This window comes from Hylaeus anthracinus, unplaced genomic scaffold (genome assembly GCF_026225885.1).
Source record: "Hylaeus anthracinus isolate JK02 unplaced genomic scaffold, UHH_iyHylAnth1.0_haploid 3, whole genome shotgun sequence".
NCBI classification, from domain to species: Eukaryota; Metazoa; Arthropoda; class Insecta; order Hymenoptera; family Colletidae; genus Hylaeus; species Hylaeus anthracinus.
Window position 1 is genome coordinate 14,781,201 of NW_026535284.1, and position 132,765 is coordinate 14,913,965.

The 132,765-nt window shown below is 40.5% G+C and overlaps 24 protein-coding genes across 46 annotated transcripts in view; 11 read left to right on the forward strand and 13 right to left on the reverse strand.

Annotated features, from left to right (window-relative positions):
• Positions 1–45,665: 45,665 nt before the first annotated feature.
• LOC128894042 (dynein regulatory complex subunit 7-like) lies at positions 45,666–50,677 on the forward strand. Its single transcript, XM_054155447.1, has 10 exons — positions 45,666–45,884; positions 45,971–46,388; positions 46,462–46,719; positions 46,789–46,945; positions 47,226–47,292; positions 47,373–47,585; positions 47,666–47,878; positions 47,952–48,188; positions 48,282–48,476; positions 50,529–50,677. The coding sequence occupies exons 1-9, from the start codon at positions 45,669–45,671 to the stop codon at positions 48,465–48,467; spliced, it is 1,965 nt and encodes a 654-aa protein (XP_054011422.1). The 5' UTR covers positions 45,666–45,668; the 3' UTR covers positions 48,468–48,476; positions 50,529–50,677.
• LOC128894044 (FERM domain-containing protein 8) lies at positions 48,256–50,510 on the reverse strand. The gene is made up of 6 exons (XM_054155451.1): positions 50,182–50,510; positions 49,665–50,105; positions 49,135–49,589; positions 48,903–49,061; positions 48,660–48,831; positions 48,256–48,590 (listed from the first exon to the last, which is right to left on the reverse strand). Exons 1-6 carry the CDS (start codon positions 50,267–50,269, stop codon positions 48,550–48,552), a joined length of 1,356 nt encoding a protein of 451 aa, XP_054011426.1. The 5' UTR covers positions 50,270–50,510; the 3' UTR covers positions 48,256–48,549.
• Positions 50,678–50,801: 124 nt separating the features above from the next.
• LOC128894047 (eukaryotic initiation factor 4A-III) lies at positions 50,802–52,711 on the reverse strand. Its single transcript, XM_054155455.1, has 5 exons — positions 52,537–52,711; positions 52,068–52,403; positions 51,762–51,984; positions 51,450–51,704; positions 50,802–51,374 (listed from the first exon to the last, which is right to left on the reverse strand). Exons 1-5 carry the CDS (start codon positions 52,679–52,681, stop codon positions 51,122–51,124), a joined length of 1,212 nt encoding a protein of 403 aa, XP_054011430.1. The 5' UTR covers positions 52,682–52,711; the 3' UTR covers positions 50,802–51,121.
• A 344-nt stretch (positions 52,712–53,055) lies between these two features.
• LOC128894050 (MAD2L1-binding protein) lies at positions 53,056–54,305 on the forward strand. The gene is made up of 2 exons (XM_054155459.1): positions 53,056–53,712; positions 53,795–54,305. Exons 1-2 carry the CDS (start codon positions 53,258–53,260, stop codon positions 54,159–54,161), a joined length of 822 nt encoding a protein of 273 aa, XP_054011434.1. The 5' UTR covers positions 53,056–53,257; the 3' UTR covers positions 54,162–54,305.
• Positions 54,306–54,329: 24 nt separating this feature from the next.
• On the reverse strand, positions 54,330–55,615 carry LOC128894052 (uncharacterized). 4 transcript variants are annotated; one of them, XM_054155461.1, is made up of 5 exons: positions 55,280–55,615; positions 54,939–55,198; positions 54,693–54,866; positions 54,552–54,633; positions 54,335–54,478 (listed from the first exon to the last, which is right to left on the reverse strand). In XM_054155461.1, exons 1-5 carry the CDS (start codon positions 55,421–55,423, stop codon positions 54,335–54,337), a joined length of 804 nt encoding a protein of 267 aa, XP_054011436.1. In that variant the 5' UTR covers positions 55,424–55,615. The 4 variants fall into 4 exon arrangements, with proteins under 4 accessions (XP_054011438.1, XP_054011436.1, XP_054011439.1 ...); XM_054155464.1 differs by having other exon boundaries at positions 54,939–54,957; positions 55,280–55,409; XM_054155462.1 differs by having other exon boundaries at positions 54,408–54,468.
• A 197-nt stretch (positions 55,616–55,812) lies between these two features.
• Positions 55,813–59,229, forward strand: LOC128894048 (uncharacterized). The gene is made up of 3 exons (XM_054155456.1): positions 55,813–57,153; positions 57,218–58,021; positions 58,096–59,229. Exons 1-3 carry the CDS (start codon positions 56,811–56,813, stop codon positions 58,128–58,130), a joined length of 1,182 nt encoding a protein of 393 aa, XP_054011431.1. The 5' UTR covers positions 55,813–56,810; the 3' UTR covers positions 58,131–59,229.
• A 606-nt stretch (positions 59,230–59,835) lies between these two features.
• On the forward strand, positions 59,836–69,661 carry LOC128894039 (metastasis-associated protein MTA3-like). 4 transcript variants are annotated; one of them, XM_054155441.1, is made up of 13 exons: positions 59,841–60,555; positions 61,560–61,627; positions 61,790–61,883; positions 64,390–64,572; positions 65,819–66,070; positions 66,167–66,438; positions 66,530–66,718; positions 66,788–67,210; positions 67,297–67,897; positions 67,964–68,111; positions 68,196–68,227; positions 68,404–68,662; positions 68,751–69,661. In XM_054155441.1, exons 1-13 carry the CDS (start codon positions 60,441–60,443, stop codon positions 68,887–68,889), a joined length of 2,775 nt encoding a protein of 924 aa, XP_054011416.1. In that variant the 5' UTR covers positions 59,841–60,440; the 3' UTR covers positions 68,890–69,661. The 4 variants fall into 4 exon arrangements, with proteins under 4 accessions (XP_054011419.1, XP_054011416.1, XP_054011417.1 ...); XM_054155442.1 differs by lacking the exon at positions 68,196–68,227 and having other exon boundaries at positions 59,842–60,555; positions 67,964–68,113; XM_054155443.1 differs by lacking the exon at positions 64,390–64,572 and having other exon boundaries at positions 59,842–60,555.
• A 766-nt stretch (positions 69,662–70,427) lies between these two features.
• On the forward strand, positions 70,428–73,277 carry LOC128894369 (splicing factor 3B subunit 2). The gene is made up of 4 exons (XM_054156056.1): positions 70,428–70,478; positions 70,578–70,663; positions 70,827–72,935; positions 73,004–73,277. Exons 2-4 carry the CDS (start codon positions 70,640–70,642, stop codon positions 73,070–73,072), a joined length of 2,202 nt encoding a protein of 733 aa, XP_054012031.1. The 5' UTR covers positions 70,428–70,478; positions 70,578–70,639; the 3' UTR covers positions 73,073–73,277.
• A 39-nt stretch (positions 73,278–73,316) lies between these two features.
• LOC128894367 (GPI ethanolamine phosphate transferase 1) lies at positions 73,317–76,739 on the reverse strand. Of its 6 annotated transcripts, none has more exons than XM_054156048.1 (9): positions 76,600–76,739; positions 76,192–76,499; positions 75,887–76,107; positions 75,586–75,805; positions 75,202–75,487; positions 74,684–75,128; positions 74,282–74,615; positions 73,821–74,211; positions 73,317–73,744 (listed from the first exon to the last, which is right to left on the reverse strand). In XM_054156048.1, exons 2-9 carry the CDS (start codon positions 76,425–76,427, stop codon positions 73,325–73,327), a joined length of 2,553 nt encoding a protein of 850 aa, XP_054012023.1. In that variant the 5' UTR covers positions 76,428–76,499; positions 76,600–76,739; the 3' UTR covers positions 73,317–73,324. The 6 variants fall into 6 exon arrangements, with proteins under 6 accessions (XP_054012023.1, XP_054012025.1, XP_054012027.1 ...); XM_054156050.1 differs by having other exon boundaries at positions 76,192–76,529; positions 76,600–76,705; XM_054156051.1 differs by having other exon boundaries at positions 73,652–74,211.
• A 22-nt stretch (positions 76,740–76,761) lies between these two features.
• On the forward strand, positions 76,762–78,460 carry LOC128894370 (optic atrophy 3 protein homolog). 2 transcript variants are annotated; one of them, XM_054156058.1, is made up of 3 exons: positions 76,762–76,902; positions 77,123–77,320; positions 77,473–78,460. In XM_054156058.1, the coding sequence occupies exons 2-3, from the start codon at positions 77,179–77,181 to the stop codon at positions 77,994–77,996; spliced, it is 666 nt and encodes a 221-aa protein (XP_054012033.1). In that variant the 5' UTR covers positions 76,762–76,902; positions 77,123–77,178; the 3' UTR covers positions 77,997–78,460. The 2 variants fall into 2 exon arrangements, with proteins under 2 accessions (XP_054012033.1, XP_054012032.1); XM_054156057.1 differs by having other exon boundaries at positions 76,763–76,897.
• LOC128894373 (centrosomal protein CCDC61-like) lies at positions 78,440–80,053 on the reverse strand. The gene is made up of 7 exons (XM_054156060.1): positions 79,885–80,053; positions 79,660–79,742; positions 79,445–79,596; positions 79,156–79,352; positions 78,793–79,092; positions 78,636–78,713; positions 78,440–78,571 (listed from the first exon to the last, which is right to left on the reverse strand). The coding sequence occupies exons 1-7, from the start codon at positions 80,051–80,053 to the stop codon at positions 78,495–78,497; spliced, it is 1,056 nt and encodes a 351-aa protein (XP_054012035.1). The 3' UTR covers positions 78,440–78,494.
• On the forward strand, positions 79,428–83,965 carry LOC128894368 (N-terminal kinase-like protein). The gene is made up of 12 exons (XM_054156055.1): positions 79,428–80,456; positions 80,653–80,799; positions 80,869–80,997; positions 81,069–81,280; positions 81,616–81,706; positions 81,779–82,261; positions 82,337–82,558; positions 82,632–82,884; positions 82,951–83,121; positions 83,199–83,470; positions 83,548–83,656; positions 83,727–83,965. Exons 1-12 carry the CDS (start codon positions 80,343–80,345, stop codon positions 83,876–83,878), a joined length of 2,355 nt encoding a protein of 784 aa, XP_054012030.1. The 5' UTR covers positions 79,428–80,342; the 3' UTR covers positions 83,879–83,965.
• A 32-nt stretch (positions 83,966–83,997) lies between these two features.
• LOC128894372 (probable glucosamine 6-phosphate N-acetyltransferase) lies at positions 83,998–85,627 on the reverse strand. The gene is made up of 5 exons (XM_054156059.1): positions 85,331–85,627; positions 84,997–85,117; positions 84,858–84,920; positions 84,645–84,772; positions 83,998–84,568 (listed from the first exon to the last, which is right to left on the reverse strand). Exons 1-5 carry the CDS (start codon positions 85,343–85,345, stop codon positions 84,326–84,328), a joined length of 570 nt encoding a protein of 189 aa, XP_054012034.1. The 5' UTR covers positions 85,346–85,627; the 3' UTR covers positions 83,998–84,325.
• An 885-nt stretch (positions 85,628–86,512) lies between these two features.
• LOC128894338 (uncharacterized) lies at positions 86,513–87,534 on the forward strand. Of its 2 annotated transcripts, none has more exons than XM_054155994.1 (3): positions 86,513–86,673; positions 87,122–87,292; positions 87,379–87,534. In XM_054155994.1, exons 2-3 carry the CDS (start codon positions 87,124–87,126, stop codon positions 87,453–87,455), a joined length of 246 nt encoding a protein of 81 aa, XP_054011969.1. In that variant the 5' UTR covers positions 86,513–86,673; positions 87,122–87,123; the 3' UTR covers positions 87,456–87,534. The 2 variants fall into 2 exon arrangements, with proteins under 2 accessions (XP_054011969.1, XP_054011968.1); XM_054155993.1 differs by having other exon boundaries at positions 86,624–86,780.
• Positions 87,535–88,391: 857 nt separating this feature from the next.
• On the reverse strand, positions 88,392–94,888 carry LOC128894332 (bromodomain adjacent to zinc finger domain protein 1A). 4 transcript variants are annotated; one of them, XM_054155983.1, is made up of 10 exons: positions 94,464–94,888; positions 93,852–93,939; positions 93,566–93,777; positions 91,430–93,494; positions 90,582–91,358; positions 90,297–90,511; positions 90,051–90,235; positions 89,766–89,879; positions 89,106–89,454; positions 88,392–88,939 (listed from the first exon to the last, which is right to left on the reverse strand). In XM_054155983.1, exons 1-10 carry the CDS (start codon positions 94,574–94,576, stop codon positions 88,768–88,770), a joined length of 4,290 nt encoding a protein of 1,429 aa, XP_054011958.1. In that variant the 5' UTR covers positions 94,577–94,888; the 3' UTR covers positions 88,392–88,767. The 4 variants fall into 4 exon arrangements, with proteins under 4 accessions (XP_054011958.1, XP_054011957.1, XP_054011956.1 ...); XM_054155982.1 differs by having other exon boundaries at positions 88,392–88,927; positions 93,852–93,990; positions 94,464–94,886; XM_054155981.1 differs by having other exon boundaries at positions 93,852–93,990; positions 94,464–94,886.
• Positions 94,889–95,294: 406 nt separating this feature from the next.
• Positions 95,295–96,703, reverse strand: LOC128894336 (probable DNA-directed RNA polymerase III subunit RPC6). The gene is made up of 4 exons (XM_054155990.1): positions 96,562–96,703; positions 95,818–96,436; positions 95,599–95,760; positions 95,295–95,507 (listed from the first exon to the last, which is right to left on the reverse strand). Exons 1-4 carry the CDS (start codon positions 96,639–96,641, stop codon positions 95,433–95,435), a joined length of 936 nt encoding a protein of 311 aa, XP_054011965.1. The 5' UTR covers positions 96,642–96,703; the 3' UTR covers positions 95,295–95,432.
• LOC128894337 (uncharacterized) lies at positions 96,349–97,672 on the forward strand. 2 transcript variants are annotated; one of them, XM_054155992.1, is made up of 3 exons: positions 96,349–96,485; positions 96,900–97,103; positions 97,187–97,672. In XM_054155992.1, the coding sequence occupies exons 2-3, from the start codon at positions 97,014–97,016 to the stop codon at positions 97,580–97,582; spliced, it is 486 nt and encodes a 161-aa protein (XP_054011967.1). In that variant the 5' UTR covers positions 96,349–96,485; positions 96,900–97,013; the 3' UTR covers positions 97,583–97,672. The 2 variants fall into 2 exon arrangements, with proteins under 2 accessions (XP_054011967.1, XP_054011966.1); XM_054155991.1 differs by lacking the exon at positions 96,349–96,485 and adding an exon at positions 96,643–96,782.
• LOC128894335 (26S proteasome regulatory subunit 4) lies at positions 97,600–99,658 on the reverse strand. Its single transcript, XM_054155988.1, has 5 exons — positions 99,510–99,658; positions 98,666–99,227; positions 98,203–98,589; positions 97,892–98,127; positions 97,600–97,815 (listed from the first exon to the last, which is right to left on the reverse strand). The coding sequence occupies exons 1-5, from the start codon at positions 99,510–99,512 to the stop codon at positions 97,681–97,683; spliced, it is 1,323 nt and encodes a 440-aa protein (XP_054011963.1). The 5' UTR covers positions 99,513–99,658; the 3' UTR covers positions 97,600–97,680.
• Positions 99,659–99,984: 326 nt separating this feature from the next.
• Positions 99,985–103,426, reverse strand: LOC128894334 (dihydrolipoyllysine-residue succinyltransferase component of 2-oxoglutarate dehydrogenase complex, mitochondrial). Of its 3 annotated transcripts, XM_054155986.1 has the most exons (10): positions 103,287–103,426; positions 102,769–102,793; positions 102,572–102,623; positions 102,427–102,497; positions 102,224–102,351; positions 101,822–102,157; positions 101,551–101,726; positions 101,017–101,467; positions 100,806–100,945; positions 99,985–100,113 (listed from the first exon to the last, which is right to left on the reverse strand). In XM_054155986.1, the coding sequence occupies exons 1-9, from the start codon at positions 103,359–103,361 to the stop codon at positions 100,811–100,813; spliced, it is 1,449 nt and encodes a 482-aa protein (XP_054011961.1). In that variant the 5' UTR covers positions 103,362–103,426; the 3' UTR covers positions 99,985–100,113; positions 100,806–100,810. The 3 variants fall into 3 exon arrangements, with proteins under 3 accessions (XP_054011961.1, XP_054011960.1, XP_054011962.1); XM_054155985.1 differs by having other exon boundaries at positions 99,985–100,945; XM_054155987.1 differs by having other exon boundaries at positions 99,985–100,945; positions 102,572–102,690; positions 103,287–103,403.
• Positions 103,427–104,397: 971 nt separating this feature from the next.
• LOC128894374 (uncharacterized) lies at positions 104,398–117,197 on the forward strand. 4 transcript variants are annotated; one of them, XM_054156064.1, is made up of 8 exons: positions 104,398–110,034; positions 110,104–115,244; positions 115,698–115,904; positions 116,018–116,137; positions 116,220–116,477; positions 116,549–116,665; positions 116,738–116,809; positions 116,878–117,197. In XM_054156064.1, exons 1-8 carry the CDS (start codon positions 105,138–105,140, stop codon positions 116,947–116,949), a joined length of 10,884 nt encoding a protein of 3,627 aa, XP_054012039.1. In that variant the 5' UTR covers positions 104,398–105,137; the 3' UTR covers positions 116,950–117,197. The 4 variants fall into 4 exon arrangements, with proteins under 4 accessions (XP_054012039.1, XP_054012037.1, XP_054012036.1 ...); XM_054156062.1 differs by having other exon boundaries at positions 104,398–104,820; positions 104,958–115,244; XM_054156063.1 differs by having other exon boundaries at positions 104,400–104,565; positions 104,958–115,244.
• A 1,930-nt stretch (positions 117,198–119,127) lies between these two features.
• Positions 119,128–119,739, forward strand: LOC128894366 (ADP-ribosylation factor-like protein 16). The gene is made up of 2 exons (XM_054156047.1): positions 119,128–119,360; positions 119,419–119,739. Exons 1-2 carry the CDS (start codon positions 119,154–119,156, stop codon positions 119,737–119,739), a joined length of 528 nt encoding a protein of 175 aa, XP_054012022.1. The 5' UTR covers positions 119,128–119,153.
• Positions 119,740–119,773: 34 nt separating this feature from the next.
• LOC128894362 (DNA damage-binding protein 1) lies at positions 119,774–124,489 on the reverse strand. The gene is made up of 5 exons (XM_054156044.1): positions 124,243–124,489; positions 124,023–124,171; positions 121,082–123,807; positions 120,614–121,010; positions 119,774–120,529 (listed from the first exon to the last, which is right to left on the reverse strand). Exons 1-5 carry the CDS (start codon positions 124,310–124,312, stop codon positions 120,446–120,448), a joined length of 3,426 nt encoding a protein of 1,141 aa, XP_054012019.1. The 5' UTR covers positions 124,313–124,489; the 3' UTR covers positions 119,774–120,445.
• A 789-nt stretch (positions 124,490–125,278) lies between these two features.
• On the reverse strand, positions 125,279–127,332 carry LOC128894365 (protein HEXIM1). Its single transcript, XM_054156046.1, has 2 exons — positions 126,784–127,332; positions 125,279–126,461 (listed from the first exon to the last, which is right to left on the reverse strand). Exons 1-2 carry the CDS (start codon positions 127,015–127,017, stop codon positions 125,445–125,447), a joined length of 1,251 nt encoding a protein of 416 aa, XP_054012021.1. The 5' UTR covers positions 127,018–127,332; the 3' UTR covers positions 125,279–125,444.
• Positions 127,333–131,199: 3,867 nt separating this feature from the next.
• LOC128894363 (uncharacterized) overlaps positions 131,200–132,765 on the reverse strand; it is a 3,673-nt gene continuing 2,107 nt past the window's right edge. The window contains exons 2-3 of the mRNA XM_054156045.1: positions 131,904–132,765; positions 131,200–131,819 (exon numbers count right to left, since the gene is read on the reverse strand). The exon at positions 131,904–132,765 is cut by the window's right edge and continues 1,456 nt beyond it. Of these exons, the coding sequence (XP_054012020.1) occupies positions 131,604–131,819; positions 131,904–132,765 (1,078 nt within the window). The 3' untranslated portion in view covers positions 131,200–131,603. The remainder of the gene's footprint in view (positions 131,820–131,903) is intronic.

A 132,765-nucleotide genomic window follows, 5' to 3' on the forward strand; every position in this document is an offset into this window, starting at 1 on the left:
CAGCGGTACACCGAGTGTGCAGAGAGATTCTCGAGTATTCGAAATACCTCGCGAGGCACAACATTACGCCGCAAACCTTCACCTTCGTAATAAGACCTTGAACGACCTTGGGCGATAAATCATCGCGCGAGAACGCAATACGTTTTGCGGCGCATTGTAAACTCGGTCACCGGGGTCAACGGTACACATAAAACTTCCATCACCGCCATCGCGTTTCACCTCCACCCTTGAAACGTTATCTGCAACGAGGATTCCACGTGTCGCTATACATCGTCGTATATCGGTCACCGGAACGCCACCGTTCCGATTCAATTAATCATCGTTCGATCGATCGGAGACGATCGATCCACGCGATGGCAAATTCCCATAGAAAGCTGTGAAGAATCTCGACAAATAGCCGAACCGGTAACAATTAATTTACCTTACGCCTCGACATTTTTAACCCTTTGCGCTCGAGATGTTTCTTAGCGTTCTATCGCCGTGAATATTAAGCCATCCAGATTCGAGAATAATGTCACCTTTACCTGACAATCATTTTATCGACACCTGGAGCTCCGAAGAAATGAAACCTAAACGGTTAAAAGTACAAATTTCCAACTGAATAATTGTGATCCTCGAAACCGAGATTTCACTTTCGTATTTCGTAGACAGAGTTTCTTGGAGTCTCGCGAAGGCGCCATTGGGGTCGATCGATCTCGCGGAATCGGTTGGATCGATGTCGCGCGACGATTCTCGCGAGAACTCGGACGGAATTGCCGGTCGAAGGTTCCGGCAGAGTTCCTTGCATCGCGTGGCAAAAAGTTGCCCGAGCATCGGGGACACGGGGAAAATTCGGATTGGTTCGCGGGGCGGACGGGCGATCGTAATGGGCGCGCGCGCGCGCGCGCAACCGTCTTTCGAAAGTCCCTATCGGAGGCTGACGTTTCGCGGTGTTGGTGGTCCTGCGCACGGTATATACCCAGTGTCGGTATTGGGACGGAACGAGCAGGGTGTATACGCGACACACCGACTTCCGTGTCAGCGTTTCCCAAACTGCTTTACTCTGGGAACGCTCTTCGTCTCCCAAATACGCCAAAGAGGATACGGCCTGAAAAATTCGCCGATCTCGAGGAACGTTTTACTTTAGCAAACGAGTCATACCATACTGGTATCAAATTTCCCACGAATCGATCTACATTACCGAAATTCTTGTTCGCTAATTCTTTCATTTGTAAATGAGTCACGTTTAGAATATTATCGGGGACGAATCCGTGCACGACTATTTACGTGAATGTTACAACTGAAGGTATAAAAAATGGAACAAAGTTCCATTCGAGATTCTTAAATCGATACCGCAGTACCAGGCTAGCAGAGGTAACCGAATCCTCGAATTTATTCAATCAATTTTACTTTCCCCGATTATCGATCATCGAATAGAGTCCCTCCCATCGAGCACGGTTCGCAAATCGCTGGCCAACTAGTCCGCGCTCGGCTATGCGACGGTCGACGTACACCGCGTTCCAAAAGGTTTCCCGCCATACTCGAAGATGGGGTAGCCGCTCTGCGAGCTACGCGGTAAAGAATCGGCGGCGATTCGATGGGGAACGAGCATTAACGAAATTGTTGCGGCGCGGCGCAGTTCCCTCCCTCGACCCCTCCGTCCTTCCCGATTTCCACCCTCTTCCATGGCACGTATGTGACATTCCTGAAGTCCCCGCCGCGAGATCACCGAAGGGTTGATGAAATTGGTACGTTGATTAAATTGTTGCTTCGAGCCCGTCTGCCACCGATGGCGAGAAAACCCGGACGGGTCACGAAAAACCCATCGAATAATTTCCCCTGGATGAGGCTTGTCACCCCCTCCGATGGAGAAGGGAACGAAGCAATCGCGATGGTTAGATTTAACCCCTTCGTCCACGAGGTTCGAACCCTGTTGTTACCTTGGCCTAATAGAAAGGTAAAAAGTATACAAGTACACAGTATGTCCGAAACACGTGTACGGGTCATTTTCAGTATTGAACCGTTCAACTGGAAGACGCATTTAAACATTTTAAAGTGCCGGAACGAAAGAACGCGGCTTTACACGTGGAACTAATAACATCCCACAACGAACACATCGAGATATCGGTATATATTAATATACCTTATTGAAAATACTCGTGCGAGTTAAATTCATTCTTTATACGTAACAGAATGCTACGTAATAAACATTTCCCTGTTCTCCCTGATTAAGCGTCCAAGAAAGTCGCGCGCCTTTCATCATTTTCAGTGACGTCCCCCTTTGAAATTTCCGAGCGCAGCACCGATCGTGCAATTGAAACAGGGTCGGTATCCGCAAGGGTTAACGCTCGAACGTCGGATGAATGAAACGATTTCAGCGTTTTGTAAACACCGATGCTGCAACGGGACGGTACGTTGCACAGGATGTATCGGGAACGCGTGTACGTGTGCTCCGGAGGGCCTGGATCATTACAGGGATAAAGGATGTCGAACCGAGGGATCGTTCGTTGCGCAGTTTCTGAGTCATAATGGATTAAAGTGGATGCTCGACGGATGCTACGGGAGGTTCGAACAGTAGTCTGCGGGCACGCGGAAAAATTGGGTCACCCGGCGGAGTGGGAGTGTTGTTGTTGCTTGGGACTGGGTCAGACTCGCAAAAGTTCGCGCCGTAGTAATTTCGGGCATTCCCGTATAGCCGCTCATCGACGAGTTCCTCCGTGGCTGGAAAATTATGGCCACGGTGGAGCGAACAATTTCGAACCCGTTACCGAGCCTTTCCCCGGTATATCGTCGACGTCGTTAACTGTTTGCTTCAATCGACGCCAACGATAACCGTCGAGTGCTCGATAGACCAGTCGACGCGAAAATTAGTACCTCGTTGTTTTACTCGAACTACTTTAACTACTAAACTCTTCCTCTTCTCTATCCTTTTCTTCTTTTTCCCTTTTAATTTTATTTGACCCTCCTTTCGTTTATTTCGCCCTCCCTTTCTTCGCTTTCAGACTCGAATTCTCCAAGTGGTAAATTACAAATCCTTGCCTCCCATATCGCGGTTTCGATTTGCTCCACGTAGCAACGAAAAGCGCGCGTTTGAAAGCAGCTGTACAACGATCTTTATTAAAGTCCATCCGCCGGCTAAAGGGGGGAGGGGGTGGGGGTGGGGTTGGGAGATTTAAACTTTTCTCAGCGAGCAGCCACTCCGACGATTCTATGATCGCGTTTATATCACTTTCCTCGCGGGCTCCTTCAACAAGTAGAACTCGAAAAAGAAGTTAAACCGACTAAATTTCTGGCACCACGCGGACGCGCACACGTCGACGTCGATTTACGACGCGAGAAACGCGTCGACGTTTTTCAACCTTGGAAAACTTTTCAATCGCGTCGCAGATTAACCCGAAAGGAGTGATGCGTCCCTGTTCGCGAAAAAAGACGAATCGCCTCTCAACGACGAGCGTCCCTCTGGTCGCTCGACCCGTGGAATTTATGATAAATCACGTTTCCCTCGGTGTGTTTCGCGGTTATTAGCCGCGTTAACGAGAACATCCGCGAAATGGTCGAATCATCGGCTCGTACCGCGCGTATCTCGTAATCGCGATGAAATATAATATAATACGAGGTGTCTCGTTAGAAACTGGTCACCTTAATTTCTTCGCTATTTCGAATACGTTCGTTCCCAGCTGGCCATCAATTTTTCCCCTAGCAGGGGAATCGAGCTTTTCGTTCGCTTCTAAAAATAACATTTCGATCCTGTTCGGTTCTCGTTACCGTTTTACACGAATTCTAGTAACCCCCGAATTTTGCATTCTACAGAATTTTATAATCAATCGATGTTCTATATTTCCTTGGAAATACTATTCCGAGTAAATTAGTCGGGAATAAATTAGTTTGGAAAATATAAATCTTTTTCCGATTTCTCTGAGGAATCGAACACTGCGCGACGCCTGCCAGCGAGGTACACCGGGCCGTTCTGGTACACGCGTCGGTGAATTTCTTTCCAGCGTAAGTAGTTAAATTATCGTTAACGATTCCAGCCTGGAGCAACCTGTTTCTAACGGGACACCATCGGCAACGTAATATGTACGTCATCGACGTGCGTGAATACATGGTTCCGGTCTGCCTTTGGCATTTCCTTTGGGCGTATCAGCTTCTTGATGAAACATGTCATCGAATGTTGACTCGCGTAATTCCCTATCCTCACGGGGTGGTAAGGTGCTTGTTACGGTGGACTCGTCATCACCCCACGCCATTAGGTATATTAGACGCAGACATAGATAGATAGATCAGGCCGGCGAATAATGGGACGGACAGGTGTCCCACAAAAGTTAACACGTGGTTCAGAGGTGATTGGATGGGCCACGCGAAACGCAACGACGGCAATTCGACGATTCAACTCACTCTAGGAACATTTTTCAAGGGTCGAGTTTTATACGAAATTCGAGAGCTAAAATCCTGTTTATCGTATACGTTTATGAGCTTGGAATTGAGAATTATTTCTCGAAAGCGGGGCAGAGTGACGATCGTCTCGATCTAGAGAAACACCTTCCATTCTCGAGCAACGGATACTTGGCGTAGTTCGGCATAATTCGGTTAATTAACTATTAGTTAAACATATCGTAATCCATTGAGAAAGGAACTCTGCTCTACGTTTCAATAGGCCAGATCCACCTAAAATCCCTATCCAATAGAACCACAGATCAAAGGGTTACTCACTCGAGTCGCAGTCGAAGCTCCAACTTCCTAGCCTGTCGTTAGCGACTGGGGGCGAAGGTAAATAGTCGTCTCGCATTTTCCATTGTCCGGTATCCGACGTCCATCGTTCATCTTCCTAAAAATTACAAATATAAATACAATTAGTACGAATACTTCATCGGTCCTTTCTGTATTATGAAATGATAAGGATTTTCCAAAGAACACCAGCTCGTGTAGCTCATCTCCCTAACGCTACAATTTGATATCTCCAACCTGGAATATATCTGGAAAAACGAAAGTTTCCATGAACGTATCGGGAATCGTGGAGCGTTCTACGGTAACAAATTTTTAGGAAACGACGGGGTGGGTGGGTGGGTGGGTTGGGTGGGTAAAGGAGAGGATAGTTAATTGAACGGAATCCTCGGAGAGCGATGGTTGGAGGTAACCGTGCACTGGCTGGTACTACAACGTTCCCCAGCGCACGAGAATACCAGGACGGATCCAAGCAGTTGCGACATGGAAGCAACTACGGGGTCCCTGGTCGAACTCGTTGCTTTCAGCGGGCGCGTCTATCGACGAACCGCGGAAACCTCCTTACTCCGAGCGAACGATAAAGAGAACCTGGCGCGGACACAGTTAGACAGAGAGGCGACGGAGAAAGACAGGAAGACCGTCGGGTTCTTCCTCGTCGGGGGACTGGTTCCTTTCCTCCGACTGCTCTGAAAGCCACGAGGATAGAACGGGAGCCCCGATAATCGATCGAACGAGGACGCGCGTGTTCGCATCCGGACCGAGAAACACATCGCGATCGCGTACACGCGCAAGCGAGTCGACTAGCGCCGGAACGAACGCCTCGTAACCTGTGCTCGCTGTCCCTGGGACTTAAGCTGGATTCACACTATCCCGTGACGATTCTTGCTTCGCGTTATTGGAAGGAAAGTTTAAGTTTCGGGCCAACTCGAAACTTCGGGACACATTTTAGTGTAGGATTTTTAATAGGAGTGCATCTCCCTGGTGCATCTCCGAGAAGAACATCAACAAACAACTACTCTACCTAACGCGAACCTGTAGCTCCTATCCATACATCCTATCCATACCGTACGTATCTTTTTCAAAAAAAAAAAAAGTACTCGCGAAGAAAGTACGTCCACTCGGAGTAGAATCTTTTCTCTCTGCGAGAATTACTCCCACCTGACTCGCGGGGGTTAGTGTGAATCCTCCTTTACAGGGCAAGGTGGACGAAAATTGTAGGAGGAACGCGGGGCCAGGGTGGAAGGCGAGCTACAGCCCCGACGACATCGGTTTCCGTGAAACGGCCGAAAGCGAAGCCACCTAGCCACCTAGCCACCTAGCCCAGCGACGGTCGTTACTTCGTTTTCGTTTCAGTTTAGCCGCATGATCGTCGGGCACGAAAGGAACGAGGAGAGCGCCTCGAAACTCGACGTTCTCCAGCCAGCGAGACGACACCGACAGAGCCTGCGGAGGGAGTGCAAGCAAGAGGGACAATGATGCTTCGAGAGGGAGAGAGCGAGACACGGACGCTTCCACGGTGAGAGCGTCGGTTCTCTCCTCGTGACCGGAAGCGGCGGGTCGAGCCCGGAACACGCCGATCTCGCCGATTCCCTCTTAACGGTATATATCGCTGCGATCGATCGTGGGGATCGATCCTGCGGTGTACGTTCTCCCCCGTTGGCTCGCCAGAACCCTCCCCTCGACCCCTGCACCCAGGGTCTCTCGGTGGCGATCTCACCGACACAACGACCAGACAGACTGACCAAAGCCCGGATCAGAGATGGCCGAAATTCTTATCTAGATACAAATTTCGTGTAACGAGTACAACGAGCGATGGGAAGAGCGGACGTTTTAGACGTTTTACACGGAGCTTCGTTTCGAATTGAAATATCCAGAGACTAGACTTTAATCGAACGGTGGCAAGTAGCAGCCGACAAGATGCTCGCAAAGATACAACGAGGATCGCGAAGATTAATACTCGATAATTATTCCGCTCGATGGCATCGATTCGATCCGTGCAGAGCGTAATAACTCCTGACACGAACCGGTGATCGAGAGACGCGAAAACTTGTTAGCACGCATGAACGGCTATCAGGCCGATTCGTGCGCGGCACCGCTTTCGAGTACGGTCAGCCGGGCTTCGCAACGCGTCCTTTGGAAGTTAGCAGCGTATCGATGTTCTCCCGACGCGTATCCTCGCGTTTATCATTAATCGCGACGAGCGTCGCGAGCGTCGTCGCGGCCAGGAAGATCGCGAGGACGAGAGAGGAGAGTCGAGCCAGGGGAGAAACGAAAGATCGCGACGAGGAGAGAGAGAGAGAGAGAGAACGAGGAGAATAATAGCCGCGAGAGAGACGGGAAGGGCGCGGGCGACGGTGGCGCTTCGCACGCACGCACACACACCGATAGGGATTTACGAGCGGTTTCGGGCAATCGCGAATAGAGATTAGGCCGGTAATTAACTATGGATCTGGTCTGCAGGCGAGTTCGCGAGGCGAGCGCCGTGGAGTCGGCTCTCGGTCCTATATACATAAGTGACCCCGGTTCGCGGAAGCCGTGGCGTGCTCACCAACACGCGAGCGACGCGACCGACCGAGACGGGCGCAGAGGGATAGACAAGGGGAGCCGCTTAGGGAGATAGAGAAGGACGGTGGACAGCTTCGCGATCCTACACCCCTGGTTACATGGGGCCAACGCTATGTATCTAGGGACGGACCAACGGACGGCCAAGCAGGACGGACGGACGGACGGACGAGCGGAGCGACCGTCGTGTGTTCCCAACCCGTATATAATACATAAAGCAACGCCAGGCCACCGCGCCCCGCAGGCTCGATCTGGACTCTCCTCTACATAACATGCCGCGTCGAGCCGAGCGTAGCGGAGCCGCGGCACAGTTGCTCGCCGCTACATACACCTACGTTATGTACCGGCCTCGCTCCGGTGGTACGTTTTAGGTATACAAACGATCTCGCGTGTACGCGCGCGCCTATGTACCGATCCCCGCGGATCCCATGTGCACATACGGTCGTGCACCGACGCGAACCAAGACACGCGCGCGGCACCTATATGCTCGTGTAGGTTAGGCGACACGGAGGAGACATAGGGAACACGCGAACGAGGGTGCGCGCGAGGAGCCTGCGAGTATGTACACCCCCGTCCATAAATGTGTGGACGCTCGACACTTTTCGCTGACGAGCGATATAGAAACAGGAATCATCGACGACGAATTGGCTTTGTTTGGCCGAATCTACTTTCTATGCGTGGCACACGCGCTCGAATCTTGACCAACGCCGGCACATGTGCCTTTGGATGGGTCCTGAATCGAGTCTGGTTCGAGATTTCCCATGGAAACGTTTACATCGGGCAGTTTAAGATATCTGGGAAATAGGGTGTCGTAGTTTGAAACTCACGACTCGTTATTTTTACTTGTTCCCTATGATGGGATCGATCGAAGAATCTTTGCTAGGGAAAATTCGATCTTATCAATTTCAATATTAGGAAAGTTGCGCGAGAAGAACCACCGATCGGGGCTCCGACTCTGGTCACTTTCCTCCACTTCTTCCGATGCAGGAAGTGTCCACATACTTATGAACGGGGGTGTATGTAGTTCGCCAGGCGTCTCCCTCGCTCGCTCCGATGGCCAGATCCGTTGGTTATATATATATATATGTACGTAAATACCCGGGGGTATGTGCGCGATAGCGCGCGCGCGCGTGTGTGTGTGCATGTGTGTGTGTGTGTGTATACGCGAGCATATATAGGAGAAGCGCCCCAAAAGGCAGACGTGCCTGGCATCGACGAGACCAGAGGCGCACCGCCGCCTCGATCTCCGTATCTCGGTAGATCGACGCCTAATGCCGCGGACACGGCGGAGCGAGCGAGTGGAGATGCGAGGAGAGATGCCGAGGAGAAGCCAAGGGGAGAGACAGGGAGGGCTTATATGGGGCCAGCCGCGGGAATATCCTCCGTCGTTCTGCGAATTAATCGCGCGACCCTCCCGCCTCGGCCACCTCCTCTCCAACCCCTCGGCCTGCCATCCACGATCCTCATCCTCGGCGTCCCCGGTTCTCTCTGCGTCGAGCTGCGCCACGACCTTTCCATCAACCTTCTATCCTCTTTGTGTGCCGCGCCACGAATACCGACGATCGTGATTCGTCCTTGCTACGTCGTCGTCGTCGACGACGACCAGGGATCCTTCTCTCTTCGCTCCCGTCCCGAGCGTCGCAACGAGCCTTTGCTGCCAAGGATTCCGCCAAGAAATTCGCCCGCCAAGAAAATTCACGTCGAGGGAAACGCTTCTCTCTCGTTTTTACCTTCGCCCTCTGCTATCATTATTTCATCGCGACGTTTTTATGGCTGAACCCACAGGGCCAAGCAGGTGTCGCGTCGCCAGTCGAAAACGGTTCTAATCTTTGAGATGGATGTGTCGCCTTTCGAATCGCCTCTCGATGAACCGTTTGAAATCGTCGAGATCGAGCGTGTCGCGGGCGTGAATCGCGCCAATTTTTCGATTTTTCCGTGTTTTCCGTTCCGCGTTGCACGTTCGCGACGCAGTTACCGCAACTTCGACCCTTGAAAGTTTCAGAAACGGTCGGGGACCGTTTCCCGTTCGTCGCCCTAAGAAACGGATACCCCGGTACACGTTGTTTCGAGCACGCTGGAAACTTGCCGCCGTACTCGTTCATTCATGAGCACTCCGGCCACGCTCGATTCGAGGAAACTTCACCCGGAAGTTTCAGCGAATGCCGGATTATCCGGACGATTGATCCACTTTGTATAAACGCGCCTCGCTTATGTAAGAATGGTCGAAAAACGGGATAGGGCAAAAGACGTAAGACGCCGATACCGAGGACGGTTAGATTTTATTTTCCAACCGCGCTTTACCGCGCCCCTAGCTCGACTGTCCTGTGCTCGTCAACGGCTGTTGGCTACGTTCGGTTTATAATTAAAGAGCGACACTGCTCTTGTATCGTGTATCGTTTGTCGGTTTTCGACGGCGGTACTCATTGTCCGTTAAATAAAAGGGTGATAACGCGTATGTTACGAACTAACAGTCAGGGAGGTCCTCGGTGCCGTAGGTAGGCTCTCTTATGGCTTACACTTGTGCAATCCCGCCCGCTACCGGTCAAATTTCAACTTTTACCGCGGCTACGTCTCGTCGTTTACAAACGAAAACTATGCGAGAGTGAATCCCGTTCAAGTATTGGACAATGCGATATTACATCAAAATCTCTATCGACGATCCCCCTACCTTTAAAATAGCTTTAAACTCGAAAAATTCTATCGCGGGAGTAGTTGCGCGAGCAGCAACTTTGCCAAAGTTGTCGAAAAAGCTGTTATCGTTTCGCGATCGAGTAAAGAACCGGTCGCCCTTTATACATCCTTCCAGGGTGTGAAACTAACTCGTAGCGAGAGCGACGACACCGCGCGCTCGTTAAACAACCGACGGCGTGTCTTTAATTAAAAACGTGGCCGTCGGGGCGGATTCTCTCACGCGAGCGGGTAAAATCGATCCTTTTCGCGATCGATTAAGGACGATCGGTTCGCTCGGCGGGTCTCGCGTTCAGCGTCGTTCGCAAGAATCGCCCCCGTAGAATCGATCTCTCCGCTGACCCTTCTCGAAACAGGGTCACGCGAGGGATATTTCGAAATCGAGGCGCTGCCAGGAAGCATCTCAATTCTGGGAAGTCCCTCCCCGCGAATTTCGTGCTTCCTAGGAGCTGGCTGCCGAGTCGATGGCGAGAGAAATTGCCGCTGCGAAATCCTGCGAGAGCGCGAATCGTCGTTTGCTTTCAACTTGCCGCTAACGAGGGAACTCCTGCTACTTCTAAGCCCCTCGAATCCAACGTTTCCGATTCGAATCAGTTTGCAAAACGGTAATTCTTATCGCGCTACAGACGGACAATTATTATCGATCGATATCGTTGCGCGATTACCAATATCCGTCCAGCGTTATTTCTCGTCGTTGGCACCGAAAGACAGACGACAATGGCGAGTCTCCGTTCAACTGGATGGCGATCGAGGGCCACGGATCTCGCGGCGATCTTCGTCGTCGTCGTTCGTCGTCGCTGGGTGTTGGAGTCGGTGAGTCTTGGACGAGACCGAGTTGGCGCACATCCGGCGCGTTCTTGCGTGGAACTCTCGGCCGTACCGATGGATCCGCTTCGCGGCGACGAAGCGGACGGACGATCGAGCCCGGGTTTGTTCCCCGTGGCCGCTGATCCTTGACGAACGAACGAACAACAGCCTGCCGCGTCCTCCGCACCGTTAATCGGTCCGTTCTAATCGCGTTCGACGCGCACGCGGAACTAATGCGCGGCTGGACGAGTTATTCCTAACAGGACGTTGCGAGCTAACGAACTGCACGCCGAGAAGGAAACGAGCGAAGCGCCCTGGCGTGTAATCGAGCGGTAACGACCGCCGCGGACGATTTCGGAGAAAGTGGCTCGCAAGCGACGCCATGTTGGCGGTACCGTTGCCGGAGAATCGACTCGAAAAAGGGCTAATAGCGTCGTGTCGGTTTTTGCGCGTCACCGATTCCATCACCGAGACCGCGGTTTTCTGGAGAAAGTAACACGGTGGTTGCGTTTCCAGCATTCGAAGAACTTGCTCGTTCGTCGAGTAAACGAAGCAGGCTTGGAATAGTTATCAATGGTAAGAATCGAGGGGGAAAATCTCGCGCGAAATTAATTTATCAGCTACCGATTCGCTCGCCTGACAACTACCTTCCGCGTAATCTACGAACAAATATTTTCGCGAAAGTCTTGCCAACACGTGCACGCACGTCCGAGCTATAAGTACGTAATTTGGAAACGGAGAAACGGTTTACAGTTGCGCGCACCGTAGCCGCCTGTTACACATTCTCGCACCCTTTACTTTGTCCCTACGACAACTGCGCGATGACGTCAGCCCCGGGCAGCTTTGAAGTTTAACAAACATCGATAGCAGCGGTCTGCCCCGGCGACGGTTCTCCGTTATCCTCAGCCTTCTAAGCAAATACGCGCCGAGACTCTTTGATGTCTAGATGCTCGCTTTCGCGATGGATTCCAGGCTTTCCGACATTTCCCTGACCAGTGTCCCGTGATCGCTCCGAATCTCCGAGTTCGACCTAGCCGATATTACGATAAGCTTCCTCGACCGATAATGGCGCGAGACGCTTCGGTCGTTTACGAGGTACTCGTTTCGACGAGTTCGCTACAGACCGTGGACATCTCGCGTACGTCAAACTTTTTGCGCCGTGATCGTCGCGATGCCCGTGCAACGTATCCGTATCGACCTCGTTGAGGCGAGCGTTTACCCATCATCAAGTTATCGCTGTTCGTCACGATGATAGAGCGTCCAGCGCGCCGACCCGATCCCATGCAATTTGTCAGCGGAGACAAACTCCGCTCGGGTTGCTCGTTCCCGGCCGCTTTTGCGCCGCGCGAGTGCGCGTGAAAAACGTACGAGCTCCCCGATCGAATTCCGCGCCTCCTTCTTGCGAGGATTCCTTCGTCATCGGACGGACACCGTCGCTCCGTCGTTTCGTCCAGAAATCTCCGCGAGTCCTCGTGCCGACCAACGCCGAGCATACCGACGAAATCGCGCACCTGCCCGAGGTAATCGGAGGAATCGAACGAAAACAAAGGTGACCCTGTCTCTGCAAGTAGACGGAGATTCCGCGACGGCAGCACGGCCAGACCCGTATCCGAAATTGGAACGGCTTATTCCGCGAATCGAACGCGATTTCGTGGTATCGAAATAGAACGGTTTGCTTCGCAGGGGCGGCAGAGCCGAACAGCGCCGCGTTTGGTTATCCGCGATGTGACTTGCCGCGCGACACGATTCGTGGAAAAAGAAAAACCTAGAGGAAGCTGGGTGATTGGACGTACCGAAGCTCCCAGGGCCGTGGGAGCGATTCGTTAAACCGAATACGTTACGCCGCCCCTCGGTAATTCCGCCAAGGGATCACTGACGACGGTTCCGATAACGGCATCTCCATAGCAAGTTCGGGAAACCGAGCTTCGAGCGAAATTTCTTTTTTATGCGCGAAATCCCGGTTGGGCAACTGGGGGAGGAATATATAGGGCGATTGGCCCTCCTGGCGTGCCACTAAGCGACCGAGAATTCATCTCGCGTTTGGTCAAGATCGATCTTCCAGGTTGAGATGTTTTGTGGAAGTATCTCGACGCGACCAAACGACGTTCTACTCGGAATTGGTGTTACGTTCGGCAAGTACGATGGAGAATAGTAGCTTCACCGATAATCATCTGTACGATTCCTATTTGCGAATGAAACCGAGGTAGCGCCCGAGGATTTTTCGGTTCCCGTTGAATCACCGTGGCCGAGAGCACCTCGCAGCTTGGAACGCGGAACGACTATCGTGTGTCGACGCGAAGAGAGACGGAGAACGCTTAGAGAGGGAGGTAGAAGGAGAGGCGAGCGTCGGACGCGTATAACCGTCGAGGCGATAAAACGCCCACACGTACACCACCTTGGTAACTGTCGCCGGGGCAATTGAATTAATGCCAGCCTACAAATTGAAGCCGGTGTGGGATCCGCGCCGAGAGAGGCTCCGTTGCTTCGATAATTGCTGGAAAGTGGCGCGGGTTCGCGGGATTCTGGCCGTCTCGTCGCGACGTAACGCCGATCCGGAATTCGAGGACCCCGGGCCTTGTTTCGAGGCCGCGAGAACCGTCGATTCCCTCACTCTTCGAGAACGCGAAGCGTACTTTAATTTGGTTTTTACCACGGGACTCGATAATCTCGGACTTTCACGGCTCCAGCCAACGAAAACGGCGAACACAATGCGAACGCGTAGGCGATCGATTCAATTTTTATTTATCTTTTTATTGGGAAAGCTACGCAAAGCGAAGACCGAGCCACGATATTACCGATAGCTAACGTTCGTGGAACTCCGAAGAAAAGAAGGCCGTCGTTCAGAGTAGCCGTTATGGTCGTCGATGCCGAACCAGCTCGAGCGGACATTTTCTAGACGATCAGCGAAACTAGCCGCGCGGCAAAGAGTTCAAGGAGGAAATAGCTCGAAAAATGGACGCGTTCTGGCTCGATCGAAACCGAATTCCGCGAGGTGAAAGGGACCGTTCGGTCGCGACGCGAGATCCATTTTCACCGTACCCGAGGCGCTCTCGGAGCCGTGGCAGAGGAAAAGGAAAAGAAAAAAAAAAAAAAAGAAAGAAGGCGAGGAGATTATCGAAATTCAGGCTTCCTGTTTCGCAACCACGTCACGAGAACACGGTCCGCGGTTGGCCGACGAAATTCCACGGAGGCGCGGGAACCAACCTCTTGCGAAACACGTGCCGCGGAACGAATCTCCGTCTCGAGCCAAGTTCAAAATCCGGACGTGTCGCTTCGGCTGGCGTCGTCGAGGCCTCGCGAGCAACCTTCGGACCTGATCGCGAACGAATCGAGAAACGTGACGGAGATTCCAGAGCCACTATGCTCTACAGGGTGTTTAGATATCGTCGGAAGAGTCTCGAAAAGAGGAGAGGTACGAAAAATCTTCCTGGAGAAAGAAGGCCACGTGGGAAGGTCTTTGAGAGATGATTTCTGTTGCGAAACGAGGCGACAGATCGATAGATATAAAATAGATGATTCCTCTATGTTGGAATACAACGATTGCCACTTTAAGGCGTTGGAAAAGGGTCTGTTTTTTCCTTGAAGCAGAAAGAGAGTCCTATAGCAGGGACAAAAAGCGACGACCCTCGGTCCGAAAGTATAAGTCACTACGGGTCGTTTAGTTTCGAACATTCTTCCTTCGCGTTTTACGTTATAATCGTTGCAACTATTACTAAATCGTACTGATTCGCGGATACACCGCGTGTATTGTTTTTAAAGCGAACGAATCACTAAAATAAACAGTGCGTTACAATAAAGTATTTTTTTTTCCTTTATTCAACCTTTAGAAGAATCTAAATTCCCAACGCTCCATCCACTCTGTTCTTCCTCTCTACGCTAGTCCCGATGGCTCGAGTTCTAGGCCAAAAATACGATTCCTCCCGCGACGGAAGGTGCCGCGTTCGATCGGCGCGTTTCGGTTCGTTCCACGGTCGTGGGCCCGCTCGAAATGAAATCAGCCTTAATGAAAATTCCCCAACGGCGCGGGACGCGCAAACCTCGTGAATCGTGGGATCGTGAGCGTCGCTCGCGAAATTTATGCGTCTTACGAATCCTAGTCGCGGGGCGACATACCTATGCAAAGCAGCCTCGAGTACCCTCGTTTCTCGCCGCGATAACCACCTTTCCGCCGATTTTACCGTCGCGCCTGGTATCGCGTTATTAAACGAACGTTATTTTTCCAACGTCCCTGTCCCAACGCGGGGATTTCCCGTTCTCGACGCTTCCAGCCGACGTCCTATTTAACGACGCCGTTTCCACCGCTTCCTGTTGCTCGTCCGAAGGATTAACGCGCTTCCGTTCTTCCGTTCTACCGACCGTTCCCGTTGCTAGCCGAATGGCAGTCGATCGCTTATTTCGAGACGTTAGGAAGCCGCTAAAGGACGCTAAAGGAAGTCAACGGAAGTATTCGTCTATCGGCGGTACGATTTTGCCTTCGAAACACTCGCGAGAGAATTCTGGAAGCGTAGCGCGCAAGCTAATTGCAGAGTCCGTCGACCTCTGTTCGAACGGTCGTGAAAACGGTGCGACGACCGCTGCAACCGTGACGGCGAAACTTATCGAAAGGTTGTAGATTCAATTGGAGTTTCAGAGTCAGAGTCGGGAGTTGCGAGAGGGTAACTGCGACCCGGGACCCGGGGAATCGAGTTCTTGAACTTGTCGGAAGGGGGCCGAATTCCGCGAGGAATTGGGACGAGCTTGTAAAACAACCGGTCGAGAACGAACCCCGAGCGAGCGAGTAGAGTCGCGCGACTCGGATTTCCGTGGAGATGAAGGACGTCGATCCGATTCGGCATCGACGTTTGCAACCTTATCGGTCTCATCCGGCGCACGGCGACGTCTTTTGAAGGTAACGTTTCAACGCGATCGATCGAACGGACTGCGGGAGTTTCTTTGTCTGTTCGATTAACCCTTTTGCATTCTCCTGGTGCTCGTTGCATCGGACGATAGACCGCGATGGGAGAGCGGTCGTAAGCGAACGCGTTTCTTTTTGATCGTTTATCGGATTCGTGATCGCGCGAAGGCTCGAACCTAACGATCTTTCACGTAATAAAAAGAAAGAAAAGCGCGATTTGCGAATGACGTTTGGCAGCGCACGACTCCCGAACCGTATTAAAAGTCCACGCATGAAGGGAGACTCCTACCGTAATAAAAATTCGAGACGCCTCGCGAGCCGCTATCCGACGCTTCTGCGTCCAGTGTTTCCGTGTAGGTACATTATCGGCGACGGTGATCCCCACGCGATCGTCGTTCCCATCGATGGGCTCCGGCCGCCATCCAGCGTTCAGCCGCGATTCTCACGATCGCCGGGCCGAACGCCGTTCAAGATAATCGAGGATTTCGCAGCTCTCGTTCCAGCGTCGGGTTCGACCGATCGATTCGGCAATCCCCTCGTCGACGTTTTGTCCGCGGTGAAACGCGTGTAGCGGCCAGAGGCTCCGGCCATTACAGAGGACGCGCATAAGACACGATCGTGCTGCGGTAGGGTCATGCCTAATAAACCAGTAGCCGGCAGTTACTGGCACACGTCATTGTCCAGTTGCTCAGTTTCCACGCCGATTTCGAACCGCCAGCTCGACACCGGGGCCGCGCCTATCGGAAATACGACGAATAAAGCGCTAACCTTCGCCGATCGTTTCGAAACCGCGACGCAACGCTCGCTCGCTCGCTCGCTCGTTCGTTCGTTCGTTCGTTCCGACCATTCTCGAATACGTCGTTTCACCTCGCGAGCATTACCGATCCGACACTTTGCCGTACCTGCTGTTGTCTCGAGTTTCCAAATATCTAACTATCCGTGTTCGGTATAATTGCTTCCGAAACGTTCGAGTCGAAGCATCCAGAGACGAAGCTACGGTTTCACCGGCGATCCTCTGCATACATCGTCAAAAATTCGCAACGGTTACATTTCTTTGACAATCGACCGGAAGAAACAAAAGAGTGGCGAGGAACGCACGCTCCGAGGGAGCATTTAAAAAAGTTACGGCAATAAGAACCGCGCGAAGGTCTCGAACCGGCGCGTCAATTATCGTCGAGTTACCCCACACGTGGATTCGATGCACGAGCGAGCAAGCAAGTGCACAGCCGGGAACCGTCGAAAGAAAAACAAACACGGTGGTGAACGAAAGAGAAAAAGTAATAAACCGACGGTCGATAAAGAGAATCGAACGATAAGGATCTGTCGAGAGCCGTCGTCCCGGGCCGGTAAGCAACAGAGGAATCGTGTATTAAACGCCGGCAAAAAGAGCCGAACGACGAGGGAAATATATCTTTCTTGCCTGTCGGGATACATTTGTCACGTTTGTCCGCTATTTTATCCCATTATTGCTTCCCTCCCCTGTTCCTGCCGCGGCGAGAGAAAGATTTAAAGGTAAACACTCCGACGGTTCGCGCGCTTATAATTTCAGATTTCAGGACCCGACAGCCAACTACTTCGGGAGTCGAATAACGCGGTCGTACGTTAACGCGTGCCTAACAAAACTAACCCTCCAACCTAACCCTCCAACCTAACCCTCTAACTTTACGTACAGACGAAGCTTTTGATACACCTGGCGACGGACGCGCAATGGTTAATACGTCAGCCTGGATACCTTTCCGTAACATAAAAAAAAAAACGTAAAAAACAGTAAAAAAAAATCCTTTAGAAAAATGTACAACATTCGAATAACAAAGTTATTTCCACCACGTGCCCGCATAACGTTATTTCACTGCCGCACTTGTTCCCGAGGAAGACCTTTGATGGCACAGGGTTAAAGCGGGTAGTAACAGAGACGTGTTAGGTTACCGCGAAAAAAAAAAAACGTTCCCGTCAGACGCACCGATAAGTAGATAAAAAAAAAAAAAAAAAAGGAAAGTGTAAGAAAAAGACTGGAGATTGGTCGTCATCGGTCAATCGTCCTGTTCGCGCGGAATATTACGACTCGGTGACGTCTGTTAGGACAGTTCCGCTTTAAAAAGAATACTTTAAAAGCCAGAGGGTTTATAACGGGCCGGGGTATATAGCGCAGCGTATAGTATAGGGAAGGAAGAACTACATATAGAGGTGTAACGAGCAGAACTCAACTCACGAACTCACTCCCAGTTTTTAGTGGCAACTTGTTGCTCTATGCCCATTCATACGGCTCGAACTCCCATTACGTCACGTCACATCAACTTATAATAATGGTAATAGCGGGACCGTCTGCGAAACCCGAATTCGAAACACGATTATTCCTGTCTACGAGCTTGGTTAAATGTTTTCCCACCGTCCCGGACAAATTAACCGCGTGCTTTTTCGCCCGTTCTACGCACCCACACACTCTTCGATGGCTATCGGATATAAAATTCCGTGAGTTCGAAAATCCGCGGCCTATCGGGTGTTTTCTTTTTATTCCACGTATTTTCCACGATTTGTTCGTTTATCGCGTGCTTATCTAGACATCAATTACAAACCGATTTCAACTTCAATTCCATCTTTCTCTTCGAGTTCCCTTTCTCTTGCGATTTTACGATTTTAATTTTAAGTAACGCGAGAAATTGTTATCTCCGCTCGTGGCTTATTATCCAAACGGTAATAAATAACGTAAAGGGCAGAGCCCACTTTGTAAAATGTAACGCTTGGAGACGCGATTGACGTAGTAGTATATTTCACCGCGATCCAATTATGCCATGCATATATCGTAACCGCGGCAAATTGCGCCGGCTCGCGTAACGTTAAATTTTTCATAAATTTCTTTGCGAGGCCGTCGCGAGACGCTCGCAAAACCTGACGCGTAAATCGTTCTCCCTTGACTTCACACTTCACGTGGCGCGGAGTCCATGAATATGCGCGGTGTCCGCGGTTTCGAGCGACCATAAACGCCGTATATTAAAAGAAGCACCGGTATTTATACCGTGCGAACCTTGGATATTCGCGAGCCACCGACGCGTTCCGCAATTCTCCTCTACGACGTCGGAGGGTTGGACGAAGCGTTTAACGAAACGTGATACGACTGAAAATTCCAATTACCATTTCCTATTTTTTGTATTACGAGTCGCGGGTGCGAGTTAATAACTAATTAACGTTCCTCGAAAATTCGTCAAAGAACAAAGGAAAGTAAATTTTCAACAAAGGACTAAAATTTGGCTACCAGATTTTTGCTGCTCGATGGGGAGCCCCCCTTACCCGCCCCGCTCGTGTCCGCCGTTACGCCTCCCTTTTATCTACATTTTCCAAAATGTAATAGAATTACCGCCCATATATAAAAGTTATCGTGCCAAATTTCCACTTTTTCGCCCCGGTCGCTTTCCGTGGTAATCGAATGTCTAGAGATTAACACGGGATTCGGCTCCTACGAGCGAGACCAGAAACATCTCCGTGAAAACGAAAAGAAGAAAATTCCCTCTTTCACGAAAATTTCGTCCGGTAAGAAAAAGCTCCTTCCGACGTAAACGCACGAAATCTCGGGAACCCGTTAAACGAACCTCGAGCCAGGAAGCGGAATTCGTTTAATAATTGAACGACGTAATGGGTGTCTGATGAGAGCATTCCGCTTCCTTTGCTTTTCTCGTTGTCGAAACGTCGGGATGAAGTGGAAGTAAACGGTGTGAAAAGTCGTCCAGCTACGAATACGGGAGTGAAGAAGAATAGGAAAAGTTTGTCGAGTTACGGAAACATATACAAAGGTGGGGGAGGACTCGGCGATCCGAGGATCGAGATCGATATTCGTTATCGATGTTCGAGGAACTAGTATAAATTCCGCCGATTTCGTTTCAGGCATCGTTCGTCATCGCGGAATCGCGTCTGCTCTTTACGGTGCTTTTGTTAACCGTGGCCAGCCTCGCAGGAAGGGCAAAGCGGGTTATAGGTGGTTAAACGGAGTGGCCGTAACGCGGCCTTTTACACGCGGCCGCGTATGCAAAGCGGCGCGTTAAAACTTTTACGATACTCCGAACGTACGAGCCGGTCGAAATCATTATTATCCGGGGCTGGTCTCTCGTACACGAATTCGCCGTCGACCGTCGCGTACGTTTTCAGCGCGGTTTTTCCGCTCTCGCGCTCGCGCGCTCACCGCTCCGTCGCGGCGGGAATTGAAGCGTGTTTTTTTTTTTTTCCGCGCTACGTGACCGCCTTCCTTTCTTCGGGGGTCGCGGGTGAAGAGGAAGAGGGGGGAGGAGGAGGAGGAGGAGGAGGATAGGGGGGGGGGTTGCTGCTTCCCATTCCCTCTTCTGCGTCCTTCCTGTCCCCTCCGCGACCTGCTTCCGTCTCGCCCCTTGCTTCTCCCCCTCCCCCCTCCCTCCCCCCCGCCCGGCCCCTCGCCGTCGTCTCGTCGTCGTTTCAGCGTCCCTTCGCCATCTTGGAACGAAAATACCTCGCGGCTGCCGCGAAACGACCCTTCGTCCTCGGATTCCGTTCTTCCAGGACACGAAGAACGGGGGAAAGAGGCCTCACCCTCGAGCGGACGCGTCCCGACCGCGCCGTGCACGGTAATTTTGGGATTACTTAGGGTTATTACTTGAGGTTGTTGTCGCCGACGGTGGCCCTTTTTCGGAGACACGGTACGCCCGGTGCGGATCCAGGGACGCGGTGAATGCTTATCCCTCGTAAAACTAACAGATATCAAGCGGTTAGGCATCGCGGACAGCCCGACGAGTAACGTTTTTAATCTGACTGGCTGGAAGCGGCGGCAAGGATTTTACTCGTTCAACGAATAGAAAAGTAAGTAGTTCGATCGACCAAGGATTGCAAACGAATCGCCAGACGGAAAGTTTCGATAATCGTTAACCGTACGAGTGAAATCTCTGATTCGAAAAGAAATCGCGAGGACGTTTCGCTTTTCCGAAGACGAATGGCGTCTTGGACGCCGACGAAGGGTCGCCGGGGCATCGGGGTGCGGTCCTCGTGGGTCGAAACAACGGGATGACCGTTCGACAACAGAGGGGACGTCTCGCTTCGAGTAACCCTTTCATCGAGAGAAAAAAAGGCGCTCGCGTTCGAGGTCCACTCTACCTCTTAGCCCCCGAACAACGACTATTTTTCAGTCGTTCGTTCCGGTTCACCCTGTAGAGATCGCTTCGTTAGGCTCGCGTCCGTCAAGCCTCGACGGATCGCCTGGGAGCGTTGACCATTAAGATCCGTCGTACCCTTGTTTTCGACGCGTGGGCCGGAGAAAGTATATTTCGCAGGTAGCAGCGCCCCCGGAACGTTCGTACAGGTGTTCGCAGACGGAAGCTATTCCATCTTCGGGGTTCTCGAACCTTACTCCAGAAAATACCAGAAAAATTCGTACGAACTGGGAATGACGCCACCGACATTTAATTAGCAGAGAAGCTAGCCTAAACGTCAAGGCGAGGAATCTACTCGACGAGGCTGAAGAAATATTTCAAATTCGAACAGGATAAAATCACAATCCTCGTATAAAACGCACCGAGTGATTTCGTGGAGTAATTTCGCGAGAGTCGAGCGAGTAACTCAGGGTTAACAGCGTTCCAGTTGGCGGAGGAGTCTTGCCGGTTGGAATCGTCCAGAATCTCGTGTAATTCTCTCCCAAGGAAAATAACAAAGAAAAAACGTGTTTCTGCTTCAATTTCGGTTAAGCCATGACCCTTCGAAGGCCCGCGGCGTGGCGCGGCGGCTCGAAAACCCCTAAGGACGACCGAATCTACGCCCCCACATTTTCTGGCTTCCTTCCTCGCCCTCTTCCCGCGGCCAGCCCCCCCCGGAGTCCCTTCGCCCCGGTTGTTTCTACGCCGTCGTTTCCCAGCGAGAGTCGAGAGGCTCCTTCCGAGAATCGGTCGCGCGTTTTTCGCTCGCCCACGGCGTTGCGGATAAGCGGGTCGACTAGGGAACAATTAAACGCGACGGAAATTATACCGGGTGTCCGATTTCCAGCCAACTTCGGTCCAATAGAGACCACGACTCCTCGGGGGTCTAGCGATTCCTCGTAGAGGGACGAAAGAGAGAAGTTTTGGCGTTCGTTTCCGTGGAGTTGATCGTTGACTCGACTCCCAAAAATTACCAGAGTTCCACGCTCTTTCGCGACCACTTATTTCTTTGTATCTTTGCTCGAACAAGTAAAGTAAGTTTCACAACCCCAGCTAAACATTCGCGTACCGTACACGGCGCCAGACGTCGCTAGGAATATAAATTTCCGTCCAAAAACGCGACAACGTTTCCACGCGTGTGGCGACCGAAAACGGGACACCCTGTACATCGTATAGCGGATCGATTGCCTCACCTTTCATCAATACCTTCGGTGCTCCCGCGGCGTTAGAAGCCAACGGGTTACACGGAACGAGGGGAAAAACTTGGCCAAAAACGAGGCTGCCAGCGAGTATTTATCGTTCAAGAAAACGTATCGACCCCTTTGCAGACGGGTGTCGACAAATAGCCGCCGGAACATTACTGGCCTTCTAAACTCGACGTATATATATATATATACTTTCGATCTTTCGGCGACCAACGACGCTACAGAATTTTCGAAAAATTCCCAATTCGTTGCTATCGAGGCGCTTCGATCGACACGAAAAATCGCGTCGCGATCCACGAAGCGGTCGTTTTCTCGATGCATCGAGGCCCTGAATTTCGGTTCCCATTGTTTTCGCGGTTCTGGGGGAACGTTCATTGATTTTCGTCGGCGGACCGTGATGTACGCGGCGTTTATTGTAATCGTCGAACGAACCAACGGACCCCCGGCCCCCTCTCGCCCCTAACCATCCAAGAAATTCCTCCCGTCGTCCCACTCGCCGACCGAAATTCGATTTTCGTCCGGAGCCCTGAGACCTCCGGACGGCCGGCGCTCCGGCTGCTTCTGGTCACGAAACGTTCATTATCCGCGAACCCGTATCGTACCTAATCATTTGCTATCGCCACGGTGCTGTATCTCTCCCGACTCTGTCTCTGACCCCCCTCGCGTTCGGAATCTAATCGCACCCTCGCTGTTACACTCGGCGTTACGCTAATCCTTGGCTAGGGAATACACGGCGGAACAGTTCGCAGGAAAACGGGACTGAAAATTTCTGCGAGTAACGAGATTCGTGCAATTATCGAGGCTACCGATCCAATAAGGGACGGGGAGGGGGAGGGGGGCGAAGGAGGGGAGTACGGTGAATCTCCCATCCTTGATCACCCGGGTCTCTTATCGACGGGCTGCTTTTGTCTCCAGCGGAGGACCACTTCCAATTTCACTTGTCGCCGAGGATCACCCTCTGTCCGCTTGTCGAAGCAAGACGTACTACACCGGTCGCTGCGAACCTTTGCTATCACGAAACGCGGGACACTTTGGTCATTGTTTGTTCGATATTAGAGTGGCTACGACTCGAGTCTTAAGTTCTAGATCGATATCGACTCGATTGGAAACGGCCCTTTGAACGATCCCGTGCAGAAATACTTCTGACACGCGCGTATACGTTGTTTGGGACCTATTGCCCCCTAATCCATCCCCCTAAAGCTCGGGTACCTCGGGATTGTTAGACCCGTACTGTAACTATGTATGTAACTATGTACTGTAACTATGAGCCTCTGAGGGCTCGCGACGAACGAATCCAGGATGTCGAGTTCGTGACTAAACGAACTTAAAAACTCTAATTTCACCTGAACCGATTGTTATTTAAAACTGGCACCCGGAGTACGCGTAATAAAAGGAAGCAACCAGAGGTAGGAAGAGCGGCGAAGACCGGATCCGGTCGGAATTAAAATAAAATCCCGTGAAAACGACGCGATTCCCATCAAAAGAGGAACGAAATGAGATTTTTTTATTTTCGAATTTTCCCCGACGACGGGGGCGGGCGACGGAGAGAGGGCTGCCAGAGGGACGGCTGGCAGACATTCGGGAATTGCGATTCCAGGGAGACGCCCGGGGCGACGTGATTTCACGTTGAACTCGGCCAGAGTCTTTCTCCTTTATCCGATGCGCAGCGGCCGAAAAGCGTGCGAACGATTTCTGAAACCTTTTAGCTCTGGAGCGCGAATGACGGCCAAAGAGACTGCCGAAGAAGGAGGGGAACGAGCGGAACGGACAGAGAAGAGCACGAATCACGGGGCCTTTAACGCCGTGGAAACGAACCCGATTCGCGCCCGGGGAACCCGGAAATCGGAGGGTTTAGGGCGCCAGAACGGAAACGAATCCCACGTAGGGCATCTTGGAAATTGGTTTCAACCGTCTCTCGGCGTCGAAAGCGACTTGAATAAGAGCACGGTGCGAGCTACCGGGTTCGAGAATTATTTTGGAAACGTTTCGTCGTCGAGAGGAATAAATTCGAAACCGTCCAGACGATGTAACCCTGTCCCTAATTTTGCATGGATCGCATTATCTTTCGATTTCGAGAAAACTGCCAACGATTTCACGACGCCAAGATCGCTGCCATAAGTGGACAGAAGGCTTTCGTCGAAAGTGAGAGGGAAACGTCGATTCTAACCGACGAAGGGATCTTCTTTCTTTTTTCTTTCCGTTCACCGACATTGACTACTGCGTTTAGTGACCGAAACGAGGCTCTTCAATTTCGTCCTACTCGAGTGTCTCCCGAGGAGTTCCCTGTAGAATAACTCCTCCACTTACGCGGTTAATTCGTTCCACAGGTTTCCACGCAACTCGAATCGTGTAAATACTATTGCAAGCGATAAGAGCGCCTACGGCACCGAGGACCTCCCTGCCCGTTAGTTTGTAACGCGGTTAAATAAAGGCGTTATCGCCTTTTTATTTAACCGAGCATCGCCGCCGAAAACCGACAACCGAACATTGTCGCTCTTTTGTTATGAACCGGTTGGAAAATGTCCCGTTTCTCGACCATCCTTACGTTACGTGCCTTTCGTTCTAAAGACGAATCACGAATTAAGAAGATTCTAAGGCCAATTACCTCCCACCGAATCCAAAGAAAATCTAATTTTCCTGAACGTCCGTAACGTCAACGATCCCAGCACAACGAAAAACGATCCATCGAGCAGGCGAGAAACTGGGAGAGGTCATCTCTATATAACGAACACCTCCAGCACGACCGTAATCGTTCAGCTGTGAACGGTCCATTGTGTCCGAAGATCGGTAGTTTTTGTCGGCCTGGCTCGAAAAGGAACGCGACGTCGTGTCGAACGCCAAAAAATTCGTCCAAAGGAAGAACACGACGGCCACGGGATCAAAAGTGTGATCGAGGCTCGCGAAAAGAAACGCTCGGTCCTGGCCATCTACCGAAACCGCGGCTTGGCTGGCCGCGCGCAGGAAATTCTTTCGACATCGCGACAGGCCAAACTCTTAGCTGCTACATGGCGGCGACTCGAAACGCACCGTTTTCGAAATCGGTCTGTCGAACTCATTTGGAAACGACGGTCGAGCTACGCTACGCTGCCGACATGTGGGCCACAGGTGTACGACGAAATCGCGCAAGTATTCCTACTCCCTCGACCTTGCGACTTTAAACTCGGAGTTAATAAAAATACGATAATAATACAAACTCCTCGTTGAGAATTTTACCCGAACTTTGTTCGAGCATGGTAAACATAGGCACACACTCTTTGGATAATGGAATAATTGTTTCGCGAGGATCGTTTATTTTTGAAATATTCCAGTAACGATACGAATATAAACTTGACATTTATAATTTTCTTCCATTGTTGGAGAATACTTTCAGTGTTCCAATAACAGAGGTTCTGATGTATACGGTTACTGTCTAGGCAAAAATTAAACCAGAAGAAATTGATACAATTTTAAACTTACAATTATAAACTGACGCAATTTCTATGACCGTTATTGGATGCTTTTGCGAACAACCGATCGCCTTGATCCGTTATTCAGAGAAATTAGGGAGCTTTCTAGGGGTGTCAAAATTTGAGCGAGGCGCCCACCGTCGGAAAATCGATGTACGCCCCTGTGCACGGGGCTCGCGCGAAATGGGTCCCCGCGAGGCGTAACGTAGAACGTTTTCAGGGCCTCGGGCAGGGCAGATAGGAGGTAGTTAGCAGAGGCAGGCTCGTAAGATTTCGGTGTGGTGGTACGTGTACCTCATCCTGTCCACCCTACCGACTTAAGGCTGACCTCACACCGACGCGACCTACGCGTCGCGATAAATTTCCGCGGAATTCTGTATTTCAACGAAATTCATCGACTCGTTCGCCTCCCTGCTTCCTGCGATACGGGCTACGATCGCTCATGCGCGTTGCGTTCGATTTCTATGACTACTACGATCGAGTCTGTAAAATATGTAGACTAATTGTATCGTTTCTGTATTTGTTTAAATAGTAACGTTGTTATTGATTCGACGATGGCTGATGGAAATGTTTGAGAAAATATTGTAGTTAGTTTGGTACGATAAGCGTTGTTCTGCTGTTGTAAGAATAATCTAAGACTCGTATCTAAATTCATTAGTTATTACGTTGTAGATGTCGACGGTGTAGATTCAGCTGCTTCAGGGGACAAGCTAAGATACGTATCTAACGTTATTGCGCTAAAATTCGTGTCGCTTTCGGTGTGCGACAATTTGTAATAATAGTGAAATACGATTGACGAGACGTGATCGGCTGTAAATTTTCGTTTAAAAGTGTTCACGTATGCCCTGTCCGCCATGACAGGCCTCGCCACCGCAGCGCCACCTGCGCCCAAGTTGGGCAACTAAACATTGCTAATTTATCAAGATGGCTGTCAAGAAAAGATTCTAAAGGAATCGTATTTTCACGACGTCATTACACCTTACATGCCCAAAGTTCGATGATTCTTGTACTCTTTTCTTGTTTCACGATATCATGATTAAACGTTCGTATGGTACGCATAGGTATAAAACAGCGCTGGGCAATGGAAATCGCGATTCATTTAGCAGTCGTTGCTACCAATCGATCCGACGCTTGTCGGTGACAGAATATTCGCCGTTTACTAAAATCGCTACCGAAACGAAGAATATCGATGACATCGATGAAAAACTATCGCTAAAGTAATCTGCGAAGCGATCACTGCCCAGCTCTGATACGCTGTACGTGCCACGCAAGATTAATCTCGACGAATGCTTTTCAACTTAACCTCGTGGTTGTTGTTACGCGTGACACAGGCACTCGCGTCCAATTAAAATAAGACGACAAAATAACGCGATAGACCAAGTTAAACGAAAATATCGAATCGGAATACGATCGTCGAATAAATAAATAACTCACCAGGATTAGGGGAATTCCGAGTAGCTCGCAAAGTGTCAGCATCTTAAATCGGTTTCGAAGATGAAATCCCAGTGCGCGCGAACCGTGGCTATTTATCGTCGCTGGAATCTGGTGTAATTTCCGCACCGAAGGGACTGTCCGTTGAAACGTACAGGTGTGAAAGCACCTTAAGGACACGGTCGCCCACCCGCGCACTAATACAGTCGAACCGTGGAACTAATACATACGCGCGGCTCGCGTTGCGCGAACGTGTGTGCGATGCTCTGGCTCCCCACTCCCCACCCCGCCGCCACGCTCCCGTCATCCCTTTCCGCGCGACCCCCCGGCAAGTACCGTCGATCACTCTCTCGCTCGCTCGCTCGCGGACTCCCTCTCTCTCTCCGTTGGCACCTCTCGTTCCCTCTCTCTCGGTCGCGCGGCTCTTTCTATTCCTCTCTCGCTCGCACCGTCGCTCTGGTTCGTTTCGGACCTGAAGACCGAAGGCAGATCGATCGGACGATTTTCCTCGGGGTTTTCCTCGGCGACGACCACCCCGCGACGAGTCGAGAAATTGCTCTCAGGGCTCCCGATTCGAGCGAGGAAAAAAATTCAGGTCGATCGAACGCACTCTCGCGAGAGGGACACGGGGAAAAGAGTGGGCGTTTAAGGGGGGACGAAGGGAGACGACGACGGTGACGACGGTGACGACGACGACGACGACGACGACGACGGTGGCGAAGGAATGGACACGGGCGAGAGAGAGGAGAAAAAAAGGTGTCCCTAAACGAAGCGCGGACATCGCGGCTCTCTGTGACGGATTTACGTCGGGGAACGAACGGGGTCACGGACTAGAGAAAGAAAAAGGTACCTCGATGACCGGTAAAAAAAGAAAAAGAAAAGAAATGGACGTTAAACGAGGATTATGGCAACCTTGAACGGAGCAGACCAAAGTTTTCGCCAAGTTCGCGGGTAGGAACGATCCAACATCGGTACGCTCGAGTTTTCCTCAACGTTTTTCCAGGGAATCGTCGCTGTCGCCCGTAAACGGAGAATTTATGTTCGGCCAGATAAAACGCAACATCGAAAATAAAACGTAAAAACGAGGGGAATAGATCGCATCTAATACCACGTGACGTTCGTGAAACGCTCGTCGATGGAAGTAAGAATTCCGCGTGAAATAATTGTTGCAGAAGGGTTCGATCTAAAAGATCGAAAATATCCGCGGATGTTGTTCATTTTAAGATTGATGCGGAATCGAAACGACTCCATTTTTTTTTTTCGTCCTCCCAACCCGATGGAAAATTCATCCCCATAAATAAATCCCAGTGTTCCTTGCGATAAATCAATGTCCGCGGGTTTATTTTCCGCGAGAGGTATTTATAAATTTACGACGAAGCCGCTCCTTAGTGCGCAGCATTGTCGTCCAGAGAGAAAATTACAAGGTGGAAGGAGAAACGGTTCGGGCGAGCGAAAATTGCAGCATGCTCCAACAAGTCCGTATGATTTTTCGTTTGTGCGCCTGCCGCCGTGTCCTCCGCTCGCTCGTTTGGCTCGTCCCTGTTACGCGCGAGTAAACGCCAGAGATGGCCAACATTTGTCTATTCGCTCATTTTACGTCTTTATTCCGCGAGTTGCTAACAAAAACACGATAGAACGAAAGGAAGTGGATGCATAAAAAGAAAGAATGAAAAAGGCTAGGTGCAGCTGGAGGAAGCGAACCACGAAATTATTATCCTAATACAAGTTTCGCATAAATACAGGCTTCGCCGTTTGACGGTACGAAGAAATAGCTATAGGTTGGTCTAATTCGTTATTTATCGTTCGAATAAAACGTCGGTCGTCCCTGGAGTCGCTACACGAAACGTTTATCCCTCACGCTACAGGGAGACCTCTGTTGGTGCGGGAGATCGGGGCTGCGATCGTTGCAATAATCGAGATTCCCAGTTTCTAAATCATCTCTGAAACGCGGTGGAAATCCTTCGTACGGCCCTGGTTTTCGACAAACTCGCCAGCACTGTCGCCGACCGATAATTCGAGCCGAGCCGCAAACTCGACGTCTGTTCACGACGCGGCGCAAAGTTGGCGGACCACGGCGAAGCGAGATCGCCCGGTTATCCGGGTAAATACGATCGGGGGAACGGAGGGGGTGGCGACACATTATTCCGCGAGGAACGTATCCGCGAACGTGAGATTCGACACGTGCGTTTCATCCCGCCTTTTCCGACCGTTTCTGTCGGAAACGTCCAAGTCCGTGACTTTGATAGGCCACACGGTGCGACAACAACATTTAATAAAAAAAAACGGACGAAAATTTCACTTACACCGAGGATCGTTAATTCAGGCATTACTTTATTTTAGTAACACCTAAATTTAACCCTTTTTTTTTTTTTCTAGCAAAGTGACCCGCGACAAGACAGAGAATCTTGCGTGGCTCGTTTTCACCGCTTTATCGATCCCGTTTATCGATCGAATTCGAATGGAATCGCTTGGCGTCGATCTTCGACCAGTTCGCGTTAAATTACGTCCACGTAGGATGGAATAAAAGAAACGTAGATAGGAAACCGGTGAAACAAAAGCCGTCGACGAAGAATAATCGCGTCGCGTATCTACGGAGCCGTTATTTACCGACGCTGGCGATAAGTAATTGCGAATGCGCCAAAAGTGATCGAGCGTCGCGCCGGGGCCCGGTTTGAATCGAAACGCATCGCGCGACAATGCGTTCCTTCGAATCGAGGCGGGATCCATCAATCTCCGGCAACCTGATGGCCAGTCGACGCATTCGAGACCGATGTCTCAGCCTGCGAGTCATGCAACATCTCACTCGCGCGATCGATGGTGCACCATGTGGGTCAGAAGATTCGTCGCATCGATATCGATGGCTATTGGAATAGGCTCGCGACAGAATTCGCTAGGGATCTTTACAGAAACAAATGCAAGAATGTTTGGCAAAATTGGAGAAACGTTACTCTTAATTCTACTTATATATTCAAATCTGTACGTATAGAATGTCTTTAAAAACTACGTTCTCTGTACAAACCCTCTCTTTTCTACATTCTTCAAGCAGCGAATACCTTGACGTTATTTTTCAATAATTGCACCTAACATCTCCACAAACTGAGTAGCCTGTGCTTTCTAACGAAGTACAAAGGACAACTAAAAGATATTTCCTCTGGGTTAGGTAAAAATAGCGAGAGTTACATAGAATTCTCGGAAACACGCAGATGTTGAATTTCGAATCAGGAACACTTTGTCACGGTACTAGCGTTGCATTCGTGGTTCGTCCCGCGAAAGTGACATCGTTAACCTCGACGGGATGACAAATACCGAGGAGCAATTATCGCGCACACACCGCGACCGTATCCTGGAGGATAACGACGTTAGGCGAGCGTACGTCGCCGATTTCCTTCTTTCGCGCGGCGTTGGCCGCGTAACGACTCCGGGACACGTCGAGGAAAAGGGAGCCGGGGTCGCCAGATCTCGCGAGTTTCGCGAAAGTTGCGTCGCGGAGACGCTTAACGAGAACATAACCTTGTTACGCGATCGGATCGACGTTCGCCGCGACACGACGATACGATAATCTTGTCCCGTTATTGCGTAATTGCATTAACGCGTTCGCGCGTATCGAGTTTCGCCCACGTACGCGCGAAACGTCGATCGTCGCGGTTCGAGCGCAGAAAAACGGTAGAGCGTTTACTTTTTTATTCGACGACTGTATTCACATGGCCAAATGAAATATAGAAAATAAGATGTACGTACGCGACGAAGGGACGATCGTGTCCGTTGATCTCTCGATGGTGGGACGCTTCTGCTCGGAATCGGCGCGGAATCGTCTTCCGAGTCTGTAAAGAGGAAACGAAATCGTTTATTCGTTACTCGGGGATGGATCTCTAGGATGGATCTCTATTGATTCGTTATTCGTGACTAAATTTGTTCGTCGTCGATTCGCGGGACGAAATTGCGAGGACGCACGGTTTTTCCCCCGATCTTCGTTCATTTGTTCGTTCGTTCGAAATCGCGAACGTTTCTGCGTGCGACGGCTGCACTCGTTAATGTTTCCTTTGTTTTTCGGGGCCGACGTTTCGTCGATCGATGCGCGCGTATATACACGCGCCCACACACGGACGCATACACGCGCGCATTCCGGAGTTACCAAGCGAGATTTAATTACCGGCTACAGAGCCATTAATAGTTTTTGCTATTATTATTCCGAAGCGATCGATGCGCACAGACGAGCGACGATTAATTACTTAATTATTACTCGATAGGCTTTGTCTGTTGTTCGCGCGTGGCTAGCGTCGCGTCGTCGATCCGCCACGAGATAGGTGTAATTGCGTGATAAAGTGGTTCGCGAACCGTATTGTCCTCTCCCGTGTTCTCTCGAGTTCTCGCCGATTTTTCCGTTCACGGCAGGGCAAAACAAATTATCGCAGTTAGATTGCGAACGAGAAGGCGCGCGCTCCGAGGGGCACGACGAGGACGGGGGATGGAGGTTGCAGATAAAAGTGCGTGAAAAGGACTCGAGGGCGGATAACGAGACATCGTTCCGAGGGTACGGAAAGATTTACTACACAATACGGCGAACGGTTCGCGCGGCCTCGCGATTTTTCCTTTTACGACGCCGCTTCGATTAACTGTCGTTAATCGAACGAGATCGAATACGGCTCGGATGGAGTACCGATTAAAATGTATATCGTTCTCAGTGAGAGATTCAATCGACGAACATGTGCTTGTTCCTCGTGGCATTTACTACGAGAATATCATTGGCGAGGTTTTCCCGACGAGAATTAATTCAAACACGACCCTTCCCTTCGTGCTACTTCAACTATACCTAACTCAACAAATTTTTCTTGAGACATATTTCTAAACAGCCTCGATGTATTTCGACTCATTTTCATCCGGAAAACTTGCCCGATCCACTGACGATACTTTCACGAAAGTACGTAAAAATCCTTCGAAGTGTCCACCAACCATCGTCTTCCGTTTTCTGAGGGTGCGGGAACGGTAACCCTAACGACGACCATCGAAGCGACAGCGTGGCCATCGATTTTCGCGAGACGCATATCGGCCAGCTGAAATTGACGGCATAAAGTTCGCGTTTACTGGCGCTGTCCATGCGGTACACGTATCCGCTTACGTATCGCAGAGTGCGGTACGGCGTGACGTCACGACGCTACGACTACGCGTTTAACGAGGCGTCGGTGACGTTACTCTCATAAACCTCGGGGTTCGACCGACCGGCCGCCCGCCCGCCCGTCCACCCACCAGCCGTTCACGGCGAACACTTTCCACGGGAATTCTGAACTCCTTTCGAAGTCTTTAATCCGTTCCGTGGACGGGAGTCATGAGTGCAAAAACTTTTTATCGACGCGCGTTCTTCGGCTACCTCCGACATCGCTCTGAGCGCTTTCGAAACGTTACGGTTACGCCCCCGCTACACGCAATTATTCCACGAACAGGTGTCTTTTCTTTTCCCTCGTTTCCAAACGATTCTCATTTTTATTCATTCGAACGCGTTTCACGGACTCTTACCAAACTGCCTGTGTACGGCAAAGACTGGACACGTGCAAGAAAAACGGGACCGAAAGATTGCATTTCTATTCTGTGTTTACATTTGGCTCGAGTCGAACGTAAAAAAGCAGAGAGCGAAAGAGAAAGAGCTCCGAGAAAAAGTGCAATCGACAGAAACGTATCGGTGGGACAACCGTGTATCGGACGTTCTAAGTCGCGCGTAGTTTACACATGGCGATGAGGAGCGAAGCAAAGGTCTCGAAGCAAAGATTTTTCCATCTTGATCCACTGTCGTTCCATCACCAATCCGTTACCAACGCGATTCGCAAACGTCAGGCTACACACCGTTGGATAAACCCTGTATTCACCCTACGGACGCCAACCGACGCAACTTCCTATTCCAACTCGACCGCCTTAAGAAACTTTGCCATTCCTCGAGTCACAGCTTCTCGACGGACGTCTCCGTCTTTGTAACGCGAGTTCCGTTCCGTTACGATCCAAACATTCGAATTGTTTTCTCCCCGTCAGGACGATGTGTAATACACGAGGATCGTTATCAACGTTCCTTACCGACGTCCTCGAGAGTTAGTCACCTCGAGCACCCTTGATTCGATTACTCGTCGATCCTGCGAACACCCGCTTCCTCCGTTGGTCGTTTCTGTCCTCCCTCTGACACCCTCCACCCTCTCTAGCCTCCTCTAACTGCCTTTCTATGTACCAAATCGAACAGGCGCCATCAATTTCAGGTAAGTGCAAGGAGGGAGGCATTCGACGCCGCTGATTTCAACAATAAACCTCTTTGTCTCGTCCGCGGTGTATGCCGGTTGGTAATCGTTATCAACAGACTGCCGTGGACGGTGCACCCTGACACGCTCGACCACGCTTCGGTGGTCGGTTTTAAGGACGCGATGACGGTGAACAAAATTCGACTGGACGTTTCCACTTATTTGTATAGCAAGGCGATTCTGAATCGAAAACTAGGCTACCGCACCTGAATCTATACAGACCTGTTCGCGTACAGTGTTCGATGACTCCTTAATGGGATGTTAAGAGGTCGAGCTTACGTCAGTTTCTCGAGCAATCAAATGCATGAACATGGACGAATCGAACAGCTGTTGAACGAGCGATCTTCTAACGGATGGATGGGGCTTCGCAGGGCCTCTTGGCCCTGTTATCTTATATTTCTTCTCAAACTATTCGAGCAACTTTGCTGTCAAACAAGCAGTTTTGTAAACTATACAAGGACTTTTCCGTCCGAAGTATGAACGACTGGACAGCTGTTACTTATTCCAACCGAAGAGACAAACGTTAGCAATAGTTGTTATCGATATTCGAGACGTTACAAGATTCAGATGCTTTATATGTCAACGTTTGCGAGTCCATATTTACATTTTCAGCAGTTCTCGAGGAAGGTGGACTCGTTAATGGAGCGAAAAAAATATCTATAACTGGTGAGCAGGATCGTACGGAACGCATGCCGGTACGTGGACGCATTTCGCGAATGTTTCGCATGCAGGTAGCTATTTCGCTTTCCAAACGTTTACGACTCGGTCAAGTAGGTCCTTGACGTACGCCGTGTATTCTTATGGTCGGACGTTGAACGATGTAGTCGAGTTATCGAGTATCAGCCAACAGAGTTTAACGCGTTCGCTGCGGGTCTTTGTATACTTATTCGTGTGGCATTGAAATGTAGGTCACCGGGAGGAAAGGCACGAAGTCTGGACTAGGTCTGGATTGGTATATATCAAAGAACGCAAGGGTTCGAAAAGGTGACGAACTAATAAAGAACTGACAAAGATGTCGTGTACTACAATGGACTGTAAGAAACCTTATGGGATCCTAATGCACACGCCAACTACCCCCATTGTTTTCGAGTCCTCGATCGACCGCGGAAGCGGGTCCCGCGTGTTGGAGTACACCCTGTATGCAGGTTCTTTGATGACGAGGTCTTTGAACGGGCGAAATGATGCCGACACGGGGTACAGGTGTAACTGGCGCGTATCAGCGGCCGTAATTACGCGACCACGGAAGTTTAGCGTACTCTCCGGCCGACCAATAAAGTAAATTGTATCGTCGCCGTGGCGAATAACGATAATTAACGATGATCGAGAACCGTGAGTTTCGGAGGGTTTCCGTCTTTCTCGGTGGAGGGTTCGCGAGCCGTGGAGAAGCCGATCTTTTTCGGCGAAGGCACCCGACAAAGAAACGTTCCTAGCCCCAGCCGTCCCCCATCGGGGAACCCATCGCGTGCATCGTCGCCATCATCTTCGACGTATACATAATTTCGCTCGGTCGCTCCCTAATCGACCCCTGTCTCTCTCCCCCCCCTCTTTGTCTCTCTCTTTCTCTCTCTTTCCTTCGCTCGAAGGTTCGTTTCCCTTCGACGTCGTCCCCTGTTCTCTCGCATCAGGTGCGTCACGAAGCTCTCGCAGTGCCCGGAGGCATCGATTTCGACGTCCACGTTGCAACCTGGTCGCCTCGAGTGGAGACTGGTTGGTTCGCCGACCGGTTGGCTGTTTTAATTTTGAAGCAGGTTGCCGAACGGACGCGGTTCTAGACTGTTCGCACCTAGAGGAAGCCTAGGATAGGATCGAGGTAGAGGAAAGGTCGAGAAAGGGGGGTTTGCCAGCGATGGTTCGAGGGGTGGTGGACGAAGGATGGACCGAGGGAGAGAGTCAGGAGGCCGGGAGGAGGGTAGGGTTCGAGGAAGGTGGCAGCAGAGGGTGTAGAATGGGTCGTCGGTAGAGGGTGTAGGAGGGTGGTGGTCGTGAAGGGTGGCGGACGGGTGGACGACGGCGAGGGACGGAGGCGGGGGGAGGACGCCTAGCTGGAAACGCGTCGGTTCGCCGGCACACTAAGTATAGGCGTCCTCGCGACGCCGGCCGTCAATATACCACCCCTAACTAACCCCCCGGGGGGTCCGTGGGTGTTACTGGCTGGTAGAAGCGAGACCGAGGGACGAAAGTACGGGACGCGGAGCGTTGGCGCGAGAGACGGTTAGTGAGAAAGAAGGTGCGACGAGGAGCAAGATAGCCGGACGGATATAGAAGGAACGGAGACGGTGAAAACACGAGGAGGGTGGGTGGTTGCTTCTGCACGAGGGATCGTCGCCGTCGCCGTTCCCGTTGCCGTTGCCGTTGCCGTCGTCGTCGTCGTCGTCGTCGTCGTCGTCGTTCTCCTCGTCGTCGTCGTCGTCGTCGTCGTTCTCCTCGTCGACGTCCTCGGTCGTTGTGTGTGCGAGGGTAGGTGGGCACCATCCAACCATCCTATCCCATCCTATCCTCCTGGCGCTATCCTATCCTGGCGTAGCTTAGTTTAGCTTAGGGCCCTGCCACCCGGGAGGCTGCTGCCATCGGAGGAAGAGAGGGAGTCGGTTACAGAGGTGAAACGAAGACGGACGTATACCGACCCGACGAGGGCTGGACGAAGAGGGAACCGGTAAACGAAGACAGCGACGGAGAGAGGAATAGCACGAGGACGAAGATAGTACGGGTATAGGGTTGGTGGTAGGACATTGCGGATATATTCGCCTCTATCCAGCAAACCGGCCTCCTCCGCGCACCACCGACCGACGGCGTAGCAGCATCCTCTCCGGCGTTTCTCTCTCCTGGCCATCCTGCGACGTAATCAGCGAGAGAACCACCACCGACCCACCCACTCTCTCCACCAACCCACCCACCATCGACCCCTTTCTGCTCCACCTCCACCTCCTCCGCCTCATCCTCATCCACCTCGTCCTCTTGCTCTTCCTCCTCATCCCACCTTCGTCTCGCGTCTCACCGCGACCACCTACCCACCTACACCCACCCACCCCCTAACCGCCGCCCGTTCCCGCCCGCTTTGCGCTACCCCTCGGCATCCCTTGCCGGCTGCCGTGGCATGCATCTATCCGGACGTCTATCTACCTATCTATCTCGATGCACTGGGTGTCCAACCGAAAACCAGCTTCCATTTCTCTCCTAGCGCGAATACGCCCGTCCAGTCTCGCTAACGATCACCCTCGGCTTTCCCCGACCCCCGCGCATCCGATTCGACCCCTCGGACCCGCGATGGGATCGTTCCCGTGCTAGATCCTTAATGGCGATCGCGGTTCCAGATATCTTCGCAATTCCGTACGAAACGCGACGACGCCGCCGAAATATATAGCCGGTGTCGCCGTTTCAACGAAAAAGTCGCGCCGCGAACTGCACCGTCGCACTGCACCGCCAACTATCGCGTCCGGACAACGTCCGAATACCTCGTCCGAATACCTCCGTCCTTGGGCCTACGTTTCTGCAAACCTAACGCGCCACGCGTATTCCTACCGATAACACAAGTAGATAATACGACGATCCTGCACGCAAAACTCGAGGAAGATCGCGATGGAACAAAGTCCTTTTTCGCGATGGAACAAAGTCCTTTTTCGCGATGGAACAAAGTCCTTTTTCGCGACGTCTGATTTATAAATTACAGGGCTCGACCGTTTCGCGTTATTATCGTATCTAAAAATGTCAGGTCTACCAAAACGTCGAACGGCTTTTACCCGCGCGAGCGATCGAGAATTTTCCTCGTCCAGCTGTCGAGAAGCTGATTCAACCGGCGTAAACGCTCTGCTCGATTATGCGTGTTTCGTTGTTTTCGTTTTATCAACTGGGCCCCATTTATAGCCGCACCGACGAGCCGGTCGTTTATCATCCAACGGATTTGCCTCCTTTTCCTCGTTTCTCCCTTTCTCCCATCCGTTCCCTCCCGTTTCAACGCGTTCTTTTCACTTTCGCCGTAGAGGACAGAGCGTCGATTTCATTCACGAGTACTCACGGTACTTCATAAGGTCCAACCCGACGATCCTTAACGGCCCTCCGCCTTATTTGACGTCGGACCTCTCCAAAGTGCTTAAAGTTCCTTTTAACGGGGAAACTTGCTCCATAAACGAACAGAGAACTAAAGTAACCGTCGTCGCTTGTTCGGATTCGGGAAAGAACGCCGAGAGAAGTCGAGAAGGTTTCCGGAAACAATAACGCTCCGCTGTGTCGTCGGATTTGTTATGCTTTTGCGATGGAAGTACCCATTAGCGACGCCTTGACCCTGGCTGAGCGAGTCCGGGGTCTCTACCGACCCTGCGCTTCCGGGGCGGGATCGTTAATCGCTCGTCTTTGCTTACTTTTTATTTCGTAGATAAAATTGCTCGAGCGTCCCGTAAGGAACAGTCAACGATCGACGATCAGTTAGGGACGCGATGGCGTGTGATTCGGTAAGCGTCGTCGACGGGTTTGCTAATCGCGCGAACGAGGCACGGGTTTTTCCATCGGTATGGGGCGGCGATCGCGAACAATTACGGAGGCGAGCGAGGACGAATGACCGTGTGGGAATACCGCTTTGGTGTACACGTGTATCTGTTATTGTGATATGGATGTTAATAGGTTAGGGGGTCTCCGGAGAATGCGGGGTGAATCACGATTTCGATAAGGGTTTATATTCCTCCCGCTCTCGTCCATTCTTCCCTCCCGTTCTCCTCCCTCTCGTATTCGTTCCCTGCTCTACCCCCCCCCCACTTGTCCCTTTCCCTCCTGCCTCTTCCGGTCTCCCTTTCTCTTTCTCCTTCTGCGTTACGCCGTTTCTCCCTCTTCTTCCGGCGTTCGCTCATTGAAAACCGGCTCTAGGGCTTCCAACGTGCCAGGTTTGCGCGTATATGGGGGTGCTCCCGCGCCGCTACACGCGCGTCTGTACACACTGGATAGGGACACGCGTATCCATATATACGTATATATACGCGTACACGGTTACTTTATAGCGGCAACGTCAGAAACACGTGTACGGCTCGTTAGAGCACGCCAAGAGCTCCTCCGCTCTCCTCTCGGATCGGTGGCTCGCGCTTATGTATCACCGGTGTATTTGTAACGATCGGCCATCAACGAGGCCAGCCGCGGCTGAGGCCCACCTCCGGAGGTGGCGTTCGCCAAACATTAATCCCAACTCATAAACACTTTTACGCCGCGAGCTTCGCCGGGATTATCGTGTCTCGCGTGTCCCGACGCTCGAAACTCTACCCTATCGCGTGCTACCGATCCTACCTGCCCCGGAGATGCATCGATTATCGAACTTTTCACCTGCCGTTTCTTTCGAATGCACGACTGTACGACTCGTCGGTGTTTCTGGTTCGTCAACTTCCATCCGGAAAGATGTTAAAACTCAGGGAAGCTAAGTCTATGAATTACGATACCACAGGTGTCTATAGAGAATAACGAACAAACAAGCGTACGGAGTTATCGATTCGACTTATTTTTCAACAGTTTTATTTTTCCAAAATGCAACAAAAATTGTTTAAACATTTCCTTGTTCACGCCATTGAATTCAACGTCAAACACTGTATAAAAGTACAAGGTTTCAAAATTTTGTATCAATAACTACCGATAGGTAGTTTCGGTCCGGTCGGCCTCCCTTAAGCGTGATTTGTTTACCGCGGGAAGAGAGAGATTCAAAGACGCGATTAACGTGTCTAACTTGTTGAGCGGTTATGCCGATTTAGCTCGTAACGGTGCCGGAGGTTTCGCGTCCTCCCCCTTTAACTTTCATCCCGGGGTTACGAAAACGAATAGACGGCGCTTCTATGAAGTTTAAAACTGGGCTCTTTGCCGGTACTTCCACTCTTCGCTCTACACAATCAACGGTATAATCCGTTCAGTTGCCCGACAAAGTTACGAACTTGCCTCCCTTCCCGGTGGAAAGAACCGGGAACAGCTGTTACGTAAATAGTCGCGATTCGCGCCACGGATCAACAGAATTTCGGTAACAGTAATCGCCGTTCCCTCGACGAAAACGTTCGTCTTTCTACACGACGGTTGTCCAATTCCCTCGGATGACTGTTCGCGCTGTTTTTCATTATTTTAACGAATTTCCCGAGCGCTCGCCGAGTGAACGAAAATTCATTACGTGGTGTAACTACCGCGTGGCTGTCAAATCGGAAATTTAGACGCTCGTGGATGACAACCTAAAGTATTGTTCAAAATTTTTCCAGATTTCGTACTTTCTTAGTTTTGTTTATAATCTATATATATATATGAATCTGTATATAAGAACGAAGCCCTGACTGGAAAGTTGAAATTTTGCACAGAGGTTCCCTGTACGATGTATACTAGAAATAAGAAACGATACCAGGAATCTTTTATTCGCGATCGGATTTGCGTGAAACTTGATCTCAATGCTCTTCGATACAATTAATCGAACACATATTTCGGCATTTTCGGAAAATCGAGCCACGAACCGCCGCGTCCTCGACGAACAGAATGCTCGAAGAACCCTCTTCGCGTGTTATAATTCTCGTGAACCGCGAATATCGCGGATTACGTAACCACCGTTCTATACATAACCAAGCCGAATTGGAGCGAAGCCGTCGGCGTTCGCGATTAAATAGAATCACCGCGCGCGCGCGCGCGTCTTTTCTATTAGGTCATCCCGTAAGTAATCTGGCTTTTTTCGGGACGCATTCAAGGTGATAGCTATCGATCGTGACCTCCTAATCATCCAAGTCGACGCAGTTGTCGAAATAATTCAAAGAGACGCACCGTTAACGCCCACTGCTTAGAGTTGGCTTCTTATAGGACGAAGAAAATAACGACGAAGGACCTCGTGAAGATTAAAAGATTATGCTCGGCGCTTCTTAAGCGCGACACGTTGTCCCGCGATTCCAAGCCGATAAATATCTATTCATCTAGATGTACGGTTTAACTCGCGCGAGGTTTAGAACCACCCCGGTTACTTTTATTTCGAATTTCTAAGCTTTAAGCAAATTAGCCGTGTAAGTCGAGAATATATTGCACGGGTATGCCATTCTTCTCGTCGCCCCCGGGGCACGGCGAACGTTCAACGTGGACAGGCTCCATTCGTTCGTTCACAATTCCAATTTTCCTCGAATACGCGAAAACGCCAATAAATAAATCCCGTCGCTCTTCCGCCACCCGGCAAATAAATATCGCGCAAGCATCTGATATTTGCCGGTCGGATATTTTTCTCCCCCGGCGGGTAAATATTCCCTGGTCCGGTTCTCTCGGGCGAGGTCCGCGCTGCGCGTAATCGACGCCCAGCGCGATAAAGGTCCCACGCGACCTGAAACCCCGACCCTTATTTCCCGACGTTGCCGCGACCACGTCTACTCTCCTTAGCCTAACGTTTTCTAATATCCCAGAAAAACGAGCCTCTATCATTTTCACCTCGAAAGGAACCGTCGTTCAACTTTCTAATCGGTTCTGACCGAGGATGGGGTTGGCTTCAATTTTCACTAATTCATTCTAATTTTTACTAAATTAATTTGTAAACGGTCTATTTGGCGATTCATTCAGAAAAGGATTAATTTGTAAAGTGTTCTATAGTAACGTATTTCGAATTTCCATAACATTGCTACGAGAATGTTTGTTTATGCCTATCCCAAGGATGTCTATAACTGCCATTCAATTTTTTATACCGAACAGTACACAAACTAAAATCAAACTTAACCATCCTTGGCGTCTAACGAATTAATCTATTATTTTATTACCATCCATGCAACATTTTGCTATTCTTCTATACGTAGCGATTAATTAAACGTAGCAATTCATTAAACGTCTCGGGATAGGACATATTTAATTAAACGTGACTGTACGCCCGGCGAGTCGGGGATCCGTAGCTTTTCGAACACCGTGTACACGGTGGCAAGCATCGCGGCTTGTTCGTTACCTAGGTGTACGGTTTGCAGGGCATGTAAACCGCGTAGGTGTAAACCTGGGTGCCCGCGTGTTGGTGTAGGGCGGCCTCCGCTTCCTCGCGCGGAGGGACGCACATAGACCGAGAGCCGATAGAACATCTAGCCGAGGTATACAGGGTGAACCACGTAACTCGTCTCCACCCCGATTATCCCCGTCGTTAACTCGCTAATTTAATTTTTTCGGCTATCCCAGTCGAGAAAATTACTACGACTCTTGTTTTTGGCCATTCGAGTAGGCTCTCTTAGGTAAAATACCGCAAATTTTAGAGATAATAAGCAGGAGCAACGTGCAAATACTTGATTAAATGTGTACGAACAAATATTTAGATATAAATAGTACTGTCCCTACTTGATATCTTGAAAACCGTAATGGTAAACTATTTTCTTAAACGTATATAACAATATATTGGGATGTATATACATCAGTGATCATTAAACTATGGATTTTAAACATTTATTGTATAAACTAATATGATAAACACGTGCCAAACATAACCGAAAGGTACGTGCACTTATGTAAAATGAAGTGAAAATGTTATTATATTAATTGCAAAGTAAATTCAATATATATGATATATATTTTATGTAAAACGAAATAACAATATTATTCTATTAATTGCAGAATGAATTCAAGATATATCATATGTATTCTTTACATGTATTTTATGTTTCTCATGTTACTGTGCATGATAAATGCATAAAATATCCACAGTCTAATAATCAGTAGCAATCGTTGACGATACTCACCAATCGTCATCTGTAGTAGTCGTTCATTCTCGATTTCCAATCCTGAATTGTCGCCACTCCTCGACACCCAAAGATAACTCGTCATCAGTCGTCCTCAGAAGTCACCAATGATCATCAACTGGCATCAATCATCAATCGCTTCCTATAATCATAATCGATCGTCATTAATCTCCACTCCCCAATCGTAAATTGTCAATAGTTAATCGTCAATCGTCAAGCGTTAGCGTCAGTCGTCACGAATTGCAAATGGCCGTCCTATAATGAATATCTTCACAACTAAATATTCTTTGTTAAGACGAAATAGATTCACGTAGAATTACGTACCTACGGCACAACAGCTCGAGCTCGTCTGTCCTAACAGCCCAAGCAAGGTTACGGTAACATTGGACGATAATGTTCCGAGAAATGTTTACGACCGAGCAACTTGTACAAAAACAGCAGCTAATCCCGCGCACCGAGTGTTCCGAAAGTACCGCGTGAGTCAAGTCGTTGTTCCACTGCGTGTGGAAGAACATCCGTTTACAAAAACTACCGCGAAAATCGAAAGGTGTATCGAAATAACGATTCCATAACGAATATTGTCGTAACTAAGCATTTCTCGTTACGACTGAATAGATTTACCATAAAACTACGTACCTACGCGATAACAGCATTCGTTCGTCCGTTCATACAGCCAAAGTAAGGGTAGCGTACTGTTGAACGAAAGTTTTCTAAGAATTTTTTCGCGAACCGACGCCATGTCCCGAAGCTCGAAGGTACCGTGTGAGTCAAGTCGTGATCTCGCCCCCCCCGTGCGATAGAAAATACGTTTACGAAAAATGCCGCGAAATTCAAAGGGCGTATTGGACGGCGTGTTCGTTAACGTTGAAAATAATCAGGGTGAACGAGGCATATGGTTCAGCCTGTACTGGCGGCAGCAGGGGCTAGGTACTATCTAGTATCTAGTAATACCGGGTACTAGGTACGTACGCGCCGCGGACGCCAAATAGTGGTTCGCATATTCAGAGAGATAGCGACGTCGCTCGGTGCGATCGCCCCTGATTTAGGCCTCGTTCCCTCGCTACGTCTCACTCTCTCCTCGATGGTCACTATGCGTCTCCCGCTCTCTCTCTCGGTCTGTCCCTCTCGCTCCTCGTCCCTCCTCCTTTCCATCGCCCTCGGTCGTTCCATCTCCCAACGCGCGCCAACACACTCAAGACTCGGTGTACACGCGATCGTATACGTTCGTGCACGTATACAAAAGCACACACAGCTCTCTGGTCGCGTCCACGGATAACGTCCTCGATACGGCGACCAGCAGCGGGCGAGCACGACATCGAGGCGTCCCGAAAAGCGCTATCTCGCGGCACCCCGCTCGAAGCCGACCAATCACCGCTTCGATCCGCGCTTTCGACCGTCGCGCTTTGATCATGTACCCCGCGACTGATACCCACGAGCATCGTCTCGGCGTAAATCACGTCCGCTTTCGTCCTCTTCCGTGAACGTCGATCGGCCAGGGCGTTGGTTGGGGGCACAGACGAGTGGAACGAGGAATTATCTAACGGCGTGTACCACCCGAATTAACGTATTTTTCGTCCTTTAGTTCCCTGATCCGTACAATAGAGGAAATAACGCGGTCGAATTTCGCACTTTTTGGTTGCTGGCCAAGCGTTGCGAGGAATCTAGCTGTTGTCTAGATCAGTGGTTCTTAACCTATCCGAGACCACGGAATAGCTTACCCTAATGCTTTCGTTCGGTCTTATTCATCTAGCAATTATTGTGATTACGAGGGAGCTAGATGACGTATTAAGAAAGGTTAGAAATTGCCGCTTGTATCGCGAGCGTTGTTTTTCGAGTTAGAAATGATCGTCGCGATCGTCTACCAACAATATTAACCTAAACATCGATTTTGGATTGGGTTTAAGTGACAAAGAAATTCAATCTGGTTGGGAATAAGTACTTCGACAAATGTTAGGTTATGTAAATAAAAAAATGAATCTGAAGGGATGTTAATTAGTTAGGTTATGCATGATATCGTAGTCTTATCGAATCACAGCCTCAATTAAGAGCTCAGACTCGAGATCGTTCTATCTGCTTTAAATGGTTCCGTGGATCGGAAAAATCTTTGAGTCTTCTCCGCGGTAAATCAACTTTACTCCAGGGAAAGTAAGTTATACGCGAAATGTATGAAACTCCTACGATCCCTCGACCTGCAAACACACGCGAACGTTTCCAGTTGTTGTTTACATCGGCTATTTGGTTACGCCTGTCGTATTTATATATGCATGAATAAATTGTAAAAATGAAAAATTTTCGAAATTTCACCAAACTTTGTCTACGGTGCTTCGAATGTCCAGATATACTTGTTTCGTTTGAAACGCGTGCGAACAGTTACGCGCGCGCGTCCTATTTTAAAAACATCTGCAAACCGGTCACGCGAGTGGCCGGGAAAACTTGTACCGCGCGATTAAAAAGGAAATTACCGAAAACGTCTGTGGGTCTCGTAATTTCCCGGCAACGAGGCGCTAAATCCTATAGAGATGTATTTATCGCCGTGGCGCGTGTCGTATATCTCGGCGATATTCACGCCCGTAGACGACGGGCTTCGTCGAGGCTGTAAATTATCGTGCCAGGACGTAAGTTCATGGTTGAGAAACACTGAGCGCAGCTGCCGCGGTGGCGGTATCTCCACGTTGTCTGCTACCTCACACCCTCGTCTTGCGTCCCACGTGGGTGCCGGTCGAAGGGGTCGCGCGGAACGAGGGTGACGCGCGGGGCAAGCGAGGGACGGCCAGAGCGGCAAGAGGGAACAGGGGAGGCGGACGAGTGAGCACCGCCAATGGGCGAGGAAGCGGGACCGAGGGCGTCGGTGGGTAGGGGGAAGGAAGGGGTCGGCGATAGGGTAAGGTTAGTTGGGTGGACAGAGGGGGCGGAAGTGGGTGAAGGGGTCGAGGGATAGCCGCACCACCCACTGACCATCTCTGCCCTACCCTCTGGCCCAGGCTACGCGCTCCCGCAAAAAAGACTGCCCTCTCCTGTTCCAAGACACGAAAGGGCGAGGCGCCCTTTCGGCCGACTCGAATCACCTTCGGGGACCTTCTGGCGAAATTTGTCGAAAACAGGCGAGAACGTTCGAAAAACCGTGCGATCGTATTTCTTTGCCGCGACGCGACAGCTGACAGAACTCGACTCACCGTTGATAGCTCCTTTCCGTGGATTTAATAATCACGCGCGTCCTTTTGCGTTCCACTGATCCCCTTTCCTTTTGTTTGGTTGCCCACGTCTTTCTCTTTCTATACCGCTCGGTGATTCCCGTGGCACGATGCAGTAAATTCTACGCGTAGATCATAATACGGTGACGTAGGTCAGGGACCGAGAATACACACGAGCTGCCACGTGCTCGCCGGCATGTTTCACTGTGTACTCTTCTCGTATGGACGATTAGTAGCTATGTGTGCGACGTATTTACTCTTTGGTATTGTTATTATTATTACTTCTGCGTTTTCACGGGAAACTAACGGTAACCGGACATTCTTTCATAAATTACCGACGGTCGATGCGTCGATTACTACTTCCCAACCGTCGGTATCTCATCTGGAAAAGAAGAATAAACGTTAACGTTTTACCTACCGGAACTTCGTACACTTTTTGAGGTTATTTATGAATATCTACGTTTATTTAATTTTATATTCATGATATTGTTCCTGTTCGCAGCCTAAACAGTTGCGATCGCCAAGCTGGTTGCAGAAAGTACAAAAAGGTAATTGTTTCGAATGCGCGACATTTTTGGTAAGCTTGCTACTCGGAGAGGGATACAATGCATTCGTGGTAAGCGGTTATGCATCCAGAGAACAAACTATGCGCGATTTGACGAGAACGTCGTGCCCCTATTTAAAGCAACCAAAACAGTCCCCTGCATCGCCGGTACAGATTACCATTTCTGACAATAAGTACAAACTTGAACCGCCTACGGAATATAAGAGTCAATTTTTGGCTCGGTTAGAGGACGAAGAGGAAAAACTATTGCAAGAGAAATTGCGACGACAGGAAGAGGAACAGCAGAGATTAATCAAAGTAAATGATATTCGTTTCTACGACGTTTATATCGTTCCTCTGTGCACGTATAATTCTTGTTTGAGAAAAATTATTTTCGGCTTTAGGAATTAGAGCAGCCTCCGTTGGATAAATATTGGGGACACAGAGTACATGCTTGGGTAGCGATTTTACCAGAGTTGGGAGGACTGAGAGATCAAGAGATTTCTCGGCCACTTTTTATCGAACCTTCGACTGGTGTATCCTATAAACCAACGGCTGGTAACGCCGACGAGCTGTACTTGGGCGTAGAGAGTATATGGAACGATCAGAATTATTGGGTGAACATGCAGCCGTTCTCAAAATCGTGCGCAAACATAGTGTGGGATTTAGGAAAAGTCGAACTATGGGAGCATGTGTTACCAGGAGAACCGTGGACAATGCGTGGGGTAGGAGAAGCGATCGATGAGGATTCTGCTATACTACAAGAGAAGCATTTAGACATGCCTTTCTCCTATGTGGACAAAATAAACATTAACGACCAAGGTTCGTTGTATCGAGGGATTACTCTACTTTGAAACTTCGAATACGTTGTACAGTTCGATTCAAAATATTTCAGAATACGAAAAACGATATCCAAATGGTAGGAAAACGATATTTTATAAAAAATCAAAAGTTGAACTTTATGCACCATACATTCAAACGGACGGTCTGGTGCAAAGGATCACTCTGTTTGACGATTATCATTACGTGTCTTCTGTCGAGATTCAAGAGACTTATGCTAATAGATCGGACAATCTTGTAGAATCTAAAAGGAATTTAATCGATGAATCCGTTGTGGATTGTTATGAGAGGGGTCGGCCTGATCAATGCAAAGGTCTGATTGTTTCTCGATGTACGAACACTCCTAATCAGCTTCGTTTTTAATTTAACGATACATTCGCAGAGCATCAGTATTTGGAAAATGGTCCTAACACGGTGGACGCCAAAAGGAGCCTGATTTTTTATCACGTTGCTCGTTTTGATGGTCTGTCGCTACTCGAAATGGATCCGACTTACTTTACACAACATTTTATCGATCGCGATGATCTTTTGTACTATCGGTAGGTAATACATGTTAAAGTAAAGAATGACATACTCTTTAGACTTCAGAGACTGCCAGAATTCTTCTACAGATAAAAGTTTCGTGAAATCATGAAAGAGACAACTGTTTATATGCGTATCTACTAGGGTTATGATTAATCCCGCCAAATCTCGGCAACTAGGCGACTCGCACGCCGCCACTAGTCGTCTACAGTAACTAATCGTGTCGATAATTGTTGAATTATAATTTTATGAACATCATGTTATTGCTATGTAAATAAGAATTTCGATTGAGAACAGGCACGTGCAGTTTTCTCGAGAGAAGAGCGTCCCCATCCCGAACGATATACATTATCGATACATTTGGGTAATGGGAAATTTATTATCGTAATTGATACTTCCTCTACCTGTAGATAAACATACCAAACCGCGATATTCGAATTCCAGAAAATCATCGAAGAGTTTGATAGAAACGAAAGAATCAAAGCCAGTAAAGACATAGCGATTCGTGAATTCGCGATAGGAGATAACGAAATACGTCTCGCGTATCATTATAATACAGGACAGTATTCCAGAGCTACTAGAATGTACGTGAAACCACCTTTGGCAGAAAGGGGAGATCGATTGATTCTAAATCCTGCTATGACGCAAGGATACAACGTGAGCGTTTAAACAATGTTTACGAACAAATGTTACGAATAAACCTGCTCAAACTCGTACAATTTCATTTATTTCTACAGCCCTCGGATGAACCCGACAAAGCTCTCGATTTATTTTACGAACTAGAGACGCAACTCAAGGAGGAAGATCAATCTGTAACTCACGTTAGAAGTACCGAGGTTGAAGTATTCAATTTTTTGAAGACAAGGGACGACGAATATATGAAACCAAAGTTGTTGGTATCAGTTTTCAAGAAACACAGAGACGAGGAGTCGACGACAGATGTACTCATGGTATGGAAATAATAATTAACAAGTATACCTTCTCGGCTTTCACTGATTTAACACTCCCGATTGTTAAACGTAGAGTACCTGGGCACATGCACAGAGCGAAAGAGACATCACGGAAGACGCGGACTATTTGAAACCATATTTGGCGCGTATAGGAAATCCAGCAGAGATATCTAAAGATCAGGCTCAATTAATACAACACGAGTGTCTCAATGATTACAAACAACTGCTTGTGCAAAGAGCAAACAAAATTTTACGGAAATTCGACGCATATTCGCAAGAGTTGGAGAAAATGCAGACGTTACTAACGCAGGTGAAATTTTTTTTTTTTTTTTGTAAAATCAATCACCTTATTGCACGTATGTATTGTATAAAGTAATATTTCAATATTAAACTATTTGTACAGAGCGAAGATTTAACCCACGAAGAAGAAGAGAAAATATTAGAGAAAATGAACGAAATCAATTTCATGTTAATAACATTAGAGACCAGATTAAATCGTCATAGAGATTTAGTTCCAAAACGATACAGACAGTTAGTGAATCACTTGCAACAAAGTCCATATCTGGCGTCACTCCAAAAAACTACATGAAAGCAACAGGTAAGAAATCGATTGTTTCTAGTGATAATGATGGCGATATGAGAGAAGTCATACGCAACTCATATAAATACATTTATTGAAAAGACCATGAGCCCATTTGTCCGATACATCGACCTGAAACAATTTTCAATAATGAATATTTTCAATGCCTACTAAAAGGATAAACACGTTTTACGTCACTACCTTCGTCATCGAAAGTGGCCAATGTAAATTTACTAAGTTTATTTGTAAAACTTCCTGTGTTGCAACCTATCGAGTGATCAGATAAACGTTCGATGTTTGCAACATCACCATTAGCCCCGTGACGACGATGTTCTTCGGCGAAACCAGAAATCAACGTATCCATCATTATTGCCTGCGAATAGGATAACTTTATAATTTAATTCATTCCTGCAGCATCATCGTGCCATTAGAAATAAATCGTACTTGTCGTGAGAATACTTGTAGAATTTTATAAACTCGTGCTCCATTTTCTCGTACAGGAAATTGTAAGAATAGACAAGGTAGACAATCTAGATTACCCTCGTCGGAAGGCTTTGCCATTTCCCAACTCAGTTCTGAATATCTCAATCCCAGTAGTAAGCTCTATAAGAGAGAATTACGTTTAATTTATCGTTGTATGTAATAAGGAATTACTAGATAAACTCGTGTTCCTTACGCATTGCATATCGTCGACGATATAAACTCCTGATGAATTTATAGCTATAAGTACGTGCATATCGCGATTCGTGATCCATGACGCTAAACCTCTTACAGGACGTTCGATCTGCCCTTGAAAAAATGCTGCTCCGTAACATGGCAAACTCCAACAAAACTCCAAGTATTTTCTGATCAGTTTCCGTGAATTCGTATTAGTTCCCGTATGATTAGGTATTCGTTTGTACTGTTCGAGAAGGCGTGCCTCTGGTGCTCCTTTTCCTCCCACCAAACCTAATCCAAGGCCTAGTCCCAACAGCAAACTGGGAGAAGTGTAGTGATGCGGTAGAAACCGACCACGATGTCTTCTAAAGAATGCTAGAGTATGACTCTGAGGATTGTACGGGCCGAGTTCGATGCGTGCTTGAAGTGCTCCTAAGCTCGCGTATCGTGCTTGACCTTCGCACGGATAGCGTCCTAAAAATGTATATTAACGTACTATAAAAAATAATATAAATAGCTCGAATAAATCCTTATCTTACCCCATCTTACCTTGCAGTACATTATTCCTAGCTTCTGCATATAATAATTCTAGCACTTTAGCTTCCTTTATCTGTTCCTCATCCGATCGCGAAAGAAATACGTTCCTTCTGAGACATAATAAAGGTTCTTCATCAGTCTCTTCTATATCTGAACTATATTTTCTCACTAAGCGGTTCCACTTTGCTGCCAATTCTATAGGTTTGTGGCTTGAACGTAATTGAACTTCTAGTCTTGATGAGCAAAGCCATAGAGCAAACACTGTCTGTCCAGTTAGTAAAGGAGCTCTTGTTAGTCCTAGTTCTCCTTCAGTCTGTATTATTGCAAGAATTTGTTGGGCAGTAAAATTCTGTTCGATATCCATTGTTAGAAAAACTCCAGTCATTAAGTTTACAGCTATTCGAACTGTAGGTCTGCCTACGTTTAAATACTGTGGCTGATTGACCATCATTGCTGGACAAAATATGTCGCAATGAAACATAATCTTCAAGCATAATAGAATTGTTGAATAAATAATATTAATACTTACAAGTTGACACATGTCCATCAGATTTGTAATCATTTTGGTAACGACGAACTGGCTGTCTTCGAAGTGTACAATCCTCTTGCACTTCCATATCTTTTAATTTCTGTTTAAACACGTATGTTTGCTTACCATTGTACTTTTCTGAGATTCACTATTCAGGGATGTTTTCATTTGTATTGTCTGCTCTTACTACATATCGACACTAAATACACTGTCATTTTCAATAGAGTGTCATTGACCTCATAAGTAAAACAGAGTATTTCGTATAGTTATGTATACGCGATTAGAATCAAGAGAAAGGGGAGTCATTAAATAGTTTTGTTACAATAAATAGAAATTAATTTTTCCAGAGTACTAAATCAAAACACTGCTCTGCTGCCATCTAAACCCAGAGAACCAGTTATTGATTATTTCAGCTCAGTGGTACAACACATCTTCCCTTTGCAAGCATTTTTACTATTTTTTAATTGGAAAATATTTGTTCAATAATATCAAAACGTAATTTTTTGTATGTAATATATATGTATTACTATAATAGTGGTATAATAAATATTATATAAAACAATTTTATTAAGATTATGATCTAATTTTAGGTTCACATGATACAATATTAAACGTTTAGAAGGTACAAAGTAAGTATTTATTTCTCCGCTTGTCATTTATTCTTATATCTCTGTTAGAAGTTTGTTACATTCTACAATGTCGATCGACTGTCTTATCGATACTGTTACATTTCACAGTATTTTTAGAAACTGAAAACGTGTAAACGTGACTAACTTTACAATCTTTAAAAGCGATATACTCCTTTAAAAATATCACCTTTAAGAAATCTCTCATATCCTTTCCAACAAAAAAGATGCATGGAAAACATAATTTTGTGATATTAGAATAAAATTAACTTTTTCACATAAATTCTTATTTAATAAAATCGTGAATCTTAAGATTATATTAAATCCGCTACATTCATGGGCATCTCGTCAATTTGCGTTGAATAATATTGTTCTATATCTCGAAGAATCCTTATGTCGTCGGTTTTGACAAAATTAATAGAGACACCTTTCCTTCCGAAACGACCGGAACGGCCTATTCTATGAATGTATAACTCACGATTATTGGGCAGATCGTAATTGATTACAAGGGATACTTGTTGCACGTCTATTCCTCTCGCCCAGACATCGGTTGTGATCAAAACGCGACTGTAAACAAAATAAAATAAAATTACAAACATTGTATTTGTAACACTAAATACAGTCGTACATTTAAAGACATACCTTTGACCAGACCTAAACTCTTTCATTATGTTATCTCTTTCCTTTTGTGGCATATCACCATGCATAGAACAAACTGTGAAATTAGCCTCCCTCATTTTCTCAGTCAACCAATCTACTTTACGTTTAGTATTACAGAAAATTACAGCTTGTGTTATTGTCAGTGTATCATACAAATCACATAACGTATCAAACTTCCATTCTTCCCTTTCAACTGCTACAAAGAATTGCTTTATTCCTTCCAAAGTCAGTTCATCGCTGCAAAGAATAATAAGTTATTCCTGGTGTCTTAAATTAAAAAAATATTCAACTCACCGTTTGACAAGAATACGAATGGGATCAGTCATAAATTTACTTGTCATCTCAAGAATTTCATGTGGTAATGTTGCAGATACCAGTACAACTTGTGTTGCTGGAGGGAGGTATCTGTACACATCATAAATCTGTTCCTTGAAACCTTTATTTAACATTTCATCTGATTCATCAAGAACTAACATTTTTATGGCTCTAGTTCTGAGAACTCTTCTTTTTATCATGTCTAAAAATATCACAGAATTTATTGAACTTATTTATTTGTTCGTGTTAGCTTTATTAAATCTTCTATATTATCAAAAAATTTACCAAATACTCTGCCAGGTGTGCCGGATACAACATGTTGTCCATAATCTAGTTTTCTGATATCCTCTCCAAGATTAGTGCCTCCAATGCAGGCATGACACTGAACATTCATAAAATCTCCCAATGCCAGAATAACTTTCTGTATTTGTGTTGCCAATTCTCTGGTTGGAGATAATACTAATACTTGGGTTTCTCTGACTTGTGTATCCAAAGATTGTAATATAGCAATCGAGAACGTTGCAGTTTTTCCTGTACCAGACTGAGCTTGTGCGATTACATCTCGTCCTTTCATTATAGGTTTGATAGATCGCTGTTGAATAGCCGACGGTTTCTCGAAACCTATGATCAAGATGGTATTTATTCGATACCGTTATCCTTATTCACATTACGAGACACGTTACTCTAAGAATAAAAAGCGGGAGGTACGCGAATGGGTTATGTTTACATGCTAATATAAGATTGTTTATAATACCGTAAGCGTAAATCCCCCGCAACAATTCATCTCTGAGGCCCATATTATCAAACGTGGGGATGACTTCCACATCTTCACTGGTTTCGAATTCAACATTTGATAAATCTTCTGTTTGCGCGACGCGACGTGACTTTGCTTCCGCCATTTTCGCTAATAATGTCGGACGCAAATGATCTGACGTTAGTTAGACATCAAACAAGTTCGCCAACTTTGACAATGCAATTCCTGTTTGCCTGAAATATTTCTATTCATCAATTACCAAATTTGCAAATTACCAAGACGATGGTTTCTGGAAAGAAAACATCATTTGCAACGAAATTTCATTGGTCGGCTGTGTATCTCTGGCCAGGAATAAATTAATTTTAACTTTCCCTTTATAAATAAATAGTTGAACTTGTATCATTCCTATTGAATATGTATCTATTTTATTATCAAAACACAAAATCTCGCTGGATAAAGTATAAGAGAAAGTTACTACCAGTAACTTACTAGTTCCAGTAACTGCCACTAATAAGCGCTACCGGTTACATAGAAGATGATAGAGGAGAAAGCTTTTGCTTTGGTTAGTCCGCGGAAATTTCATTCCATTCCGTTCCATAACATTAATTAAGAGTTTAAATCTAAGGCTACAAGTAATATTACTTTTGACATTGCAATTAGGCCGCAATAGTTTTCGTCACAAAGAAAAATATGTTGATATATTTGTAAGAGCCATATTTGGATGAAAAAGTTGGGGTTAGGTTATGTGTCAGATTGTTTACAACTCGTACGAGAGCAAGCCGAAATGAATATTGACGTAGCATTGGACGAACCTTTGACAAGTGGTACTTGCGTGAAGCTTATAATTGAACTGTTAAAGTATATTTTATATCAGAAGCAACAAATACCATTTACGTATGATTCGTTGACTCAACTGCAAACGAACGTGAAGCCGACCGATAAAAATTCATCCTATATAAAGACATTGTTAAACTCCTTAAAATGTACGTCGGAACAGTTGAACTCACAATTTCATCTCGAAGGTTGCAACGTGAAAGAAATTGCTATACTTATTGGTGCTACAATAATATCACCAAAGCTGCACATTAGACTGGAATTTCCACCCAACATTCTTAGTAGCGAAGAACACCATGAGTGTAGACATACTTCTAGGAAACCTTTGTTAAGTCTAATGAGGTCAGTAAACATTTTGCACAATATTTTTTCTATTTTCGTTTATTACCAATGTAATGAAAGTGTTATAACAACATTTTTTTAGGTCAATGCTAGAATGTTCAGAATTTCAAGATGCAATAGCTTCACCATTGAATCCTACAAACACCTTTGTATTAGTACAAAAAAGTGATAGTAATAGTGTGTCTGATTTCTTTTTACCTAAGCCACAATATATACCTCCGATACGGAATTCAAATTGTTTCTTCATTAAGTTTCACCACAGTGAACAAATTAAAATAGACTGTAATTGTATAGATATAGTGAAAGTTTATAATGACTTATCTGAATCTAATATCAACAAAGATAGGGCTATTCAGTGTTTAAATAAATCAAATGGGAACGTTACAAATGTTCCTTATCAATGGTATCAATCCAGAGAAGTAATTAAAGGATTTAAATATGTAAGGTGACTGTTGATGGTTATAGGAAATTGAAAGAGAAGTATGCTCTCTTTTTTAAAATGAGATTTTAGACTAATTAAAGAAGATATATACTTTTTATTGAGAGAGTTAGAGGGAATAAATCAAGCATGTTAATCAATGTTTTTATAATAAATGCACATTTATAAAAAAAAGTACATAAACTATTCTTTTTTTTCGGTTTGGTTCTTGTTTGGAACTTCATAAATTTTTATTTTTAAAATTCTAAAGTCAACAACTGTTATTATTCTGAGAATTAATACCACTGCTCCTCCTATCCAACTCCACATCATTATACCTGAAAAAGTCTTGAAAGCATTTAATGTATAGCCTAACACATTATTATAAAAGTAAAATACTTGAATATTAAGAAAAAAGAACCTGCAGCCAGACAAGCACTTTACACGTGTTATGTTTATAAATGTTATAAGTCTCCACATATATATGTGCAATTTCACATTCACTGTAAACACATTTTACTTAAAACAATATTTATGAAATATAATAATTTTTGTTCCATACCTTTTATTCCTAGGTATTTCATAAATGTTGCTGATGTTGAGAAAAACATTTCTTACATCATTAGTAAACTCTTTATATCCATTCTTCAAGTCAAGGGTAGCATATGTTGTTATTATTGTAAATGTTAAATTAAAAAGCATAGCGTAAGGAACAATTCTCCATGGTGCTTGAAATCTATTCATTAATATAATATATATGGCTTTAAATTTCTAGTAACAATTAAGGACAAAAATTACAATTACTTACATTGCTATATCATATCCACCTTTTCCACAGATACAAAATAAAGTGAGCCACACAATTCCAAACATACAAGACAAAAAACATGTAATAAAATACACAATGCATTTATAATTGTAATTGTAACCGGTGATAATATAATTCCACCAGTCTGAAAAATCTGAATTCATTATGTCATTATCAACCGTGTCTTGTAATTGCGATTCTACTGGTAACATTGAAACAGATTTAGCCCAAAGTGGACAGTTGCCACTGAATGTTTGTTGCTTGAAATTTCGTTATAAAATAATTAAATTATCGTTTAAAATATCGGGACGAAGGAAATAGAAATATCGTTATTATTATACCCATATCAAGTAAAATAAAATACTGCATACGTAACCGCTAATTATGGATAGTAAATAAAAAAATATTTGTACAAGTTTCCACAAATAGGAAATATTGGCTGGATCGCGCTCGATAAACTCCTGATATTCTTCCAAAAGAGTCATCGGGAATGTTTACGTGGGGCAACCGTAGATTACAGCAGCGATGAAAAATATTACCCGCCAAACTTCATTTATGCCAAACGACACGAATCCGATTGGTCTATCGCAGGCGAACAAAATACAAACGTCACCGAGACGTATTTCAGGGGATTTATAAAATGACTTTTATTGCGCTAAAGGTATGATTAATGGAGAAATGGCATAGATCTGACAAGAGTATGTTCTAGTTGGTATTTAGAAGACGCGAGATGATCGATGTATTTCTATTGTCGATCGAAAATGAAGTTGCAGCTCGTTTTCTAACCGATGTAAGCATAATAGATTCGACGTAACTTGGACGCTTTGAAGGAAGTGTTGCAGACTGATCGTGGGAGTTGGACCAAGAAACGGAGGAACGCGCGGACCGCGAACCGCCACAGTGTTGTCGACGAGAAGGATACACGAAGGCGAGAAATTCTTGTTTTTTTTTCACATCCGAACATCGAAAATCACGAGGAAAACGATGGTGGACGCACGTTCTAAAGGGTCGTCGAACGAATAAACTCAATTGCAGTGGACACGTAAACCTTTCGTGGGTGAAGTGAAACACATGTGTCGGCCGAATCGTGTTTTCCACTATAGAGTGCCCGTCCCGTGTTTGGTCCGTGAATATCTCGCGCTTAGAAAGCCAAGTTACACACCAGTTACAATAATTCGCGGAAAATATAACGCGATTGGCTTCGAAGACATCTATTAACGTGATGAGCTGCTTCTTCGAGATGGAATAGAACTCGTCGCAGAAGGCGGCAGTGCGTGGGTGGGTGGGTGTCTAACGATTGCCACTCATGTATATCAAATTCCTTTTGGAATTTTGCACAAAATGTTGCTGACGGACCAATGATAATGCCCTTTTCGATTAAATATCGTTTCGTTTAATTGATATCTATTAATTGGCACGTTACACAAACAATTCTTTTTGGGCATAAGAAAAAATATTAGTTATATTTTAGAGCAACGCTGCTCTTCGCTGTCATTTTTTGGCTAATGTCAATTTGACAGTTTTAAACGAATGAAGCCAATATGATTGCATCTCTGTACTATTATCAACTTTGTTGATTCTGAAAGGAACCTGCACAATATCCTTGTTTTGACACTATTGTCAAGAAACTTTGTTTTTTTAACCAACTTGTTGTTTGGTTGCTTCACATATCTTCAATATCATCGAATTCCTTTATGAAAGATGCTTTCTCTACATTGTGAAGCAAGAGCACTGTAACAAGTCTCTGCCAATTATCGTTCACAGCTTAAGAGAAGGACCTTAGCAAGTCCTGCCTCTTTTCTTTAATCGACATTAAGAGGCTAAAGTATGAAAGGTCAAGCGGAGGAAAATGGATATCGGTAAAGTGTCAGCATGCGTGAGAAGTCAGCAGAATGTCATGCTCACGCAGGTCACGTGAGGGGCACAACAGAAATGTGCTCACGTGATCCTCCTACATTGCACTCAACCCTTACCAAGGCAAATGGTAAAAATTCAAGTCCCCAACCAACTCATCATTCGGAAACACGTATCGATAGCAATTTACTTCCAACACCTGGCGGACGGTTAAAATTTTTTAAAGATGGAAAATTTATTTTGGAACTGTCCCACCGTAGAGACGGAGAAAGAACTACGTGGTTTCCAGTTCCAAAGAAAACCTTTTGGCCACCTGCTAGCACAACTCCGAGTAGGCAGGAGAGTTCTACTTCTCTTAGCGGTAAGTTAAAAAATAATATTTTGCCGATAATTCGCTAACTTTAATGCTACTCTTATATTTGCAGTCTCTGATGATAATTCATCGGTTCAATCGAGTCCTTGGCAAAGAGATCATTGTTGGAAACAAGCTAATCCAAGACGTAGGATATCCACAGAGTTTAATTTTTATTACTATAGAAATCCCAGAAATCGTCTGTGTGCACATCCTGGGTTAATCGCGAGAAAGCGTAGACGTCCATTAGATTCCACTTCACACCTACTTGTTCCAGAATCAATAACAAATTATACCAAGCCGACACGCAAAGCGAATGGTACATCGACGGGAAAAGTTTTAAATTTAATCATCGACAAATTAGCACGCCTTCTAGATCCTAATGTTGTTTCACCTCGAAAACGCATTTTGCGCGAATTGGAGAGAGTATCGTTAGAAGACCAGGCATCCAAAAGACGCGCAACGCCGCAGCCTGTTTGTACGACAAGTGCTTCGACTCCTTCGCCAAAACAATTATCGTCGTACAGTATAACGAGTATCTTAGGAGAAGATAAACCAAGTCATGAGCAGGGCTTTTTGAGAAATTTATTGAAGCCAGATGACAGACAAACTGTGAAATACTCATCAAGTAATTCGTATCCGAGGGTACGAGTGGATCCATACATTGGTACTACAAATACGCCTCTTCAGCATCCACTTTACGGTGTACCGATGTTACCACCTGGACCATATAGAGCACCCTTATGGATGCATTATCCATCACCCGTCCATTATCCACCTCCTATGCCATTGTACGCACCACCGCCACCTCATCCTCCATCACCTCCAGTTCATCATTACAAAGACTACAGGGAACAAACTCTCACACCTCCTTCAGGTACGTACTCGAAAACATATCCTTGGTTCGCGATATATCGTAAACGCTACTAATTTCCATTGCTTCGTTTCTAGATATGCCTCTAAATCTGTCAAAGCATGCGGGTTGAATCTCAGGATCCTAAAAGCTGGTGCCTTATCAATGGACAAAACTGCGCAAACACTGCCCGTGCATCGACAATGCGATATATTAGTATTTTTTTATCCATAAACAATAGTATCATAGTAAGTAGAAATATGCAACCAGTGGGACGAAGTCTGGGTGCTATACTTGTACATACAAATGCATAAACTGTCAAGAGTTGGCATAGGTATTTTATATTAATATTAAATTAAATCATGAGTAGTATTACGGAATTTTAATGTAATTAATATTATGTATGTATTACATACTCGTTCAATTTTAGATATGCTCACTGCTTTTTATTCGATTAGAAAAGGAATACTTGGCAATTCGACTGTTTTAAACGCACGAATATGTTCACGTTTTAAGATGGTTGAATTTATTTTATATTTCGATTATTCTTACTACTCATGATTCGGATACTACAATGAAAGAAAAGGAGCATGTTCTCGTCTTATGCATCTCATTTATGCATTATCTTGTTATTCTTATTAATGTTACTGTCATTATTATCATTAATAAATGATACGACTATCCATTTTAAAAGATTCATAAGAAAGACATAGAATTATGTACAGAACAGATTATTACCTATATTTAGTATAAATAATTATTCCTACGAAAAGTAATATGATAATAAATTTAGGTTAATAGTATCCACAACAGTATACATTTATTTATATTATATTAATAAACAAAACAAAATTGCTTGGTAAAGACCGTGGGGTGTGCCTTAAATGATCGTCTAAATTGCAAAAAATTAAATTATGAACATTTTCACGGATATGTATTACTATTACTACCACTATACTACTATTACTATGTACATATGAATATAACTTTGCGTTATGTATTTGCATCAAATCGACATATTCGTCACTATTTATTATTAGTCAGGCGCATTACCAAACATTTTACGCGAAAGGCAAGCTCACACAGGCTCTACAAACTAGTGAGTAATTTTAATTATTCATTTACATAAACTTTTTTTATTAATTGAAACAGATGAAATATGTGACTGTGCGCAAGCAATTGTATAGAAAGACTAATTTCGTAAATATATAAATATTTCATATACTAAACAAGAGATCTTCATTTATTGTCTTTTATCGTAAGTGTATGTAAATTCGAAGAAAATCTGTAGTTCTGTGATCCTTGTAACGTCTCTCCTCCACACGAATCCATAAAAATTAAAAAAAATGGTAAAAAGACTTTAATGTAACAAATAGAGAGGAATAGTCTAAATATATCGATGTGTATTTTTATTAAATTTTACGATTTTTGAATGACGCCCAGAGTACGCGTAAGAACAATATTTAATTCGAATAAGTCGAAAAAATAGCTTGGAACTTGTGTACGGTATTTTGCCGCTCTACGGCCATTGCTCGACTTGTCTCTGCTTCACAGTGCCGTAGCTATTTGCAATCGATGAAATGCTATCGTAGATATCGAAAAGTGTATATCTCGATCTCTTTTATCGAAGAAATTTTCGTTGAATATACGATATATGTACTCGGTGCATATCGTAAATTGAGTGAAATATTATCATTTGTTGAACGATGCAATGTTCGTAAGAAAAATCGAAAAGAAGTATTTAAATTTCGCGGTCGATTTGCGAATGCGCCGAAAAATTGGCACTCCATCGTGTCTGGTTATCCCCACTTCTCGATAGGGTACGCAGACGCTCTCGAGACCGCGCAATCGTCGTCTTGGTAGTATCCGATTCGTGGCCTTGTTTTGTGGTATTCGTTGACCGGGTTGTAACGTTCCGATCGCGCCGTTTTCTACCGAAAATTCGTAAAAGTAGGTTCTCGCGTTTCCGCCGTAACGAACGAACGATCGCGTAAAAATCGTGATCGTATGTCTCAGTGGAGTTTCGAATGCACGCGGGTTTGGAGGAAAGCGAGCGAACCGAGCTCCGGTAGAGGGGAGCAGGCAGTTTTGCCTGGTCGTATATGTAGCCCGCTCGGCAAAATGAAAATGGCGGTGTTCCCGTATGAACGGTGCAACGGCCACTGACGATGTTCGTCACGGTAACGGACACGTGAGCCGAATCGAGTGTGGGACTTTCACGCGTCTTGTATGCATACACGAGGATCGTTCAGTGTCACATTATAGGCGGGAACGGGTCGGTGCGAGCACGATATATAGGATAGCAAGCGCGATACTTTTTTTTTTTTTCGTCGATCGAGGGACAAACAAACACGATGGAGTGATACCGCGAAGTGTTGACTCCGCGGACAAGTGGGGAAGTGTCGGCTAATAAATTCGTGTAGTTGGAGGACAAAAAGCCTTCATGCCGATGCCGGCCGAATACCACGAGAACCACGGTAACCACGAGAACGCTAATTTCGCTCTCGGGGCCACACAGGACGCCAGCAACATGACGGCCAACATGTACCGGGTGGGAGGTAAAGTAACCGCATACACATTCCGCCGGCTGATGGCCACGCGTCGAGTCTCGGACGCAGCTTTAATTAACCCCGAGAAATTAATGTTTGCAAATGGTGATCGCGATGGCGTCCCCTGTATCTACGTTTTACCCGCGCTCGGCCCCTCGACTTTCCTCTCTTCATCTGGATCTCCCGTCTTCCTCCCCGCTCTCTCTTATATAGCGTCCTATAGTCTGCTTTCCTTCTACTCCCTCTTACCCCACTCTCGCGCCCTTCGTCCAGGTCATGCTAATTTTTTACACGATGAATCCCAATCATTAAAATTCGATATTACGTTTCCCTTCGATTTTTTGTTTGTCGATCACGAGTCATGTTCTTTTTTTTTTTTTTCATTCTTTTCACTTTCGTGCCAATGATCCATAGAGTCATTTATTTATATCGAATAATATTTCTCATTCCCCCCATATTACACCGACATCGAAAAGGATATTTAATTCTCTAGCGTCCTTTCTACGCACGCTCGACTATTAAAAAAAATTCACGAATTCGCTATTTAATTATTATTAGTTAATAATAATGCTGTATTTTTATTTTGCAATGCCTGCCAGCTTTCGATACGTAGTTTATGAAACTTTCCGATATTTTCTCTCATGTCGTATGTATCTCTCGTAGTAGCGATATCATTATTTACATATTCATGCGAAATGTGTATACATATATGTATATATAAATAAATATATATATATATCACATCGAAACGTTGCCTCAAAGTAATACCACTTATTTATAGTAATCAAATTTTCTTTTACTGAATTATAAATATACTACCGCGTGTATATACATACACACATATATATATATATATATATACATACACGCGGTAGTATATATATATATATATATATATATACGCGTACGCGCGTATTGATATTATTGATGCATTGCATTTACAGTATAATTAAACAGATTTCTCATCTAACTTAAAAGTTCGCTAAATAAATAATTCCTTTTTTAATTTGTAGATTACGTATATTTCGAAACATCTTCCACATCTCCCTACCAGATTAGAAGGATAGAAGAATTGAACAAGGTAAGAATATATTTCTTTGAATTGAACTAAATAAAAATTCTGCAATGTTCCATAATTTGAAATTCGAGTCTTTATCAAGTCCAAATGTATTTACATTTTATGTCATACATTACATCATGTTCTCGTGGTTTTTCCATAAATACATCTAATTTGTCATTTTAGACGGCAAGTGGAAATGTTGAAGCAAAAGTCATGTGCTTCTTCAGGCGGAGGGATTTACCATCTACATTAATCATGCTTGCAGATAAACATCAATGTAAGTGAAATTTATATTGTTGTACAAACTATGGTCCTCATACTTTATCTATAAAATATTACAACCGTTCAATCCTTTATTGGAAGTATCACGGTATTTGCTTGTTATCAATTTTGCTAATGAACAAATACTCGAGAAACTTTATTTTACATGGTTCTTTGAGATTTGAACATTTTTTTCTTTTTTTTTTTTTTTTTTTAAATAAAAGAACATCCATTTCATTAGAAGAAATTTATGAGACCCGATACTTTGACCATCTACCTGGAAACAGTAATGTTTAGGCGATTGAATAGTAATATTAATGTATTGTACATACGAGAGTAATGTCATTTATGTTGCTTCGCGTTACGGTACGAGATCGATAGTCATCTACAGATGAAGAAAACTGAAACGTTCCTCTCGTATAGCGCGAAAGATCACCTTAGTACCTCAATTTTTTACGAACTCGGCCGATGTTGTTTCACGTTGCATACACGCAAACCGACCAACAATGAAAAATTCGAAAAAAAAAAAAAAAAAAAAAAGTTCGCTACATGCAACGACCCGCGACCGTTACCGTTTATGAAATGCGTTCCGATCGTTTCTGTGCGCTATTCTTCGCATTGCTCGAACGTAAATCATTAAAAAATGGTCCAAGCGAAATCGCAAATTAGCCACGCTAACAGCGAGCATTCGCTCTTAAAAAAAAATGTTTGATGTTGCACGGATAAAAATGCAATTTTACCGATCCATTACTTGATTTTTCAACGTTCCGGTACATATATACAACACTCGAATAGAAGTTCAAAGACCTCGGTGCCAGGATAAACTTGCGTTCGCGTGAAAGGCGACACACTTCAATATGTTTCATCACGTACAGAAAAATAACGCATCTCTCGGTAAAAAGTTGGCTCGGTTTTACATATCTCGTTGTATATACATTTATATAGATATATGTATACGTGTATTGTGGATATATTTACACGTCCGTATAGATATGTACGTATAGTACATAGATGTGTGCGAGGGCACATGTACGTGTGCTGCGAACCTTTCTCGATTTTTCCTTTGCAGTGGCAAAGATAATGAGACGCGGGGATTTGGGGGTGGGAATGTATAATAAGTAAAGTTGGGGGTGGCAGAGGGGTGGAACGGGGGTTGTATCGATCTGCAGGGGGTGGGTCGGGGGTGGTGCACCCGCTAGCCCACCACCTCCTCCACCTCTTTCTACCTCTCTCGCCCGAGTACCCCACACCACCCCACCCCACCTTGCCTCCCGCCACCCTGAACTAAATGAATGACTGACGCAGGGGTTGGTCGGGTATGTGTGTTACGTGTACTCGGACACAGACCCGTAAGAACACCGATAGAACGTACACGATAACCGAGCACATAGTCATATACGAATAACGGGCAGAGAGAAAACAGGAACGCACACATACGCGTGTGTGCCTGGGCGAAAATGGTGTGGGGCCCACTAGCCATCTTCGTTTTAAGCATTTACTCTCCCCCGCTTCTCTTTCCCTCCCTTCTCTTCTTTTACCGTGTATATATGTACGGTACGTACGTACGTGTACGCGAATGCACGCTCTACCGTTCTGTTTCTCTCTGCTCGTGGCTCTATGTCCGTCCGCCGGTATTTGCTTCGAATCGGGTTCTCTCCCCTTCCTCTACCATTTCTGTACTTTGCTCTTCTGTACCTCGAATTTCACGAAAAAAATTGTACGAATCTTTGTCTTGTCGGGTGTCTACATTTTTACGCGTCGAATGTATGAACAAAGTTTACACCAAGAACATATTCTAGGTATCGCATGTTGCCCCCCGGATCTTTTTCTTATCTTACCTTCTCGTTAACGACGATTTCAAGTTTGACAAAAAATCTGTAACGAGAACGTTTGGATTGTACTCGTCATTTTAGAGAGTAGGGTAGAGTAGGGGGGAGGGGGCTTTTAAACATCATCCACTCGACGATTCACTAAAAAGGGTTTTTCCTTTGCAAGAGTAATGCACAACTACTGTTGCAATCGATATCATTTTCACTGTATAATATGGTGTACTCTGTGCTGTTTCTCATATACCCATCGCAAATGATACAAATACGTATATTAATGTAGTATAAATAAGTGAATGAAAAAAAAAAAAAAAAAAAGACGAATATCTTAACAAATTAATATAATTATAAATGTCATCGATATATGTATACAACGTATTCGAATAACGAACAAGGTTGTCGACAGTGATTTAAATATTACACGTCTGAACCACGCAAGTATAATGCAGTTGTAAATAGAAACGTGTCTGGAATTTGTTGACAGAATCAAAATTGTTGTTTATACCATTCCGTAATCAGAAATTATAATCAATAATGCCATTCAATGGATCGATGGATGTGTATAATATTTTACGTGTACAAGTATCGAGTTCTCTTCGAATAGAAAACGTAACAAGCATGTTTTAATGTTCCATTAAAGAAAGTACGAAATAAAAATGTGAAATAGTAGAGTGGGTTTTATGGTACAAATTACAGTGGCAAGCGCGGAGCAGCAGAGGTCAGATTCCCCTGCAAGCACACAGAGTCAGAAACTCGAGAATCCAGATACTACTAAGGAAATGACTAGTAAAGATGGGATCGGGCCCAAAGTGATGAACAAAGGGGGCGGGAAGGGTGGATGGCTGAAGGCCCCATTATCAGAGGCCCAAGAGCCTCATGGTGAGTGAGCAGTCGATTGAAAGGTGCCCCTTATAAATGAATCTGAGTAATTTACGTGTACCATTTTTATGAGAACATACACGTAATCAAATTTCACGTTAAAAATAATATATTCTCCTTGGTTGTCGATACGTTACTAAATGGTTGCTTTACGTTCTTTTATAAACAGTCATCGTATAGAAATTGGTACTAAACGTGGTAGCTTTGACTGCAAGCATTTCCCTTGCATTCTTCCAATTATTTGATTCCATTAAAAAATACGAGTTACTGTACAGGGATTCATGAGTAAGTACTCTATAATGTGCACCTTTTGATTGTCTCATTAGTCTCATATAGAAGCCAGTGATGATGCAAGGCTAATGATCTAGCGGCGGGATTTATAAAAATCTTTGTAATCTTGGTGAATGCCAGAAGCCTAGGTTTTTTCACTGTAAGGCCAAAGAGACAATAAATTCGGTTTAACTATGACCTCTTCTTTTGAGTTACGTTGGAAGGGGTTTGTTTGTTTCTCAATAAATGTGAAACTTTATGACCCGCACATTGTGACAATACACCGTCATTATCATTTTCATTGTTCTTTGTATGATTTTTATCATTTTCGGTAGATTATTTTCTCGAAAGATCATCGCAACGATCTGTTCAATTTCTGGTGCATAAAATTCACGTTCATGCTCATTAAAACAATTTCATCCGGATCGATCATCTTATCATTTAAAAAAATCCCGCCGCACAAAATGATAATTCTTTAGTAATCTGAGGCTTCTTTAAACAATTTACATTCCTTCGTGAATTAATTTCATTTTTGTTATGATAGATAGTGTATCACTTAATATCGCTTTCATTTCCGTTTTTTGTTGCCCGCTCTTGCTGATATTTTTAGTTCAGTGTTGTAAGTTTTAATTGATTCTGCCACATTCCTGCGTTTCATTTACATTTAATTTATGTATATCGAAGAAAAGAAAGGAAAGAAAAAAAACAAATGAATCGAAGACCAAAACTGCATGAACAATCTGAAATATCTAATCGAAGTCATAAGTAATCCTATTTTGAGTGTTAAATTCTGTTGGTTTATGTCGCAATAAATAATGAAATTGTCCAAGAATTTTCATACGTATCAAGTGTTTGCAGTTTCTTTCGTTTTATTCGCCTTTAAGTAAAATATTTGTTTTCATTTATGCTTTCTCCTAACATCGGTTCGAACGTTACGATAACGAGATATAATTTAATTTAAATTGTTCATACGCAGGGATGGAAGAGAGTGTGGTAGGTGCCGGAGGAGTTACAGAATTAAGTTCTAAACAACGTCATCAAATGAAGCACAGAGAACTATTTCTATCGCGTCAGGTGGAAACAATGCCGGCTACACACATAAGAGGCAAATGCTGTGTAACTTTGTTAAATGAAACGGAATCTTTACTAAGCTATCTAAACAAAGAGGATTCTTTCTTTTATTGCTTAGTATTCGATCCTGCTCAGCGCACTTTGCTCGCTGACAAAGGTATTTATCGGCATCAGAAAATATTAAATACTACAATTACTTATCGTTTACTCTTTTACTCTCTATACTTTAATTCTAATAAACACAATATTACAGGCGAAATTAGAGTAGGCAGTAGATATCAAGCTGATGGTATAGCGCCATCTCCGTTCACACCTGCTGAAAGGGAATCGGATCCTCGTAGGTTACAGGATTTAGAAACTTTGGTTTGGACACCGCGGCATTCGCTAACAGACCGTCAGATTGATCAATTCCTCGTTGTCAGTAGATCCGTAGGCACATTCGCAAGAGCTTTAGACTGTTCGTCTTCAGTTAAGCAGCCCTCTTTACATATGTCTGCAGCAGCTGCATCAAGGGACATTACTCTTGTAAATATCATTATATCATTATATCATTGCTTTACAAATTACATGCTTCTGCGTATAAAAGATTATCGCTGATTTCTGTTTGTACTTGTAGTTTCATGCAATGGATACTTTGCATCGGCACAATTACGATGTTGCAAAAGCAATGTCGTCTTTGGTGCCGAGCACTGGTCCAGTATTATGCAGAGACGAAATGGAAGAATGGAGCGCATCCGAAGCTAATCTTTTCGAAGAAGCCCTTGATAAATACGGAAAAGATTTCGCCGATATTCGTCAAGACTTTGTAAGTGTCTATTGTTTGGTTTATTCCTCGCTTATCGATTGTTTAATCTTAACGAATATTGTATTTTAGTTACCATGGAAAACGTTAAAAAACGTTATCGAATATTATTACATGTGGAAGACAACGGATAGATACGTACAACAAAAGAGGGTAAAAGCTGTAGAAGCTGAAAGTAAACTTAAACAGGTTTATATACCAAATTATAATAAGAACGCGCCACCTACGACTGCACCTACTGCAGCAACTATTGTACCTCTTGGTAATAGTAATAGTAACAGTAACGGAAAACCAACTAGTGTTCTCAATGGCAATAGCAATGGTAACACGGCGACTGATAATACTGGAATATTAATGGTCGGAGTTGGTGGTAAGCCGTGTGAAAGTTGTCAAGTTATGCAAAGCCCGCAATGGTATGCTTGGGGCCCATCACATATGCAGTGTCGTCTGTGTCAGTCATGTTGGACGTATTGGAAGAAGTACGGGGGTCTTAAGGTACATCTAAATTAGATACATTTCCTAATTAGTGCAAAAGTTGATGTCTATCATAAAGATATTTTACTTATGGATGGTGTCTCCAGGTTCCGTCGCGCATCGATGATGTTGATTTGGAAAGAAAACGAGGCGGTACAGGCTCAGACGAGGAAAGTAAAGGAATTTGCGGTGCTCACAGACCACATCGATGTAGTATTCCTTCATGTGGTAAAGAATTCAAGCTCAAAGCACATCTAAGTCGCCATTATGCAAGCGCTCATGGCGTTGATTTACGTGGAAGCGGAGCAAGTGGAGGCGGCGGCGGCGGATCTCCTAGACCTGTGATGAAAACGCGTTCCGCATTTTATTTGCGTACTTCAGCTTTGGCGCGAGCTGCACGGAGACTGTGCGCAGCACAGTTACGTACACGACATGCAGCCCGAGCACCTCATCAGCCTATAAACGCAGCGCCACTGCGACATCTTTGCGCCTCTCCTCAATTGACATCAAAAAGTCCTGCGGAGTTACGTATTTTAGCACGGGCTGTGAGACCTCGACCTCGTCCACGCGTCACCGACATAGCAACACGTTTAGGGGATCATCCCGCTCCACGGCAACCCGGTGATTGGGATTGGTTAGCTCTTACGGCACCAGCACAACGAAAAGAACCTGATCGGGTGTCTTTCCCTAAACCGCCGAAAGCACCAGGTATGTAACCGATTGTTGAATATAAAAATATAAATTCTTTATGCTCATCGATTCACGCGGTTGCAGATGGAAGCCTTTTGTACGAAAGGGTACCAAATAAATCGGAAGTGGATAGGTTGCCAGTAACTCCGCCTCAGCCACAACCTGCTATGCAGACGCAACAAACAATACTGAAACGCACAAGACCTCCGTTCGACGAAATCAACGGATCAGATGGTAAGTTTCAGGATCATGTAATTATTAATCTATTAAAGCGATTAAGTCCCAAGTCCTAGTACTGAATGTGATCTCTGTTTACTGGCTTCTACTCTGATGTGGATTGGGATGAAGGTAAAATAATTCAGTGTCTATGAGTTTAAATACACGGCAAAAAAAAAAAATAACCAGCGTTGTTAAATTAATTTGTTCCATAGGAATGCACAACATCGGTTTAATAATTTTATATCACCATGAAATTATCTACACTTTTGTTCGAATATTGGTATGAAGTTCCTGATTTTTTGTAGGTATTGCCCTAAGTGCGGGGCTCCCTGGTGGACCACCTGCAAAAAGAGCTCACCATTCTCAGCAGCTGCATCCAAAGCACGCTTTGGAACACACTGCACCTCCTGTTCTTCCATTAGCACCACCTTTAAATGGAAGAGCCGCTCACCCACATACCTTGCCTCACGGCCCTCCATTGTCTAGAAGTAATGCACGTAAACAAGTTATTTCATGGATGGACGCACCCGATGATGTTTATTTCCGCGCTTCGAATCAGATCAAGTTAGTGTCTCGACACATTTTTTTTCTACGACGCAATACATGCTGTTTCGCAAACTTACAATTTTATCGTGTTATTGGTTTTTTGTAGAAGACTTAGAAGAACCCTCTCATCTGTAGAACTTCGAAGAGCAGCGCGCAAACCGTGGCGTAGATTACAAGTACCTTTACATCCACCTCATCCACAAAGAGCGGTGCGCGGTGATGATATGGTCGTCATCTTGGACTGAATTAACGATACAATCAATCCGGCAAACTGATAGTACGTCGGTTTGCTATGAGGAAATCATGCTGTTATTGTAATTTTAATGCCAGAGTGACCACAGTGAAGATATCCCAGCTTTATGTATTGTCATTGGCAGCTCTGACGTTGAGCAAGGACTAATCACTGTTCGAAATTTTTTCAATAATTTTCGAAACAGTAATTCGCCGAAACTGAAGGCCTCGCTTAACCGAATTTGCGTATTGCATTGACATCGCTGAAACATACTTCACTCGTATGGACAATGAGAAGCGATTACTCTGGAACGAACATTCATCGAATCTTTAAAAAAAAAATAAAAAAAAAAATAAAAAAAAATAGAAAAAATTGAAGATAAAGAATCAAGTCATTCGCCGTGAAACATGATTTTCTATTCGTATTAATTAATTATTGTTGTTATTAATAATAATTATTAATAATTGAATGTACATATACATCATACCACACATTCATAAATGCATAGCCAGACAACACACAAGTGTCCAACGAGTGCTGGACACGAGTTCTACGTCGGTTAAATTGGCCCATACCATGCGCATCAGCTCACGAAAAATGTTACGGCCGTGCGCGTAACAGAGACGAATGCGAGAGAGAGCGCAAGAGAGTGTGTGAAAGAGGGTGAGAACGGATATGAACGTACGGGAGAAAGAAAGAAAGAATGCTCATTGTGAATATTTTTATTAAATTTTCAAGTTTGATGACTTCCGTCGCAACAATTAATAAATAAACATAAGCATAAGTGGAAGAATATACTGGTCCTTTTTCCCTTTCATTCTTAACTATCTTATTACAATACGTTGTACAAGTATATTGCACTGCACTAATACATAAAATACAACTTTACCTTTTTCATAAACATTGAAGTATAAACTACAGTTCTATATAAAATGATATAAGTGAAATGTCCTTTAAACATTTAAACATTTTAAGGATGCACACGTGCATATATATTGTTTTAGACTCCTACGTTATATAATATGAATTGTTTGCATAACTAATTCAAATTACGCGCGTTTTCAGTTGAATTAAAAGCCATCTACCGTTGAATAGATGGAACTAATTTTCGGAATTTGGTCAGCGCCTCTATCGGGAAAACGCCCAAGTTTGTCCTCAATTAGTTCCTCTTTTTACTGGTAGATGGCGCCATTTACTTGGTTTTATTGATAAATTACCATAATGCGGTAAAAAACATATAAATAGCGCCTTCTAACAGTAAAAAGAGGAACTAATTGAGGACAAACTTGGGCGTTTTCCCGATAGAGGCGCTGACCAAATTCCGAAAATTAGTTCCATCTATTCAACGGTAGATGGCTTTTAATTCAACTGAAAACGCGCGTAATTTGAATTAGTTATGCAAACAATTCATACTATATAACGTAGTAGTCAAAAATAATACATGGACGTGTAAATACACAAATGTTTAAAGGATATTTCACCTATAGAACTATAATTGAATAAGGTCTCATTACGTCTTTGAAGTTTCCTGTCTTTGTACTTTAGTTTATACTCTCGACAATGTTTACTTTCTATATGTGTACTTCAATGTTCATGACAAAGGTAAAGTAGTGTTTTATGTATTATTTGTAGTGCAACATTTAAATGTTGAACAATGTGGAGTGAAGTTTCTTCTCCCTCTCATAAAAGATTCTTTTAAAGTTGCAGATAAATAAACATTTTAATATACTAATCGAGATAATATATGGATAGAAGAAAATAATATGGAGAATATGCCAGGAAGTGAGGTTAGTTTTGTTTTCATTTAAGCTAGAAAAATATGTGATTTATTTCGCAATTTCTATCATATCGAAGTATACGTGAAATATTAATATACTTCGTTATGTGCAGCGGTAGTTTCGTAAATTTTAACTATTTAATCACACATTAATTTATTAATTTTAAACACAGAATCAACAAATGCCTCATCAAATGCCACCTATGATGAGTATGCCTCCAAACAGTAATCATGGAGTTCCTGGAATGGAACTTCCTAAAATGTTACCCAGTTTATTGAGCTTAAAAGTGAGTCCGCCAAGCGAATTACAGAATCAAAATTCATCTGATGATGGTGGACGGGAATCTGACAGTGACTCAATGAAATTACCAGCAGCTTTGGAGCAAGCTCTTGCTTTTAAAACGGAAAGAGCTAAAGAAGTAGGAGCAGACCCTAATGACATAGTTTCCTTAGGAAAATCACCTAATCACGAAACTATAGGGGATGATGTATCTCAGTTAGATGATGTTATACTTGAACCTGAAACAACAACAGAGAAGATGGATGGGAAGGTAACTAAAATCAAAAAGAAGAAGAAGAAGAAAAGGAAGAAGCACATAATGGGGAAAGAAACAGAAAATAAGAAGGACAATATAGAGAATGCGAAACCTAAAGATTTGCCAGAAATTGAGTACATTCAGGAAATTCCGAGCGTTAACGAGTTAGAGCCGATGTATCGTCAGTTTGCGAGAATTTTCGAGGCATTTAAATTGACCGAACCCGAACCTAAGCTTACTGAAGCAGATAAAGGTGAACCAATAGGACAGTACCCACCAGTATCCAATTTACAAACAACTGGAACTGCACCCAGCAAAGTACTGCCACTGGATGATTTTGATGACGATGGAAATCAACAACAACAGCAACAAGGAACTGGAGAAAACGGTGCTCCTCGTCTTTCTAAAAGAAAATTGAAGAGGCTAACACGTTTGAGTGTTGCGGAGTTAAAGCAGCTCGTAGGACGCCCTGATGTAGTGGAAATGCACGATGTTACCGCTAGAGATCCAAAACTTCTTGTACAACTCAAAGCCCATCGTAATACGGTACCTGTACCGAGACATTGGTGTTTTAAGAGGAAATATCTACAGGGGAAACGCGGTATAGAGAAGCATCCATTTGATCTACCAGATTTTATAAAACGCACGGGTATCACAGAAATGAGGGCGAGTCTTCAAGAACGGGACGACACGCGCACATTGAAAGCTAAAATGAGGGAAAGAGCAAGGCCCAAACTTGGTAAAATAGATATCGATTATCAGAAACTGCACGACGCGTTTTTCAAGTGGCAAACGAAACCTCGCATGACCATTCACGGCGATCTATATTACGAAGGCAAAGAATTCGAGACCCGATTGAAAGAAAAAAAACCTGGAGAATTATCAGACGAGCTGCGCACTGCTCTTGGTATGCCAGTGGGACCTAATTGTCACAAGGTACCGCCACCGTGGTTAATCGCTATGCAACGTTATGGACCACCACCGAGTTATCCCAATTTAAAAATACCTGGCTTGAATGCACCGATCCCAGAAGGATGCGCGTTTGGTTATCACGCTGGTGGATGGGGAAAGCCTCCTGTAGATGAAACTGGTAGGCCATTGTATGGAGATGTATTTGGTATATCTCGTACTCCTGGCGGAGACGCTATGGACGAAGAAATAGACAGGGGTATGTGGGGTGAACCTGAGTCAGAATCTTCTGGAGAGGAAGACGAAGACGAAGACGCAGAAGAAGGCGGAGAGGGCGAAGGGGAAGGAAAAGATGGGGATGGAGATGCAAGCGGTTTGGTTACACCCGGCGCGGAAGGCTTGATAACACCAAGTGGAATAACATCGATCCCCGCAGGATTAGAAACTCCAGAAACTATAGAATTAAGAAAGAAGAAAATTGAGAGCGAAATGGAAGGAGGCGATACACCTGCTCTGTATACTGTTTTGCAAGAGCGGCGAACGGAAGGACTTGGAGCAAGCATGATGGGTAGCACGCATGTATACGATATGACTGGTGCAGCAGGAGGTCAAGCACCTCCATCCGTAATCGCTGCACGTCGTGGAGTAAGTGGGACAACCTCTGATGGCAGAACAGAGAAAGACGGTGCAGTGGAATTAGCGTTAGATCCAAGTGAATTGGATCTAGACTCTGAAGCAATGGCGTCACGGTACGAGGAAACTATGCGATCGCGACAAGCTCATTTAAGAAGAGAAGACTTATCAGACATGCTTCAGGATCATGTCCAACGACAAAAAGTGAGTATTAAATATTATATATTTAATATATTAATAACTCCATTGATTACAATAATTTATCTTTACAGAGTAAACGTAAGCGTCAACAAGGTCAAGATTCGAAAACTTCTAAAAAATATAAGGAATTTAAATTTTAAGTATAATAAACAGACACATTACACAAACAAAAATTACTTTAACGAGCCAATACTACATATTCAAGATTTTTTGCATAACGGATCATTGTCATCAAAGTACGATATTATTTCGGATTTCATAGTTTTAAAAAATGTATCGAATTTGGTTTCATACTGTAATGTAATATATATTAAAAATATATATATTAATTCTTAACAAAGATAACAGCTGTGTTTTACTCACTTTGTTGAAAATAATTCATTTTTTACATTCTATACAACATGCGTTTTTTCTAAAATCATTTGAAACTTAAATTTATTCGGAATAAATGTCATCAGTGGGTACGAAAGATAATATAATAACAACAAAAGACATGGAAGGGATATTCCGATTATAAATCTACTGATGGCGCTACCGATATCCAACCAACTTCCTTTTGGAGTAACACTGTATATTAGTGGTAATGATAAACAGTCTCCAAGTAGGAGTACCGCTAAAAAAATATTGGACGATGCGTGTATATGGCTCGCACATCCAATTAGCATTAAAGGTATGCTGATTTTTAATAGTATCAATGAAAACATTAAAAATGGCGAAAACATCGTTACGAAATGACGCGTCCAAGAAGGATCGAACGAACTAATACTTGCCATATTGCCAGTTCCAAAGAAACACAATACTGTGTATAACATCTAGAATGAATAGTTCAGGATGTATCAATATTAAAACATTATTTAAAAAAAATTACATAGTAGAAAAAAAGGATACAAAAATTGCTGCTTTCAGTAATTCTTCCATTGTTAAAAGATTTTTGGTCCTCTCGTAACTTTGACACGAAATTACATCAGATTCTGGCCAACAAGATAGATGTAATACAAGAAATATGAAGAAGACAGGTTCGTAAGATGCTGATAATAAAGCAAGTGGGCAGAAGAGACCCAACATAACCCCTTGCATTCTTTCCTTTAATTTTGTGGAATAAGTACAAATGTGTAATGGCGTCGTGAGTAAAATTGCCCATGATACCCAACTTCGACCATCTATAAATTCTAAATAAGTCGATCCTGTAATGATTAGTCGAAAAATTTCTACTACTTTTCGATACTTCGATTGGACTTTTAGCGCAACTATTATCGTTACGATACATATGCTGAGAAGTCTGAAAGACAAACATTTAAAATTAAATTTACTTTAAAGATTATAATGGTCTAGCATCGATCTAAACTTACACGACATAAATCCGAGGATGTGGTTCTACAATAGGTAATAATGGAAAAACGGCTAGCGATAAAGCTGTCCAAACAAAATTCCAGGTATTTTGTGATGTTCGATTTTTAATAAAAGCCGCGCATAACATTCCTATGCTAAGAGTCGATCTATGCATCAATCCCATGAAAATTGTTATCAGTAACAAAACTATTCCGACGACCTGTATCCAAGGCCGTTTATTATTGTGAATTCTTAATTTTACGGAGTACATAATTATACATCGAACGGCAAGCCAAAAAGAGATTACAGCTAAAGATGTATAACAGGGTAATCTCCAATTTCCGCATTCTGAAACTATTTTATTCGGATAAAGATCAATTACTCTTTTTCGAACGATTGTAAATAATCATGGGACACTGTACCTTCATATATAATAAATATTGTAATTAGTATACATGCAAATGCAATATCTGAAATTAATAAAACGGTGCGATTGATAATAGGTCTCTTAACACCAGCTATTTTAAAAAATAACAGTGTTATCCACCCTAACCACATTGTGGACAAATATATTAAAAACCGCGATCTTTGGTATTGTCGAAAGTACGACAAATATTCTTTAGCTAATTCAATTGTATTAACTGTTTCATTTAATTGCTCTTTTAAGTCCTTTCTTTCAAGGTGATTATTTAATTCAGAAATTTTGTAATCCAGTTCTCTCTCTCTCCCATCTGTAAATCCATTATTCTCGCAAATCATTTCGCGATTTGCTTTTACTTGATACGTTAATTGTTTTAAATTATTTAATAAAGCATTATTTGTGTATTTGAGATCCGTATCGTTTAAATACTGCCACGGTAAAACACCCTGGAAGAATTGTTCACGTGAATATTTACGAAATAAAAATATTCAAGTATACCGATATTATGTCGATATATACTTCGCTATTGCTGGGGATAGAAGCGCCAATTAAAGTAGATATCAGCGGTGTGATATCTACTTGTTCTACATCGCGACGAGAATTGAATGCATTAATTCCCGCACCCCAAACAATTAATGGCGTTTCTGTTTCATCTGTGGAACCACTTCCATGTGATCCCCAATCAGTCATGCCATGATCAGCTGTGAAAATGTATGCGGTAGCATGATCTCCAAAAAAATTCTCTGTCATCTGTACAACTTCCTCTATTTTACGGTCGACATAATTCATGTTATCGACGTATTCTCTGTATTTAAATTTAATTTCAAGCTAATAGAATTATAATTTCATTAAAAACATAAGTCAATATTTATATCAAAAGTCTTAATTGATCATTTTTAATACCTAGAATAAGGCTTTGCAGTATGACCTGTGGTATCACAACCAAGTAGATGAAGAAAGAGAATAACACGATCTACATTCTTCACTTTTTGGGCTTCTTCTCTAAGCCAATTTATGTACTTATCAAATACCCACGAATCTAAACGCCAAATTTGACCCCTCATTATATCGAAGTCTTGCCATTCATGAGGATAGCTGTCCCCATATATATTTCTTTTTGCACCTATTTTTCAAATTAAGTAGAGTTTTAAATCTGCCATCATTTTAATACAAAATATTCTATTAAAAGATTTGTTAGTTATACCTTTTGTAAATATAGGTATAATGTCAGGGCTCCCCCATGCCCATGAAAACTGACTTTGATTGAAAACAGAATCAAAATCTACAGGATTTTCTTTCCATCCTTTAAATATAGCACTAGGATCTTCGTATAATCCTGCACAAATTGCAACAATCCCTGGTCTAGATTCTGTAGGCAATCTTGTATGAGATATACCCCAAACACCTTTATGTGTCATCACATGACTACAATTAAAATTACACCATTGCATTTAAAACCAAATTGTAAACTTGAGTGTTTTCAACAAATAATTCAAATAAGTCTATTACTTAAGAAATTTTGGTGGTGATTCAATAAAAGTTCTGTATCTCAAGCCATCTGCTACAAACAAAACTAATCTTTTTGCTGGTGCACCTTTCAAAAGAGGCACATTTGGCAATTCTTGTATAATGGGAGAATGAAAATTCACGTCAAGTATACCCCACAACAATATTAAATGCATTGTAAAACCCCATATTATAAATGCGTAATTGTTATTTGTGCTTTTGAACATTTTACCAGTCATTGTTTCAGTCAATAAATGTTACTTTAATAATGTATGAAAACTTCAAGTATGCTTCTTCTTTGATCGCGTAACCTGTAAAGATAAGATTTTCACGAACACAAACTATATGATTATCATTACTGTTTCCTTCTTCATTGATTAGATTATTCTACAATTTACGTGAATTTCTTACCTGCTCAGTTATTTTTCGTTGACAAATCAACTAATAAAATTAATTGATAAACCAAGGTTTATCGATACGCATGAAGTATGCTACTGTCAATTCATAGGTATCAATACTAGTGGTTTACAAAATTTTAAAACATAAATTTGTATAATATTTATAAATGTGACAATTTTTTAAAGATAGAATTATATATAAATACATTAGTTTTTATTAAATTAGAGAAAATACAAGTAAATAGAATACATTATAAGATCCTTCGTAGTGTCATTATGGCCGTCTGCTATACTCTGAAGTAATTTCAGAGGTGAGGTAATGGTTTTGAATACAGAATGAAATTAAGTTCTTTTTCGCAATGACATTCAATGCAAAAACAACCATTTATATTAATATTACATTCGTAATATGTCATGTATAAATATGAATAGAATATCAAGCAAATACGATTGATATGTTCATTAGAAATTCATCCATAGTTGTAGCACGTTTCAAATGTATCACGATGTTCATTCACAAACACCATAATTTTTAGGTTTTGACCCAACAGATCGTAATTTTTAAACAGTCGTAAGAAAATACAAAGAGAAGATGGTAGTGGGAGTTTTTCCGGCCCTTAAATTGGGAGTGTTATTCGTTAAACAAATTAGCAAACCTTTAGCAAAGTTTTTGGTTAACCAAGCAAAAAATCATCCTGTATTTAGAACCTATTTTATCATACCTCCTGCGCAATGTAAGTAAAATAAATAATAAAGCTGATACGTTTTAACAATTTTCAAGTTTAATTGTGATGTAATCATCATCAATGTCATTGTTAATAATAGCTATTAAACATTGTTCATATTTGCTCAACTATCTTTGATGTGTGTTATGATTTAATTACAGTTTATCATTGGGCAGAAGTGAAAGCTAAAATGTATATAATGAACCTCGGTAAACCGACGAAAGTTGCCAAACTAAACGAAGCTATGGCAATAGAATTAGGAGCAAATTTGATGGGTGAGGTTATCATATTCAGTGTTGCCGGTGGATGTCTAGTGTTGGAATACAACCGTCAAGTAGCAAAGGAAACAAAGAAAGAAGAAGCTCGTCTTGAACAGATACAAAAGTTTACAAATGACATTGAAAACTTAAATAAAATTACATCCCAACAAGAAACTGAAATTCAGTATCTACTTGAAGCTGTTAAAACATTATCTAAACACACAAAAAATAAATTACCTGCCATGCCAATAGTAACACATACAAATGAACAGGAAGGATCACATAGTACTGATGGAAAACTTGATGCAAATATGAATGTAAAAACAAATGTGGAAACACATGACAAAGAAAATGAAAAACAGTCATTAGTTGAACGTGCCATAATATACTATGAACATGATGTCAAAGCAGATAGAATCAGTTAACTCAAATTTAATTATTTTATTGATGAATGTGATTTGATAGTGTAGATATAATATCGATAATATTATAGGCACCAAATAACAAATAGGTTTATAATGCTGCAATGTATATAAAAAATATTTTCCATAATACATACAGTGCAAGATTTTGTATATAATCAAAAGCACAGTCGCATGTAACAATTTTCGTATGCTATTATATACATGTGTATATAATCTCTTTTTTTAATTGTCAATGACCCTCAAAAGAAGATATAATTTAAGAAAAATTTACTACACACACATGAATGTATTTAAGTTATGTTATTTTCAATAGCAATCCAAACACCTGATTATTTTGTTTACAGATCTGCCAATCTACTTAAATGCATCTCAATTGTATTGTATATAAAAAGTACAAGCATAATGATAATAATAATAATAATAATACTAATATGTACTTGTTTAAATATACATTTAGTAATGCATGTTTTATAGAAAATCTTCCGATTTATTCACTTCCTAATTCAGATTTATTCCTTCTTTTAACATTTTCTGTAACGTATGAATTCGTGATTCCAAATTTTCAAGGTCAAGTTCTAGAACAAACATTTTAATTTTAAAAGTAATATTATTATATTTTGTACTATTTAAAATACTGACTTGAATCCTTTGTTTTGTTATACAGTTTCATATTTCGACAAGGAGATCTACGAATTCTAAGAGATTCCATTGAACTGCCTATAATTATCATAACAACTCAATGTTAGTTTGAAAAATACAGACTTGATTCACGAAAATATAGTAGAAATAATTATACCTGGTGATAAACTAGATCTAGAAGTTTTAATACGACTAGAAATTGAAGAAGATCGACTTCTACTTTGTCTACTGTTTGAACAATTTGATCTTATAGAAGGAGAACGATTATAGCGTTTTAATGCTGGGCTACCATCTCCAGGTTTTCTACCAGCAGACTCAGTGAGCTGTTGTACTTTCAACAACAGAGCTGCATTTTCTGCTTTAAGTTTTTGTATTTGTGTTCTAAAAGATGCACGTTCCTTAGCAACATTGTTCTCTAATGATTTGATAGACCCCAATAAATGTCTCAAACCTTTTCCTAAATGTTAAAAATACTTGAAAAATTGATCTACAAAGAACTGAAATGGTTGTCTATTTCTACCTCCACTGGTAAGTCTTTGATTCTCTTGAACAAGTCTTTGATTTGCAGCTGTGAGTTGCTCAATACGCCTTTGCAGATTTTTGTTTCCTCCAGTGGATTGCAATCTTTCAATTTCAACTTGTAATCTTCTAATGGTAGATTGCAATATCACTGGATCAGGTAAACCACAATATTCGAGTGGTAATGGGTAATGGATTCTTAAGGAGGTTGTTATAGTTGCAAATATTTAATATTTTTCAGAAGAATTTTATTTCCACAAGTTTTGTTACAAGTTGGGAATTATACTTACCTATCAAATTCTACTGTGTATGTTAATATAAGGTATCGACGATTATTTGTTGCGTTACCCAAGCTTGAACACGAATTACGTTCAAGTCTGCGCGCGCGTAGCAATTCTAAATCTTCAAACGTGAGAAGATCCAGGGTAATAGATTCGCTTGTCTGCAATTAACTTTTTTTTTAACTTCGTTTACTTTATTTAAAGATTCATGTTACAAATTGTACTTTTAATAATCCAGATTGTAGCATAGCCACGAACACATCGAAATGTTTGTAATTCCCCGTTTTGTGGGTCAAGTTTTCGATATCTTGAAATAGTAAAATATACATTTAATCAATAACAAATACGGGACAATTCGAACAAATAAAAGCATGAAATGCAAATGATTGGCATAACCGTAAAATGACACGTATGAATTATATGATGAAATGAAAAATTAAAGGACGAACATGCAGCATCGTAAGAGGACCGCCAATTCTCGCCGGTATATTTATCGGTAACAGTCAGCTCCAAATTGCGATGACATTCTTTAAAAGCAGTAACTTTTATCTTCACAACGTACTCTTTGCCACTTTTGAAAGCATAAGTTGTCACCAAAGACGGACCAACTTCGTTCATACTTGGGAGGGAACATTAATGCAACGATGAAGTGTCGCGAGAAGGCTTCAAAGAGAACTCTCTGATTTGAGACTATAATAAATCAACTTAATCAGCGCACTTGTTGGAATTTCACATCGATTTACACAGAACTGATACATCTTCAAACGCGAAACGCGAGCACGTAATCGTCGCGAAATAGCAGCGCGGTTGAAGACAAGTTGATGCGTAGCTGTCAATGACATCACGATGTGGCATTAGTCGAAGAATGAGACTGATTTGTTCCGCGATAAGTAGTTAAATTGCAAATATGTGGTCCTTTTTTTCGAGAGACCCTACCAAAGATTTTCCCTACGAAATCGGCGAACCAGTTCTTGGTTTGGAGGACAAGAGTGTCTGGACGTTGCACAGGGCGAAGAAAAAGGTATCATAACCTGACGCGGTAAAATCTTAAATCTGAAACTCTTTGCTATGGATATTCATTCAAATTTTGTTAATATTAAATATCTAATTTCTATTAAAATTGAAATATACATACATAAGATTCTTTTGATCCTTGTTCCTTGCGATGGTGTTTCCTAATTATTTTCATTTTTATCACTTGCAATACTTTTACACAGGGTTCCACAGGAGGGGAAGACGTTTCTGTGTTTGTCTTCGAATTTAAAAATGGCAATGAACATCTCTTGGACATAGTTCGCTCAGCAGTGAAAAGATTGAAGACGCTCAGGCATCCGAGTATACTCACATATCTTGACAGTCTTGAGGTATGATTAGAGTATATTATGAACAATATGGTTAACAACAGAAATTTTGAATATATCTCGTGATTTCAGACTGATAAAATGATTTATTTAGCAACAGAACGTGTAGAGCCTTTGTATAATCGATTGACAAAAAAATCTGAAACTGGTAAGGAGCCCAAAAAGGAGTTATATTTTTCTTGGGGAATATTTCAAATCACGGTATGTACCAAAGCAGAGAAAATAATATCAGTCTTCATAGAACATATATCATGTGAAATATATTTCAACAGAGAGCATTAAATTTTTTAAATAATGATGGTAATCTAAGACATAACAATGTCAATTTATGGACAGTATTTGTGAATGAAGAAAGTGGAGAATGGAAACTTGGTGGAGTTGAATATATGACAGCAGTAGACGCTGTTTACAATACATTGCCAGCAACATTCCAAGCATATCATCCTCCAGATGCCAAGGAAAATGTTAAGCCAGCTACTAAATGGTAAAAAAATTTCTGATAGAAAGGAAAGAATTGCATGTGTATGCCTGTGTATAATCCTTACTGTATATGTAAAATGTACATCATCTTTATTTTAGAATACATGTTATTGAAAATATAATTTCAAGAGATAAATAACTATATTATTTTTGTTCATAGCTGTAGCTTACTTAAGATCTAAAGCATTAACAAAGTAATTAAAATAGATTCTCTTGCTTGGTAAATAGTAAGAAATAGTTAACTTATTTGCAAACTTACATTACCATATCAGCTTTTCTATATGTAAACATTTAGGTTTATTGTTAACGCTATGAAACTGATGAATAAATAAAAAACAGCTCAGTTGACGTTTGGGGACTCGGATGCCTGATCTGGGAGACATATAACGGTCCGCTAAGTTCGAGTACGCAACTTAAAACTGTTGACAAAGTATGTTTTTCGTTGTAATTAAGATCGATATTACACTTAAAGTGATCTATAAATTCGATCGTCATTTTTCAGATTCCAAAACAATTACAAGTAGTGTATCGAGAGTTGACTAGTGGAAATGCGGAGGGAAGACCAAATCCTGCCGATGTGATAGCGCGTTGTCGTAGTAATGGAGGATTTTTCAAAAACGAACTCGTCGATGCACTTTTATTTTTAGAAGAAATTCAAATGAAAGAGAGAGGGGAAAAGGGTCGATTTTTCTCGCAGTTAGCTGGTCACTTAGAATCGTTTCCAGAAGGTGTCGGCAGATATAAAATTTTACCGCAATTATTGGCTGCTTTCGAGTTTGGCGATGCTGGAAGTGCGGTACTACCGCCTCTGTTACAGCTTGGACGCCAATTACCCGATGCCGAATATCAACGTAGAGTTGTGCCATGCGTAGTGAAATTATTCGCGTCGAATGATAGAGCGACAAGACTACGTTTACTGCAGCAATTAGATCGATTTGTCGATCATTTGCAGCCAGCAACGGTTAACGAAGCTATCTTTCCGCAGGTTATTGGGATTATTATTTCTTTTTTATCGTATCAAAGAAGCCATGTTTGAATTTTTTGTTATTACTTATTACAGGTAGCAAGAGGTTTTCTAGATACAAACCCTGCAATTAGAGAACAAACAATAAAATCTGTTGTACATTTAGCGCCAAAGTTAGATTATAATAATCTTAATGTAGAAACATTAAGGTATTTTGCTAAACTTCAGTCGAAAGACGAACACGGCGGTATACGAACTAATACTACAGTTTGTTTAGGAAAAATTGCTCAACACCTTCATCCTCAAATCAGACAAAAAGTATTTGAAATTTCACGCACAGCTTACGAAGTAACTCGTAATAAATTGGCGCTAAAATAACATGCAATTGTAGGTATTAATCGGGGCGTTTATTCGAGGTACGCGGGATATGTTTCCACCAGCTAGAACGGCGAGCATCTTAGCATTAGCTGCAACACAGCAATACTTTTTACTACAAGAAGTTGCTAATCGTATTTTACCAGCTTTGTGTCCACTTACTACGGATATAGACAAAGGTGTAAGAGATAACGCGTTTCGAACTATACGAGGATTTTTATCGAAACTTGAAAGAGTATCGGAAGATCCTGGGCTGCGCGAATCCATGGGTATTTATATAAAGCACTTCTTTGAAATTATTAATACGTAATTAAATTCGAACGACTTTATTTCAGAGGCAGATGTAAATACAGCAACGCCAAGTCTTAGTAACGCAGCCGCAACATGGGCTGGTTGGGCTGTAACAGCAGTTACTGCTAAATTTTATCGCAGTCAATCGGATACACCTAAATCATCGAATCCTCATGGTGGATCAAGAATTTTATTAAATAAACCTGCTTCTCTAGGTATTTATAGGTTATAGTATTTTTTTATTTCGCCCAATGTTAAATATGTTTACTATTAATACATAATTGAATTACAGAACAAGCTAGCAGTTCACAAAGCAGCGCTAGTACTACTGCTACGACGAGTAGCGCTACGAGTATGACATCGCTAGATCACGATCACGAACATGATTTACAGAATGCTACAAATCCGAGCTCAGATTGTGATTGGGATTGTTGGGATGCTGATAATTGGGGTGATATGGAACAGCAACCATCTAGCACCTCAACACTCGGAACGAGCAACGTTTCACCATCTCCGCATTCTCACAAGGACAACGACCAATGGACAAGTTTGGAGGAAGAGCCTGTTTGTATTTGTTAATATTTTAAATGCCATCATTTTTTTCGTTTTAAAAAGAAATGAAACTTGAACGTTACTTTTAGGAGGAAGAAGCGGCGCAAAGTATAGAAGATAAAAATGAATCTTCCGAGGTAGGTTGGGAGGACTCAGAGTTTCAACCTCTAGATGATTTTCAACCTTTAGAACAATCAGGTATGTTTATATCGCCATGGGGAAATTCTATTGTTTAATAATGTTTATTTAATCAAAATTCATTCTATAGGGAATATTGAACCTACCGGTGCGCTTAGCGGTAATAATAAATTGGAAGAAGTCAGAAGAAAACAAGAGGAACGCAAATTAGCAAGACAAAGACAAATGGAAGCGAAGAGAGCGGTGAAATTACGAATGAATACTATTGCTAAAAAGCTCTAATTTAAATGCCATAATTAAAGAACTTCACTGCTGTATTTGAAAAAAAGAATTTTAATAACTAATTAAAATATGATGAATGCGAAACAAGTATCGTTTTTCTATTAATTGTAGAAAATTGATTTTATATTGTTTTTCCAATGTCGTTTATTACATTATACATGCTTAGAAAATATTATACTCGTGATCGGTAAAATATAAACGCATATTATTATTTCCACAACTTGCATAGCCCATAGCATACTGTTTCATTTGTAATATTTGTTTAAAAAAATATACACAGATACTTTTCATATAAAATTGTATTTTACTTATAGGAGTTTAAAATAAAACTTTTAATTAATCCCGTGAATTTATATAAAACTGATTAAAGTTTTATTATTTATTTTTTTGGAAACTGGAGTATGCAAGTAATCTATTTTATAAAATTTTGAAATAATATTTTCAATGTCATAAATGAGATTGTTCTGTAGTATTTTCATTGGGGAATCTCATATTGAGATAATTAGCATTGCTTGGTTCACGTTTAAAATCTAAACTTTCATAAAATGGTATAAGGTGATCTTTACAGTCCAATGATAATTTATAACACCGCAAATAACGTGCTAATTGCAATATAACTTTTATTACTAATTTTCCTAAATGCTTACCCCGATATTTATTATTTACCACTACGTCTTCTAAACGTCCCCTCTGTAATAGATTTCTCATATTAATTATTTATAATTTGTATTTTATATAAGAATGTTAATAAAAAGATCAAACATACGAGAGCACAGTTGTGAATAAACTTCTGTTCAACAACTAATGTTGCAGTTGCTATTATTTTTCCAATGCTTATATCCTCTATCACAATGATATAATAGCTACCTGTACTTTTCATCATATGAAAACGGCCTGTGTAATTTAATAATAATATAAAATATATTTTTATTATAGTGTAGTTAATACTTTCTTTAAAATTTATTTTTAGAGGACTCACTTAGAAATTGTTCTTTACTAACATTTCCAACTTCAGTTAACTGAGACAATAGCTGTAAAAAACCTATTAAACAGACACAATAAAATTAACAAATAATATCCATTATAAGCAACAAAACTTCTTCTTGCATTTGCTTTACCTCTATCATAATCATCAGATTTTAAAGGCCTAATTAATAAACCCTCAATCTGTGACAAGGATAATCGCTCCAATATACTTGCATTAAATAATTCAGTTTCTGTATCTCCAACATTGTTTCCCTGGTAAAATATCGTAGATGAAGGTTAGACAAACTACCATATGATTTTAAAACTAAATGTAGCAACAAATTTGTAAACTTTGTTAACTCGAAATATTACGAATTTGATAACATATTGCCTTAATAAAATTGAAATTATTCTTTTTATTGTACATCGTTGGTTGAACAATTTAAAATGTTTAAAATTTAAGTTTAAATAGGAAGGATTTACAACCTCTATAGAACTCATGGCAATTACAGGCACAATATTTCGTACTTAGAAAATTCTTTCAGTAAAATTCTTTGATATTTCGCACACGTTCACTATAACTCGTTTCATATACACAGAAATCTTTGTGAATATTTTAAATGATTTGTTTGTGTGGCAAGGTGGACTGAAGGTGACACTTTCACGTAATTGCCGCGAGCTACGTTTACACTTTTATCTTTTATTGCTAAAGGACTAATCTGATAAAGTTGACAGAAGCTTTGTTCTTTTCAAAAACGTGAACAGGTAGTGATATATAGAGAGAGTTCCACCTGTCCGAAAAGTTAATCGGTGTTTTCTTATACAACGAATTTCATTTCGAAGAAATTTGCGAAGATCATGTTCGATGTTTGCAACCTTACTAATTGATTGATAGCTGTGCTATTTATCACTTAAGTTTAACAAGTTACATTTTCGTATTTAAACAAATACATATAATATATATTTTGGAAAATAGCTTACTGTAATCACGTGGCTGCATTTAAATTTTTTGTTATGCTTGAACTTTGGTTTTAAATAAAAAGTTAATATAGTTTAATGCAATAACAATTACGTAAAAAAAAGGGATGGCTAATATTGTATTCCAAAAAGAGGCGGTTCTTACATTTCATAACAAAGAGTAATCTTAATATATGGCTTATAAAATTTGTAATTCCCGCGCCATTAATGTTCTAGCACTAGTGACGCCATCGGTGCTAAAGCGCCCAAGTTTGAAGTAAAAATAGTTTTTACAGTTTTTCTATTAATTACATTTTATTTTACGCAAATAAGCTAGATACATACATAAGTAATTTAATAAAATGAAATATTATATCATTACAAAGCAAATAATCGAATTAATTATGCATTTATAATAAAATAAATAATAATTTATTTGTGGCAACATCTAGCAGGTACAGTGGGAACTATTTTCACTACAAGCTTGGGCGTTTTACCATCGATAGCGCCACTACTAATAAAACCCGCTCACTGAGCGGCGTAGTGAGCAGCAACATTTCCGAATCCACTTAATTCCTTCGTACTTTATATTTAACATAAGTCCATGTCTAATTTCTACTGTAAACTCGATTCATTCGAAAAGTTTTAGAGAATTCTTGAGAATATATCAAGTATGTAGGTTTCCAAAAAACCGTCCAACTTTTAACCAATAAAATGGCTGTATTTTAGGCCACTATCGTGGACAACTACTATTCGATATATTTTAGTAGGTTGCTGATTATATAATATTGTTCCGTGGTTGTCGATTGTGCAGCTCTTTGGACTTATTTGTAATAATTCTTAATTGTTCCTCGTTTTTCTAAAAGAAAAAGGTATCATTTCTAATATCAACTTCAATTGATATTGTGTTTCAAAGCTTTCATTATTATAATTATGTCTCGGTGGTTAACCCAATTATCTAATACAAATTTAAAGCAAGGTAACAAAAGTAATGTAGAAATCAGTATAATTCTAGTACGTTCATTTACGTAGTTAGAATGTAATATTGTTTAATTACATTCCTTATAAAAAGTACTGGTACCACTTTTTCGTTTTGCACACGTTTAAGGAAAATGCTGCCTACTGTTAAGACAAATATCACACCTGTTCATTAATGCACAACCCTACATTGTCTCTATATTACTAAATGCACTGTGTAACAGCTATATTTTTAAAAGATTAATAACTTTAATAACATTTTCTGTATGCATGCAAATGATATGCCACAATATAAGAAGAGGACACTTTGAATAATAAAACTAATCATTAAATCTTTTTTAGCCATGTCTTCAGAAGGTAGAAGACCCATGAAATATCCATATACTCTAAGTGCAAAAGTAGCACAATTTCCATTTAAAATGTATTTCACCAGCCCAAAAAGTTGGGTATTTAAATGGTGGCTTATCAGCATAATAGCAACTGCACCACTTTTCTATAAGATACAAAGACTCAGTAAGTATAATGAATTTATAAAATTAGTTAAGATTATCTTATCCATTGCAAGTCTAGTTATTAATATTTTTTGTCTTGCATTTCAGCTTATTCTCCAGAGAATGTGAAAGTATGGGATGAGATACACAAAAAAGAATTTTCGTCAATGGGTCATCATCATTGAGCTATACAGGAAAATACTTTAGTATAATGTGTAAGAAAAATTCATGTATGAAGTAAATATATAAGCATCTTCAAGATAATATTTAAATTAGTAAATTTTAAAAAGACCTTTATACCTAATTAATTTGTTTAACATTATTTTATGAACAAATTCTAATTGAATATCTATTTTAAAAGTTTATTATCAAATTAATTGTATAAAACGTACATGAATACAAAGAATTGTTCCTACAACTGCTGTACAGTATAAAGAATAATGATAATTTGTACCATAGATTTTGCATAGGGCCAGCCTGAGATTTTCAATGTCCTTAAATTAGGTTGATTTTTTCAAACAAATGTAAGTACCACTAATTTGTTAATAATTTAGCAAAATCAAAAACAAGAATGATTAAATTATAAAATGTATAATTCCCAATATATAACAATGTAGTTGATTCTTGGAAATATCTGCTTGTTTAAATATAAATACAAGTATAGATATAATAATTGTACTTGTTGTTATATATTAATTAAAGTATCCTATGAATATTTTTTTTTTCGAGCTTGCACTAAAAAACAAGTTATTCGTGTTTATTATGTATGTACTAATCTTCAAGTTGTCAGTCATATTACATTATCGCACTTTGAACGATTTATACATACTGTAGAAGGCAGGGAAAGAATAAAACGTTAATGTAAACGTGGACTTCGAATAAGAGCTGAAAATCTAAAATACATCTAGGAAAATCCTTGAAATGTTTGCGTAATGAAAAGAAAACGTAAGATGAAATCGTAAAAGTAGTGCTAAAATAATTAACTAAAATAATAAATAATTATAATGCAAAGATATTTGTCTGATAACAAATTTTTCTTATACTAACGCTAACTCAAAAAACTACCTCCTGTATTAGCTCGAACGAACGAAACTAATTTCATTGCTTCCGCGGTTGCTTGCGTGTTTATAAAACGCTTTATATCGGACTCTTAAAAATATGTGAGAGCAATTATATTATGCGTAAAATTCTACGAATAATACTGTGCATATTTCTTTTTTTTTTATTTTAGCAAGACTAAGGGAAGATAAAAACGTTCCATAAGTGTTGAAGAAACACTTTGTATATGTTATACTTCCATTTTATCGCATGTTTCTGTGAATTACTTTCGTAAATTATATATGGGATATTCTAGTTTTTAACAAATGGAGTCTTTCGATAATATATGATTTACAGGACACCTTAGCCGAAGTATGAATTTGTACATTGTTTGACATCAGTGTAGAAATCAGAGAATAAATCCAATATGTGTAACGTGTTGAAGCATGTACTTCACTTCTATCTTGTCTTTTCTTCTGTGTCTTCGTCTTCGCTATCAGCAAGAATATTTTCATCAAGTTTCGGCTTCTTCGCTGGCGGTCGCAACAGTTCCTCGTCGTAATGCAACCCCAATTCCTTACACCGTTTCTCAATGTACTTCAGTAACCGCATACCTGCTCTATAGACGGAACTATTTTTAACATAACATAGTCTAACTCTTGACACATGTATTGTTTCAGATGTTCGGAAGCCAAAGATTTTGATGATACTTAAGTGATTACAGTACACAAGATTACAATGATCTCTGGCATCCGAACTTATATGTATATTTAAATATTTATATTAGTTAGGCTTACTTATATACGGAACTGTGCTCTTCGTTATAAGCTTGACAATTATTGAATACTAACTGAGAATCACTAAAGAACTGTTCCAACGTTTCATATTCTCCATTGTCAAGTTTATATTTGATTGTACCAAAATCCATAGGATTGGAAATAATTTCGTGATAATCTGGAACTTCAGCTTTCGTGACGGGTGATAAAAAAGGCCACGAATCCCTGTGATGCCTAATATCCGCGAGTAACTCCTGTAGTCTCGACATGCATCCTTTGATCGATCCTGTATCTTCTTCTTCTATTTTAGCAGCCCTTTTTGCTGCTCTTCTGGTTTGCCTTGGTTCCGCGTCTTCGGAATTGCTACTGTCTATGTATTAAAATTGATGCATGTGATGTAATATTGATTTTTATAATTTTATTTATAGCATATGTAAAGCGTCATCAAAGCGTTTACATAGAACAATAATCTTCCGGTCTTTTCTATGAAGATACGGACATCAACGTCGTTACGCTATGTTAAAACGCACTAAAAAATAAAGCTATTCAGTAAGTACATGCAAAGGAACCTGATCTACCGGAACGATGAACTTGAATCTACGTAATTGTACTTTCATTTGTAATACAATGTATAAATATGTAAGTGCATTAAATAAAATAGAATTGAGTTACAATACAGACCGTCCCAGTCTGTAGATTCTGTAGTGAGGAGGCTCTTGGCAAAGCCATGGATGCGAGAGCGTGCTGCTGCAGCGCACAGTCTCTCCTTGTCTCTTTCCCTTTCACGCCCCCTCACTAACAACACAATCAAAGCTGAGAAACCGCTTTATTATGTTAATATTTAATATAGAAATTGTGTTCATTATAATCTGAATACGTTAGTAAACTACTGCTAAATATTATATATTTATTACTGTTTTTTGCTGCCACTGCACCTGTACTTATGCTTCAGTTTTAATATCTTACCATATTTTGCACCGGATCTCTTATCTTTTTTATCCTTGCAGTCTGTACAAGACCACCTTCCACGAGGTGCTCTCGTTATAGGAGGTTCTATACATTCTATGTGGTACAAGTTTGAACAGGCGTCACAACTAAGCAGTTTTCCACCACTTCTACACACAGTGCACACGTTCATTGGTTCAGTACTCCTGAAAGATAAGAATTGTTAAATATTTTCAGCGAGTGAAAATCTCCCACCGCGATGCTTACATATGCTCATCGCTTTCCTGATCCAGTTCATTATCCTCTCGATCCTCCTCATCTTCGCTTTCAAGAACGCGTCTAGCCCGATTGTGTCGAGTTTCTTTGGTCAATATTACTTCTTCTTCCAGTTCTTCTTCGAACTTCTTTCGCATCTTAATTTTCTCTTTCGACTTCGTTGGTGGCTTACACGTTTTACAATACCAATCTCCTTCCGGCACAGTCTACAAATTAGCAAGTTGTTAATTAGTGGGCTATAAAAGAAACTATGTATTTTAACGGAGAAGCAATTACCGTCAGTTTTGGTTTTAAACAATATATATGGTGACCTTTGTTGCATCCATCGCAAAGTAACATTTTCTCTGCGTCCCGTCGTCGCCTACATACGCGACACTGAGCATTGAGTGCACTTTTACCCCATGCGACACTGTTTTCTAGAGTACTTAAATGCAAAAATAATTGAGACCAACTGTTCGATGCCATAAGCGATTGTTCCCATCTCTCTCGGAACTCTTCACCAGACCATTTTTTATCCTTCTCATCGGCACCTAACGGTCTCTGTAAGTACTTTTGCTCTATAGCATGGGATAACTGTAAAATAGCGCAAGCCATTTGTTTGATGGTTGCTTGCTGCTTACAGTCTATGAGTACTTCATCTTCTTTTGCTGGACCTAAATATTTTCCCGAGTCTTTATAAGTCTTTATATTAATACTTCCAATTTCTGAGTCCGGAGTACTTGGCCTACTATGTTTAGCTTCGTTCTTAACTTTGTCCAATGTTACATTAGAAGCAACGTCTGCTTCAACTTCACTTGTACCGTACACTAACTTATCGCACTGTTTATCGTAGTGACCGCTATTAATCGCATGTCTCCATGCTTCGCGGCTGACAACTTTTAGACTTCCTAAACAACCTATTCTTATTTTATCTTCGAAATCTAGAATGTAATCCCTTAGAGTTAGTTCTAAAACAGTGTCGATAGCCATGTCGGAAGTATAATTCAAGTTAGCATTTTCGTATTTATTTTTCTTTGTGGTTTTACTCGTTTGTAATTTAATTGGCCCTGAAAACTGTATCCAATATTATATAGTATTTATTTAACTAGAATACTTGTTAAACGTTTTAAGTGTAAGGTACTTACAACTTCAGGATTAAGCTTATGCCGAGGACATTCTTCGATCACGGATATTAAACTCGTCTTTTCTTGTATAATATTATTTCTGAGTTCTCCCTCTCTAATTCCTCGTTTACTTAAACCATTTATTAAAGCTTCTATGTCTTCCAGCGTACCGTAGAAACTCCATTTCGGTTCCAATCTTTTGCAGTGAACCGGACATTCTTTATTCCCTGTACAAGCCATTAAATTTTTCTTAATATCGGAGTGATCGTGTTTAAATTCCTTTCGAGGTACGTCTTTTCTCGGCGATTTAAGCCCATTCTTATCAGCGAATGTCACTTTCTTAGGAGACTTTCTTGCCTTCTTGAAACTATTTTCTTTATCGCTGAATTCATCTTCAAATTTATTTCTTAAATATGCATACGTCGATTCCCTATCTTGTAACTCTGGTTGATAAGGTGTACCTTCAGGAAGGCAATTACCTGGCCACCATTCATCGTTTTCAACAAATATTCCCGGTATCGATAAAAATCTCCAATATCTACGATGAGCTCTATCGGAACCTAAATAAAGCATCATTTTATCGTCTCTGGATGCTTGCTGAAGTTCTTTTAATTTATTTTCGTATTCTTCTTTTCGTTTCTCTTCTTCGCAGTTACCACGCGTGACCTTCTTTGGTATTTTGCTATCTTTGTCTTTCTCGCGCTCTCTCATTTTTTCTTTTTCTTCCTTCTCCTTTCTTTGTTCGGCTAGTATACAATATCTCAGTTCCTTTTTAGCTTGATGAATCTTCTCATGCCTTTCCTCGATCACGTCTCGTACCGAAGCAAAAGTGAGCAACTGATTTATCAGACACGTCACAACCTTTAACTTTTCATCTAAATCGAATTCATGAACATTACGATGCCCTAATAATCTCAAAATATATGCCTCGTTTATTCTCATAAGAAGCGCAGGATCATCTTGATTTGTGTATCCACCTCTTTGAGAGTATCTCCATTTAGAAGCGACTTCGCCTATTCGTCCTCCAGAACCCAACAAATGTTGCCTTAAAATCTCGCTTACTGTTAAATGATCCAACGCGAGTTCGGATAGTTGACAGCCTTGATACATTTGACTCCAAGTAGAAGCCAATGTCGCAAGTTTAACAGCTTTTGTCATCGATGATGCTCCTTCGTATATGCCGGTAACGTTTACTATACCAGACGCTTGAATTTCATCTTCTTCGTCTGCTTGATATTTGAAGATATTCGACAGTAACAATTGCAAGAGATCGCTCCAAGGTCCAGATGCTTCTTTTGTTAACAATGCTCTTTCTAAGAAGTCTAAAGTAAAGCCATTTGGAAAATATGTACTGACTTCTAATTCATCGTTAAAAAACTCTAGAAATTCTAAAATCATAACGCTATCACCAAATTTTTCGTTAGGTATGCTACTGTTAAGCACGGTAGCTTGTGGAATAGGTGCAAGATCTTCGCATTCAAGATCCTCCCTTGGTTTATTCCACTGTCTAACATATGCAGCCAAGGCGGCTAATTTCTGTTTTTCTTCCTTTTTACGTTCGCTTTTTAAGACTCTTTCTTCTTTGCGTTTTGCTTTCTGCTCCAGAGCTTTTGCTTTGAGGTCTTCTTTGAACTTTCCGTTCGTTCTTGGCTTTCGAAATTTTTTTATATCCACCCCTGTTTGATTTACCTTTTTGAGAGGATCAGATTTTTCTGGTGCTTTCTGTTTTGATACATTTGATGTAAGAAACTTTTCTATTGATTCCTGTTTATGCTTAACAAATCGTTTAATGCGTGAGGCAAAATCGGGTGGGGGACCAGCAAATATGGTGTCAAAACGAACTTTACTAATTCCATATTTTTGTAAAACACTATCTTTAACAACCCATATACCACTTTCATTTTGTTCGCATAACTGGCGCAGAAATATTCTATTTCTTTCTCTACTATAATGTTGTTTCCTTCTTCTCACTTGTTCTGCTTCCACTATCATAAGTTGACTGACATCAGAATCTCCACAGTCCAACTGTTCCACTTCATAACGAAACAATTTTGCTGGTGGTTGATACTGTTGGTCTTGAGAGTTCCTAAATACAATAAACATATCAGAAAATAACATAAACACAGTGTATGTGTTGTATGCTAAATATATTTATACCTATTGTCCTTAGCATACAATTTTAATTGTTGCTCTGTAGGTGAAATAACCTGAAGAACATGACAATCACACCAAGAGTCTTCTGTAAAACTTGCCTCTACCATTTCTCCCACAAAAAACCTTTCCCTTGCAAATAAGTACACATCCTCTATCATTTCATTGAAGGATGATCTATTTGTTTTACTGGCAAGATACAATATAGGTATGCGTAGCTATAACATAAAATATAGACTATTTAATAGAACAATATATAACAGAAAATGACAATAAATTTGAGATAGTGTACCTCCATAGGAAATTCCTTGAGACTCTTTTTAGCATTTTCCTCATACTGTAGAGCCTCTTCATAGGTCATATTGCTTCTGCCAGTAATACTGCAAGACCATATCAACGAGTTGCATAATATGATTCGTTCGCAAAACTCACTACAATAATAAAACACATAAAAACATTATGATTATAGCGACATCAAAATTAAAAAATCATTGGTAATCATTGGTATGCTTATATATTAAAATGAAATGAAATTTAAAAAAAAAAAAAAATTGAGATTTAAACAAGTATCAAAGTTCATTTAATAAGCTCCAATTATGTTTGGTACTATGACATATGACTATTCAAATAATAGCTGAGCCGAATAACTACAACGTACGTAACTACAACGCCAGTTTCGCGGAACACAATTTACAATTAATCCGTTCATTAGAAATTATGCAAAGTTTAAGGAAACGAAGATTCTGGTCGACAGTCCAACGCGTGTATTTACAAAAAAACGAAAGCGATCGATGAAGACGAAAACGAAGGAAAACGAAGGAAAACGAAAGGTTTACGTCCAACGAATCGTACTGGCGAAATCGTATAACGTGTCTCGACGCGGTCTTGGCTGTCATGGTCTTACTTGTAGTCCTTGAAGATTTCGTTGGTAACCTCACAATGGAAAACTTCATCGTCGTCCCTGAAGTCCGAAGAGACGTGAAGTCGTTGGAAAGGCTGTTTACGAAGTAGCGGCATATCAACGCTTACGTGTCCCTCGATACTTTGACGGAGTTTTCGTTCGTGTATCCAACAACTTCAGAAATCAATTCTGCGTCAAAGACAGTACTACGCTCTTTCCGGAACACCGCGGGCACATGCGATACACGCCAAATCGCAAGCGCGAACTCGTACCTTCAACGAGCACCGTGGAAACCTTTGGTTTACGGTAGTCGTGAAACACCTCTATCGAAATTTTGTTTATTCATCTATCTCATTCACGAAACATCGGTACTATTTGACAAAACATCGCGAGTCTCATGACAATGCACGATTTAACGGTGCTCGTGGAAGCGCGCATTCACATCTGGCACCCTAAACCCGGAAACCAAGGAAAAGGAGAACGCTACCAACTTGTTGGGATCGCGATTTGAAAGGCGGGAAACAGAAAGAATCGTGCGATATTAATTTTACATCCCGTAAGTAGAAATTTTTCCATCCAATAAATGTGTCTTCTATCTGTACTTCGTCATCTTCTTGTATAAGGCGGATTGCTCTAAAAAAATTAATGCTGAAATAAATCCAATGCATTTTTCTGAAGTTGGTAGCCAAGATCCGGTCAAAATATACATCGAATCGCTAAATTTGGCGGGAATGAATATTCACGATTTATCAAACGAATAAGCTTCGTATATGTTCACGTTACGAGTTTTACGAAAACTATATTTTATAAATTTTGTATTTTTAGTTCTAACCACGTATATATGTATGATATAATTATACAATTCAGAATAGTGTGCAAACATACATGTACCAAGTACTCGAATATGAGTGATGAACAATATAAAAAATGGGCGAATGATTATTTCGAATTGATATTCTTTATTGAAGAACATTATTCCAGCCATTCTGTTATATATTGACACTTTGTAGGTGTAACATCACCGACATCGCAACAGTTTTTCCTCACCTGTATTTAAATATTTTTATATCATCATTGAATGGTTAATAATGTAATTAAATTTGCATTTAAATTTATACAAAAATGTATGAAATCTTACAGGACAAACACCACAAACAGATTTAATTAACCCAGGCGAACTTAATAATGGTTCTATTGCTCTGTATAAATTACTTCCATCTCCTGAAAGAGTCCTTTCTACTTTTCCATCATAAACCAAAGTGTTTAATATCATTTCCAAATCTTCAACTGATAATTTTACCTATAAATAATGATGTTCATACATGCTATCCAGAGAAAAATAATTTACTATTCAAACCTTGCTTATTCCTAAATCAGAAATAAATTTCCACACTTCTTTAGAAGAAGCAAATGTAACATTTCTAGCTGCAATTGGTCCACCCTTACAAGCACTCATTTGTTCTCGTTTCTTCTCCAAGAATCTGTAACACTGTTGATTGAGAACATCAACAAATTCTGCTTCAAAATCCTGATCTTGATACCAAGCACCTCCAGTTACAGATGTGTCCGGTTCTAAATTGTATAACATATACACTTTTTTCTTACTAGCTGCCACAGACTTAACAGCTTTAATGAACTTTTTAGTTTCCAAACTTTTCAATATCTTATTCAATTGTGTTGGCATTAGATTAGACTTAAATCTTATATCGCGAATCCATATGCCTTTGTTTCCAGCTTCTTCGATAATTGTATATACAATTTTTTCTTCGTTATCTGCACCTTTAGCTATTTTTGCTTTTGAAGGATCTTTCAAACGATACAATAAGGAGCCACCTTGCTTGAATAAATCAAAATGCCCAAGAGATAAAAGTTTATTTATAATTTGAGCTCTTTGAGCAGGCTGTAAGTCTGGCATTTCGGTTGTTAAGTCTTTGTCGGATATACCCTTTGGCCTAGCTTGTGCTAGTGCAATAATTCTGAAATTTTAATGAAATAAGCATGTTGTATTTTATTTATCGCATTTTCGTAAGTACCGATAAACATAACCTATCGGTTACATGATGTATTACAATATTTTTTCGTAAAAGAAAGAAGAATTTACTTTTGCTCAATCGTATCGAGTAAATTAGAATTTGCAGAATTTCCATCTTGTTCCTTTGAAGTACCAGCCTCTGCTTCCATTGAAATTTTTGAACGTCAAAGTTTATACTATATACAGTGTATAACTCGATATAAACAATCAAAATAAATACAACTCTTCCTTCTTCACTGTTCTTAATAAACTTCTAATTGTTATGTGGCTAAAGTGTTAGATGACGTTATGTAAATTTTATAATTAAAATCTTTAAATATACATTAATATTACGTAGCCAATGATTCTATATATATATACATATATATTTACTATATATTTTATACATAACCTATTTTTATGTTTAGAAAATGCCATCTAATGTTTCAATAACACCTTGAATGGAACGAATTAATTTATCTTTACGCGCAATATATTAATAAATTAATAATATATTAAATGCAAGAAAATTTTCATATAATATGGACAAATTTTCTAATACATCGCAAATTGAAGAATCCTTAGATATTGCTACTAAAGATTGGAATCGAATTACGAGTGCTGCTAAAAAGGTATCGTTTATATACGATTAATGTTATTGTCATTTATTGTTATTTTTGAACATTATAAAATAAATAATTATTATTTTTTTAAGGCTGGATATAGAGAAGGAATAGAAAATGGCGCAGATTCTGTGTTTCAAGAAGGCTTTGATAAAGGATACGAAGAAGCATTTAAAACTGCTTTCATTCTAGGAAAATTTAAAAGTTTATTAAATACGCAGGATACAAAGTATTCTTCGAGTATAAACAAAATTCTTGATAAAACTAGAAGAGGAGCATGTTACATATGTGAGATGGAATCTCAGAATAAAAATGATGATACACAGAAACCATTTCCACAAATTATTAATGAACAAAGAACACATTCCATGAAAGTAATTGAAACATTATGTCAATATTTTCAACCACATATGAAAGAGTTGAATATTACCGAATCAGATATATTAGGAATATTAAATCAGATTTCACAACCATCCAATGATAATTAGTAGGCAATTAAAACATCCTGTTTTGTTTATTTTTATTAGCATGTATAACATTGTATGCTTGAACCAGAAGTAAAGAATACTTAATTATAATTATAGTATTATAAATATAGTCCCTCAGGTGAACCTTCTTTTTTCCGATACAAAACACTTTCTTTAGATTTTTTAAAGTCATCGCTGGTAACTTTCATACGACGTTCGCGCAGGGCCATTAAACCAGCTTCGGTACATATAGCCTATGAATAAAAAAATATTTTTCAGAATGAAGTAAAAATTTCTCTACCTTCATATATTAATTAATTAAAACTTCACCTTTATATCTGCACCTGAAAGATCGTCTTTAGCCATAATCAATTCTGCCAGGTTTACATCAGGCGCTAATGTCATCCTACTAGTATGAATGCTGAAAATTCTTCTCTTTGTTTTCTCATCGGGTAGCGGAAATTCTATCTTTCTATCAATGCGACCTGGTCTGATTAATGCTGGATCTAGAGTTTCAATTCTGTTTGTAGCCATGACTACTTTAACATCTCCTCGGCTATCAAAGCCTGAACAAATAAAGCAATGTTTAATCATTAAATTTATAAGATACTTCGCCGCAAGTTTTCAATTATTATTCATACCATCAAGTTGATTGAGAAGTTCTAACATAGTTCTTTGAATTTCACGTTCTCCTCCGCTATTGCTATCGTATCGTTTCGTACCTACAGCGTCTATTTCATCTATAAACACAATAGAAGGAGCATGTTCTTCTGCAACTCTAAACAACTCTCTCACAAGTTTCGGACCATCACCCAAATATTTTTGTATAAGTTCAGATCCAACAACTCTTAAGAAAGTTGCAGAGGTTTGATTTGCTACAGCTTTAGCTAATAATGTTTTTCCCGTTCCTGGTGGACCATAAAGTATAACTCCTTTAGGTGGTTTAATACCCATTTCTTCGTAATATTCTGGATGAGTCAAAGGTAATTCTACAGACTCTTTAATCTCTTGAATCTGTGTGTCAAGACCTAAATAATGATAAGATGTTTTATATTAATAAATAATGGTGAGAAATTTTATATTAATACAAATGTTAACACATACCACCAATATCGGCGTAAGTTTCTTGTGGAGCTTTTTCTAGCTTCATTACTGTAACCATAGGATCTGTATCATCACCCAAAACTCCAACAACTGCGTGAACCTTATGATTCAATAATACAGAACACCCAGGTTCTAATTGGTCTTTATCCACAAATGATAAAATTGATACATAATGTTCTGAACCAACAGATGTAGAAACTATAGCATGATTATCATCAATGATTTCTTCTAATGTTCCAACAGACATGGGTGTTCCACGCAGATCATCAACCTTAGACCTTTCTTCTTCATTCTTTTCCTCTTGTGGCTTCAGTCGTTCTTGATTTCTAATAAATTCTTCTTCCATTAGCAAATAATCCTTTATACGTTCTAATTTCAATAGCTTCAGTCTGCACCGTGTATGTGGTGTAACTTGAGGTAATTTTAAAGCAGCATCGGGTCCCTTAATACGTCGCTTCTTCTTGCCCACTCTTGTTGGAATAGGAGGTTCATACTTCTTCTTTTTGTCTTTGTCATCTTTCTTGTCGCCTCCTGAGCCTCCAGTACCAGATTGTTCTTGACCCTATTATAAACATTACAATACGCAATTGTAACTTTAATTTCAATTACAAAAAATATAATGCAACAATTTGTTATATAGTTCATAATTCAGCGCGATCAAGTTTGAATTGCAAACAAAGTTAACCTAAAATGTCAAATGGAAAGCAAATATCTATTTTAAAAACAATAATAGACTTAAATTGTAGAAAATTTTGTTGATTGTTTCAGTATGAATTAGTAGAAACTGTTTGATACAATGGAAGTTCATTATTTTACATTTAATTTGAAAGTTATTAAAGATTACCATTTCACATCCAGTGTTTGCTCATTTAGCGAAACGGCACAGTCATCCGGTGGGCGAGCAAGATCGACTGTGATTTCGATACCTTTACGAGATATCGAAGCAATGCGATATACTGTGCAATGAGTATTCGCCCAGTTATTTTATTAAGTTATGAAAACATTCCTAATAGTTAAACATTAAAGTGTAAAATAGAGAGAATTAAATTATTAAAATATGGCGATACTTCCAACAACAATAAATAACTTATTACGCAATAATACAGTATTGATTTTTATTTTAATAAACAATAATTTACATGTGTGCGTTCAACGATAATCATAACTAATTGCAAAGTTATTATCAAATAGGTATGAAAGCCTTCGTTAAGTCTTACGTGCACAGAAAACGTGGGAATAACTTTCTATTTTTATTTTTCCGAAATGTTTCATACAATTCACAATATCCGTGAATGTAGTTCAACAATGTTGACAACACATAGATTTGTGAAATTTTATTTTATTAGTTAGATACATTTATCTTTGAAATAAAGTACCCTCTAGCTGTTTCGCTATCGCTTCTTTATGACGTCTCGCTGATCAAGGCCATCCAAATGAAAATAAATACACTTAAAAACAATAAAATAATTGTTATAAACATTTGCATCTGTTTTACTTAATTCCTGAAATAGTTAAACACGCGTCTCACACAATCTCTACACCACGTACTGTAAAATTTAAATAACAAAATAGTATTGTCCAGCAATATAATAAACATATATAAAAGAAGAACGTTTCAATGTACATGGCTAGAAGGCAATTTACAGTTTCCGACGAAAAATGTCCATTCTTAATTGTGGAAAAGGTATTACGTAACGTTTAATTTCTTCTTTTTCTGTAGATTAATATATAATAGTCTTAAGTTTGAGCCTCGAGAATATTAAAATAAACATTTGGTCTTTCATGCCAATAAAATGTTGTTATATTGCGCTTTGACTCGAGTTTAGAAATGTTACATGAAAGAAAATAGTATTTTAATTAAATTATAACTTATCTTGTAGAAATATTCGTATCTTTAAATACTGTAACATGAATGATTCGAAATACTTCCACGATTAGACAAGAGTTAAGTAGAAGAGACATTTTAAGTTGTCTCCCCAATTTGATATTTTACTTTCGTTTATCACAATGATCGATAAGTATTCAAGAGTATCTTGAGTATTGAATAAAAATCTCAACGAACAGAATATAATACAACGCGTACAAAACGGTTTGGTAGTGATGAGAGGCGTATTCGAAGCGACTGAATGAAAATATTTACGATGTTCAAAGGCCAGCTAAAATAATTCTGGGATCTTCGACTGCTTCCTTGATTTTTCTCAAAAACATCACAGCCTCACGCCCATCGATCAATCGATGATCGTATGTCAAAGCTACATACATCATTGGACGAATTACGACCTACAAAGTAACAATATTATTAACGACGATAATCCTAACAAAATTTAATTTAAATATAATTTATTAATTACCTCGCCCTTAAGTGCAATTGGTCTATCAAATACTCCATGCATTCCAAGTATCGCGCTCTGTGGTGGATTGATAATAGGCATTCCCATAAGAGAACCGAACACACCGCCGTTACTTATTGTGAATGTACCACCATCCATATCTTCTACAGATATCTTGCCTTTTCTTGCTTTATCGCTTATAGCTGCTAGAGCGATTTCAATTTCTGCAAAGTTCTTGTTTTCTACGCTGCGGATCACTGGAACAACGAGACCCTTCGGAGTTGCCACTGCAACGCTAATATCAACATAGTCTCTATAAACTATATCTGTGCCGTCTATTACAGCATTTACGACTGGCTGATCTTTCAATGCATAGGCACTTGCTGCAATAAATGGACTCATGAATCCAAGCTTTAAACCGTACTTTTTCGTAAAGCTTTCTTGATGCGCTTTACGGAATTCCATGATGCGACTGTAACAAAGTAAAACAATTTATTAGAAACAATAAAAAGAAATTTATATTAAAAATCGATGTTATAGTCAATATATAATAACCTCATGTCAATTTCGTTGAACGTTGTCAACATAGCGTTAGTATTTTGAGCATCTTTTAGTCGTTCCGCGATACGCAATCGCATTCTATTCATCTTTACTCGTTGCTCTGTCCTTGTACCGATTATTTCGCGTGTGTAATCAGCAGGTGGCAGTTGAACTTTTGCACCTTCTAAGGACTAAAAATTTCCAAATTTCTCATAAATAATAGAATATAATAAAAAACAGGGAAAATTTATTATTAATTCCGAATTATGTGTACGACAGTTCTTACCTGAGCGTGTTTAATGGCAGCTACTGGCATAGAGGCTTTAGGTGCTTGTGGAGGCGGAGGACGAGCTGCTGGAGGCGGTGGTGCGGCTGCTGGAGGCGGTGGTGCGGCTGCCTGTGATGGTGTTGGTGGTGGTGGCGGAGGAGGAGGAGGTGCCGCCGCAGGAGTGGGTGGAGGAGCTGGTGCTTCTGGCTTTGGAGCCTCTGCTGCTGGTGCAGCTCCTCCAGTTGCACCAATATCGATGGTACATAATTTTTGGCCTGGCTTTACGGTATCACCATCTTTTGCAAAGATCTCTTTCAGAACACCAGAACCTGGTGCTGGCACAGGAACTGAAGTCTACAAAAGTATTATTGTAAGTTTACTAACTACACGACGTGAACGTTATTCATCAGATTAATTTACCTTATCTGTTTCAATTTCACACAAGACATCATCTTCCTTGACTTGATCGCCGATTTTCTTTTCCCATCTGACGTCTCCCTCGCTTACGCTTTCCGCGAAAGCGGGTACCATAACTTCCCTTATTTCCCCTATCATATACATACAATGATAATATCAGAATTTAAGGTACTATTTTTTGTATTGAATGTTCAAAGATGACTTACATAACGTAGATGTTGAATGTATATGTTTTGGCTGGTCTATCCGATAGTGAAATTTCTTATATTTTGTACACCTGAATGTTTTTTAAAAATTTACATTAAATAATCTTAGGATAGTTCAATACTTTTTATGTACTTATCAACTTACAATTGAGAGTTCTTGTTGACCACATGTTCGGTGTGGATAAATAGTATGCGCCCTACAAAAATGATTTGATACAATTAGTAGTTTACGTTCATGGTTATCCCCAACGTTGATATGCCTCTCTATAAAGATAATTTTTAGATTTTCAACATATCTCACCACTTTCTTAATGCGTTATCTTCAATACCAATTAGTCTTACCTTGGCTACATAAAGACCTCACAACCTGAAAAAATATCAACACATATAATTGTATATTGTGCAACTTATTCAAATGTGATATACATTTTTATTATGAACCTTGACACAATGAATTTGTACTATCTTTCATACATGATACATGCCAACATGCACTTTGAGAAGCAAGATAAAAATAGGTATTGTTTCTATCAGAGAAAAGAAATGTTATTGTCAACTATAAATGGCTCAAAGTTGACCAGGATCTAATTGGTTATTTAAAGAGACATTCGCGTTCGACGACCGAGAGAAATTAATAATTTTTCATTGACAGATTACGCAGACAATGGATCGAATCATTCGTACATTCAGAGTTAAGGAGATATTATATAATCGATCCGAAAGGTAAGGGTAGTATTGCAACAACCTTGGTGGCAGGTTCTACTTGAAAAGGGCGTTAGGTTCTTCTTACCTAATGCATGTGTCACAGATGTTTCATGTTAACGTACAAAGGGAAATTGTAATTACGCTAAAGAACTCACCTTCGTTCGTGATATACTAATTCGTGTTATCGTACGAGGCACGAACCGCGAACAGTTGGACAGCATCGCGGCCATCCTCAAGCGGAAAATTATGCTCAGGTGTTCGTTCACGAGACTTGTGACGGTGAGGAAGCAGTGCAGGGCCGTACACTCAGTAGTGGGGCTGATTCGCAGCGACGTGTTCAAAAATTTGCCATTCAGCGGGTTCCGAAATCAGTAAAAATTCGTCGCTGCGCACTTGATCAAGACAGGAAGCAAAATAATAATTGTCACTATTAAACGTTACGATCATTTTGAAATTCGAACGCGATCTGCATCCAGAAAGTCATCGTTTCCTAAGCCGCTTTGTGACCATTCACAAACATGGTAACACCCCTCTGGTAATAGTCAATCACAGAACTATACTAATTCTGGTCTTAATACCAGTACCGCCATCGATGGCCAAACGCTCAAGTTTGTAGTGAAAATAGTTTCGACTCTTGCTTTTAGATGGCGCCTCTAACTAAAGTTTGTAATTTAAAACTTCATTTATGTTTGTAAAAGCAGATAGATGTTTAAACAATACATTGAAATAATACATTATACTAGTATAAATCCAAAAGGTTGTATTAATTATGTATTCATGAAAAATAAAGAATAATTGCTTAAAAAATATCAGTGGCGTTATCTAGGAGCAAGAGTAGGAACTATTCCCAATACAAACTTGGGCGTTTTGAAACCGATGGCGCCACTAGTAATAAAACCGGTATTAGTTCAGTGATTGGCTGATATTAGGGAGCGGTCGTTATGTTTAAAAGCGAAAAATTGGTAAGCTCATCCGCTCACAGGGTGCCTTAGTGAGCGGTGCCTTTTTGGATGTACCCAATATGAATTGTGATAGCTGTGGCTGTGACGATGATCCTGTCACCACCTGTCACAAAGGTTACTTTTGAAATTACTTTGTAAGTGGATTATTAATTCACACTATGCAATCGTAAAAAGATGTATTCTAAAATTACTTTCTGTCAAACTTGTCGAATTCTGAGACAATTTCGTGAGGACTTTTTATAGAGAAATTATTGTAGACTTCATGCTGTATGGTCCAAAGTATTAAGAACGATCTCTATGACATTTGTGAGTTCGTGACTGGGTTCTGGTTTTTAAACGCGAATAGAGAAGAGCGAAGATCTAATTGAACGATTCAGTTACGGTGCGGTGGTTGTATACGGGAACGTATTTATTATGAGCGCGACACGCGAATGTGTTTGGTTGTTGGCTATCGCGTAAAAAACGTTTAAATGTAAGAAGATATTATAGTCGAATGTAAACTATTTGACAGCAAAGCGTGTGTTGTTTATCGAGGTTGACGAGATTTATTGTGCAACATGGCGATTATATTTGAATGATACGTGCACGTCGTTTTGTTATTATTTCACATGCACCGAAGAGATTACATATTGTTCCTGATGACAGTATCCGAAATACGTATCCACATTGAGCGTAATATTCGTTACAAGTGAAACTCGCTATAACAAAATAATCTCGTTAAAAAAAGGTTAAGAATAATATAGCAAAACATTCTTTTTTATGTTGATATCTTCTGTACGATATCAAGACATTCATAATAGGTTGTCATTTTTAATAACGTTTGTGACAATACCTGAGAAAATATCAAAATGTGTCTTGTTACAGATTTACAAATTTCCAGACAGTGTTTATTTGTACAAAGTAACGAGATCTTAACAGGATAAATTATGCAGTATGTGAACCTTCCTGTAACTAAGTTAGTGCACTGTAGGAGTCACATGACTGTTAAAAGAACTGTAGGCCCAGATGCACTACGATAATTAAAGTGTCAGAATTGACAGTGTGATGAGTGGCAGTGGATTCAGGGGAAGAGGCTTTGGACCACGGGGTGCTCGTTCGAATGGTCCAACTAATGGTTTTACCGGACCCAGGTTTCCATTTCCTAACTTTAATCATCCATGGCCGCAGCATAGGTTACCTGGACCTGAAAAATGGATAGAAGGTCCAAATTTTGCACCATGGCAAAAAAACAAAAATTTTGTTCCAAGACCTCATTACAGGGGAAATTTACAGTTTCGACAAAATAACAGAGGTAGAGCAGTTAAAGGTAATAATGGTAGGGGTAGACCATCTGCTTCTCAATTTTGTTTAACAAGAAATCCTGGACCCAGGGTGCTAGGACCTCGAGAAGAGCAGGTGGTAGAAAATGAAAAACCTGTATTGGTTCCTGTTCTGCCTGGCTCAGAAGAGGAAAGGCAAAAAAAAATTATAGAAACAGCTGACAAATTAAAGCAGAAATTATCGTCCATAAAGCCGGAAGAGCTTACAAATTTTTGGGAAGATGATTTATCCATTTTACCAAATCCTGATTTTAAAGAAAAGAGTACCCTGACCAAGGGTATTCCTGAACTTAGACATGAACCATCTGAACTTAATTTAAGTTATACAGATTTCAGAGACATAGGTAAAGTTGATGGCAGTAATAAGTTTGACAATGTTAAAGATAAAATTAACAGCGATGATATTATAATTACGTTTGAAGGTAAAACTACAGATGCAAGTACAAATAATGAGCATATTGTCATAAATGAAGATCAAGATGAATCTTTGACAATATCAGATTCTGTATATGAAAATGATGTCTTGTGTAAGTCAAATAATCAGGAAGAAATATTTCATAATTTACCTAACTTTGAATGTAATTCAGAAAACTTACATTTGCAATGTAATAATGTCACAGAAATTGTAGTATCTTCAGATGAAAATAATGTTGATGAAACCTTATCAGTTTCGAATATAGATGAGAAAATATTAAATTTTACACCAACAAAACCCACTGATGATTTAATAAATGAAAAATCATTAGATTTAGATGATGTAGAAGTAAACACGTCGCAGAAGCAAAATACATTGGAGTTAGATAAGCAGAATATAGATACAGATATTATACAGGTTACGAATGTTGATTTACAACAGAATGAGCATTTGGAATCAGATTTACACCAATTACAAGATAATGTACCTGAAGAAGAAGTTTGCCAAATTTCGGCCAATACTTCTGATTCTTTGCAGAACAATTCGGTATATCTTCCGCCTCCTAGCGAAGATATTCAGTCGAACATCGTGCGTGATTCACAATCACCAACATATTCAATTTATAACGAAGCACCGAAATTAAATAGTCCATCTGCTTTTCAACAAAGGGTATTTAACGTGCCTCCCAGATTTGGTCCAAGAATTCCTGGAACAAGGAATCGATGGCCATTTCAACAGAATGGAAACAATTTATTTTTTAGGGGACCACAAAGATTACCCTTTCATGGTAATCGAATGCCTCGAATACCATACGAATACAACCCAACTGATCTAGTTCCACTTGCATTTGACCCTCGCGCACCACCACCATTTACACACAATGTACCTGCCACAAGCCATGACTCTCAGCACCTTACAGTAGTGCCATTTTCTACTAAAGATCTGCCTCCTAAGTTCGATCCTAGCGAACCTCCGCCAAATATAAGAACAACGTCTGCGACTGAGCCATCCAATAGACAAGAAATTGCACAGACTATGCCACCTTTAGATTCGAGAAATCAAACGAAAACTACTCCTCTGAATAATATGGAAAATATGCAACCCCCTGCCTTTGACCCTAGAGGGCCACCTCCTAAAATCTCAAATGTAATAGCGAAGACTAATGAAAATTTACCTGAATTTAATCCTCAACAACCACCACCGAAAATTCACAAACGGGATGAAACTTTACAACCACCGCCGATCTTCGATCCGAGGCTTTCTTCTCAAGAACGTTCTAAATTAATTGCTCCGTTAAATCCTGCTGGATCCCACATGATGGGAATGAAGATAATGGAAACTTCGCAATTACCAGTTCTCAACATAACACCTGTTACAGCAAATTTTTCGCATCCCCCGCCAACGATGCCTACGCATCAGGGTTTCATACCTGCTCTACCAGTTAATTTTCCACCTGTTTTGCCACAGGTAAACAGTGGACAGGTAATGGTGCAAGAATTTGCACTACCTCCTCCGCCTATAAATATCACCGAAATTCCCCCACTTCCACCACAAGAGCCTTTGTCAGAAAAAAATTCCAATCATCATCAAGTTATAAACATGGATGATGGATTGGAAGACATGCAGGAAGCAATGGAGTTCGCAAAAGAAATAATGAAAATGAATCAAGGTGGACCATCAGGGTCTGAAGCATCATTCGCACCATCAGAAATTCCTGTACCAATTGAAGATATACCATGTTTATTAATAAATCAAACAAATGTAAATACTGTGAAGAAACAAAAGAAAAAAGATAATATGAATAAAAAGAGTAAACAAAATATAATTTGTGGACCAGAACTAAATCTTGAAAAACAAAGGGAAGCCGAAATAACGAACGAGGAGGAAAGTGTACAAATTCAAACTAAAAATATCGATGATACAATATTGACTGATGATCAAATACGCCCCAAAGTGGTGTTTAATTTAAATTCTAAAACAAAGATAATACAAAAGCCAGAGGAGTGGCACAGAACTACCGTGAACATTTCTGAAAATAAGGAAGCTTCTCGCTATCTTACGACTCAAAATTCTTGTAAAGAAAAGAAACAGTCTAAAAAGTATTCTTTCGATCGTAAGAGGAACAATATAAATCAAATAAAAAATCAGGAAAAGGAGTATAGTCTTAACACGAATTTAAAACGCTGCTGCGCGGAGATTACAAAAACACCTATGGTCGACAAATCGAATGATAGATCTCACCATCAAGATTATATCAAAGACTCACAAAAGACGTATTCGTATTCTTTGAATATACCGCTATCCAATAACATAGGTCTACAAAAGATTCCAAAATCAAAGAAAGAAGTTAGGAAGGTACCAACTCCTATCTCAGAATCTTCATGGAAGGGTAGAGTAATCAATCGTTTTCTGAAAATGAGTAAAAATGATATTTGCAATATGGTTAACAATTCGAGCCTTCGTAAGTTCGACATTGCAATGAAGCATCTGGTGAAAGAAAAGAGATCTTCTATGTCGATTGAAATGAGAAACACGGAAGACGAAAAAATGAAAGAGTACGATAGAGAAGAATTTATGAATCAGTTAAACGCAATGTTAGATCCAAGTGCTGTAGTAGGTATTTCTGATTTACCTACAGAATTTATACACCATCTTAGTGAAGTATTACAACTCGATCCTATAGAAGATACCCTTGAAAATATGAATTCATCGAAAAAATCATTGTTAAATAAGTCGAATTCTGAAGCCGAGGCTACACACAAATTACAGACGCCATTATTTAACGAAGCAGATTTGGATGATATATTGTCGCAGGTTACAGAAAGGACAAGAACTCCAGCACAGATACAACCTGTAACAAAACCCTCTGAAGATAATGCTCAGTTTCCTAATTCGACGGTGGCTGATCTCGATGATATTTTCTCGGCTGGTATCGCACGAGCCAAGTCGCTCAGCAAAAGCGCAGACTTAGCTAACACGAGAGTACGCAAATCCAGCTCCGAAGACCAAATCAGGTTTAAATCTGAGAGGAGGGATAGAAACAAACAAGAGGATCCAGACATGTTCAGACATGAAATGTGGAATAATAATCATGATATGAATAATCATCAAGAAGATACATTTAGATCCGAGAAGTACGAATACATGTGTAGAAATTTAACAAAAGAAGAATGGGAAGCTAAGTATGGATCGGTGAATGCTACGACAGTTTCGACTATGCGTAAAACTTGCTCTAACAGTGCCGAGAACTTAAACAGAGACAGTAAGTATTGTCAATCTCAAAGGTACTATTCGTCCGATTCACAAATGAGGCGCTTAAGCATGAGTCCTTTATCTCACGAGCCTCCTGCTTATGACCTGAAGAGATGTAGTATCCCTCGTTCTAATGACCTGGAGGACGTTGAAAGAACAGAACAATCGGACAGCAACAGCGATTCCAACACCAGCAGCACGAGTGACACAGAAGAGGAGACTGTTGCTCCTGATGTAACAAAATTGTTGAAGGTGATCAAGGAGAACGAGAAAATTGCCAAGAAGAAAACGCTGAACGAAACGATCAGAGACGAGGTTGCTGCTGAAATAGAGAAAAAGTGGATGGAGAAGAGCAAATATAAGGATAGGAAACTACGCAAACGCGATAAACGAAAAAGAGACAGGAGGGAGAAACAAAAGAAGAGAAGAAGGAGGAATAGAAATTCGCATTCGGACATGTCCAAGACCAGCGAACACCCGGAAGAGTTTCGATTGCTGACGGAAGACGAGATAAAGAAGGAGGTAGTCATCAAGGAGGAACCACTGAATACACCCGAAGAAACTATTCCTCAAACGTTTTCTCCCCAAACTAATACCACTCTTGTTGTACCTGCTACAACTTACGAAATGACTGAGGCAATATCGCGAATCGAATCTCAAAGTTTGGCGATAGAAAAGCAACAATTTCCTGTGATCACCTGCAATAAGATGCCGCCACAAATCAAGGCACACTCGACTGCTATTTCTGTGACGATGCACCCGAAGACTAAGGCACAACTCAAACAGATGCCAGAGTTCAACGACCTGATGCAGACAAACACTATAAAGAAGCCATTTGAAGTTGTTGTGAATGCTAACACAAAGAACATTGAAGAACAGGTAGAGAAGGACAAAGGTAGTGAAATAGATATCAACGTAGCAGACAACAAGGGTAATGGAAAAGAAAATAAAGATGGTGAGACAGATACTTTTTTACCTCCAAACAACTCTTTGCCTCAACTGAATCTATCTTTAAATGTTACAGAACAATCACACACTGAAACTACCAGTGATGATACAACGAACACACCGTCGTATAATGTTATAAATCCCGTTACTGAAATTAGTATAAGCAGTCACAGCAGTGATCAGAAAGCACCAGTAACAAGTATTTCTTCGTCAGAAACTAAGAGTGGTTACAGAAAAATAGACATAAAGGTGTACAAGGAACGCGCGTTGCAAAGACGCTTGAAGGAGGAAGCTAAGCTAAATGAAAATCTTGGTGTTTCGGTTTCATTGCCTTACAACTCGCATGATTCACAGATAAAGGTAGTCAATGAAATTTCAACGTTAACTACAATGAATAAGTTGCGGGCAGCGGAGGTAGATATAAATAAAGTGCAATTAAAGGATCCACGATTGGTTAATGTAAAATCAACGAGTCAATCAGCAGATTCTTCCTTTTTGGAAATTCCCAACAAAGAAGATACAGAAAAAGATAGTTCGACGGAGAAGCTTTTGCATACGAGCGTCTCCCAAAATAACGAACAACTTTTGACTCCTGTACAATCTAAGAGCGCTAACAAAGGGTTAGCAGCGAAAGTTAAAGACACAGAAAGGTTGTTCACTTTACCTGTGACTTTTGAGTTGGTTCCTCTTAGAGATTCTGATAGTCCTAAGGATAGTCCTAAGGATCACAAATGCGATGCAAAACCACTGAATGAAGCGCAAGAAAAGATAGTTAATCACGAATTAGTAGATCTTCAAATACAAGGGGAGTCCAAAGTAGAATCAGTAGAGTCGAAGAAACTTCCAACTACGAATGAAATCAACAAATTCAAAAATATTCGATCGGAAGGGAGCAAAGAATTGAAATTAAAAAAAGATAAGAAACCAACGGAAAAGAAGAAGAAGTCACCGAAATCTAAGTCTTTAATTGAGAAAGATTTGAAGCATTCGAATAAAGCTGAAATTAAGAAGACAGAAAATTCCTCAGAATCGGAAGTACGCGCTGAGAATGTAGCGGTCGAGCATATTAACTGCAGAATTAATAAAGAATTGATTAATAGTGATTTTACAATCGTAGAAAAGAACGATAAAAGAGATGCAAAAAATGATGAAGTAAAAACTGATATTGATACAAGAATTACGGAAAGTCAACAAATTACAAATGTAGTTGAAGATGGAAATCAGGGAAATCAGCAAATTACGGATCAAGGGAAAATTGAGATTACGGACGACAAAGATTTAATAAATTTGAAAATGGAAGAAAATAGCGTCAAGGAGATAGGAGAAAGTAGATCTCCAAGTTTTGAAGTAAACGGTACATCGTTTGAACCTGACGCTATTGTACAATTAGATAAAAAAGAGAATAAGGAAGAAGTAAAGGAAGAAGTTTTTTCTTTCAATAATACTCAAATACAAATTTACACTGCAAATCGAATATTTTCTACTGAAAATCCATGTTGTATCGATCAAAAGATACATTCCCCGAAAGACGATAACGATTTAAATAACAGCGTAAAAAGTGATAGTAATTCTACGCCAGACCTAAGAACGGACTTAAAAGTTCTTGGCGATTCAAAAACAAAATTAAGTAATCAAGATGATCAAGATGACGACACGTCTACATCTGCGTTGAAAGATCTGCAAACCTTGGATGACTTTAGTAAAGCTGAAGAAGACGAAGTAAGATCTCCTGATAGTACAGGCAGTCCGTTTAAAGGTTTCCTCATTGAAGGAGATATCAAAAAACCTGCAATAGAAGATCCCAAAGAATGGTTGAAGATATGTCTTAACGAAGAACTTGATGAGGGGTCAAGACATGAAGTGGAGGAAATGAATGAACCAGCATCAGAGAAGACTTCGGTAGAAGAGCAATCAAGTACCGCTAGAAACGATATTAAAACTAGTAACATTGAAACTGTTACAAAACCATTAGAGACACGGGATAATAACACTGGCGTAAACCAGGATAATTCTTCTATACTTGAATCGGATAGTCAGGGTACGTTCGATGAGAATGGTGAACCATTCATCGTTTTGGACGAATACATCGATGATACAGATGACAAATCAATCGAGAAATTGGGCAACCTTGATTTAGATCTGGATGATTGTATCTCAAAAAATATGGATATATTTTCGAGCAGACCTTTGCCAGAAGTGGTGAGTTCGATAGATAATGTTAAATCATCGGACTTTAACTCGATAGACTTCAAACAACTATCAGATGTTTTTGATACAGATGATCTAATGTCTATAGAGCAAGCAGAAGAATCTACGTCTATCGACAGAAATTCTAACATAAAAGAATTATCTATTAATAGAAAACAGAACAGTGAAAATAATGTAACTGCAGTTTCTCAATTACAAATAAATGTACCGCTTATTACAGAAAAGAATCTTTCTGATACCGATATATCAGGGAATAATTTACAGCATAATTTTGAATCTTCTGACTTGGAGTCGAAAACTGCTACTCCTGAAATACCGACAACTTTAAATGTAGCGAAAACTGCCTTAGCAAAGTCGCTCGAAAATTTATCTGGAGTTACAGCATCGACACCTGAAATGAATGTTGAATGTACAAACCCGAACGAGGAAACTTCGGAACTAAATAAAAAAATAGATAAGGAAAGTTCCGTACTAAACAAGGGAGTCGTAAAGATAAACAAAAACACGTACATTGAAAGTTCCGAGTCGAACGAGAGGGTTTTAGAGACCCTTAAGAATGCGGTAGAGACGATCAAAGAAACTACCGAGTTGAACAAAAAAATATTGGACAAAGGACCTATCAGTTATGAAAAGAGTAACAACAAAGTATTGAACCACAGTTCTAGGAATAAGATAAACTCTAGTCGTTATGATCACATTGTAATGAAAGATCAGAAATCTTCGAGCAAGTCTGATAGAAGGAAAGATGATAAAGCCTTGCATGAGGTGAGAAGTAAACATAGATTGAAACATAAGCATCAGAAAAAACGTAACATTTCCAAGAAAGCGATAGAGGAGGCAGTGGAATCTGATAGTGTAAAAGTTAAGTATCCAACTACCAAGGAAGCTATCATGGCTAGGATGATTGAGATCGACGTTGAGATTCACAAACTAATGACAGAGAAAATGACTCTATATAAAATGCTGAAAAATGATACTTTAGCAACTGATCAATTAATTCAGAACATAGATGCCATTCCTGTAACGAACCAATGTTCTAAAATAGCCACAGAAACTGTACCCCCAAAGGATACCGTGATAAACCCTGTACATATGAATAAATCTAAGGTATCCAAACATGAACACCATGCCGAAAAAAGAGCTCGTAGTTTTGATGACGAAGAGATTGGAAATACTTTCAAGAAAAGGAAGAAGCATAAAAGTACAGAAAAAGCAAAATGCGATGACAAGCCTGAGTCTGTACCTTCAGAAGAGAAACAATCTATCGACACAGCGAAATTAATATTAAAAAAAGCTAGTAAAAAACAAGAAACAAGCGAAAAGGTCACTGAACAAATAGAATCTCAAGTTTGCTGTGATGAACTTGTCAAGTTAAAGATGATGGACCAAGTCGATGAAACTGCTTCTTCATTGAAAGACAGCGAATGTGCATCGGAAACTTTAAATGATACGGATACGGCGAGTTCGGTAACAAAAACACTAGAGAACAGAACACCTGAGAGATCGTCCATATATTCTGATGATAGTACTTGGGACTCTCTTTTTCAAGCGCCAAGCGACGATCAAAAGAAGCCTGCTACTGGTCTTGCTCTTCTGGAGGAAACGTATAAAAAGGAAATAGCAAAAACCCGAAGAATAAGAATAGAAGCACGCAGAAGAAGAAAGCAAAAGATAATACGAAATCTGCAGCCATCCGTGAACGCTTTGACTCCTGAAGAGGAGGAGTTACCATTATCTGCTCTGTACGCGAAGAAGGTACATCACAGGAAGAAGACATTAAGTTCTCTAAACCAACAACTAGAGAAAACGAACGACGACCAACAACTTTGGAAGAATGTGGACGAAGTAATAAATGCCGTGGCGGAAAACAGGACAGAAGTTCTTTATAGAGGAAGATCAGAAAGGCGATCATCAGATGAAGGTAAGCAAAACTATGCGCCCGATGTAGACGATGCATGCCTGGACAAAGAGCACGTGGACAGTGCAGAAGTAAACTCTGAATCTAAATTATTACGAAGAGAAGAAAATGTTATTTTATTATCTAAAAGTAAGTCTCAAGATTTACGAAACGATGGAGAACAAGAGGATTTGGTCAGTGTAGAATCACAGAGCATGGAAAGTTCACCTACGATATCTTCTGTACAGCAAACCATGAAAGATAATAATCTAGAAATCAAGGAAGTAACCTTGGTTGAAAATTTAGACGATATCGATAAAACAAATAAAGAATCTAACTTACAAAAGAATATCGTTGACATAGAGGAAATTGTATCAGATACTGAGCAAGTTGCGCTAGTATCTAAACATAAAAAAGAAATGATCCCAAGTACATCACCTATTCCATTGTCACACGACGAAGTTCAAAATAGTTTGGCGAATGTTAAAAAGAATCGTTGTATCCAGAAAACAGTCAGTAGAAAACGATCTATACCTCGTGATGATGAAATTATCTTAAATCAAGAGATACAAATAATTAAGAAATGCAGACATACGATACTGGAAATGATCAATTGCAAAGTAAAATTGGTGGACAGTAAGCACACATTTCTAAAACCGAACGTGAATCCTAATTTATTACATATTTATGGAATATCAAAAATCAACTCATCTATACCCTTGCACCATATGCACGATATTCAGGTATCGACTTCGACACCGGAATTTTCACGAAGTCGGTCTCCAAAGTTGATTAAAAAACAGGATGATATAACTCGAACCTTGGCCAATGAGGTTTACTTGATCAAAGATAAAAGGAAACCAAAATCTGTAACCAAAAATTTACAAGGAAATGATAAAGAGAAGCATACAGATCTCAATAAAGAAGTAATACCAGTTTTGACAAAAGAACAAATTATTGTGGACATCTCAGAAGATAAAGAGAAATTAGATATTGAGATAGTTACCAAGAATCAAGATCAGAATGAATGTGGCTCAACTGTGATAGAGACAATTGACAATTTACCGAGGACACAATATACGGTCCACAAAGGTCCTATTTTAGATATTAAGGTAAAGGACTGAGCCGTTGTGCAGAAGAAAAAAATTATATTAAAGTAATGCATGATTTTTATCATTTCTTTCTTTCTTTTTTTTATTTGAACACATTTTATGATACAAATTTTTGTTTCATAATATCAAAGAAAATATATTGTATGTTTTTGGTTCTTATATGGTTTTTTACTGTTAGGCTTATATTCCACACGAATTCATAAGTGTATAGATACATAGGAATAGTATAAATAAAGCCACCAAAGTTTCTAGTTTCGAAGCTTTTCACTTATTATTCTCCTTTACCTCAGCTTCTACTTGCAGTCAGTTGTTCCCAATTCTTAGTGGAATTTCTTCTTATTTATGTATCAGTTGATTAATATTGCACCTGTAACATAAGTATTGAAAGAGAGATTATGGTTTTTTGTTGAATATTCATAATAGATTAATCACAAGAACAAATATGTCTTTTAGGTTTTTGAGAATTCATTTCTAGCTGCAAGTGAGGATGGCAGGATATATAGATACAGTCAAACATCTAATGGAATATTAAACATCTATAAAGGTCATACGGCAGCAGTAACTTGTTTATACGTGTACAATGCAAACAGTACAGACATTAACAAAGAGTGGATGTTTACTGGTTCATTGGACGGAACTTTACGTTGTTACAATGTAACGGTAAGTAAAAGCATAGACGATAATAAAATATGTTTATATTAATATAAAAGTAAAACGTGTATTAACACAAAATATTCTCTACACTACTGTGTATTGTGTATGGATTTTATTAGACTGGACAAGAACTTAGAGATGCAGCAGATATAGGTAGTCCAATACAGTGTATGGATGAAGCATGGGGGATAATCTTCATCGGTACTAAATCAGGCCATGTATCACGCTACCACGTGAAGGTTTGTTAGAAAATGTCAACGTTGTTCTCATATCGTTTGCGCATGTATATTACACATAAAATATAATTGGTTAATATATTAGTCAGGTGCTATCAAAGGAAATAGCATACAATTCTCTGATAAGTCTGTACTAGCTTTAAAAGCTACAAACGAGGGTCCACGAAGAGTTCTTATTGTAGCATCGCGTAGTCAGCCAATAACAATACGAGATGCTCAAAACGGCCTATTTCTTCGCACGATTTGTGGTCAAAAAAATCATACGGTGTATAGTTTGATGCTTGATAATAATCTGATTTATTGTGGCACGAGTACCACATCTATACTTGTCTTTGATTTCACGGTTCGTAGAAACAATATGTACAATAAATACCATTCTACGAAAACCATTCTTTATCTCACTACTTTTTACAGAATGGTGATCAAATAATTCAATACAATGCTGGCGTAGGAATTGTATGTATGCGACTGTACAAACAATTATTATTTGCTGGTTGTTATGATGGCAATATTTATGTATTTAATATAAAGGTTAATATTGAAATTACTTTAAATTAGGAAATGATCCTAACAAGAACCATTCATATTACATTTTGTTTACAGGATCATCGACTCGTGTGTAGTATACCTGGTCCTGGAAATATGTTATTAAGTATGGAAGTCATAGAGAATAAGGTATTTCAGTTCAAAAGGAAATGAAAGAAAATGCTATTGAACATAGAATAAATACATTGTTTTTTTAGATCATAGCTGGTAGCAAAGATAAACGTTTGCAGTCATGGCAAATGGCACATTCAGTACGAGCTTTGCTCTAGAAGTTGAAGAACCAAGTTCGACCTGATACATCTTAGTCTAGTCGTGCTCCTAAGACAGACTATTGAATTACTTAGGAGTACATCTTGTCTGCAAGGAACATCTATAAAACGATTGTACAGATTCAAACGACTTAATATGTAATATATATACATAATCTTATTTACAGAGAAGTGCACATAAACAATATAAATACGTTTGTACAGAAAAGTAGATAAATTAAATTATTGGTGTCGTGATAAGAACGAAATATTCACAGTACTTTTGAGAATTATGCTAGAGTCTTGTCTATAAAAACGGTAGGTAAATCTTTATTCCATTTTATCGATTCGCGCTACTGAGGGCAAACCTCCTGTGCCTTGTGCGCGTGGGAAAATATTTTTTAGTTGACCTTTAATAAAAAATACAAACATGAGCGCGACTGAAATAAAGTGCACGCACCCTTCATTTTCTGAAATTCTTAAACCTTTGCACTTGGTTTTTTCATTGTACCTGCATATATATTCGGAAAGTGAACTACGATGTTGTTTTATTATGATGTTACATACTTACTAAGCAGTACCATGATAAGTATAAGGACTAGAATTAATTAATCATATTTGTTATTTTATATCAAATTCATAGATGGCTTACAACTTTCCATGATTCATTTAATAAGTGCAAAGGATTGAGGTGTTAGTAGTACGAAAATATTATTTCGATAACGTAAGAAGAATGTTTTTGATTGCATCGATAGAACGCATATCTTTCAAGTTCTATTCAAGTTTATTCCTTGATGATATTATTTTTATTTTCATTATACTGTGTGATTAACAACTGACTGATTCGCGTGTGAAAGATACATTTTGGAAATTAATAATTTTTTTTTTTAATTTATCAGTTGGAAAAAGAAAGATGCGTTTCTCCCGATGTCGTAAGCGAAAAAATTCGAAATGTGATTGCGATGAAATGTATATGTTAAGGCAACTTATCTATATTATAGATTGTATGAAATGTACAATTTTTAAAAAAAGTATGAAATGTAAAGGGATTGGATACAATTCCGTATTTTGCTGTGTAGTTTACCTATAACATATACCGTTACATCCAATACACATTGTACTTATAAAATTATACAACTATTTACATGCAAGCCAATGATCATATTACGTTATACTTTGTATAAGTTCATTGTATATTTAGTATTTGTTATGTGTAACAATAAAATATTGTTCCCACATCTATGACAAACTTTGTGGCACTTGTTTCCAGATACATATTTTCTATGTAAATTAGTTATAGTCATGTACACCGTTTTAAAATTTTGTATATTAAAATGTATGGAAGTGTTACGAAACGTTTAATGAAAAACCTATACCATAAATTATTATAATTTTCAACATAAATGTTTTTGGGCTGGGGGGCTATTATACATATAATATATGTATAATATACGTATTATTTTAGACTATTAAGTAATATGATATGAATTACATGAAGTCCTTGTCTCTCTTATTTCAGTGCAAAGCCGTGCAAAAATTATTAATTTAAAATGTTATAATTTGAATATTCGTGCGCATTCCTTTTGAAGGATTAATTTTCTCTTTCATGTTATTTGCTACCTAGCGGTATATGAGTCGAACTAATTTTCGGAGTTTGGTCAGCGCCTCTATCGAGAAAACGTCCAGGTTTGTTCTCGATTAGTCCCTTTTTTAACCGTTAGATGGCGCCATTTTACATGGTGTTTATCTAACTATAGTAATGTATCGACAGCTGTCGGTAAAAAAAAACTGTGTAAATGGCGCCATCTAACAGTGAAAAAGGAACTAATCGAGGACAAACTTGGGCTGTTTCCCGATAGAGGCACTGACCGAATTCCGAAAATTAGTTCGGCCTAATCATCGCTAGATGGCTATTAATTCCATTAAAAACACGCGTAATTTGAATTTGTTAATATTAATATTAAAGTAACATAGTCCTTTACATTGTATTAGTTTACAGGACTTCATAATTCTGAGCTTCTACAATCCTTACCATCAATTTTTTGCATCATTTATTTTCTCTGCATGTATAATTATACATATGTATTCCATACAGGAACATGTTTGTTAAATCAATAAACCTTTGTCTGTATCCATACGAAACCGATTATCAATTTTGCATGAAAGTATAACAAATAAAACACATAAAAACATTTATATTCTGTTAGTTTAATACATTTTTAATAATGTGCCTTTGTCTTGGTCCTGCTAAATCTGGCAAAACCTTTCTCATGAAATATTTACAAGGAGACGAGATTGATGATGCGACTCATACTGTTTCTACGAATGGTATAAATCATTTTACAGTAAAAAATGGTACTGGTGAATTTGACATGATTATTAAAGAGATTGGTGGTAGTATGGCGCCAATATGGAAACACTACTTCGATAAGGTAATTTGTTTTAGAAGAGACTAACGAAAAAAAAACAAATGAATTTCCTAATTTTTAGATTCAGAAAATCATTTATGTAGTGGATGCGAGTAATCTTTGTCAGATAAGCGCGGCTGGAGTGTTACTTTACTCTCTGTTAGTCGAGCCTAGATTACAAAATATAAAAATTGCGTTAACATTGAACAAAATGGATCTTTCTTATCGCCAAATGCGTAATGAAGCCTTACTCATGCTTCAATATTCGCGTTTAAAGAAAGAAATTACACAAGAACTCGCTATATTTGAAACTAGTGGGTTGACTGGTCAAGGTATCGAAGAATTACGAGATTGGTTATTTGATCCAATCACTTTAAAAGCTGCAATAAATGCGAACAAATGAAGTTAATACATCATATGAAATAATGATACCTGAAAATGGATGTTTCCGTTTATTTACACTCATTCTTACAAGATTATCGAGATTCTTTGGATGAATTTTATAGGTTTATTGTTTATTACACTCAAAATGTAGAAATTCTATCAGTTGTAAAGTTCGGTACTCGGCATTAAGAGCATAGAATTTTAATTAGTATAATTCGTTATTATATTAACTTAAGCAAACATTTTAAAACAAGGAAAATAATTATTACATTAATTATACGATTGTTAATCAAAAAGTTAATGAATTTATTTTAAATAAGTACTATATCAATTTCTCTTCACAAATAGTATAATATAATAATACAAGAACCGATTCATCACTTTATGTGAACATTCATACTCTTAAAGTAAGTTCAAAAACTTTTTGACCATCTTTCATATTCACATATATAAGTATTTAAAACAAACTATCATAATAATGTGATGAAAATTAAAGTACAAGATCACAGGTGTACATCAATAAAAAAAACAAATGTTGACCAAAATGAAAATTAAAAAATGCACCTTCTTGCTTTTCTGTACCGTTAATGATAAATATTAATTGTATGTACATTTTTTTTACTTTATTTTCAAATATTTAAGACTTCCTTATTAATTCATACGTCAATGAACTCTCCAAAATATAATAAACTATACACAGCAGCCAAATATATATATATATATGTTTAATGTATTCTTGTAAGATCCTCCACTATTTTTACAAGATCATCTACCGTTGCTTCCTTTTTCATTCCGGTACCATCATCAATCTGTATAAGAAAAAATGCAATAAATTAAAAATATGAGTTAAATGTACACGTATACATGCTATATCGAACAACAAATTTATTTACCATAAGACCCATCGCAACTTCTGCCATTTTATCGGGACTCAAGTCAAGGAAACTTTCGATTAAATCTCCATCTATAAAACCTTCACTTTGTTCAATTTTTAATTCGGTATTAAAACTTCTCCAAAAGTTGTGTTCTATTTTACCAACGCTTTTAATTACGCTTGTTAATCTGTCCTCGAGATTTCGTAGAAATTCGTAAAATGTGAATGGAATTTGTGTAACTAGACCAATTGCACCACTAACAGTTCCAAATAACACGCACCCCTGTGTGGGTGTACTTGATTCGCCTAAATTTTGCATTACTAAAGACCCATGCCGGAAGACATTGACCATATCACCTAAATGAAATTGTCCAACTTCCTGCATTTGTTGTCTTTCATCTTCTGAAGTTGAAGCACTATAAAACAATAGTTACCTATCAGTTTATAGCATTAAAATATATATAAATAATTCGATGTCAGAACTTACCTATCTTTCTGACACACAAATAAATTAAAACAGTTTTCAGCGCCCAAGAAAGTGTCATCATCTAATATTTCAACAGCAGTCATCCAGTTTGGATTGTAATCTCTTGCTATTTCTTCAAAACTACCTTCCATCGTTTTATATTGTAACAATGTAAGAGACCTCATAAGATCTCCAACCAAAACGAAGTCTCCTTTTGTTTTTAAATACAGAGCAATAATGTTATTGAAATGACTACATTCCAGCCTGAGCTCTTTCTCTGCAGTCCATTCGAATAAACGAACGGTACTATTAATACTAGCGAGAAGTTTTCCATTAAATTCGATTAAAGAATAACACGATCCTTTGATCTCTTTTTCGGCAACTTGCGTGAGCTTTCCATCGTTCCAATGATATAGGAGTATTCTACCCATTTGTGGCTCACTTTCATCCGGATTAATGAAAGCAGTACCAACCACATAATAAAAAGTGGGGTCTTCGCCTAACTTGGTTGATATCAACGACAACGCGTACTCGCTAGGCATTAACATATGTGCATGTAAAACTTCGAAAGTATGTTGATCTATAATGAGTAAATTATGTACTTCGATTTCTTGACCAATATCGCTAGCTGTATGACCTGTAGGTTTATTATGCGATGCAATGTGACTATTACTAGATGTAGAAGCTGCTTGTGTAGATGCAGAATGCCTTACAATGCTAACACTGCTACTATCTTGGATATCAACGCGCATTGTTATTACCCCAAATGTTTGAGAGCTCTCTTGATAAGTAATTCGTCTTGGTGATTCTCCAAGAGGAACAGTTCGAATGTGCAATTTTTGTATTTCATCGATCGTTCCTATTGTCACGGTACTATCAGTCGCTAATGCTAAACTATCAGGATATGATTCTGCATTCAAAGAACACATGTGATTTACTTCTTTCAAGTTAACATTGCTGAATACTAGTTTATGATTAGACGAATAGATCACAGTAGGTCGATCAGAACATGCAAAAACGTTAGTGGTAGACAGCGATCTGAAAGTTCTTAAAACTGTTGGTTGTGTACCTAAGGTAACTTTTTTTTTATCTGACAGTATACCGCTCTGTTTATGTAAAGTGAAGTAATACATACTGCCATCTCCGAGAGCGCAAAGAAGATATGTATTGCCTTCAAAACATGTCATTAGAATAGATCTAGGTATAATTTCGCCTCCAAGTAATTCTTTATTGATTTCTTCCAGAGCAGGCAGAGTTAGTACACGGACAGAAATATCTGTCCATAAACCTACTGCAGCAATTACTGCCTCGGTATTCCCATCCAGTGGGGATAAATCTAAACACGCAACTTCGTACTGTAGAGTAGCAAATCCTTTTGGTAAGATCTGTCCACCAGAAATTTCCATGTAAAATAAATCATTTCCGGTAGCGCAAAGTACTTGTGTACCATTGCAAGCAACTACACTGATTGTTCTTTTATTTTCTGGTTCCCACTCGGAAACAACAGTCTTTGTATCGTGCGAAATCAACCTGGCAGATGTAGGTGTTATCTGAATAAATAAATCGTTTGTAACATTTCCAGTATGGAAAGTTTGCTCATCCGCGACAAAGCCTGGAATATCTGTTTCTTCGACTTCTTCTCCATTCAACATCAAAATTCTAGTTTGTCCCACAAAAGATAAAACTAGGGTATTGTCAAAATTGCCACCGCCGACTTTAAGCGCCCACATACCCTTGATGCCAGGTAAATCTATACTTGCATGTTCTTCAATACCAATTCCATTTCTGATAATTCTGAGAGAACCTTCTTTAAAAGCTCCAGAGCATGTGACCATCTGTCCCTGGCCCTGTCTTTCAAGGTCAACTACAGCCATGTCAACTATCGGCGCTAAGTTGGTAAAAGTTTCCATTGGAACACAATACGAACCATTTTCATCTGCTTTTGTAATTAATTTAATTAATTGAGAATCACCTAAACGACTACCAACGAATATTACTCCATTGTCTAGGTATGTAATGCATTCTGGTATACTGATTTCTCCTAAGAGCTCAACTTTTAAGTCTTTCACTACTTGTGTACCATCTGGCTTCTTTTCTTGTTCTAAGAACAACATAAATAAATGTCCGGCCATATCTCCTAATAAATATCTGAGTCCTTGGTTATCAACTTTAGCATAGCATGTAATTGTGCTCTGTTTAATGATTGGAGGTACAACAGCAACATACGTGGTTCCATCATGATATAATATACTTTCTTGCCCAATTATGATTGCACCACAAATGGGGGAGGGTACAGGAATGACCATCATGGCTTCACGCTCTACATTATCCTGTCGCCAAGGTATTTTAACAAATTCCTTATCTCTCAAAGAAATTTCATGTGTCTTGACATGCCTCCCATTAATATCTTGATGAATTAAAATTAAAGTAGGATTGGCACAGCCATGAAGAAAATTTACATCTTGTACTTGTTGTTCATCCATACGTATAGATGATGCTTTTAATTCTGGATTGTCCTTGTCAAGAGGTATGATTTTAAAAAGACCATCGTATAATCGAAGACCGATTACACGTGCTTTGGGATCAATTACAGCTTTAATTCCTGTCTCAGAAGCTTTCCCAATACGGTCTGCTACATTTCCATGTGCTTTTGTCATAATTTCTATATCCTCTCCTTCACCCATACATTCCAAAATCATAGCATTGTAACGTGTGGTTAAGACAAACAAAAGATCTTTCTTTTCATGCTGTAGAAATATCATAATTTATTAATTTCTAAATTTAGTTTTTCTTTATTAGTATCAATTATAATATATTATTATGGATTAATTTGATGTATTAATGTATCAAAGGGTTAACTCGTAATAAACAAACCAGTGTATCTAACATTAATAAGCAAAACAAAATACGAAAACAAACAATCTGTAAAATGCTTGAAACAAGAATAATCGTATAACCTTACCGGCGGTCTAAAAAATTTAACGACTGCAATTTTTCCATACATTCCAACCTCTTTCAGTGGTCTTAAACCTTCTGGGGTAACGAGGTAAATTTCTAATCGGACATTCTTCGCCAAAATAAGGTTCAGATCCGTAGGTGAGGTGAAATTACCTTCATTGATAAAAATAAAATAATTGTTTATCGTCGTAGACAGTTCCGTTTTTCAATAAGCTTTTACTCACCTGTCACACATGCGGTGACAGCCGTCGGCTTGTGTGCCGTAACTACATAGTGGTGAGACATTACTTTCATGTTATTCGTCCCAAAACAACTTTTATATATTTTGTTAACAGATCAATCACAAAAAAACATAGATACACGCAACCACATGCAACACGGACCAAATGCTGGCCTGGCCTTGCTTGCGTGCTTTTCAATATCATACGCCACGAAGTTGGCAACGTTTGGCAGGACACTAAGCTTCGTTCACAATGGACGCAGCCTTCAAATGAACGTTAAGCACTGTTTGTATTTTCATTCAAAATTTGAAATTTCGTATATCATAATTATTAAGAAATTAAATTTTGTATACGTAATGCAATATAATTTACGTAGTTTTTAGTTTTTATTTATTATACTAGGCCTGACTAGGCCCATTTTACGATCAGATATATTCATGTAACTCTTGCATTGTGTTTTAGGAGAATAACCATAATAAAAGAAAGAAAAACGAATTTTATTAAAAATTTAAAGTGCGAAATACTTTAATACATTGTATGTTCAGACCATAAACTAACATCTAATCTTATATCTTAGATCTATACAATTGTACAATAATGCTTAAACTCTTACAATATAAATTACACAGTTTTAACATTAAATTGTATTCTTTTATTGTATCTAAATGGGTATTTCATAATTCATTAGCTGATGGTCTGTAAAACAAATTTATACATTCAATATTTTTAAATGGCAGTTCATTGAAAACAAGCTGTTAAAGGAAAATTAGCTCGACAGTATTATAAGTAGCAGCGGATGAAGTAAGACAAAATAACGTTATAAGATGTATACTATTAAATGTGCAACTCTTGGAAATTTAATAAAGCGAATAACAATGTAATCTGCACTAGTTTTGCTCTTCCATTAGGTTGGGTATGTATTTCTTACTTTGTTACACATTCAAATTTCTTACACAAAGGGCTCTTAAAAGAAATATGGGAAGTAAATCACAAGAACATATTCAATGATGTACTAAGGTTGTATAACCGACATCAGGAAGAGGATCTTTTGTTGCTTAAATGCAACCAAATTGATTCACACCAGTCTTCTCATTAGATCATTAGGCTTAAATCAAATATGAAGGACCAATGACATTTAATTTGACTCGTATGTTGATTCTTCAAACATTGAATAGACTTTTAATATAAAAACAGCTCTTTATAATTTATGTGGGAAGGCCATTAATTTCTTGAATAGTTAAATGACCATTTGAGAGATTAACCGGTGTCACGGATTCTTTAGAACTCTCACTCGAGCTTGTATTACAACTATTACTTTTACTATCAGTACTAGACACCGAACTGTCTCTTCTTTGACTACTTTCGTGTCTAGTATATCCCACATGGTCTGGATTCGAAAGAGGACAACTACATCTGCTCCTATTTCCATTACTTGTACTATCACTGTCGCTTTCGCTATCAACACTTGAAACTACACTGCCATGTCTTTGAGCCCTCAACGATTCGTTTTCTCGCTTTAGTTGTTCATTTTGTTGCATTAAATCGTCAATTCGCTGTTGACATATTTTTAACTTTTTCGCCGATTCTGAATCCGTACTACTACATCTGCTTTCTAAATCTCGCTCTTCCATCTGGTGAAAATTTTTACCGCGTAATCGTTTCGTCAATAAATCTACTTTGGCCTCTAATTGTAGATATTCCTGTATCAATTCTGATTTACTTAATGTGCTTAACCGCTCCGCGTGAAGATCTTCGTAAGCTGTTGAAAATTCCTTTGTCAAGAATTCTTCCTCATCCTCTGGAGACGAATAAAAATAATCTTCGTCGGAGTCGACGCTGAAACTAGAGTCTCGCGTACGAGACGGAGCTATCGGTTTTTGAAACGTAGCCGGAATTTCCGACGACGCGGCTTCTGAAAGTTTTTGGTCAAGATCTGGAAGATCGCTGTGATCATCCATAAGAAACTGTGTAGTGTTATATGGTGCTGGAGGTTGTCTACCAGTTTTTGCTAGTCGACCTCTAGATCTATATCTCAGCTGTTGTTGATAAGACAATTGCTGTTTTGAATACGGTTTTAATTTTCTATGCTTAGGTTTACCTCTACGCGTCTTTCTTTTCTTTGCCGCGATATCAATTCCATCCTCGTACTGGCACCCTTCTTGATCGCCACTACCACTTCCACTTTCAAATTTTCCCGCTTTTTTTACCAACGATTTAACGCACTGAAACAAAACAAATTTGTTACATTAACGGTTAATATACGAACCATTTTAAGTATTCTATCGTGTATATTATATTTCGAAAAAAAGAGAAGCGATTCTATTTGCATCGAAAATAGATCGAAATGTACGATTTATAATGTTTACTTGGCGAAATATGACGAGTAAGTTTTATTTACGATTAATTTCAGTTAGAATAATTTGTTAAACAGCTACTACGAAAATTAATTTATGAAACGGAATTCTAGAAAATTTTTAAATTTAATCTCTAACGTAATATAATACTTTTAAAAAATATTTTCATAGGAGGCATTTTATATCTTACAGTTTTCCCATTAACATGGTCGCCCTCCTTGATATATTCACCAGTAGAGTGCGATACTTGTTCCGTAGCTGGCAACGATGACGCCGCAGGCGTCGGCTCCGCTTTTACGCCCTTCACGTCACGTACTTCATCAATGCCGCCCGACACTTTCTCTGTCGTTATCTTGACATTATGATCCTCCATATTCGTAATATTGACTAAAATTCGACGATTCGCGGTGGTACAAGCACACATTACCGTTAAAAACACTGCCTCATCCAGCAATACTCGGCGCTCCCGTTCTACAAACCGTACGCCTTCACCGCAAACAGCGACTGAATCGCCATGTTTGATTTGTCCGTGATTCCGTGCGATAGCGAAGCGCGACGTGCTAACGTTTTAGGGGAAGTGGGGGGGGAGAACGGTCCGAAAGGTGGGGCAACGTATTTGTCCCCACCGAGCCTCCCCACTACGCCGACCGCATCAGCACACCGCCACACACCGCACTCCGCGTTCTGCCTCGGCCACTGCCGTTGCTCCCCGAAAGACTATGGCGACTCGTCTCTTGCACACTGCACCCTTACACCGTTAATTTCATGTTTATTACGTGCAGAGAACGAAGGGAACGAGAAGCGGTGGCAAGTACATTCTGCTGGGAATGCATACGTATCGGTAATGATAGGATTTTCATTTGATTCTACGTATGTGAATGTCTTGTATTTAATCTTGCGAGCGAAAATTCGATCGAAACCGTAGAAAAGTTAACATCGAATTTTTCCAAATTATCACATCGTAGAAACATTAACGATATCGTACACTTTTTTTTTTTACAAATTAAGAAACGTCTCTAAAGTTAATTTCGCGACGACGTTCCTGTGACTTTGTTCGTTGTGCTTGAAGTACGTGCATGCAATAGTCGCGTTACTTCGATATTTTCCTATACATATATCTACTTCTCTGTAACTTCACCAAATAGAAACCTTTGGTTCTGGCAGTGCTCGATCGAATCGGGTAAACTCGGCTTGTAAATCGTAAATAGAAAGTGGTTGTCTTTCCGCGGAGCTACTGGTATTTAATTAGAAGTAACGTTTCTACGAGTTTCATGCGAAACGTACAACGAGGTCCGTTTCATTGCAGGTTCTGTTCGTGTGTTAACACTTTTCTATAGTGCGTTCGCAACGATAAATGCATTTTTATAACGCGGCATAGTTCTCATGTTCACGATCTATCGCGAACAGCTATGGAGACTCGAAATATTTTTCAACGAAAATCTTTCACGACAAATATCACTCTTAATAATATTAATTAATACAAATTTATTGTTTGTACCGAGAATACTTTTCGCGTTATTTCCTGCGATTTTGTAGCTTACATAAGATAACAAAGTAGAACATGCGTACTTAGGAGCTAATACTTGGTTGCAAGGTCCGTCGCGTACTGAATATAACGAAATCAATTGTTAGAATCCGTAATTTAGTTCGTATTCCTTAAAAACTACTGTTAGTGATTCGTAAATACAAATATATAAAGTAAATACAGGGTGTCCCAGAAATGTTGTAACACCTTGAAATGTGTGGTTCGGGAGGTGATTTGAAACAACTTTTTCCTTAGCGAAAATGTTGTCCGAGGCTTCGTTGAGGAGATATTAACGGAAAACACTGACCAATCAGAGCGCGCGTATACCGTTGGAGCGGTCACGGTAGCGAAGGCTACGCGCTGAGCGGCCGCGCTCGTATGCGAACAAGTGACTCGACATGCATCGAAGGACCTTGACGCGGCCGTTCAGCGCGTAGCCTTCGCTACCGCGGCCGCTTCAACGGCATCCTCGCGCTCTGATTGGTCAGCGTTTTCCGTTAATATCTCCTCAACGAGGCCTCAGACAACATTTTCGCTAAGGAAAAAGTTGTTTCAAATCACCTCCCGAACCATCCATTTCAAGGTGTTACAACATTTTTGGGACACCCTGTATAACGTATCACGAAGGTAGCTACATTGTTTGTTAAATCGATGTGTTTGACGCGATACATACATGTCGACCTACTTTGCACTGTAAAGTTTGCATGTAGTTACATGCACATAATTGTATTATGGCTTATTATACGCACTCAATTTCATACTTGAAATCGGATAGCTACACGCAGATTTCCTTTCACACGTTACATACCCTGAACAATAACTTTCATCTGGATTTTTGAATTCGTATCGAAAAGCCCGTTTACGTTCCACTAATAACGCTCGAAACAACATAATTGCACGAAAGCAGCGTACGACATCTGTACATTCGAGAACTTTGTATTTTACTATCCGATATAGCTTTTAACAGTATAGTTTCTCGATGTCCTGTTGTAACCGTGGATCGGTGCAATATTACTACAGGTTATACGGTGAAATTAATGGTGGACCAGCGGGTAGCAAGTATTACGCGTAGAAATATATTTAGCGATGTTAATTTGATGAGATATCCGCTCCAGTCAAACGGCGCTTCGCCGATTGCATACTTACTAACGTTGCACCAAGAAACAACGAATTAGCTTTCGCACATACCGAATAAAAACGACAAAATCCGTACAAACGATTTCCCTTGTTCGTTCAATGCATGTGTTATCGATCGTAGCTGTATACAGACATGTTTGCTACCGTACGATTCGGAATAATTAGCTGTCGCGTTTTGAAAACAGAAATGGAACGTTTATGGGCGATTTTCTCCCAACGTTCGATAAATATATCGATCATAACCGATGCGCTTCTATTACGTAATTGGATATAATAAACTTTTGTTTGTTACGAATTTACATGAAACAACGAACGATTATTTGCCATATTTTTCTATCCAAATATTGATCTTAGCACGATGACTCGATACCTTTGTACGTGTTTAATTCGTTCTAAGAGATTTGAAACAAAAAGGAGTGCTGCGAGACTACTTGCGAGACTACTAGATACCGAAAAAAAAAAAAAAAGAAATGTTATAATTGGTATAATGGAAATGTTATAATTCCGACGCTTAATACAACGCCAATTGAAAAATATCCGTTGATTACTTTCGATAGTGACGATAAACTATACATAATACGTGAGAGAATTGCATGTAATACAATAGTGTGTACTGGCTATTCAAGTATGGAACACAACATACGTGTCTAGCGTAACTATAAATACGTCCTCTATGTAGGAGACTCCTGTACCACCTTCGTAAGACTTTTTTTCTTGAAATGTACATTTTTGTACTCGAATTGGTAGCGTACGTGCGTGTACATACACGTACTTGAATCGAACGCACGTATTCATATACATGTACGAGTGTTTACCTAAATTTGACGTGTATACGATTAAAAACCCGACGTAAATAATCATTTGATATTTGACGTTTGTAGGAGAAACATATTGTCACGTGTGAAAACAAACTCGGAATGCTACATGGCTCGTTAATTCTCGCGGGTTATACGGTCAGAAAAACCTTGGAATTTACATTTTCATAAATACCCTCGGTTGCCATAACGTTCAAGAATAAGAGGGACTGTAAAAATTCATAAGCAAAATAATGGACGAAACGAATAGTAAAATACGGAACGTGACTTTGTCCTGCACGGTTCAATCCGTCTAATAGCACTTCTCCAGAGTGGATTGGTTATGTGTACATAAAAGCACTTCTTCCACGCACTATCTTCGTTCGAAACCTACTTCTCGTCGAGTTCTCTCCATGTAAATGCATTCTAGTGCAAAAAGCATAGAGCTGTGTCGTGGCTGATCGTCGTGAATCGTGTGTCACAGTTCGTAACGAAATAGAGAAACATCGTTCCTTCTCGATCCCACCGAAATCACCCCTCTATCTTCCTGTACTTCGTAACTTAATTTCAGCTTACGTAATTCTAATTGCAAGAAGACCCCAGATGCGACACGAATTTTATACGCGTGTGTAATTCAATCGGACGGGCAAACGTTTATTTCGCGATAAATACCTTTGTAGAAATTTTATTTTCGATCTATATGACGAACGATTATTTCTTATGTAATATGCACGTATTAACTTATAGCAGGTATAAGGTCAACAACCAGTTAGTCAAGCTATGATAATGAATTACAATTAAGCATGTTAATGTACGCGTTACGAAATAGGAGTTTCTTGTACAGTAGATTACGCACACACACACATATATATACATATATAATCAAGTGTTTTAATCAAGTTTAATGTGTGCATAAGTGTGTAGGTAACTTTAAAAGATCGCTGTATATACACGATACAAACATGTTTACGTATACACATGTGCATTACAGGATAAGTAGTATTCAACATTTAACTATACTGCTATCTATAGGAAAGAAATGGAAACACGTTGTTCGAAAACTGGCCTGGTATAGTATTCAGAAAATGGAAATAATATCAATGCATAAATACATTGTATATTAAATGTACTGAAATAATGTACACATAGATCCATAATTGATAAAGTTTTATTTTGTATTAATTTCTTATTTATATATACGTATTTTATTTCCTTTTTTTTGTAGGAATCTAATAATTATACAAAAATAGTTATGTAAAAGTTACTTATAACAAATATCATTAAGTTATCACTTTACATCTATAATAAATTATGCGAGTAAAACTTTAAATGCTTTTGGACATAGTCAAAGAATATAAAGCTAATTTGTTTATAAATTTATATATTGACAAAAAAAAAAAAAAAATATATATGTACACGTATCTAAATGAAGTGCTAATATATAACTAAAAATATTAAAGATTACTACTATAAAATATAATAAAAGAATATAAACTTACACTATCGGTAGAAATATTATTTGCAATATATCTTGAAAAAGTTATAGTTGAAAATTCATTCGACTATAAGCTCATGCTCATCTACTTCTGCAAATGTTCTGTTAATGTCCTCGATCCATTTGATTACATTTTTATTATCCTTTTCTTTCATATTATTAGCTCTTTTTCGTTTTACTTCATGTTTCTCCAAATTTTCGTCTTCTCCTTCGTCACTTTCATCCGAAAAACTGAATTTCACATTACGTTTCCGTTTATACGAATGTTTTGGAGGCTGAAAAAATAAACATAAATAAGATTTATCCAAGGCCGTTGTTAATTATTATTAAAATTGAATTTTAATAGTTACGTGTAATACCTGTGTAAAATGAGATGGCTCCAAATCCATAAACAGTGGAACATCAGATTTATTCTGTGTTGAAGTTTCATCTAACTCAGACAAAACATCGAATGTATCCGAGAAGTTAGTAGCATCTATTGGAATGTGATTTTGTTTCACTTTTGCAGGTGATTTTCTTAATTCTATTTCTTTATTCTCTACATTTTCTTTATTTCTCACAATTTTCCTTGATTGTTTCGGTAAAAAATTATTTTGTATGTCTTTAATCGTTTTTTTTTGGAATGGTTTTAAGTCGCGTTTTTCTATATCTTTCGCATTTTCGTTGTTATGTTCAGTGAAAGATATGTCTTGATTAAAATTATCGTCGTTAAAACCAAATGCATTTTTTAAATCCATATTAAGTTTATTATGTTTCCTTATCGATTTGCTACTAATTGGCGTCGAAGGTGCATCGTTAAAAATTCCGTGAGGTGTTTCAATTGCAATTTGTTGTGGTTTTTCCATTACGTTTAAAAAGTTATTTAAATTTGACTGTTTTAATATCCTTTGTTCGCTAAAAGGTACATTTTTTTGCAAGCCTGATGGCCCAGGTTGAGGATCTAAATTTTCTTTTTGTTCATAGTTTTCCGCGCTCCGAATTTTTTGAGGACTTATAGTTTTCTTTTTTCTTGTCTTCTTAAGAACTTTTTTGGGGCTTTGATAATTTAACACCGAATTTTCTTTATCTTCAGTATCATTAGACTTGAAAGTATTACTCGTATTAATCACATTGATTGATGGAACACTTGGTTGTAAATTTTCAACGTCACTTATTACTCGTTCGTTTATTTCGTCCCCCAAAGGAGATTGTACAGAGTGATCTACATTTGTGATTTCTGTA

What these genes read in the sequence shown, in the direction of transcription:
- LOC128894042 (XM_054155447.1), top strand. Translation starts at nt 45,669, where the DNA reads ATGCGCGATTTGACGAGAACGTCGTGCCCCTATTTAAAGCAACCAAAA. An exon ending in TCGGCCTGATCAATGCAAAG is followed by an intron (nt 46,720 to 46,788) that starts GTCTGATTGTTT and finishes ATACATTCGCAG; the next exon opens with AGCATCAGTATTTGGAAAAT. An exon ending in CTATGACGCAAGGATACAAC is followed by an intron (nt 47,586 to 47,665) that starts GTGAGCGTTTAA and finishes TTATTTCTACAG; the next exon opens with CCCTCGGATGAACCCGACAA.
- LOC128894044 (XM_054155451.1), bottom strand. Translation starts at nt 50,269, where the DNA reads ATGGAAGTGCAAGAGGATTGTACACTTCGAAGACAGCCAGTTCGTCGT. An exon ending in TCGTCGACGATATGCAATGC is followed by an intron (nt 49,062 to 49,134) that starts GTAAGGAACACG and finishes TCTCTCTTATAG; the next exon opens with AGCTTACTACTGGGATTGAG. An exon ending in TACAAGTATTCTCACGACAA is followed by an intron (nt 48,832 to 48,902) that starts GTACGATTTATT and finishes TCCTATTCGCAG; the next exon opens with GCAATAATGATGGATACGTT.
- LOC128894047 (XM_054155455.1), bottom strand. Translation starts at nt 52,681, where the DNA reads ATGGCGGAAGCAAAGTCACGTCGCGTCGCGCAAACAGAAGATTTATCA. An exon ending in CACACCTGGCAGAGTATTTG is followed by an intron (nt 51,985 to 52,067) that starts GTAAATTTTTTG and finishes TGATATTTTTAG; the next exon opens with ACATGATAAAAAGAAGAGTT. An exon ending in GAGTTTAGGTCTGGTCAAAG is followed by an intron (nt 51,375 to 51,449) that starts GTATGTCTTTAA and finishes TTTTGTTTACAG; the next exon opens with TCGCGTTTTGATCACAACCG.
- LOC128894050 (XM_054155459.1), top strand. Translation starts at nt 53,258, where the DNA reads ATGAAAAAGTTGGGGTTAGGTTATGTGTCAGATTGTTTACAACTCGTA. An exon ending in CCTTTGTTAAGTCTAATGAG is followed by an intron (nt 53,713 to 53,794) that starts GTCAGTAAACAT and finishes ACATTTTTTTAG; the next exon opens with GTCAATGCTAGAATGTTCAG.
- LOC128894052 (XM_054155461.1), bottom strand. Translation starts at nt 55,423, where the DNA reads ATGACTCTTTTGGAAGAATATCAGGAGTTTATCGAGCGCGATCCAGCC. An exon ending in GGTGGATATGATATAGCAAT is followed by an intron (nt 54,867 to 54,938) that starts GTAAGTAATTGT and finishes ATTAATGAATAG; the next exon opens with ATTTCAAGCACCATGGAGAA. An exon ending in AAGTGCTTGTCTGGCTGCAG is followed by an intron (nt 54,479 to 54,551) that starts GTTCTTTTTTCT and finishes AATGCTTTCAAG; the next exon opens with ACTTTTTCAGGTATAATGAT.
- LOC128894048 (XM_054155456.1), top strand. Translation starts at nt 56,811, where the DNA reads ATGCGTGAGAAGTCAGCAGAATGTCATGCTCACGCAGGTCACGTGAGG. An exon ending in GAGTTCTACTTCTCTTAGCG is followed by an intron (nt 57,154 to 57,217) that starts GTAAGTTAAAAA and finishes TTATATTTGCAG; the next exon opens with TCTCTGATGATAATTCATCG. An exon ending in AACTCTCACACCTCCTTCAG is followed by an intron (nt 58,022 to 58,095) that starts GTACGTACTCGA and finishes CTTCGTTTCTAG; the next exon opens with ATATGCCTCTAAATCTGTCA.
- LOC128894039 (XM_054155441.1), top strand. Translation starts at nt 60,441, where the DNA reads ATGCCGATGCCGGCCGAATACCACGAGAACCACGGTAACCACGAGAAC. An exon ending in CACTTTGCTCGCTGACAAAG is followed by an intron (nt 66,071 to 66,166) that starts GTATTTATCGGC and finishes ACAATATTACAG; the next exon opens with GCGAAATTAGAGTAGGCAGT. An exon ending in CCGATATTCGTCAAGACTTT is followed by an intron (nt 66,719 to 66,787) that starts GTAAGTGTCTAT and finishes ATTGTATTTTAG; the next exon opens with TTACCATGGAAAACGTTAAA.
- LOC128894369 (XM_054156056.1), top strand. Translation starts at nt 70,640, where the DNA reads ATGGAGAATATGCCAGGAAGTGAG. An exon ending in AGAATATGCCAGGAAGTGAG is followed by an intron (nt 70,664 to 70,826) that starts GTTAGTTTTGTT and finishes TTTTAAACACAG; the next exon opens with AATCAACAAATGCCTCATCA. An exon ending in ATCATGTCCAACGACAAAAA is followed by an intron (nt 72,936 to 73,003) that starts GTGAGTATTAAA and finishes TTATCTTTACAG; the next exon opens with AGTAAACGTAAGCGTCAACA.
- LOC128894367 (XM_054156048.1), bottom strand. Translation starts at nt 76,427, where the DNA reads ATGACTGGTAAAATGTTCAAAAGCACAAATAACAATTACGCATTTATA. An exon ending in TATACCTATATTTACAAAAG is followed by an intron (nt 75,806 to 75,886) that starts GTATAACTAACA and finishes TTTGAAAAATAG; the next exon opens with GTGCAAAAAGAAATATATAT. An exon ending in AATATTTATTATATATGAAG is followed by an intron (nt 74,616 to 74,683) that starts GTACAGTGTCCC and finishes CGAATAAAATAG; the next exon opens with TTTCAGAATGCGGAAATTGG.
- LOC128894370 (XM_054156058.1), top strand. Translation starts at nt 77,179, where the DNA reads ATGGTAGTGGGAGTTTTTCCGGCCCTTAAATTGGGAGTGTTATTCGTT. An exon ending in TATCATACCTCCTGCGCAAT is followed by an intron (nt 77,321 to 77,472) that starts GTAAGTAAAATA and finishes ATTTAATTACAG; the next exon opens with TTTATCATTGGGCAGAAGTG.
- LOC128894373 (XM_054156060.1), bottom strand. Translation starts at nt 80,053, where the DNA reads ATGAACGAAGTTGGTCCGTCTTTGGTGACAACTTATGCTTTCAAAAGT. An exon ending in TCAAAGACTTACCAGTGGAG is followed by an intron (nt 79,093 to 79,155) that starts GTAGAAATAGAC and finishes TTTAACATTTAG; the next exon opens with GAAAAGGTTTGAGACATTTA. An exon ending in TAGATCTAGTTTATCACCAG is followed by an intron (nt 78,714 to 78,792) that starts GTATAATTATTT and finishes TGATAATTATAG; the next exon opens with GCAGTTCAATGGAATCTCTT.
- LOC128894368 (XM_054156055.1), top strand. Translation starts at nt 80,343, where the DNA reads ATGTGGTCCTTTTTTTCGAGAGACCCTACCAAAGATTTTCCCTACGAA. An exon ending in GTTAAGCCAGCTACTAAATG is followed by an intron (nt 81,281 to 81,615) that starts GTAAAAAAATTT and finishes AATAAAAAACAG; the next exon opens with CTCAGTTGACGTTTGGGGAC. An exon ending in AACTTAAAACTGTTGACAAA is followed by an intron (nt 81,707 to 81,778) that starts GTATGTTTTTCG and finishes GTCATTTTTCAG; the next exon opens with ATTCCAAAACAATTACAAGT.
- LOC128894372 (XM_054156059.1), bottom strand. An exon ending in TAGTAAAGAACAATTTCTAA is followed by an intron (nt 84,773 to 84,857) that starts GTGAGTCCTCTA and finishes TAAATTACACAG; the next exon opens with GCCGTTTTCATATGATGAAA. An exon ending in TTATTCACAACTGTGCTCTC is followed by an intron (nt 84,569 to 84,644) that starts GTATGTTTGATC and finishes AATCTATTACAG; the next exon opens with AGGGGACGTTTAGAAGACGT.
- LOC128894338 (XM_054155993.1), top strand. Translation starts at nt 86,735, where the DNA reads ATGTCTCGGTGGTTAACCCAATTATCTAATACAAATTTAAAGCAAG. An exon ending in TAATACAAATTTAAAGCAAG is followed by an intron (nt 86,781 to 87,121) that starts GTAACAAAAGTA and finishes AATCTTTTTTAG; the next exon opens with CCATGTCTTCAGAAGGTAGA. An exon ending in CTATAAGATACAAAGACTCA is followed by an intron (nt 87,293 to 87,378) that starts GTAAGTATAATG and finishes CTTGCATTTCAG; the next exon opens with CTTATTCTCCAGAGAATGTG.
- LOC128894332 (XM_054155981.1), bottom strand. Translation starts at nt 94,576, where the DNA reads ATGCCGCTACTTCGTAAACAGCCTTTCCAACGACTTCACGTCTCTTCG. An exon ending in ATAAGCTTAATCCTGAAGTT is followed by an intron (nt 91,359 to 91,429) that starts GTAAGTACCTTA and finishes TATTGGATACAG; the next exon opens with TTTTCAGGGCCAATTAAATT. An exon ending in GAGATCCGGTGCAAAATATG is followed by an intron (nt 89,880 to 90,050) that starts GTAAGATATTAA and finishes TTGTGTTGTTAG; the next exon opens with TGAGGGGGCGTGAAAGGGAA.
- LOC128894336 (XM_054155990.1), bottom strand. Translation starts at nt 96,641, where the DNA reads ATGGAAGCAGAGGCTGGTACTTCAAAGGAACAAGATGGAAATTCTGCA. An exon ending in CTGATTTAGGAATAAGCAAG is followed by an intron (nt 95,761 to 95,817) that starts GTTTGAATAGTA and finishes CATTATTTATAG; the next exon opens with GTAAAATTATCAGTTGAAGA. An exon ending in CTGTTTGTGGTGTTTGTCCT is followed by an intron (nt 95,508 to 95,598) that starts GTAAGATTTCAT and finishes ATTTAAATACAG; the next exon opens with GTGAGGAAAAACTGTTGCGA.
- LOC128894337 (XM_054155992.1), top strand. Translation starts at nt 97,014, where the DNA reads ATGGACAAATTTTCTAATACATCGCAAATTGAAGAATCCTTAGATATT. An exon ending in TTACGAGTGCTGCTAAAAAG is followed by an intron (nt 97,104 to 97,186) that starts GTATCGTTTATA and finishes TATTTTTTTAAG; the next exon opens with GCTGGATATAGAGAAGGAAT.
- LOC128894335 (XM_054155988.1), bottom strand. An exon ending in ACTTCTCAATCAACTTGATG is followed by an intron (nt 98,128 to 98,202) that starts GTATGAATAATA and finishes TTATTTGTTCAG; the next exon opens with GCTTTGATAGCCGAGGAGAT. An exon ending in TTTCAGGTGCAGATATAAAG is followed by an intron (nt 97,816 to 97,891) that starts GTGAAGTTTTAA and finishes TTTTATTCATAG; the next exon opens with GCTATATGTACCGAAGCTGG.
- LOC128894334 (XM_054155986.1), bottom strand. Translation starts at nt 103,361, where the DNA reads ATGGCCGCGATGCTGTCCAACTGTTCGCGGTTCGTGCCTCGTACGATA. An exon ending in ACATTCAACATCTACGTTAT is followed by an intron (nt 102,352 to 102,426) that starts GTAAGTCATCTT and finishes TGTATATGATAG; the next exon opens with GGGAAATAAGGGAAGTTATG. An exon ending in CAATTGCACTTAAGGGCGAG is followed by an intron (nt 100,946 to 101,016) that starts GTAATTAATAAA and finishes GTTACTTTGTAG; the next exon opens with GTCGTAATTCGTCCAATGAT.
- LOC128894374 (XM_054156061.1), top strand. Translation starts at nt 105,138, where the DNA reads ATGAGTGGCAGTGGATTCAGGGGAAGAGGCTTTGGACCACGGGGTGCT. An exon ending in TACGTTGTTACAATGTAACG is followed by an intron (nt 115,905 to 116,017) that starts GTAAGTAAAAGC and finishes GGATTTTATTAG; the next exon opens with ACTGGACAAGAACTTAGAGA. An exon ending in TTTATGTATTTAATATAAAG is followed by an intron (nt 116,666 to 116,737) that starts GTTAATATTGAA and finishes TTTTGTTTACAG; the next exon opens with GATCATCGACTCGTGTGTAG.
- LOC128894366 (XM_054156047.1), top strand. Translation starts at nt 119,154, where the DNA reads ATGTGCCTTTGTCTTGGTCCTGCTAAATCTGGCAAAACCTTTCTCATG. An exon ending in GGAAACACTACTTCGATAAG is followed by an intron (nt 119,361 to 119,418) that starts GTAATTTGTTTT and finishes CCTAATTTTTAG; the next exon opens with ATTCAGAAAATCATTTATGT.
- LOC128894362 (XM_054156044.1), bottom strand. Translation starts at nt 124,312, where the DNA reads ATGAAAGTAATGTCTCACCACTATGTAGTTACGGCACACAAGCCGACG. An exon ending in TTAAATTTTTTAGACCGCCG is followed by an intron (nt 123,808 to 124,022) that starts GTAAGGTTATAC and finishes ATATTTCTACAG; the next exon opens with CATGAAAAGAAAGATCTTTT. An exon ending in TTTGTGTGTCAGAAAGATAG is followed by an intron (nt 121,011 to 121,081) that starts GTAAGTTCTGAC and finishes ATTGTTTTATAG; the next exon opens with TGCTTCAACTTCAGAAGATG.
- LOC128894365 (XM_054156046.1), bottom strand. Translation starts at nt 127,017, where the DNA reads ATGTGTGCTTGTACCACCGCGAATCGTCGAATTTTAGTCAATATTACG. An exon ending in ACCATGTTAATGGGAAAACT is followed by an intron (nt 126,462 to 126,783) that starts GTAAGATATAAA and finishes GTTTTGTTTCAG; the next exon opens with TGCGTTAAATCGTTGGTAAA.